This window comes from Candoia aspera, chromosome 3, assembly GCF_035149785.1.
Source record: "Candoia aspera isolate rCanAsp1 chromosome 3, rCanAsp1.hap2, whole genome shotgun sequence".
Classification (NCBI taxonomy): domain Eukaryota; kingdom Metazoa; phylum Chordata; class Lepidosauria; order Squamata; family Boidae; genus Candoia; species Candoia aspera.
The window spans coordinates 16,542,596-16,686,774 of record NC_086155.1 but is presented as its reverse complement, the minus strand read 5'-3'; the positions used below and the strand labels follow the sequence as shown (position 1 = coordinate 16,686,774).

At 40.1% G+C, this 144,179-nt stretch overlaps 1 protein-coding gene across 1 annotated transcript; it reads right to left on the bottom strand.

The window, feature by feature from the left end:
* Nucleotides 1-84,645: 84,645 nt before the first annotated feature.
* On the bottom strand, nt 84,646-133,584 carry BCAS1 (brain enriched myelin associated protein 1). The gene is made up of 12 exons (XM_063297036.1): nt 133,476-133,584; nt 129,947-130,031; nt 128,086-128,173; nt 116,440-117,002; nt 107,973-108,131; nt 105,646-105,690; nt 102,525-102,659; nt 100,093-100,128; nt 99,603-99,827; nt 94,861-95,019; nt 89,653-89,907; nt 84,646-85,395 (listed from the first exon to the last, which is right to left on the bottom strand). The coding sequence occupies exons 2-12, from the start codon at nt 130,016-130,018 to the stop codon at nt 85,321-85,323; spliced, it is 1,812 nt and encodes a 603-aa protein (XP_063153106.1). The 5' UTR covers nt 130,019-130,031; nt 133,476-133,584; the 3' UTR covers nt 84,646-85,320.
* Nucleotides 133,585-144,179: the final 10,595 nt, after the last annotated feature.

Genomic DNA, 144,179 nt, shown 5'->3' with positions numbered 1-144,179 from the left:
TAAACCAGCCCCCAAATCCCATTATACTTCATTTTGCTGGGAGAATCAAAGTGGTGCAGGATAATTCTGCACTGTAGCCAATGCTGCAACCCCATCTTCTGGTATTCTGGATTTTGTAGGAGAGAAATGAAATGGCCCCAGAGGTGGTAGTCAAGTGAATTTAGCTCTAGCACAATTTATTAAAGACAAAAGGGAAATTTTGATATAAATGTATGTGTGTGGACACCTTGGAGAGACTGAGGCTGCACATTTTCATTCTGCTTTCTTAGTCTTAAGGAGTATGCTACCCAACTCTACCAATTTTACTCTTTTCTTTTGTATTACAGTAATAAAGAACATAGTTGTGAAGATGCCTAGGTGTGTTACCTGTAAAGCACAGCCTATGAATTGCTTTTAAGAGAAATAGGTAAACTTTCCTCCCCCACGCCACTCAATAATACATACATACAGAAATAAAAGTAAACAAGGGGACAAAGCCAGACAGACTTGAAAAATATCTAGAGGCAGGGTTTATCTGCAGAAAAACACTATGTGCATGTTTTCTGGTGCCAGCTGTCCCTGTGTTTTCTTTGCTTAGTCACCACATCTTCCTGAAGGCCTTTTCTCTAATGCAATCAGGTGTTTGTTATCATATGGCAACATGGTACTGTAGTGAAAAAACAGTGGCTTGGTTTTCATCAAAGTAGGAAACACAACCTGGCCATCAGAATATCCTGAAGGTGCTCTGTTAATTCACACAGTCTAGATTTCTCCAGAATGCCAAAGTGAATTCATTCCCAGCTGGTTTTGTGATTCACAGGCTGAAAATGCCTCTTAAAGAGTTCTTCCTCTCTTGCTCCCAACCACAGCACAAACATGCCCTGGCAACTCTTTGTTCAACTGTGTCCTCAAGACGACCCATACCTGAGGCGGCTTAAGGTTGTCCTTAGCTGTTCCAGTTGGACAGTAGTGTTGTCCTCTTCTCCTGACATAGTCAAGGGTGATCTGTTTTTTTCCTTCTGTTTTAATCTGGGATGAACCCCATTCTGAAAGAGCACTATTCCTGTGCTACACAGGCCAATTTAAAATAAGGCCAGATGGGTTCGGCCAGCGATGTGTTGCTGTGTGCATTCTAGATTTTTCATTGCTTCTGCCAACAAGGAGTTTCATGTGGCTATACTTTTTACTGTTTTTGTTTCTTTTCTTTCTGAAGGGTTGTGAAAGAGCACTACAACTGTCACCCTAGAGAGGGAATGCTCCCAACCTCCAGAAGGAGTACATAAGTGTAATGGGAAGAAGGAATGACCTTGAGGAACAGAAGGATGAGCTGCTACTGAAACAATGATCAGTTAAAAGAAACCTGAGTCTCAGGAAGAGCCTGAGAAACTGTCTCAGACAAGACCCTCTCTAGTTCTCATGAAGATAAAGGGAGGGAGAGGGAAGTTCATTCAGACATGCAAGATTCTGTAACCATAACCTATAAGACAAGCCTGCATGACTTTGGCTTCCTAGTCTGGTCTACCTTGAATGGCTGACAGTAAGTAACCATGCACTTTCCATAGCAATTTATTCAAGGCTCCATGATTACTTATGTACCTCTGGGACATGGGCTGGGAGCTATTTTGCACCCTCCATTCTGGCTTTGGTAGCACTGGGTGCTATTGATTTCAGTACCATATGCTTTTGGCATGGCCATTCCTCAGTGAGTTCCAGGAACTGCTACACACAAGATCCGAAAGGGATTCCTTGGTCTTTCATAGACAGACCTTCTCTTCCTTTGAAGCACCAGTCCAAAATGGAGTTTGCTCATTATAGATTGCTCCCTCCTGTTTTACCCCATGCCTCCCTGTAGAAGAGTACGGAGATGGTCTTAAAGAAGGAATTCAACAACCATTATGTAAACATCAGCTTAGTCTGGATAGACAGGAGAGGCATGAGGGAAAAAAAAACAATCCATCTTGATTCTCTTCAGTATAAGAGGAGATAGAAATAATCTCTGTCAGGCTTTTAAGGTTCTGTTGTTATACCCTATAACAATAAAGTAGAGGCCCAATAATTCTTGTGGTATCTGTTTCCTAATCTGATTTACCTTGAAGGGTTGACACATCATCTCTGCCTTTTACCTGTCAACATAGGTTCAGCACTTTTTGAGAAGGGTGCTACATTCCGAAAGAGCCCAACTGATAGGCAACAGGTATGGAAGATGAATTGTGAGGACCTTCAGAAGAATGATACTGCTGCTACAATCCCACCTCCTTTATTGCTGGCCACCTGTTAGTCAGACAATGTGACAGGTGTCGAAATCTGGCATTCTCCATCTAAATTCACCCCACCCCACTTTAGGAAAAATGACAGATAGTTGTTTTCCTGCTGGCAGGTGACCCAGTAACCAGTCTACTGATCTTCTTCCTTAATTTAGCCTGCACTAAAAGAGAAAGGACAGCCCCATGGACATGACGAAGAGCCCTTAGCCTTTGAAGTCCATAAATCTTTTCCTCCAACCACTGTTTAGTTCTTATTCTTTGCCCTGTTTTGAATTCTAACAAGGTCATTACCAATATTAATAAATTAGATCTCTAAAAAGATAAATGTAATGAAGAGATGTTCTCCAGTAATGTGAGAATGTTCTGGTTCAAGCATATAGTTTTGTATATGTATCCTATAAATATCCTATAAATATTTCAAGTATCCTATAAAGCCAGTATTCTTTCACTGGTATCATTATAGAATTTGATCTTTCAACCTGTACTTTGTAACTTCCATTTTTCATCCATACCTCTTCTCATTTCTTTAAATTGTTAAGGTTTTATTGAATCAACTTTTATGAAAGCTAGGAAGCTTTGGGAATATGAAAGTAATCAATAGGTAAATAATTAACTGGAAATGATAAAACTGAACGGGAAGGTCAATCCTTTGAAATGAATTCTCCTAAAGAATTCTACAGAAAACATTTCTGTGACATTGTTGATACCAACTTTGTTGCTCCAGTAAAGAGCAGCTTCTGAAGACCAAGGAGAGTAATTATCTTTGGGACAATGGGCTATTGGGAATTTTAGTTGGAAAAAATTTCAAGAGCTACCACGTATGCAGCCCAGGTGTAGAGAGGATACTTCTCAGCTGAATATGTGAAATCTTTAAAGGGCAGCAGTTGAAATGCAATGCAACATTCAGGACATAGTATTTCATGTTCAATTGCTATTTACTGTGCATTTTTAGTGCTGTAACCCTAGATAGATAGATAGATAGATAGATAGATAGATAGATAGATAGATAGACAGACAGACAGACAGACAGACAGACAGACAGACAGACAGACAGACAGACAGACAGACAGACACATAGACAGACAGACACATAGGCAGACACCTAACTTTGTGAAGACAAATACAGTAAGATCTTCCCTGCTCTTTAGGCAAGCAAACTGTTGGACATGACAATATAATGTAATGCTTGGGTTGGGAGATGAAGCCATACAGATTTTTTTTTAAAAAAAACACATTAAAGGTTGAGCATATTTGATTTAAAATATGATAGTTCTTTCCTTGTGCCCATCTGGACTATTTAAAAAATGGAAGAAAAAGTGGATATGACTCCAATATAGTCAGCTATCCTGCTGTACTTATATTCCTATTTGCTGACAATGTGTTATAGTATTCCCAAATGGGAAAAGCTAACTTCTTCTGTGTGGAAGGGATTGTTGTTATGATGCGGAGTAGTATGTATTTGGGAACCTTCCTAGAGAAGAATGCTTTGGTATTTCCATCAAGACAATAAAACTGGAAAAGAAGCTGAATTTTGTAAGTACTTTGTATGAAGACGAAAACTTGGGGGGGAGAGCAGAGAATATGCTGTTATTTTATTCAGTTTTACAACTTTTTTTTGCCTACAGCATTGCTGTAATTACCTTTGAGTGAGCAAAGGAACTTCTAAAAGATATTAGAAAGTGGGTGAGGTGGGGGAGACTTTCAAATACTTGCATTGTCCTGGTGAGAGTGCCAGTTTGCTCCTATGGTTCTGGGGCTGAACTAGGGCCAGAGGGAACAGGTTCAAGTCCACCCTTAGCTATGGAAGTTTTCTGGTTGACTTTGGGCCAGACGCCTTACAGTCCTACATCACAAAGTTCTGCTGGCAAAATTGGAGAAGGGAATGCAACACATGCCCTGTAGAATTCAGGAAGGGGAGTATGAGTGTAACCAATGAAAATAAATACATAATGGAAAGTTTGGCTTTTTATTAGGTTTCTATGCAATATCACAAATGGCTTTTGAAACTGCCTGGCTAAAAGATCCACGATTGCCTGGTTTCCTGGAATCTGTAGGAAATTTGCCCGCTCTACAGTATAATATTTAGCTTCCAGTGTACCAACTGTACCTGTTATAAAACATTTCCCCTCTTTCTTCATGCTTGGGTTTTGTTTATTTGTTGGCTGTTGCTGGATAAATCCAGAATAACATTCTCTTTTAAGATCTGCATAGTCCAGGAGAACCAAACTTCCCATTTTTTGGCCAAGGGAATCAGTGTAGTGCAATTAGCAAGTAGTGTTTCTTTTATAGATTTGACAAGACAGAATCAGCAGAGGTTTTGATTCCTACAATAAACACTCACACCCACACATCTCAAACCTTTATGCAGTTTTGCACATAGAATATTCAGCAAGCCCTACCAGTTTGAGCACCCTGGCATATCAGACCAACCCTTCCTAATGCAATACCATATATACCTTGTGCACTGTTTTCCTTTAAGCTACTCACACCCAGCAATTTGCTTTGCTCAACAAAAATAAAAATCTTACTTTACCAAGGATGTGATCCTTTGCATACCATACAGAAGAATAAGCTCCATTCAACCAACCAATTCACACACACACATTCATGTGTACAAAACTGCAGAGGCTTAGAGACTAAGTTCCATTTTGCAAATAAAAACATTTCCTTCAGTGGAAGATTCAGGCAACACTGATAGCAAGCTTCCAGAGCTAGTTTTGGGGGAGGCAAGTAAATTCCCTCTTTTCCATAATAAAAGCAAGTTTCTGTTCAAGCAATGTTTTTGCCATAGGAAAGAAACCCATGATCCAAGCTTCAGATGGGATAGTATTACTACGTATATGGCAGTTTCCCATTTCAATGCCTGCAGCTGTGCTGCAGAAAATTGTTGAGAACACTTTGGACTGCAAGAAGAGCAAATCAACTGCAACTCAATGCAAATAGGAGAAAAGAAATCAAAAGAGTAACAGACATATTCTTCCAAGGCTCAAAAATTCACAGAGATAGTGACTGTAACCATGAAATAAAGTGATGTCTGCTCCTGGGGAGACAGACTGGAAGATGTAGATATAATATTAAGGTGCAGAGGCCTCCTAATAACATCAAAGGTATTTACTATCAAGGCTATGATTTCCCCAGTTCTAAGATGTGAATGAATCATTTGAAAGGCTGAATGAAAGTTAAATGATGCTTTTGAATTGGGGTGCTGAAAAAAACAAAACAAGTCATTCAGTGCTAGAGGAAGTCAAACAAGGCTGCTTGTTAAAGAAGTATTAATAAAGAAGCTAGCACTATTTTGGACACATAATGCATAGGCAAGAGTCACAAGGAAACCCTGATGCCTGGAAAAATTAAAGGCAATTAAAAAAAGAGAAGCTGAAAGAAGAGAAAGTGGCTAGATCAGTGTTTCTCCACCTAGGCAGTTTGAAGATGTGTGGACTTCAACTCCCAGAATTCCCCAGCCAGCAAGTCCACACATCTTCAAGCTGCCAAGTGGAGCTTGAAGAGGTGGAGAAACACTGAGCTAGATGCTATCACTAATGACACAAGCAGGAGCTTACAAGAAGTCAAAGCAGACACTGACAGCCCTGGTGAAATGATATCCATGGGTCATGAAGAGGTGAAAGTGACTGACTGATTGAAGAACCACCACCAAAGCTGAGCTTTGAACTTAATAATATAACATTGCATGCTAATTTTCAGAAGGGGTTTCCATAGTTTGTTCCTGTAACAGCACCAAAGAGTCTTGTTATGGATAAGCTTTTGCATTCACAATGGTAGAATAGTAAAAGCAATCCGATCGTGCAGAGCGGGTATGTTGCGGGCCCCGTCAGTAAGAGAATTCCATCTGGTGGGGTCCAGGAGGCGGGCCTTCTCTGCAGTAGCCCCCGCCCTCTGGAACTTCTTGCCCCCGAAGGTGAGGTCAGCCCCATCACTTCTGGCCTTCTGGAGGAATTTGAAGACCTGGCTCTACCACCTGGCTTGGGGCGGGGAAGGGAGTCATGTCTGGGGATGGCTAGTGCCCTAGAGTGCTTGTCGCGTACAGAGTCTGAGTTATTATCTGCCATCTGGATTCTATTTTTATCTATAATTATTGTTTATTTGTAACTGTTTTTAAATATTGTATTGTTATATATTGTAAATTTATTGCATATTTATTGTTTCATTGATTAGTGTTGTAAACTGCCCAGAGTCCCTAATTTGATAAATAAATATAAATAAATAAATAAAAGCAGAATTCAGAGGGGAATTATATATAGGAAGTTTAGAGACAATTATCTCTGAATAGTGGCCATTCACAAAAGTGGTTGGGTGCAGTGTATTATTTCATTGTTGGGCTGGTTGCACCTGTGGCCCACTGAGGACTTTTGCTTATATCACTCCAAGGTGGATATCATTGCACCTAACAAATCCTAGTTCTGCTATTTCTTCATTTCTTCATTAAATTGGTTATGTCATTTCTTGGCTTAAGAGTAGGCTGACCATACATCCCGTTTTGAATGGGACAGTCCCATTTTTTTAACATTTCCAGACCATCCTGTCGTTTTAATATAAATGTCCATTTTGTCCCATTTTCTTAAAAACCTTACTTAAAAATTTGAAAGTTCCCGCGAACCTGTCAGAATGCAGTCTGACTTTGAGTGGAAGGAGGGGGAGCTCAGCAGAAATGGCCGGAAAAAAGCCACAGAGCAAAACCCGGCAGGAAACCTAAAAAGAAAAAAAAAAACAGGATCAGCTGATAGGAGATGATCAAAGCGTGAAATAATTGGCTCCTGCCTTGAAGTGGCAGGAAGAAAAGAACGTAAACGCACAGCCAGAGGAGGAACGGCTTGTTGGGGACAACCGTTCACTAGACTCTCCAGCCCAGCCTTGCCTCTCGCAAACGAAGGAATCCAAAGATTCCCAGTCCGAGAAAACCAGAGAAGTTCCTGCCTGCCGATCCAGCCCGTCACCCAGCCCTGCCCCGTTTTGCCATCCCAATGTCCCATTTTTGTCTCAAGGAAATATGGTCAGCCTAGTTAAGAGTGACTCTCTTGAAGTCAATAGAGGAGTTCCCTCACCGATTTCTTTTTCAAATTTTGCCACCTCTAACCTCAGTTTTATTTGTTTAATTTGCAGTAGGAAGTGGCTCATTTGTCTACTATAAAAGCATGTGTGTGTGTGTGGTGGGGGAGTCATTGCTGTCACATGGCAACATAAATCACACTGGAAAATCAGATGCATGAACTGTATTATGTCCTTCAACAAGTCATCCCAGCAGATATGGAGACGGAATTGGCACTTCAGTGCCTGGATCTATGTCACTGTGATTTAGTCTGATGTTGCTGATTTGTTGCTGTTTTAGAATTGGGGGGCCTGCTGCTAAGCAGAGGTATGACTATTTTGCAAGGCCTCAGAGGAAAGGAAACCTCAGGATGTGCTAGAGATGAATAACAATATGATTACATGGCTTTGGTGAGAACCATAGTCACAGAAGATGGCAGCACCAAGCCAATTCTGGTTTATCTTGGGAAAGCTAAGAGGCTTCAATATCATATGTTTAATGCTTGTAGGGGAGACCTCCAGAGCTGTAGACTTGACGAGAAAGTTTTAAAAAAATCCCAGAGGAAGCACTTGCTTATGACAGACCAAAAACAAAACAAAACAAACCAAACAAACAAAAAAACCCCAACCCTACACAGGCATAACCATTTAACTGCCCCTGTGTTGAACCCGCCTTGAGGAATACTCAAACAGAAAAATGAAGAGGGCAACCAATGTTTCTCTTCTGGGTCTATCTTGCATTAAACTATTCTTGCACACCAATCTTCACATTTTGCTTTTTGTTTTCACTTTGTTGGGGGAAGTCACTACAATTTTTGCCCCCTTTTGTATCATGTGGCTACATCTAGGCTCGAGCTAAATGGCTTTCTGTTTTAGAGAAATTCGTTTCCTTTCACTCTCATGTCACTTTTGGATTGCGGAAGATATTGCTGTATGACCAACAGAGAAGGTGCTTCCCCAATGCGTCTGACTGGAGTTGGCTCCTTGGGGCAGCTGCTGATGCAAAAATAGACCTGCTTCAAGGTGATGCTTCTTCCTGTCCATGAATGACTGACAGCTGGGTGATTCGAAAGGGAGCCGTGTGGATGGTGCCAAGGAGCAAGTAGCTAATTTCTTAAGCGAGAGCCTCCATGGCATTTTGTATTCTGTGGAAAGAAACCATTAATGCAGGGTTTCTCAACCAGGGTTCTGTGGTCACTAGGGGTTCCCTGGGAGATCATGATTTATTTAAAAAATTATTTCAAATCCGGGCAACTTCACATTAAAGAGGCAAGTTTCATTCTTTATTTTTAATTTAAGAACACGGTTAGGGCCCATATACAGGCCCACACATGAAATGAATATAATAATTTTGTAACTTGTGGCCTATATTTGACCCTGAATATGCAGGCCTGAAAAATATTTCAAGGGTTCCTCCAGGGTCAGAATGTTGAGAAAGGCTGCATTAATGGCTTAAAAATACTGAGAGCAAAGATCTGAAAACTGAATATAGTCCATATAGGGAGAACAATAAATATGCTTAGGGAAAGCATTTTAATTAGAGTCAATAGGATTATTACGATCAAGGCTCCTGCTGTTATTCATAAAACACCCTCAAAGCAGATGGTAATTTATTAAAAAAAAAAAAAAGAGGTTCCCCAGTCTTTTGGATATCAGGGAATGGATTTGTAATTTAGAGAGCATGTTGTGGAAGCTTTTACCAAGAGGCTGCAATGGGAGGCACTGCTGGTCATGAATCCAATAGAAGGCAAACTGGTTATGTTTCTATCTGACCTTTTAGCAGCAGGAAATCCTCAGTTTGCCTTTGCTTTTTCCTGGACAGTTAAGAACACAGTTGCCTGAAGCTGCCTAGAAGATCCTCGAGGTGCCCAGAAACATATTTAGAAAGTTTGGTGGGTGTCATGAGCCCACTAGCTGGGGGAGGGGGGGAATACTTTGCAGTGGAGTTATAAAGGACTTCAGTGATAGGTAGGAGAGGCCCTAACCACAGCCAAGGATAGGGAGCATAGATGTGTAGCAGTTCGGATCTGAGGCAGAAAGAAAATGCTTCCAATGGCAGTCAGTGCCTCCTGTAGAAGATGTATCCTTTGCTGGACTCACATAGTTATCATATGACCCCAGGAAAACACATGTTTGCATTAAAGAGGTACCGATCGCCATTAGGAAATACCTTATTGCAACTGGTTGGTGCCTCCTTAACTCAAACTCCTATTTTCCTTGGATTGCAAGGCTACTGCGAAACCAGGAAGGAATGTAGCTTTAAAGAGGCAATGACAGTTGTGCTAGGACCATTTTGGCTTTCGAGTGCTGCATAACCCTAGACCAGTGTGGACGCCAGTGTGGATGCCAACTCCCAGAATTCCCCAGCCAGCCCTGCTGGCTGGGGAATTCTGGGAGTTGATGTCCATACATCTTGAAGTCACCAAGGTTGAGAAGCTCTGTCCTAGACAGAAACATTTCAAGTTGCCACCAAGTAATGGGTCCTACTGAATATCACATGGCTCTCATGGACTCACACAATGGATAAGCTGAAAGGGAAGATCGCCTTTATTCTGCTTAAGTTTTTCCCTGTCTCTTGCGGTTCCAAACTGGATCCAGTACTCCAAATCTGGTCTACTTCACTCAGGGTACAACAGCATTGTTTCCTTGCATAATCTGGACATACTGTGTCTGAAATTCCACCCCCACATTTGCATTGGTCCTTTTCGCTGCTGCACCGCACTGCTGGTTCATGTTCAGCCTGTGGTCTGCTAGTATTCCTCGAGCCTTCTCCCCAATTCTGTACCTTTGCACTTGTTTTTGCTTACTCACATGCAGGACCTTATCTTGTCACTGTTGAATACCATCCGTTGTACTTGGCCCAGTGTTAAAGCCAGTCAAGGTCATTTAGAATTGGGATGTTGTGGTTCTGAGGTATTAGCCAAGCCACCCAGCTTGGCATCATTGCAAATGTGATAAGCATCCCTTTTATTCCATCCTCCAGCTAATTTACAAACTTTTTGGATAGCACTGAGCCCATGATGGAATCCTGGGGAACCATTTGATAGTCCTTTCCAAACATTCTTTGACTATATTAAGGAAAAGGAAACATTGGGAAAGGAGAAATTGGCATGGGACATCCTGGAAGAAGTTCTAACTGGTTGGCTGGATCTCTGAACAGAAGCATTCCTCCTCGTTTCAACATTTGTGGCAGGTTACACTTGTTGACAAGAACGTAATTCCTCACTTCCGTTTGAAAACAATGCAGCAGGTCATACACAGTTTGTCCGAAAACCACAGCAGTTCAAAACCAGAATCCTGAAAGTGCAGTACAAAGCTCCTGATTCTTAATGTATTTATACTATTTCACAGTTTGCCAGTATGTGTGCCCTTGCAATAAAATCAGGCTTATTGAAAGATAAAGTTCCATTTAATTCCTTTCTAGAAGAGAGACAGCCAACTAGGGAAATCCTGGTCAGAGCAGACTAACTGTTGAGCATGATGATGGAAAGTTCAGATAAATAAATGGACCGGTGTTAGTAGCCAAAGGCAAGGAATTAAAGTAATTACCATGTTTGGCGGGTGAAGATGGATTTGTTAATGGGTGTCCAATTCAATTCTGTCCATGCCTTTAAATACAGTGAATATCCTTAGTCACCAAGTGAATCATACTTTTCAATTACAATTTAAACAATGAACAGAAAACTGGTTTGGCCACGTAGTTTGTGACCTGCCATGCAAAACACAATCCATCAATAGAGGCCTTCACATCAACCTGGAACTACCAAAACAGGGAAGTTGTCAAGTACTAATACGTTTTAAAATAGTACTGAATGATCTGCATTTTGTCCCATTTGGGTGAAAAGGATATCAGAATTGGCTACTGCAGACATCTTCCATCTGGATCCTGCAGATGTTTTGCAAAACAGTTCCAATTTTCTCCTGCTAGCATGCAGGTTGGGGATGAAGGGTGTTGTAATCCCATACATCTGGAGGCTCTCACGTTGGCTAGACTACTGTAGAGTCTTGATACTACATTTCTCAACAGCTCCCCTCCCATGGCTGCTGTTGCTACCCTAAAGAAGTGAACACTTTTGGGCTGGGGGGGAGGAGAGAGAAAAAAGGGAGAGAGAGACCAGTCAAATGAAGTCTGAAAAAGGATTAGGGTTAAATGTGAAGGTGCAGAAGCATAATTTTCAGCTCAGAGCTGAAAGAAAATAAGGTGAGTAGCACTGGGCCTGAGGGAATCTCTCTTAATTTTTTACAAAATTAAAGATTTCAAAGAATAAGAACTACCAACTGGAACCCTATGCAAAGACATGTGCTTAGAGTGAAAAGAATTCACACACCATAAATTTGTTTCAAGTTACAGAACTGAATGAAACTCATGTTGCTCCACCCCAAAATTCACTTGTAGTTACTCTAAGCTTTCTCCATTTCAGTAGTCTAATTTATGGCATTTATGTTGCTGTCACAATTGAAGAGTCAATAATCTCTGATTTCATGCAAATCAGCCAGAGATCTCCTAGCAGGTCAAATAACCCTTCTACTCATCTGTTAAGGAGCTCTTTGTTAGCTGTTGTCCAACAAAGATACCTTGGGGATAGTTGCTATAAACTTTCTAAATTCTTCAGGAAGAACAGCTAGGAAATATTAGTGGTTGGGTTTTTAAAAGTACATTACAGTATAAAGTTTTCAAAGGACTTATATGACTCACTGAGACAGAAAGTTTTTGTAGATGTGAAATAACAGGAATACAGAAATAATTACATGTGGCAAGGGAAACCTGTATTGCTTACTCTGAGTCGTTAATAGCTACAACATGGAAACTATGAATGTAAAGCAAGCTAATTACCTTCCCCAGGATTTCTACAAACCTTGCTACTGATTCTCCCCTCCCCCTTATAGTTAAATCTCTCCTGAAAGTTCAGGGAAGAGAGAGGAAGTTGACCAAATGGTTCAGCCAAGTTTTGAATTCAGTTCTTTTCAGCTACACGCTCACATTTTCCCAGTTCCTCATTATTAAACCCCTGTTGGAACTTACTAGGTAAGACCAAAGTTGTTCCCATGTTAATGTGTTTTGTGTTTGCCTCCAGCCCTTGTCACAGAAGCCCAACAGGGATTTTACACATTTTACACTCTGATCATGATGATGATCAGAGTCCCTGGTAGTGTAAATGCTTTTCCTAACCTTGCTTTTTAGCTCGACCTCTAACTGGATGTTTAATCAACAAAAACAGCGATCTCAATTTTCTGTGTGGCCAGATAAGGGGGAAGGGGCAGAAGGCGAGGGACAGGGACAGATCAACAGAGAGGATGCTTAACCTGTTGCTTCCACTCTCCAACTTGTACAAGGTTGTATGCTGAGCATCAACCTAGCTACCTAAGAGGGCCTTTTTAAAACTAAGAGTCATCTCTGAGTCCCTTCTTCACAAGAACACTCTTTACCCTGTGTATCTCCTTTTTTTCCCTATTGAAATCAATGGCCTATGCTTAGGCTCTGTATTTAAATTTTATGAGAAACTGGATTCCTTTTTATTGCTTATTCGTTCAGTCGCTTCCGACTCTTTGTGACTTCATGGACCAGCCCACGCCAGAGCTTCCTGTCGGTCGTCAACACCCCCAGCTCCCCCAGGGACGAGTCCGTCAGCTCTAGAATATCATCCATCCACCTTGCCCTTGGTCGGCCCCTCTTCCTTTTGCCCTCCACTCTCCCTAGCATCAGCATCTTCTCCAGGGTGTCCTGACTTCTCATTATGTGGCCAAAGTATTTCAGTTTTGCCTTTAATATCATTCCCTCAAGTGAGCAGTCTGGCTTGAATTCCTGGAGGATGGACTGGTTTGATCTTCTTGCAGTCCAAGGCACTCTCAGAATTTTCCTCCAACACCACAGTTCCAAAGCATCGGTCTTCCTTCGCTCAGCCTTCCTTATGGTCCAGCTCTCGCAGCCATATGTTACTACAGGGAACACCATTGCTTTAACTATGCGGACCTTTGTTGTCAGTGTGATGTCTCTGCTTCTTCTTTCACCTTCATTATAAGGCTCCTCAGTTCCTCTTCACTTTCAGCCATCAAAGTGGTATCATCTGCATATCTGAGATTGTTAATGTTTCTTCCAGCGATTTTAACTCCAGCCTTGGATTCCTCAAGCCCAGCATGTCGCATGATGTGTTCTGCGTACAAGTTGAATAGGTAGGGTGAGAGTATACAGCCCTGCCATACTCCTTTCCCAATCTTAAACCAGTCTGTTGTTCCGTGGTCTGTTCTTACCGTTGCTACTTGGTCGTTATACAGATTCCTCAAGAGGCAGACAAGATCAGTTGGTATCCCCATACCGCTAAGAACTTGCCACAATTTGTTATGGTCCACACAGTCAAAGGCTTTAGAACAGTCAATAAAACAGAAATAGATGTTTTTCTGAAACTCCCTGGCTTTTTCCATTATCCAGCAGATATTGGCAATTTGGTCCCTAGTTCCTCTGCCTTTTCTAAACCCAGCTTGTACATCTGGCAATTCTCGCTCCATGAATTGCTGAAGTCTACCTTGCAGGATCTTGAGCATTACCTTACTGGCATGTGAAATAAGTGCCACTGTTCAATAGTTTGAACATTCTTTAGTGTTTCCCTTTTTTGGTATGGAGATATAAGTTGATTTTTTCCAATCTGATGGCCATTCTTGCGTTTTCCAAATTTGCTGGCATATAGCATGTATTATCTTTATAGCATTATCTCTCAAGATTTTGAACAATTCAGCTGGGATACCATCGTCTCCTGCTGCCTTGTTAGGGTATCTCCTTTTTTTCCCTATTGAAATCAATGGCCTATGCTTAGGCTCTATATTTAAATTTTATGAGAAACTGGATTCCTAGTGCAAACCTAATTTATTATAGCCTATCATTTTAATTAGTGATTTACACTTGTGGTTCTTAACCTTTTGAATCCACGGCACAATACTGAATATAGCAGTAGTTCTGTGGCTCACCAGAAAATTATTAACCGTATATATGTATTTTTAAATGTGCAAGACATGGTTTGAGGGGAAGTTATACAATTTTTATTAAGTTATACACTTAGGATTTAGGAAATAAAACAATCTTGTGGCACACTGGAAAGAAGCCTATGGCAGACCTGTGTGCCACAGCATGCCAGTTGAGAACCACTGATTTACACTGTGTTAACCAGCTACTCTTAAAGCTTAATAGTGAATTTTAGTTTTTTCCCTTTAATTCCATACCTTTGCAGGTAACTAACATATATTGAAAAACTGTAATCTCTGTGATATTTGTGATCCTATATTTGTATCTTACTAATTGCACTTTATTCTTTCATCCTTTGCATGTGCCTTTTATCTTTCAGGGTTGATATTCTTTCTGTAAAAGGTGAGAGAGGAAGGGAGAGAAAGAAATTGATGGCCCAATCGGTCATGTGTATAGGGAAACCCCAAATGGGATTATATTTTAACTGATTAGGAAAGGTGAACACAAAGTATTGATCCTTCTGCCAGCAACCCTTGTTCCCTCGTGTTTTTTGTATTCCCATTGCAGTCAGCCTCCTTTGCCCTGTCATGTCTCTTGTCCCTTTTATTTCCTGGAGCCTTCTTCTTGCTCAATGCCCTCTAAAGAGACCACCCGCCTCCTCATAGAATCACAGGGTTGGAAGGGACCTTGGAGGTCTTCTAGTCCAACCTCCTGCCTAAATCAAGAATCCTCATACCATCTTGGACAAATGGTTGTCCAATCTTTTCTTGAAAACTTCCAGCGATGGAGCACCCACAACTCCGGGAGGCAAGCTGTTCCACTGCTTACGAGTTCTCGCTGTCAGGAAATTCCTCCTTATTTCCAGGATCTCCCTCTGACGAGTTTCCACACATGGCTTCTTGTCCTGCCCTTGGGTGTTATGGAGAATAAGTTGGCACCCTCTTCCCTGTGGCAGCCCTTCAAGTATGGGAAGTCGGCTATCATGTCTCCCCTCAGCCTTCTCTTCATTACGCTAAACAAACCTAGGTCCTTTAGCCATTCTTCATAGCATTTAGCCTCCAGACCCCTTATCATCTTTGTTGCATCTTTGTTCCTCCTTCCCTTGGAAACCCTAAAACAGTGTTTCTCAACCTTGGCACCTGTAAGATGTGTGGACTTCAACTCCCAGAATTCCCCAGCCAGCCTTGCTGGCTGAGGAATTCTGGGAGTTGAAGTCCACACATCTTACAGGTGCCAAGGTTGACAAACTCTGCCCTAAAACCTCCTGCCCTCGCAGCACAGGGTGTGTCTGTCTCCAGAAGCAGGCAATTCATCATCCCGCGGCCGTCCATCAGCTTCACCCTCTGGTCTGCCGGCTCACAGAGCCACCGGCCATAACTTCCCATTGCTTGGCAAAAGACCTCATTAGACGCCGGACAGCCGGTCGGGCCGGGGATGGCTGTTGAGTCACCGTCCCGAGAGCAGCCAACCAACGCGAAGCTTTCGCGGCAAGAGGCTGCCGGGTTGGCTCCGTTCCTAGGCTCGAAAAGGAAAGTTGCTTTTGCTAACAAAGCTCGGCTTTTTCAGGGTCGCCTTTGCTTGCACGTGCTGCTGCAGCGTCAGCCCCGGACGATAGCCGGCGCGTGGTAAATGCGAGGAAAGCAGGAAAGGGATTGCTGTGAGGAAAAATGGAGGGGGAGGAGGAGGAGGAGAAACTACAGCAGCATGGCTTGTAAAGTTAAACATGCCTTTAAGCGAACTGATCTCCTGGATGTGTTTGTGTGTGTATTTGACAACAGTACAAAACTGGTGTGCGGTGAACTGTGTGAGAGGGGGGGGGGTGAAGAGCATCCCCTGAAGGTGCCTCAAACTCATGAGAGAAGAAAAAGGGAGTTAGCTACAGGTGGGTGACCGGACCCTGAACCCGTGGGGCTGAGGATATGCGTGTTAGATAGAGCCGTTTAGGTTAGGAATTTATAGCTGATTGTGTAGAGTAGCTGGCGTCTACAAAGAGGTGTTTGAGTGGGATTAGCCTTTGAAAGGAGAAAGAGATAAGGAGGCAGAATCATCCCGGACACATAAACACATAAATTTAGTAACTAACTCAAGAATGCTTGGGAAACAAGAAGATTGTGAGCTGAGCCCTCAACAAGAGGGGGAGGACAGATTAGGGTATAAAAAGTTGGTGTTAACCTTGTTCTTGGTTCTTTCCTGCACCTGCATGGAGGGAACCCGCCTTTGCAAATGCGTTACAAATAAACTCTTTTCTCTGTATCATCGAACCTTGTGGATTGGAATTCTTTTGGGAGGTTTTCCCGCTGACAATTTGGCGAGCCAGCCAGGAGCCTGAGGTTCAGGACCGATCCAGAGGGGTTGCTATGAGAGGGTAAGTGGCCACCACTTCCCGTTGTTGAAGTGTCCCTGTTCGAGACCCCTCGGGACCGCCTGCCCAGGTTCCTATATAGAGCGACGATCCAGAGAAAAGAAGCGAAGCCTGACTGTTGGAGCAGCGGGTGGAGAGGCACCCAGCGGTTGGAGCCGGGGGTGGAGAAGTCCAGCTGATTTGGAGATCAGTTGGTGGGACCAGTCGTGGACCCTGACGAGGGTCGGAATAGGTGAGTTGTAAGGCTCGGGGAGTCGTGACTGACCGTGGGGCCCATGTGTGGGTGGTTAAACAGTCGCAGTTCCTGCAGGTAGCCGTGAGAGTCCGGTGCCTCAGGTCGGCTGTAGTGTTCCCTTGGGGACGGGTTTAGAAGAAGTCAGACTTTAAAAATAGCCAGCGTCTGCTGGGAGTCTGATAGGATCTCGCTGCGAAAGAGAGGGCTTAAAATTCGTATCCAGCGTGGGCTGGAGTCCTCCTATTTGGGGCGAGATCAGGAAGAGACCGGTCAGTCATGGGGAAGGCACAGAGCAAACTACCTAGGAGACTGGAGGCCGGGGTTGGAGCCCCGAGCAGAGGGCCAGATCCGGATGTGCCCTTAGGACTGGTTATAAACCAGTGGAGCATGCCATGGCTGAAAAGGTATACCAGAGGATTAGAGAAGGTGATGATGATTAAGCTGTGCACAAAACAGTGGCCAAAATACCCATTGGTCGATCCCGAACGTCCCTATTTTTGGGATCCCAATGGGATGTCCGATGGGTATTGGATCACTCAATTAAAGAACTATATTGTGGAACATGGTCTTATGGACCAGGTCCCTTATGTAGAAGTCTGGTAACATGTGTCTTGGGAAGGGCCAGACCCACCCACAGGCATTTTTGTAAGTAAAGAGGACAGCAGCAATGAGGAATGCCTTTTTAAACTCGTCTCGATGCCATAGGTTGAGGTCGGACTTTAAAACTAGCCAGCGCTTGCTGGGAGGCCGGCCCGGTTTTGCCCCCGACAGTCAGAGGCTTAAAATTGCTGGAAAGCAAATCCAGCGTGGGCTGGAGTACTCTACCTTGGGTGTAAAACAATCAGAAGGCCGAGAGGGGCTAGTGCTGATCAAGGATCAGGGTGAGAGAAGGCAGTAAGCAAGATGGGCTGAGGAGAGTATAGAGGATTTCTTAAAAGAAACAGAAAAATGTAAGCAGGAGGGCAGGATCAGGGTAGCAACAATAAGGGAGGTTATGGAACAAAGGGAACACAGCAGGATGCCGCCACTCAGAGATGAGGAAAGTATCGGTGTGGAAATGGCGGGGAAGAAGAGAACTGGTAGAAATCAATCCTGGGAGTCCTTCAGGACTGTCAGAATTTGTATGAGTATGTGAAAATGTTTTCCGTTTGTAGGTAGTTGCCTGTGTATTGGTATGTATATTTGTTGAGGGAAATGGTGCAGAGAGTGTGTGTGTGTGCTCATGTGTGTGTGTGTGGCATGGGCATCTGTCCTGAGCTGAGGAGAGAAAGTCTGAAGAGGGAAGGAAGGGAGAGAAAAAACTATGTGAGCTTGTCCCTTAAGGAGTTAAACGTGAGCCTGTTCCTTTAGAGGAACTGAACTCCTCCACAGTAAAGGGGGAATGCTTCAGGTTTTTGGAAATCCATAGCCCTGGCCAGGCTGCGGGTCTCCCAAATTTTTGGCTTTGCTGTGAATGGAAGGACATGGGATTTGATTGTGCCATGTGTTCAGTGCTGTGAGTAGGTGACCAATTTAATTTGTGTGGAAGGGAATTGGGTAAAAGTGAATTAAATAAAGTGAAGGAGAAATAAGAATGAACTTGTGATGTTGAGATGACTTGAGAGAAAGAATGCCTATGGGGTGGTACACAATTTTGGAAAATATGGTTAGAAGGGGACAAAAGGGAAAGAAGTTTTTCCCTGTAATAACACCACAATTAAGCACCGGAGAAAGATGGTTTGTGGATGGGTCAAGCAAAGTAGAAGAGGGAAAGAGGAAGTTGGGTTTTGCGATTGTTGAAGGGAATGGGGAAATGATAGAGAGGGAGCTTTGCCTCTGAGTTGGTCAGCGCAGCGATATACCAGCTCATCAGAGAGGCCATAGCCCAGAGGTGGTGGGAAATCGGTGGGCAGATAAATGGGCGAAGGAGGCCGCTGGCCAATTGGAATTACAAATGGTGGCGGTGCCAATTTTGGACCCTCCAGAGAGCCCGGTCTGGAAACCCACTGAGCAAGAAAGAAAAAGTTAAGAAAGGAGGGTTGCAGAGAGACGGAGAAAGGATGGCAAACGGAAGGAGGGGTAGAAGTAGTATCTCCCGAGGTTATGAGGGGAATTCTGGAAAAAGTGCATGAAGGAGGGCATTGGGGGACCGATGCTTTGGTAGATGCAGTGAAAGGAAAGTTTTGGTGCTTAACTATATGGACCATAGCCCATAGTGTGTGTTGGAAATGCTTAATTTGCTTAAAAGTCAACAAAAAGGCAGCTAGAAAGAAAGAGAGGCAGGGGGGGGGGGCGACCGTTAGCCTCCTGGCCGTTTCAAAGGGCACAGGTAGACTATACTGAGCTGCCAGAAAAAGGGGGGTGCTGGCAGAGCCCATAAATGAACAGGGTGTTTACAGGGCAACCCCAGGAAGAAAGAAAGAAAGAAAGAAAAAGAAAGATGACATGCCTTGTTTGTAGCTCAAGGTTTGCGGCCCCAAAGAGGGGGAGGCAGGGGGAGTTCTCGGAAGATTGGGTCGAGGAGGTATTCCATGGGATGGAGAGCTCGGGAAACAGACAGGCACAAAAAGGACCTGGAGAGACGCAGGCTCTCTGGGGAGGGGAGTTGAGTTGAATCACAATAGGGCAGTTGAGTGTGGATTGACTTCAATAGGCCTGGGAGCGGCTAGATTCATCTTGATGGGAGCGATCGCCCTTTTAATAAAGCATTCCTTTCTCCTGGCTGAAAGGCAGGGAGGAAGAGTTTCTGTGTTCCTGCAGGGCTGTGATGGATTGCATGTGGCAACAGCCTGTTGAGGCATTGGTGTGCGGTTTTCTTTGTGAGAGCATTTGTTTGTCTGAATGTGTGCGTACACGTAAGGTTGAGAAACTGTTTTGAGTTGTGAAAAGAGAGTTGAGAGATTGTGTGAGTCTATTCCTTAGGTTTTGTGTGTGTGTGTGTTGTGATTTATGTAATTTGAATGCATATGATGGGAAAGTTGAAAGGTTTTTGTCAATCCTTTCCCATTTGTTTTGTTTGTTTTTTAATTGTTTGAGGGGTATGTGTGTTTCATTATTTGCCCAGTCTCACCCAAACTCCCCCCTTCAGTCTGCCTCTTGCCTGCTTGTTACAGGCTTGAGGATCCAGATGAGGAGACAGAAGGGTGACAGAGGGGAGGGGCAATGCTTTTACAGAAGATCCTTTATTCCCCCATCTTTTTAGGATTCTTCCTTTTATAATACCTTTACACACATCAGGGGAAAGCATTTAAGTTTCTCTTTCTGCAGCTGCTGCTGTAGGGGGGGAATGTGGGCAGGTTCAGAGAAGCAATGACTCAGAGAAGGGGGGGGCACCCCTTTGCTCTCACAGCTCCACTCTGCTCTGCCCCTGGCATTCCAGTTTTAGAAAAGTGTGTGTGTTTATAAATTTTATATGGATTAAATTTTAATCACTCCTCAACATAGCACATGATGATAAAAACAGGAGAGAGAGAGAGGGAAAATTTTGGACAATGTATGGTTTTAAGTAGAGCTTCCATGGACTGGTATGATCTATCTGAATTTTTGTTTTTGTTTTTGTTTTGACAATTTTGGTTATGGAAACAGTCCAAACACTAGATGGGCTCTTATATCAATGCTTTCTTTTTGTTGTGATTGTTTTACAAGTTTTGATTTTAAGGAAGTTATTGGCAAGAAAGTTAGTTTTATCCAAAGTAGTGTTTAGATATATCCAAAACTACACCTACCAATCTAGTCACATGGGACAAACGCTTTGGGGGATTGTGTGTCTAGAACATGGACACAGGCCTTTGTGGTAACAATACTAAGTCTCTGGATTGCTCCTAAGAAAAGACTAGGAGTCAGTCCATTTGAGATGGGTGACTCTATCTTGGAATTCTTAGTGGAGAAGTAGGAGACATGCATGCCATGGGGAGGAAATTTGTCTGCAAGTATTTGAAACAGTTATCTGCGCAAGTCTTGTCCTTGTCTCCCTATCTACAGGAACACAGAGCCCTCCTGTTGGAATAGCAGACGCATCCTTTTAAGTCTGGAAATCGAGTTTAACCAGACAGAGGGGAGTCAGCAACTGAGTTGGGAGAAACCCTAAAGAAGACACTGGTGTTGCCAAATACTGCTGGACACTGGACTGTGCGGAAAAAGAAAATTGCGCCTGAACTTTTGTCTAATACCTTGTAGTTTTGATGACCATACGGGTCCCTGAACCTGGAAAAGAGAGTCACAGGGTTCAAGGGAAGCTTTGAAAACTCAATTTAGCACAATAGGGAATTTCTATTTCCATATGAAAAGGGATTAGGATACAGTTCTGAAATCCAGCCTACCTGTAGTATGGAACTACGGTTAATCCACTGGTATGGATTTGTTAGCCTTATGGGCTGGTGCCTATAACTCACACCATCCAAGAGATGGAAGCTTCAGTTAAACGGCATTATCAACAATGGGGAAATGAGAACCTGGGAGAAGATGATGATTGGAGCTGGCTATGGGACTGGTTACCAGGGTTTGGGTGGATAAAACAGCTTTGCTTTGTGATTATAGCTGTAGTTTGCTTATGCATATTAATATGCTGTTGTATTCAATGTGCCCCTGCATGTATTCAGATGGGGGGGATTGTGTGACAGCTTGAAGTGGAGGACGGAGCGTTAGATGTTGCTTGAGTTTGAGGCAGTAAGGAAGTAAGAGAAAAAGGGGGGAATTGTGAGAGGGGGGGGGTGAAGAGCATCCCCTGAAGGTGCCTCAAACTCATGAGAGAAGAAAAAGGGAGTTAGCTACAGGTGGGTGACCGGACCCTGAACCCGTGGGGCTGAGGATATGCGTGTTAGATAGAGCCGTTTAGGTTAGGAATTTATAGCTGATTGTGTAGAGTAGCTGGCGTCTACAAAGAGGTGTTTGAGTGGGATTAGCCTTTGAAAGGAGAAAGAGATAAGGAGGCAGAATCATCCCGGACACATAAACACATAAATTTAGTAACTAACTCAAGAATGCTTGGGAAACAAGAAGATTGTGAGCTGAGCCCTCAACAAGAGGGGGAGGACAGATTAGGGTATAAAAAGTTGGTGTTAACCTTGTTCTTGGTTCTTTCCTGCACCTGCATGGAGGGAACCCGCCTTTGCAAATGCGTTACAAATAAACTCTTTTCTCTGTATCATCGAACCTTGTGGATTGGAATTCTTTTGGGAGGTTTTCCCGCTGACAACTGTGACATTTTTTCCACTTCCTGGTGTGATCTACAGTCATGAAATTTCTTGGTGGCCTCTCATCCAAGCATTAACCGGATTCAGCCCTCTTAACCTATTTGCATATAGACACAGAATTTGGATCATGAAAGATATGTACAACAGTAGTCATTATTTTAAAACTTTGCAAAGGATAGCTTTCAGGAAGGGATGGACACACACATACACACATACACACGTTACAATTGCATTCTTTGTATTCCCTTCCATTTCTTTTTCTGAAGGTAGTTACTTTTTTTGGTTTGTATTTGTTTTGTTTTTAAAAGGAAAAAAAAGCAAATCAGACTGGTTGAAATAGCCTGGTGCAGATAGGTAACTTAAGAACCTGGACTGAATGTTTTTATGGAGAAAGTTTTAATAGCATTATTTTAGCTGTGACTGCGCAGAACAATCTACTGCCACCACCCGCCAATACTTTTTAGTTGTTGCCACATTCCTGATAGGAAAAAAAAAGCTTGCCAATCCTGATTAAAAAAACATATTCTTAAGCAAATGTAGTTTCACAATTTAAAACTCATGTAAATCATAATATGATTATGGCTAAAATAATAATTTAGACCTGGCTCTGCCACCGGGTTCTGACCTGGCTCTGCCACCGGGCTTGGGGCAGGGAGGAGAATCGACATACTTGGGGTTGGCTGGTGCCTTGAAGTGCCCCTCCTCCATGATGGTTGAAGAGATCATAGCCGGATTTTACGAGCTGGGGTAGTTAAGAAATTGTTTTGGTTTTAATGGGATTTTATTGGAATTTTATCGTGTATTTATTTGAGTTTTTATTTTATATTTATTCTGTGTTGTAAACCGCCCAGAGTCCCTCCAGTCGGAGGAGATGGGTGGTGACAAATTTGATAGATAGATAGATAGATAGATAGATAGATAGATAGATAGATAGATAGATAATAGTGGAAATGAGTGCACCGTTGGAAGACCTGAAGGACCAGGTTATGGACAGATCGTCATGGAGGAAAACTGTCTATATGATCGCTAAGAGTCAACACTGACTTGATGGCACATAATCAAAAGAATAAAGTTTGTCCTAACAGTAAACATATTTCCTTAGGAATAAATACGGTTTTGTTGAAGAAAAGAGATACTAAAAGCAACAAAAGTAGAAATAAGAACTTAAGTTTAAGGCATTCTTAAAACACACACGAGAGCCAGTTTGGTGTAGTGATTAAGGCACTGGGCTAGAAACCAGGAGACCGTGAGTTCTAGTTCCGCCTTGGGCACAAAGCCAGCTGGAGGACCTTGGGCCAGTCACTCTCTCTCAGCCCAAGAGCCAATCAGGCGTGGTATGAGAGTTCTAGTCCCGCCTTGGGCATGAAAGCTAACTGGGTGACCTTGGGCCAGTCACTCTCTCTCAGCCCTAGGAAGGCAGCAATGGCAAACCACTTCTGAAAAACCTTGCCAAGAAAACTTTATGGACTTGTCCAGGCAGTCTCCAAGAATCAGATACGATTGAATGGATTAAAAAATACATGCATATACACATATGCCATTATTAACCTCCACTCATCATATGGGTTGGAAAGAAGAGGGAGAATCTGGGATTAAATTGCACTTAGCAAGGAAGCTGTTTGGGTGACTGTGAACCAGTCCTGCTTTACAAGACCATTGTCAGGATAAAGTGGGGTGGAGACATGCATGTTGCCTTGAACACTTTAGAGCACTGTTTTTCAACCTTGGTGACTTTAAGATGTGTGGACTTCAACTCCCAGAATTCCTGGGGAATTCTGGGAGTTGAAGTCCTCACATCTTAAAGTTGCTAAGGATGAGAAATACTGCTTTAGAGAAACAATGGGCAACAGATACTTGTATTAAAACTGAGATATTATTGCTATAGATCTAAATGCATTTTACTGATCTTTCATTTAAAACATTTAGTGATACACCATCTCACCCTGGCAGAGCACTATACTGAACTGCAGTACAAAAGTACATAAAAATAAAAGGGATATAAGCCTCCAGCAGAGGTTTGTTCAATTTATAAAATTAAAATAGCTTCAATTCTAGAAGGGAAACCAGATATCTAAGTGATTTAAGATCACTTTAAGTAACATAGAGCAGATGCTGAATTACAAAAATGTTTTTCAGACCTTTGCCCTAAACTAGGGGTGGGGAATCTCTGGCCCTCCTTGAGATTGCTAAATTTAAACTATATCACCCAAGACTTCTCACTGGCTATCCATCCTAATTTGACCTATACTGTAAGTTGTAGCTCAGCATAAGAACTTAAAGAGTGCTCTGTTGGGCTGGAGCCTTGCCCATGAAGTCCAGCAGCCCACTAACCTCCCAGGAAATGGCCTTCAGAGGCTGTTACGCTGCCATCAAGGTTAATGGCCATTGATCCCTAGGACTTCATGAATTAGTCCAACTCTTTTTGAAGCCAGCCAAGCTGGTACCCAGCATAGTTCTCATGGTAGCAAATTCTAAAATTGAATTCCATGTTGTGTTAAAAAAAAAAAAAACCTTTTGTCTAGCATGGTTCTTCCAGGATTCAATTTCATTGGGTGGCCTCTGGTTCTAGTATTTTGAGAAAGGGAGAATAGCTTCCCCTTGTCCATTTTATCCACACCATCTATATTTTTGTACATCTCAATCACGTCTCTTCTCATTCACCTCCTTTCTAGACTAAAAAGCCCCAAGTGTTGCAACCTTTCTTCTGAGGGAAGTTCCTCCAGCCCCTCGATCATCTTATTCGCCCACCGCTGAATCTTCTCTAGCTCCACTATATAGTTTTGAGGTGTGACCAAAACAGCACACAATATTCCAGATGCAGCCCAGCAGCATCTGGAGAGAGACAATGGTATAATGGAGAGATCCAATTCATCAGGTTGTCATTTTGTACCAGGCTTTCTCAGGTAGTATAAACACATGTAACCCAGTGCTGTGCTTTAGTTGACAATCTGGCCCATTCTGGTGAGGATTACAGTTTGTGCACCAGTGTTAGGATAAGAGGAGTTGCAAGGTATCATTAAATACTTCTTTGTCGAGAGATTAGGTATAATGAATCAAATCTGGTTACATACAAAAGGGTTATAAGCATGGCCACATAGATATCGAAGAAGGCCATACCTTTCCCCAACAGTTTTGGGCAAGTTTAGGAATGTTGCAGGGTGAGAAAAATTAAATTGTGGCACTATGGTGTCAGGCTTCAGAGATTAGAAGTAGTATCTATTCATAGTATATCCTTTAAGTTTCTGTTCAGTAGTCATATTCTGGAATTTGACAATGTCTCATGGGCATTCAGATATACAGTTGGCACAGAGCTTGGAGAATTGGCCAAATTCCCAGCTGGTTGCTGTGGTAGGTGTGGCCAGTCCCAAAACACTCATTTATTAGATGTGGATGTTTCTCTCCAGGCTTCCTTCCCAGATGTTCCCTATTACCTGTTCCATTTTCCTTTTCCCTAAGCAGGTAGACACACTGCCAGATGAAGCACTGGGCTGCTGCCATCCAAAATGCTCATTTTCTCAGAATGCCTGTTTCGGGCCCAGAGTTCTTTTCAAAATAAAAAGTCAGTGGTGGATGCTGTCAATCTTCCTTGAGACCTGGATTCCTTTTCCTCTTCTTCTTAATGGTGAAACTTTTTAGAGAAGGAAAAGGTTAGCTAGACCAAATGAGAACTCTGCAGAAACTCTGATGTCCATAAATAGCACATCACTTACCATGACTTAGTGTACCACTATTCCACCTTAGCATGTTAGGCACTGAATGATTTTCAATAAATTTACAGCAATCATTTAACAAGGGAGGAAAAAAATATTTTTTCCACCTCAGCTTAGTTGCACAAATCAAAGCAGCTTGGGATAATCAGGGCTCTTTTCTCTAATTTATGTTGTATGCTACTTTTTGTGGTTTACCTTGGGAGCACAACACTCTGGCAACCCAATGTTCCTCTTCCTGATCTGGAAAATAACCAGTTTTTCATGCTTAATCTGATAGCAAGCCATGGTATGTGAACTTTACAGTATTGCATTCTCCTCCAGCCCATCTCTCAGGAAAGTGTTTATTTATTTATTTTATTTATCTATTTTTCAAATTTTGTCACTGCCCCCCACCCAAAGGTTTGTTCGTATGACTAGAACAATCTACATCATCATTATTACATTCCAAAGGAAGGTGTCCATATCAGCCATACAATGGCTGGATTTCCAAATATCACACTAAGCCATTATTTGTTTAACCACAATCTACTGAATGCAACATAATTGACTGGGTTCATGCATCACGCTATAAATGATAACAGACCTTTTCCCTGATACGCAGCTTGTTATTTCAACTCATTGCTTCTTGTCCTGTTTTCTGAATTAATTTCTGAACAATTCTGCCCCAAGTTCTACATGACAGCCTTTCAGGCACTCGAAGACAGCTATTGTGACTCCCCCACGGTCTTCTCTTCCCCAGGCTGAACATTTCCAGCACCTCTAAGTGTTTCTCATGTTTCATCCTTCTGGGTTCTTAGTAAAATGTGTGAACCAAGCTCACTATTGTTTTTGTATTCTAAATTGAATGTCTAATTCTACACCCAGGCACTATGAATATTAGTGATTGTTGCAACCCATGGTATAATCAACTGTGATAAGAGTTGTATCCACTTTTTGGAATAGTTATAAATCTATGTTAAGAAACAAAGAGGGCATTGATTCAGCTGCCAAGGTTACATGTGTGGAAATCCTATTAAATCCAGTGTGAGAATTCAGCATAACCTTAAGTCTTTCCCTCCCAAAATCAGGAAGAATAGGTAGAATCAGATCTCGACTGCATTCTCATCACAAAGATTTCCTATTAGGCTTGAACAGGCATGCATCCATTATTCCTCCCTCAAATACTGTCTGGTGCTGCTTTTAATTTTGTTCTAGACAGCAAAGTTAAAATCCTAGACAGAGTCCCTAATTGTTAATAAAATGATAGTGAACAGGATGCATGTTATTGTGCTGTTTCGTGCCAAAAACTGTTTTAGATTAAAAATTTGGACAACGTTCTACATTCTACTTTGTATCATTACATTTGCATGGATTTATTGAGGATGTAATCCTGCTATTAATACAGGAAGAGTAAATGGAGGTCTTCACTGAAGGCAAAACATTGTAGGGTGACACATGGGGACACAAACAGTCTCTTCCATAGTGATTCACATCTATAGTCTGTTACAAACAAACTTTGAGGGGAGAAAACTTCTAGGAGATATTTTCCTTTGTTTAGACTGGAAAAAAAGAATGTCATGCGATTCTTTTGGAGATTTTTTAAAATATGTTTTTACTTAGTAAGTTAAAGTCCTTGAGTCAAGCTTAGCTCCTGGGTGACTTCAAGGAGACATCTGTATAGTTTTCTTGCCATTGTCTTCTAGAATGTTTTTCTGCAGCTGTAGGATTTCCTAGTGGTCTCCTACCCAAATCGTAAACAGAACTGACTGTGCTTAGATTTTCAAGAGCAACCAAAGCTGGCTAGATGCTGTTACCAACCTGAATTTTGCTAGCCAGTGTCTTTTGCATCTGTGCCTCATTTGGGAAGGGGTGGAGCTGTCTCAAAGCCAATTAATGTCTTTTTAAAAAGTTACAAGATTTGTATCCTCCCTTTCCTTCAGTAGCTCAGGCTTTTCCATGTAAATGAGAATGTTTGCAGAGAGGAGGTCTGGTTCCCTGCTTGATCTGGCTTTAGCCTGTCTTAGCAGCAGGCAAGCCCCCCAGATGGATGCTGTAATGTGACTGATAAGCAGTCATCTCAGAGCCAAGACAAGAGGGCTGTGCAGGGGACCCCCTGAGTCTCTGCAACCTGGACTGAACACTAACCATTATGCCACACTGGTTCATCCTGATGGTGTGAAGCAACTTTTTCTGGGCAGCCGATGGATGTCTTTGAATGCTTTCATAAAACATCACTTTTCTGCACACAGAAATATAGCATTTGAAGCCAAGTTAGTGGCCTACTAGAAGCACTGAAATGGAGCAGAGCTTATAACACAAATGAGAAGCTGGCACAGAAAAAGAATATTATCTTAGATAGCTTCAATGAGCACATCAGAGAAACACAGTTTATTGATCTTACAAACTCAGCCCTCCAAAGCATAAAGAATCACACGCTTAGACAGAGTAGGTTAAGAAGTAAAAAGAATTTATTACTGACTTTATTGTTGCTTCTGTTACATCCATCTTGGTGGAAAAGATGAAGTTCCTCTGTTCTTCTTTTCTTTCTAAACACTTAGTTTTGCCCTAAACCCTCAGCCCTACAGCTGAGTGGAAGAAAGAGGCAGAATCCTTCATCAAGGCCCGAACACATGGCCCTGATGAATGGAGAGCAGAGCAGCATGCCTGCTTCTCCCTGGGTGGAAGGAGGAGGAAGAAGAGAGAAAGAGGAAGTGTTGAGTGGCAACAAACAGCTTCCTTAGAGTTGCATTGTGGGACAACTCAATTTACATGCCAATTCACATGCTAATGAGGCATGCTGGATTTGCCAGGACTTCCAACAGCATTAAGTCAAAAGCCAGCTTGGATTCTTTTGATGCACAAGGAGGGTATTTGTTCCCCCAAGTGACTCTCTGAGAATGACCACTGAGCAGCCCAAGAGGACACTGCTAACCCTTTCTCTTCACTCTGGGGTCTCCCTGATGCCCAACTACTGATTACAACCAGAGATGCCCAAGGAGAATCCAGCAGAATCCCACCCCCCACCCCCATTTGTCATGCAAAATAATTGAGAGATTTCCTCCTTTCCAATTATGTCCAGTAACAAGGCTCTTCTTGCTTTATCTTTAATATTAGGGCTCTGGTTTGGCATGAGGTGTGTCTTTACGGAAGATGGTCTTGAAATGAGTATGGATTTCATTCTCTTTTGAAGGAAAATTTGCTTCTGACATTCTTTGCAAAGGAGAAAAGATGTTCAGTCAAATTTTCATAGGTGACACGTTCTGCTGCTTCCAAAGCCCCGAAGCATAATCTAATGCCATTTGAAAGGAATTCTCAAATACTCTGAGATGAAAAAGAAAGTAAGAAAACAGAAGCCTCTTTCTCAGGGGCACTTTGGGAAAAGAAACATGTTGGCACTACTGAAAAGAGGGGGTCCAAAAGTGTCAATTTTGAAATATTCAGCCATAACAAAACGTTGCAGCAGAAGACTTATGCATATTGTGCTACTGAACCAGCCACATTCTTCTAGGCACTCCATTCTATTTTGCTTCTGTCCTGGATTCCCTGTTCTCCCCACCACTGTGTGGACCAGCATTTCTCCACCTTGGCAACTTTAAGAGGTCTGGACTTCAACTGTGCTAGCTGGGGAACTGTGGGAGTTGAAGTCCAGACCTCTTAAAGTTGCCAAGGTGGAGAAACACTGGGGTAGACACTCCATCTCACAGTGATTTCTCTCTTTCTCCCTCTTCCCTCTGCATAGTAGTCCTCTCCAGACCAGCTCAAAATGTGACTTCCTTTACTGGGATCTAAAGCTAATTTCTGATGTTGACAGTTAAGAACGTATGAAATTCATAAGTACATTTAACTTTTCACTGAAAAAAGACAAGTTAGCACAGAACATTCTATGTTCAGACACCAAAGCTGAGAGTTGGATGTTCTTGTAAGAGGCATTTGAGCTTCCATAGTCATCCTGGTTATGGTAAATTCCAAATCCCAAGAGGCTGTCATAGCTTTTTACCTCCTGTATCTAACAGACCAAATAATTCAGTCTGAAGTTTTCATCTAATTATTACATAATTACTAGCCATTTGCCATTTCAGACATCCCTGCCATCAGCACCTGATACAGAAATACAACATGAGTGGTGATTACCTCCTTTCATCTTAGTGGCCTGGACGGATTGACTATACTGGATGGGACCATTGGAGCTGAACTTTAACAACCCTAGGAGGCTCTCCAAAATTTTGTGGAGATAAAGCACATAAAGGGAAGGACGAAATGACAGAAGGTGATGGGAAGAATTGAAGATCATGGTGACAAAAACTTATTGGGAAGTACTAGCTGTTTATCATTACATTTATACTGTACTTCTCACTGCTGGCCTCTGACAAGCAAAGTCAGTGGGGAAGCCGGCAGGAAATTGTAAGTCACGGTCACTGAAATATCCCCCATATTTTATCCTTATATCAACCACTAACTTTTGAGAAAGGTTGGGCTAAGAAATAGTGACTGGCCCAGGTCACCCACTGAGGAGGAACCTGAAGCAGGTTCTGCTTCAGTGCTTGGCCCTGCTTCAAAACCGTGATTACTATATCACAATGGTTTTCAATTATAAATACTACTGCCACAGGCTAGTTGATTTTAGTGGGTCTACTTTCAGCATTCCTAGCATGACTCCAATCATTTCTTTCCCTCTGTAAGAGTTGGTTCCCAGACTGATAGAGATATGAGAGACACTTACCTGAGTCTCTCATATCTCTGTCTCAACCAGCCGCAAGCTTCCCTGGTATCAGTGGGAAGGACTGGTTTCCTCCTTGACAGATCACAGGGGGGCAGTTAGAGAATCAGAAAGTCTCTGTACTAATGTGCCTGGCGACATAATGGGCCTAATGCAAAAATAGTTCAGTTGCTGGAGTTCTTGTAAGCTCCTCTCCTTATCTCAATAAATCTCGCTAAAAAGAACTTGGATGTGGGAAAGACTGGCTTTTGGTTTAAGCAGCTGCCAAACAGACTGACACCATCTCTTAAAAGGACACCATCTCTTAAAAGAACATTCAGATAGGCAGAGATGCTTGTTTTTCAACTGTCTTAACAACACAATACTTACTATACTGCATAACTGCCCCATTAGATTTTAATGGATTTTATTCCTAGGTAAATGGACGTGTGTTGTGCTTACAAAGCTTGTACAGAGATGTCTGAAATAATTGAGTAGGCAGTTAAAATATGCTGTAGAAAACATGGAACTGATTACGCATACAGAAGCATTTCCAGATGGCTCAGGTGAGTGAACATGTCAGTAATTATCCAAATAAACAAATGTGCTATTGAGCAAGACATTTCCTCCAAAAGTGGGATCACCTAAAACTGTCCATCAACAGTGGTAGACTTCAACTCCCAGAATTCCTCAGCCAACATGGCTGTGGCTGGCTAGGAATTATCTTAAATTATTCTTTTTCAGCCTGATTACCTCCAGATGGGTCAGATTGCAACTCCCACTATTGATTTGGCCACAGTATGTTGACTGGGGTTGATGGGAACTATAGAACAAAACACTTCTAGAATGTACCAGGCTGCAGAACACTTTCCTTAAAATTCCTAGAATTTTTGGGAATGGCCATGCTGGCTGGGGGATTCTGGGAGTTGAAGTCCACAGAGATAGAAATTGTGAAACCCTGATATATAGCTTGTGATGAGCATATTGTTGTGAATTCACATGCTATATGAGTATATGGCATGTGAGTATATAGCTAAAAGCTGTAATTGGTGACTGTTCCCCAAGATCATACCGGTCTTTGCAGCATGGGATAAGCCATCAGCAACTTCATATTTATAGGTGATATCATCAAAGGGAGTATGCTTCTTCTTGTCAGGCAGATACGTCACTTTGTCCTATTAGTAACATTTTAAGTATGAGGCATTTGTGGAAATGATGCTGTTTCAACTAGAACAGAAGTTGAACAAAAGCCACAGTGAACACTTATTTGAGAGGCTGAGGGGGGCTGTATAGAGGTGTCCATGGGGGTGGGATGGGATTAAAAAAAACAAGATAGTGGCTGTGACTGTGAAATCCTGCCCCCTTTTAATGTGTGCCACATCTAAGAAAAGGGCAAGGTTTTAACTGAGTGAGCGCCATCTTGTCTTTTCGGACTGTCCTGCCAACACCGATATTATGGGTAGAGCCAAATCACATACTGAGCGCAGGACTTGGTTTTGTGGAGTGTTTGAAGGTTTCTTTTTTTAACTGTGGTATGCCTGTTTTCATGGGTTAAGCTACTTTTAACGTTCTCCCACATCAAAATGGCATCAGCATTTTCAGTATTCACGGTTACGGACAGCTCTGAAGGCCACTGGGAAAGGACTCATGGTGGCATGGTGCTCTGGGGCTGAAGGTTGCCCACCTTGGTACTCCCAAACCAGACACCAAGTAAAAGTAATGGTTCTATGAAAAGAAAACACTTGAGGGAGGAGGAGAGGCATAAATGAATGGTTTATTGTAGACTCTGGGCAGTTTACGATAAAATGGTTAATTTTATTGTAAACCACCCAGAGTCCCCCTATTCGGGGGAGATGGGTGGTGATAGAAATTTGAATAATAAATAAATAAACAAACAAACAAACTGGGCTGAGCTTAGCTGTGGGGGCTTTTTCCCCAAAGGTTTTCCCTTTGAAATTGCGGCAAGTTGTTTAACTTTTTTTTTAATCAATTGTGTCCAATTCTCAGAGACTGCCTGAACAAGTCCATGCAGTTGTCTTGGCAAGATTTTGTCTTTTTCCTAGAGCTGAGAGAAAGTGACAGGCCCAAGGTCACCCAGCCGTGCCTAAGGCAGGATTAGAACTCACAGTCTCCTGCTTTCTAGCCTCGAGCCTGATGCCTTAACCACTAGACCAAACTGGCTCTCTTAACAGGATTAGGATATGTGTTATATTTAAACACATGCTTCTGCCAGCAAAACTCAGTCTGTTCCCAGGTTCTGATAAAGGCCTCTAATCATGCCCAGGAAAAACATGTAATTCCCTCCCAGCCCCCGCATTAAAAAAAAAAAAGTACAGTATTTAGAAAAATACTTCAGAAGAAACTTTCCAAAAAGCCCCGGGAAGAGTAAGTATTTGTTAGGGTTAAATGGAACAGAGTACGGAGGAGGAAGGTCCAGGCATCTCATTGAAATGCTAAGCAGGAACGCTTCACCTTGCAACTTTCTGTCACCAAATGTAATTGCATACCTTATGTTTTAGCCTTAAGAAGAACCCTAAAGGATTACGCAACAGCGGAGAGCACACCCTGTTCTACAGTGTTTGCGGGTGGAGAAGTGTGTTTTTTGCTTAATAGACACATAAATGCCATTCAGACGTTTTTAATACTTGTGATTTTTACAGGGCATTATGCTGAGTTGTTTTCTTTTCCCAGAAAGGCCGCTTTTATTGATTTTCCTGCCTTCCGTCTTTGGAATTGGAGACAGCTTGTTCTGTTTGCTCCAGACAGTTTGCCCATCTCACGCTCCTGGACAGGTTAGACAGCTTTTCCAGTTGCAACCTTTGCTCTTCTTCTACGGTTTCAGTTTTTTGCAGCTGAGATTTCTCTCTCCCTCTCCCCGCTTTTAGGGCTGAGTCATTGTATTATGTGAAAAATGCTTTTCGTGCTGGGGAGGGGAGAGTTCTGTAGATGTGTGATTAACTAGAATCCAAAATTACAACGTATCTCCCACTATTTGGTAAATATGCATCGGATTTCCTCAGCTGCCCTTTGCTGAAGTGAGGACTGTACAGTACTGTATGTGCATGTTGCGGTTTGTTAAACGCCTTTGGGCCACCTTGGACTGTTTTGTGCACTTGATTTGGGGGTAGGCTTTCTAGAATTGAGATCTAATTTTTAGGGCCAAATTTGAAGTGACATGGGGCAGCCATCTTGTCATTCATCTGCCCTGTTTGGGTGTAACAGGCGTGGACCTGCTGTTAGAAAGAGAAAGGATAAAAGGGGGAAAGGGAAGGGGATCCTAGACAAAGGAAACAAGAGAGAGAAAGCATATAGCAGAGTGCGCTTTCTGGAATTCTTTCCAACCCCTTTTCCAGCAGCAGAGCTGAAAGAATCCACATTTTCTTCTGTGTAATGAAGTAATATGTTGCATCTGTGTATGCCTGTATGTTTCTGGGTTCCTGCTCCCTGTCATGATGTATCGGTATCGTTCGTGTGATTTGTCCACCACCTAAAAATTATGAACTCTGAGCAGATTAAGGAACTTAAACTATATGCATCAGAACACCCAAGGCAGACTGCCTTTGTGCTGGCCTGGGTCACATGACCAGGAGAGAGGAAGGAGGGGAGCTTAGAGCGGAGCAGCCAGCAACATTCCAAGCCGCTGCCCAGCTGCCTTTCCCACAGAGATGCATTGGGAATGTTCTCCAGATTTTTTCCCCCTACCCTCAGCATTTAGAGAATTATTGCTGATAGACAGAGTCCTGATCCCCTTTGCAAACTTGTCTTTCCAATGTTCAGTTGGGTTGGAAAAAATTAAAAAGACTATAAAGAGATACAGGTAGTCCTTGCTTAGCGACCACTCACTCAGTGACTGTTTGACGTTTTGATGGCACTGAAAAAGACTTACGACTGGTCCTCAAAGTTGTGGCCATCACAGCGTCCCTGGGGTCACATGATCGCCATTTGTGACCTTCACTGCTGGCTTCTTACAAGGAAAATCAGTGGGGAAGCCAGCAGGAAGTTGTAAGTCACGGTCACATGATATTGCACTAACAACTGTACATGATTTGCTTAATGACCACAACCAGAACTGCCGCAAGTTGGCACAGTCACATGATTTTTCTCTTTACAACCATTTCGCTTAGTGATGGAGTTGCTGGTCCCAATTACAGTCATTAACTGAGGACTACCTGTAATACAAACCCAATACTTGGCTTCAGGCCCATCCAATAGCCTGCATGGGACAAAAAAATTATCAATCTCCAAAGTAAAATTCTGTATATGTCTAATTCTTATATCAGAAAGACTGTATAGGTTAGGATGGCCCTAGCAAAATACTCCTTTTGTCTTAAGATATTCCGTATAAATCAGAATAAAAGCTTCACATATCACTGATGTAGTTAATGTAAATTTAACCTTTACCAGCATCAAGCAGTACAAATTAATCCTGCTAAATTCTAGGGAAATTCTAGACAAGTGTTAGAAAAATGCTATCATGGGAAAAAAAACATAACAAGGACAAAACTGTGTTCATGTGTGTATCACTCTCACTTTACAGCCCTGGTTATATTTTAAGTAGTATGGCTGTTTCAGCTTCATACAAAGAAAAAGATATTTATGCAAACAGCTGTTAAAAATCAAAATCCATGCATTTCAGTGGCCAGACTGCTTGTGATTTAATCTTTGCAGCACTGTTTTATGTGATTGATTATTCATTGATTATCATTATCAATACCATTAGGTATTGATTTTTCTTTTTTTTCCCCACTCTTCTGATCTTATCAGGTTCTAAAGAATAATTACTAGTGGAACTGTTAGCCAAGTTGTTATGAGGATTGTAAAGCTTTTTTAGTTAATGCATGGCATATGTTCATGGCATCCAGTTAATTCACGTATCTCTCTGCACTATTAATAGAGAAGGTTACATGCCAATTATCCCAGATTCAATCAACTCTCTTAAGATACAATAGCTGTAGTGTTCACACACTTGATGACTAGCATTCCACTCAGACATTATAAGCAGCTGGCCTACATAAGGTTGCAGCAGTATTACTACTGTGTACATTTGCCAACAATGTGTTTGTCACTAGTATCTCTTCTGTGGGACAAGATTGCTCACTAAATACTCACTAGTAGTAATTAATTACTCACTATTAGTCTCACTAAATTTTCTGGGATGTGTTCCCAGATAAACATGTTTACAGCAAGTAGCTAGGGATCACATATTTTTAGACTCAGAAGTGTGAGAATCAGTGTGATGCCTGTTCTCCCATGTAACGGGCTACATTTAAATCTATTTTAATCTCTTCCCTCCCACTCCTGCAGAAAACACATTAAAAAATGGTTGCATCCAAATTTCCAGCTTCCTGTGGCTTCAAATTTTGTTGAAAGCATAGATTATTAATGTTTGTTTTAACCCAGAAAAAGGCTGCTTATTGCAAGATGTGTTTAAAAGCCCTTGCAATGTTCCCTCATCATCTTTCATGTCTGTAAACAAATTAGAGGGACAAGTGTGGGTTCTGACACCTGAACATAAGACAATTCCATCTGTTCCCATGGAGATACTCCTTCTCCAAGTCAATCAGTCAGTCCCACAAAGGCTGTCCTTGCATTTCTCTTTGCAAACCAAACATTATTCTTATCTGTATGCTTGGGTAAAATTAAGACAGATCTAGACAAAACAAAATGTGCTGGGCTAACACAGGATTGTTTCCATCCTTAAGTTTCCAGCAGTATAAAAGTCCACCACCCTTGTTTTCAGAAAGTACAGGAATACTTTTCAGGATGTAAACAATAACTACCAACTACGCACCATAAAAGCAACACAGGAATCCATCATGTTTATCTTTTAAAAATGTATTTAATCAGGCTTTTCTCAGAGAAAAGCAGAGCAGGAGTATTTATAGATTTATTCCACTGACTACTGTAGTCTCCTTGTGATTTTGATGTCACAATAACCCTGCAAGTAAATTAAGCTTAGAGGGAGTGATTTGGCAAAGGGAGAACACAGTCAGCCATGGTTTGCTTAGTAAGTGTTTTTTGGAAGGAGACCCCTGAAGCATAAGCAAACTGTAGTCAAACAAACCACCAAATGGCATAGTGTGGAGATATGCAAGGTAAGGCCCTAAGAATTTTGGGGTGTTGCTGTAAGGACCCTAAAAATTTCTGCCAGTTCATACTTTTGAAAGGGCAGAAGGAAAAAAAAATGAATCATACAGGATTATATATATATTTTTTTCTTAATCCGTTCAATTGTGTCCAATTCTCAGAGACTGCCTGGACAAGTCCCTGCAGTTTTCTTGGCAAGGTTTTTCAGAAGTTGTTTGCCATTGCCTGCTTCTTAGGGCTGAGAGAGTGACTGGCCCAAGGTCCTCCAGCTGGCTTCTTGCCCAAGGTGGGACTAGAACTCACAGTCTCATGGTTTCTAGCCTGATGCCTTAACCACTACACCAAACTGGCTCTCATATTACACTGGTTATATTAAATTAAATGTTAATTAACTCAAAATAAGCCAAAGAGAACCTTATCTTTTTTCCCCTTAATCTTGGCTCCTCCTATCCAAGATCTATAGAGCCTCATGTGGCGCAGAGTGGTAGGCGGCAGTATTGCAACCAAAACTTTCCCCATGACCCAAGTTCAATCCCAGCAGAAGCTGGATTCTTGGGTAGCCGGCTCAGGTCGACTCAGCCTTCCATCCTTCCAAAGTCAGTAAAATGAGTACCCAGCTTGCTGGGGAAGGTGACAACTAGGGAAGGCAATGGCAAACCACCCCGCTCTATAGTCTGCCAAGAAAACGTCACAAACGCAGCGTTTTCCCCAAAGGGTCAGACATGACTCAGTGCTTGCACAGGGGACCTTTCACCTTTTCATCCAAGATCTAGACCAATTTAGGCACACCCAAAAATGCATCATTTGCTGAATAGGTTAAAAGTCTTTCTTAGGACTGTGGATCAACCTTCTTTAACCTGAAGCACTGAGTAGCGTTTGTGTGCCTTTAAAATGGCAGCCACAGCAGCCACCGTGTGCAGGAAAGGGGAATGGGGTAGAACATTAACATTTCAGATCTTTGAAATAAAGAACAGGGCAGGAAGCTCAACATGACACTGAGAGTTTGGGCACCACAATTATGTAACCATTGCTTTTCCTCTTAATGAAATTGCTCTAGCATAACTAGCGGTAGAGCAAATCAGCCAAATAAATAAAGCTTTACATTCTCTGGGCTTAGGCTAAAACCTGCCTGGCTGGTTTTACAACTTCTCACTAAATTGCATTCACATCCTTCCATGGGGGAGGTTTCACTGCTCCCAACTGTTGGGCTAGAACAAAGAAACCTGATATCTTGGAATCTTCCTGGGGCAGGAGAAAGAACAGCCTCTGCATCAAAGGACAAGGCGAGAGGGACCATGACAGAGAAAGTTGTTCGGTTCCTGGAGCCTGGCATCTGCCATACATCATGCTATTTATTCATTTCTGTGTTTGATTGATGATGGCTAAATACACTGAAGAGCACTGTAGCTCTCCCACATTATGGGGAAATACAACAGCAAAAGAGTGCCCGGTGTCTCTTTTCCTTGGCCAAAAAAAAAAAAAATCATATCCAAGGGTAGACACCTTTTGCAGTGTGGGGGCTTTGGTTACCTCTTGGGAGGAGCTGAAAGCTGGGTAGTGGTGGCAAGTGGGTGGGCCATATCAGACCAAAGGCAAGGCTGGTGTCTTCTAGTGTGTGGGCTTCCTTGGATTTGGGAAAACAGATTTGTACAAACATTTTTACACCACAGTTTTCATGGATTTCCTGCCTCAAAGTAGCCAGAAATAGCACTGCTAAGTTTTGACAATTGCAGAAGAAGTTCTGTGGGCTGAAGAAAAAGATTAGGGATCACATGCAGACCTGGGGATGAGGTTGCCCATCCTCGCAATAAACCATTTAAACAATAATACTTTAAGAAAGATTTGGGACCCTCAGAGCAGAGGAAGGACAAGATACAGTATTGCGACAAATTTTCCAATTTCCTTGAAGTTTTCTTCCTTTGAGAAAAGAGGTGTCTGTTTTCTAAACTCATTCTGTCAGATTTCTTTTGGGTTTCTATTATTGTGGAAGGAGATTGAGAGTGCCAGGTAGGGTGCTCTTTTTTTTTTTTTTTTGACTTTGTTTTTCCTCTCCATCACTCTGCACCCTCCCTGGTTGTCCACAGTTCTTGTTCTGAAGAAGGAAATCCCTCGGGAGATCTTCTTTTAGGAATGGATGGAACCAGGGAGGTGATAGATCTCTGGGCAGAATATTATACAGCAAAAGACAGAATACTCACATATACCCCTCTGCCACAGATTCCACCCTTATGTCATTGAGGAAATTATTGAAGACCTTGTTATTCTCCCAGGCTTTAGGGCAAGGTGATTGCGGAGCACCCTTTTTACCTGTTTTCTTTTGATTTCTTTTGGTCTTGTTTTGAGTACTTTGCTCTTCCATTCAGTTCTATCTTTTATATGCCTTTATATTGATATTGGTTCTTAGTTATAAGTCACTTGGAGTTGTTTGGGAATTGGATGGCCTCTAAAAGAAACAAATAAATAGCCCTATTATAAATATAGTAAGTACAAAAAAAAATAAACTTGAGAATTTTCTCCCATTTTTCCTCTCCTGGGAGGGGAGTGGGTGGGAATTGAAAGCAAATTCTTTTTCCATCAAATGGAAGAAGAATGATAAACAAGCATGCAGAAGGAAGATTCAATGTAGTCCTTAAAAGAATAGTTCAGTTTTTGCATTCTAAAATGCACGGGATAGAAGATGGAAACATTTCCATAGAGGTCTTGCCCCACTCTCAGCTTTTCTCCCAGCAATGTAAGACACACAAAGTGTTTGACAGTAACACAGCAGAGGAAGAAGGCTGGCTTCCCCAGCTCATAAACAGCCATGCCAGGTTGCCCTCTCTGTATAACATCTCCAAATGGCTTATTAAAAATGAAGCCTTCCCCAGGAATTCCTTGTCAATTAAGTCTGCTCATAACCAGATAGTGACCTTAGATGTGGCATATGGCTTCCATATGTGTTGTGCTTAAAGACAATGGTTTAAAGATAAATTGGAGGAAAGGGAAGGTTAGAATAAGAATAGGTTTTACATGCTTACATCAACCAGAGGATAGATCTATCTTATCAGCGGAAATACTGGATGTAAAAATCAAAATGGTGAATATTTATCTGCCTGTAATTTGGGGGGAAGAAGAAATAAAGTATAGTGTTTTGTAGACTTAGAGCCAGTTTTGTGTAGTGGTTAAGGTACCACGCTACAAACCAGCCTGGTTGATTGACTTGAAGGCACACAGACAAAAAAAGAACAATAGGCTTAGGGTCCAATCCACCAAGCACTGCTATTGTTCAGTTTTCATTCATCTAGGGAGAGTTCAGACTCTCTCAGACAGGCTGCTACAACAATTGATCATATAAGTGATGGTGAGTTTACATCCACCATCAGCCTTGAACCATTAGCTTCGTAGATCTTTTCTTTTCTTTTTCTCTCTCTCTCTCTGCCTCTCTTGGTTCCTCTTGCACCCATCTCTTGCACTCATCAGCTCAATGCTTCCACCTTGATAGATTTGCTTGTGTGAAAAAACGATTTCCCCCTTCACCCAGTCTCCTTAACTGTAGTGATTTCAAGACTATTTCCTATCCGCACATTAAGCAGTGTGCAGAAACAGATGGATGAAAAAAACATGGGTGAGCCAACTCTTTTTAGAGAAATCAAGTGACAGTGGTTTTTTAAATATGTTCTTAGTTACCTTGGTTTTTTAAAATTATTATTCATATTGTACTCTATTCTATTGTGAGCCAGCTAGAGTTGTTTTGGAGTTGGGTGACACCTAAATATCTATTATTTTTATTATTATTATCATTATTAATCTGTGAAGCCAACTGAAGTGTTTAATTAACACTAAGGCAATGTATCTTTGATAAAACATTCATCCCACTGTAGATTTTGATTTGTACAATAGCTTGCTAGAATCAGGTTTCTTCCAGCTTCGGGATTTGCCCAGACATTTACTCAGCTGTATGGGTGAACAAGTGCTGGATCTGTTTTCCTTCCTCATCCATGCTGATCCCTCTAGTCACTGCTACTATGTTACTGTATCTGTGCCCTACAGTACATTTATTTATTTAAATTTATTGGCTGCTCAACTCCAGTGGACTCTGGACAAGCTTCTCCACCACTTTTATCTTCAGAACAAGGCAGGCTACAGTACTGGTGCTTTTTCTTATACATACACCTTTTTAAAAAAAAAAAAAAAATGTTATTTTATCCATTTGAGTCCTGTGACTTGAGCAGCAGCCTGACATGAATGAAGCAAATGGAAGGTTTGCCACCACCATCCCTGCCTTTAAAAGTGGGTATGGTAGGTGGGGCTTTCCTAAATTTCTGTGTCCATGGGACACAGCATCCACAGAGGGATCCACAGCATCCACAGAGGGAATCGAAAAAGGCAGAAACTGTGACTACGCAGTTGAAGCCCCGCCCCTTCCTGAGTCCCGCCTCCCCAGATACTGCAAAGTATACCATTACTGAAGAGACGAGAAAGAGGAGGCCATTCGTGGCCTCTGCTGAAGCTGCTGACTAAGGCAATGGCTGACTAACTTGGGAGCAGCAACAGAGGAACTGGTGGTCAAGACGTTTAAGGCTGCAGTACCGGAAAGCCCTTAGTTGAAATGCATGACTACTTAGGCAGTCTACCTGTGACCCTTCTACAGCTTTGAGAGCTCATTCCTGGAAGCTTCTTTCTCTGCAAAATGAATTTTTTAAAGCAAAGTTTCATGGTTCTGCCTATCGAAACACAAGGCGTGAATGTGTAGAAATAGACATCAGGTCATAACTCATCCACAACAACAATTTTCCTGGTTGCTGGATTAACTACCGGGAGGGAAAGCTCATTTTTAAAAGTCTTTTTTTTAAAAAAGTATTGTTCATTTAACATTTTACAGAAGCAGTATTGTGAGATGTGTGTGTGTGTATAAAAGGCACACATTAAATATTTCAGTTCCCAAATGTGCCCAAACTACTGTAAGTAGTACTGTCCTTACCATTAACAGTATGCCTGGTAACTTAATATGCAACTTTACTGTCTTACTAAAACTATTTCTTTATTGACTGCCATATTCCCAAGAGATCCTTGGGATGATATGAATGCCTCAACTGCCCAAAGCCATAATAGGTTGCAGCGGTAATGCTGATGTACCCATCTGGTGATGACCATGGCCTATAGAAGATAGTGACTTGGAACGTATGTAAGAGCCATAAACTTTGAAGAACACAAATCAAAGAAAAGAAAAAAAATAGGGCATGTGCAGGTGAAACTAAGGGGAAGGGGCAGGATATAATAGATCTGAATGAAGATAGTCTGATCTTGTAGAGCTGAGCTGACGAATGCATGCAGATACTGTAGGTGAAGATGTAGGCTTTATTGATTGCAAGTGTATGTCATAAGTATGACTTGGTGTCATCTAGGTTGTTATGGCTGTGTATGAAAGTAGGAATCCATAGGGATAGAGTTAGCAAGTGATAATAGAAGAACCATTAATGAAGAACCATAATGGAAGAAAATTATTCCGATAGCTGACATGAGTGGATGTGAGAGAAGGAGATGAGAGAATACAGGTTGGGACGTTTGAAGATTCAGGCATGAATGAGAATGGTGAATATCTGCTTGGAAAATATCTGCTTATATTAAATACAGAGTTTAAGCATATTTCTGTTCAAATGTATGCATCACAGTAGAAGAGAATTAGTGAAGGATAAAAGGATGGTGAGAAATTCTGAAAGTGGGATAGACTAATATTGTTGTTGTTGTTTCAAGATTGTTGTTGTTGTTGTTTATTCGTTAAGTTGCTTCCGACTCTTCGTGACTTCATGGACCAGCCCATGCCAGAGCTTCCTGTCGGTCGTTAACACCCCCAGCTCCCCCAGGGACGAGGATCTTGGAAAAAAATGGGCAGGGAAGAAAAATAGTGAAAGAAACAGGAATGGCAGCAGAATTTTTAATCTTAGGGCCATTACAAAGATGTGGATGGGGAGCGAGGAGATCAAACAAATGGCCTAGACATTGTCACATTGATTTTATCAATATAAGACATAACAAGAATATGTGTGCACCTAGTCTTGTTATTTCGTAGTAGCAGCTTTTGATGTGGGATCCCTGCATCAAATTATATAGTTTAGCCACAGCATGATGGGTATCAGTTGAAAATAGAAGGGCATGTACTGCATTTCTTGACTTATTTATAACATGTTCTCTTCGAGGAGAACATTACTGGCTAGCTTGAACCCTGAAAAGAGCACTACTTCTAAGCTATCATGATACACTGCAACTTTTCGTTGCATTTCCAATGGGTGATGTAAGATTTCATTTCATTGTCGTTTACCTTCTGGTAAGCGTTGCTATGACATACTCTCCACCGTTATTTGAAGCAACTTTTAAATCAAGCCATAAGTTAGCCCTTTCTTCCATCAACTCAGCTAACACCATGTTAACGAGGCTGATGGCAGTTGTAGTCTGCAAAGGAAGTTTGTTATCAGTCAGATATTTCTCCCAAGTAACCCTGAATGATGACTGCCAAGGAACTACATTAGACTAAATCTTACAAAGAGTCACGTTGGGACTTTTTATTGTAATCTTCATCAAAAATGAGGAAACTGCAATACTGAATTCCTCATGAGTCACTTAAGAAGGCTGTGTCAGAACAGAAATGAGAGCACAGCTCTGTTTTGGGGGGGGGGGGTTAAAACAACAATAGCTATATCCATTTCTTTTTCCCAATCTGAAATTTTAATTTAGAATGGACATTTCCAGTTTTGGTGTAAACGGTGATCGCTGAAGCACATCAACTATTTTCCTTTGGACTTGCCTTAATTTCAGAATCTACCTTGTCATTAACCCCGGGCTTGTTTGCAAAGTAAAATCACTGGACTTTGACACTGGAGGCAAATTGTTCTGGTAAGACAGAACATTTCCTCTCAACTTTGCTGCTATATTTTATGAAGCCCAGAATTTCCCTCCAAGGCTGCTGCATTTCACCAACCCAGAATGGGGCTATTTAAACTGGAAGTGAAGGCATGTCCCTCAAAGGGGGAACGGCATTGGTGACATGTGCGTCCTGGATGCCCCATTTCTAAAGATCTTTTTTCTTTTGTGTCCCCTCTCTGGATCCTTCAAGGAGAGCTTTTGTCACAGTTGTTCTTGGGCATTGTTCCACAGCAGTATGCAAATGGGGTTCAAAAATAGCTCCCAGAAAGAACAGAGCTGTATGTCAAGCTCTGCCAGTTGCCAATCTGCATTAAGACTTCCCAGTTAGGTTTGCAAAGAAATATGGACCCATTACTTCTTCTGCCCATCTGAAAAAGCATCTCATTTCTTTTCTTCCTTCATAACAACCCCAGAGCAAGCTCAGTAAAAATGACACTTTCATTTTCTCTTGGTGGGTAGTCAGGCCAATATAATGGACGTACCATCTGAGAAAGAAGTGCCTCCCGCCCGCCTTACATAGCTAAAAAAATCCTTCATTGGATCATTGATCTTATTTATTTATTTATTTATCAAATTTATTCCCCGCCCATCTCACTCAGAGAGTGACTCTGGGCAGTTTAAAATAGGAATAAAACATTAATTAAAATACAATAAAACAGTACAATAAAAACAGTATTCTTATTAAATAATATGTTCCAAAAGACAGCTGGTAAAATGTTCTTAATTTAATTTCCGGGGAGTGTCTTTAGGGTGCCAACCACCCTGAAGATTGGCCACTCCTCTTCACACCCCATGAGAGATGGCAGAGCCAGGTCTTCACTCCTTTCTGGAAGGCTGGGAGAATGGGGGCTCAGCTCACCTCTGGGGGAAGAATATTCCATAGGGTGGGGGCAACGGCAGAGAAGGCCCTTTTCTTTGGACTCGCCAGATGACATCCTTTCAATGACAGGACCTGCAACATGCCCTCTCTGCCTGACGGGGTGGGACAAGTTGATGTGATGGGGCTGAGACACTCCCTCAAGTAACCTGGACCTGTGCCATGTAGGGCTTTAAAGGTGATAACCAACACCTTGAATTGGACCCTTATAAAGAAATGAGATACAAATTACTGTTTCCTTTGAGTTGGGAGGCAACCCTTTCCTCCCACGATTCATCTGCTAGGGAGCAAATGAAAATATTTTTTGTTAGATCTAAGTAACATCTTAGATGAAAGGAAATATGACAAAATAGATTGCCGGTGCAGAATCTTATATTCCAACCGCTGCAAAGTCTTAGCCACGTCCTTTTTGTAACTGCCTTTACAAATGTAGCTAAAAAAACAATTTGCCTGAAGAAAATGTTTGATAAAGGAGGAGGGAAGTGCTCTGTTTAGCTGCACGTGTTTCAACTTGCTCACAGAACTGTTTGCCCTGATTGAGCTGAATCCAGAATTGCGTGGAATGAAATGGAGGGATTTCAAGGACTGAAAGGAAAGGGGATTTTTTAGCAGTTCTCTTCTCACCATATTCTGCCTGGGTATTTGAAATTCTGAATTCTCTGCCTCCCTCCCTTCAAAAGAATCTGAAATGCACATAAAGCTTTGTTGACACAACTCTTGTGTTACTTCTTAAATCCTTATTTGCTACTGTATTCAAGTCCAGGTACCTCTAACTGCATTTGCCCATATTGATTTGTCCTTCCACATTCTTGTTTTATCTTCCTTTCTTTTTCTTTCAATAGCTTGTTTGAGAGTACAAGCTCTTTAAAGCAAAGGACTGTCTATTTTTGTCCATGTAATTAGGCATGCAGTTCTATATACACCTGGTAGTGTGCGTTCTATCACACTGGCCATGGATAAGAATGTGTCCCAATGAATTAATCATTGATACTGGAATTCTACACGCAGCTTACACTTTTAAACACTTCAATAATTAAAATGACTGCATACCAATTTATAAGAGAGCCAATATATTGACTCAATAGATTGGAATAGAATTGTATGTATGATAGCATAAAAATAAGATTATGATCATAAATCAAAAGAAAAAGAATGAATAAGACTAATGGTTCTCTTCCTCATTCTGCTGTCTATATTTTATTTTATTGCTGCATCTTAATCTCTGGTGATTGCAGCAATGCTAAGTAATCTGAATTGATCATTACAAATATTACAGCTTGCCTGAATGTATTTTCATGTGATAATATTTCATAGCTTTACTGTACTTTTTTAGGATGTTTCAGGAGTTAAGAACTGACACTGATATTAAACTACATAATTTGTATTATATGACCTTAAAAGCATATTTTAATATTAATAAAATTGTTTTATGAAAATAAGTCCTCCCAATCTTTATTTTATTTTTAGTCTATAAGTTCTTGATCATAGAAAACATTTAATTCCCTTACAGAATTTTCCCCCACCATGGGTCCTATTCTTCCCTGCAGCGAAAGATAAAATTCTACAATATACAAACTACAAGCCTGGGTCCGAAAAATCTATGAAAAAACAATATTAACATATCAATGGAACTTGCTCTCCAGGAGTTAAGAATGGAGGACAACATTTGCATCTGCTTTTTTTAACAATGGAAGAAACTGATGGATCTACAACTTCACTAAAATTTATGCAAACTCCATCAACTGCTGTTGCTGTTGTTAATAGAAGGAAAGGTTAAAACTGAGAGATGGAAAAATAGACATTTTATGGACTTAACCCTCCAGTGAAAAAAAAAGCAAGTTATCTCTCCATCCTCTATCCCACCTAGAAGAAAACAAAAAGCATCCTGAATGTGGTGGGCCACAAAATACACCCCTTCCATTTGCTGTTGTTATTCAGATAATCCTCATTGGAGAGAAACAAGGATTAATCCAACCATAGCCCTTGATGAATAGGAACTGGGTGACAGATTAATCATTACTGGATCAAGTGTTTACACTTAGGGAAATCAGCCTTCCCAATATTTTTGGATTATCTAAAGAGAGATGGCTCAGACCAGAGAACTTTCTGGCTGATCTTGCTATTATACTTTTTGATAATGTATAGTACAAATTTATATTGCCCATTTTTGAAGAACTATTTAAAATAATTTTATTGTAAACTGCCCAGAGTCCTCCTCTTGGGGGGAGATGGGCGGTAATAGAAATGTGAAAAAGAAAGAAAGAAAGAAAGAAAGAAAGAAAGAAAGAAAGAAAGAAAGAAAGAAAGAACTAAATAAGTCTTGTGAGATGTCCTTTTAATTTTAAAAGTGTTATGTATACTATAGAGCCTTGTTGCACCTTATAGACCAGCACATTTATTATTATATTAACTTCTGTGGGTAGTAGCTCACTTCATCAGATGCTAGATGTTTTCATTCCTGTTAGTTTTTCTTTCTTGCTATTATTTTAATTGTTTAGTATGGTTTTATGAATAGGGTTGTATTTAACTTCTGATGTAGCTTATATTGTCTTACAAACTGGGGAGGAGGTAATTTAATAACTCACTAGCAGACCATTATGATAGGCTACTGTTTAGGCTGAACTTCCTGACAGTCCTAGTTTTTCCAAATGGGGATTTCTCAGTTCTTCTTCCTAGGACTTCTCCTTTCATTCCAGTACTAGGAAAAACAAAAAATGTTTGCAACTTTCCTGCCCAAAGCCCCCAAACATAGAACTCAACAAACTTTATACCGGCCTTTCTCAACCTTTTGACCCCAGAGGAACCCTTGAAATATTGTTCAGGCCTCGAGGAGCCCCTGTACATTCAGGCTCAAATATAGACCAGAAGTTACAAAATTATTATATTCATTTCATGGGTAGGCCTGTATATATGCATTCACAGTGTTCTTAAACTAAAAGTAAAGAATGAAACTTACCTCTTTAATGTGAAGTTGCTTGAATTTGAAATAATTTTTTAAATAAATCGTGATCTCCCAGGAACGCTAGTGACCTCTTGCGGAACCCCAGGGTTCCACAGAACCCTGGTTGAGAAACCCTGCCTTATACCAATCCTAAAATGGATGGGGTAGTTGTTCAGCTGTGCAGTCTTGCACATGGAGGTTTTAATGAGAACTCTTATTAAACTAATGAAACTAAATTGTGGCACAACAATAGTTTACAGGGGGAAAAGGGGTATACAGGAAAAATAAAGGAAAGCAACACCTGTGTAGGGAGAATTCGAATATTCAGCTTAACTGGTTACTTCCTGACTATCTCAAGATTTGTTCAAATATCATTCTAGAGAGGACAGTTGAGAGACATCATCTGGGTTTGTTTTGGGGATGTTGTTAGGCAGGCTGCCCTTGTTTCTTCTTCCCTCCCTCCCTCCCTTTCTTCTTTCCCTACCCTTAGAGTTTTGGTTTGGTTTGGTTATTTTGGCTAACATCCTTGGAGAAACTGTTGCTTTCCCAATCCCCCCCAAACATTCTATCTCTGACTTTCTGAGTCTAGCCAGCAATTCAGAAATTATTTAGGAGCTAAATCCACCTTCCTAATGATTTCTGGTGAAACAATAAAGGCACAAACTAGTTTCTACCAGTTGTGCCATTGTATAAAAAAAGATTATACAGGAGAAGGTTTTTTGGAAAACAAAAGATGAATTCCATCTATTCAAGGTCTCTCAGCATGGGATCAATTTACAGATGCTTCAGGAAGAATGGTTGTGTCATATCAGAAACCAGGATTTGTCAACCTATTGTTATTTGTCAGTTGCCTTACATCTGATTTGGTAATATGTATTATGAATGCTGAAGTGAACCAATAAATATGTATTTTAAATGACAACAGTTGTTTGAAATCTCTTCTTCTCACCCAGCATATATTTTACATGACTAACATTCTATTTTGTTAGGAGTAAGCTGCTAACATAGCATTTTAGTTTGGATGAAATGTTTTACAGACTATGAGACATAATTATGTATGCTTACATTCTAGTATCTTCTGAAGAGTCATCAGCATAATTCCATACTTACCGACATGGCTTTTATTCAATTTGTTAACTTAGCCCACCTTTCCTCTAGGATCATCATTAGTGATATCCATTTGGTGCACTATAGGTAACATAATACTCTATAATGGCTAATGCGGTCATTGACACAACTGCCCCAAGTGGCCATAGTTTACAATAGGAGGCCTGGAGGAGGATTGGCTCTTCTTCCTCTGTCCCAAATTTGCTATTCCTCTCCAAAAGCACAGTGATGCCCAATATCTTCTGATTCACTATTTGTGCTGGCCTTCTGTGTTAAACAAAACACAGCTAGAGTGAAACAGCTTGCCTGGACACCATGATTGGAGACATGAAGGCAGAGTACCTTGTTTTCTTGGGTTGAGGTGCTCCCCCAAAGCAGATCCATATCCACTGAAGGATAGATCCCTTTAAAGAGGTGTACAGGTTGACCTTTTCTTCTCTGCAAGAGCTCCATGTAGACAATAGGCTTCTATATCTTTTATAGGTTTCTTCCATGGGGCTGGCAGAAAAAAAAAAGCTTATTGCTCCATTTGTGGGATCACAACCATGCATGCTCATAATTCTCCATTAGTCATACAGAACCAATTCCCACTTTTGAAATCTCTCCCTCTGATCCCTAGACAGCAGGAGATGACAAGATGCAATTAACATCTTGTGATGTTAACTGCATTAGGGTCAGACAGCTCTGCAACAGTTATGGAACTTCAGTTCCTACCAGGCTTTACCAGCTTGGTCAGTATGAGATGTCTTAGGAATTGCAGTCCAGCAACAACTAGAAGGCTACCTGTTGCTCATTCCTGCATTAAGGGATAACGTCTTCTCTTTAAGAAAGTTTCTCCAGAATAGAAATTCATGAGACCTGAAGCTGCTGGTGATTTGATTCTGGCACTCCCATGAAGTGTGGAAAGGAAAGGGCTTTTCTGCCAACAGCTGAGCCTCCATGGACATCTGCAGGGGAGCAAATAGGCAGGTTACATATGATATGAGAAATGACCATACTATAAAATTGGCATTATTTGTATGACGACTTGCACAATGCTATTTTAATGTCATTGTGGCTTCTACAGGATGTCTGTCTGAGTAACTTCCCTCATCTTAATTGTGTGCTATCTATGTTCTGAAACAGATCTAATATTTTGGTAGCAGGGTGGACAAAAATGCCCTATTACTTTTTAGACTGGATTTTCTGTGCACAGAATTCCATTCAGTTTCTGACTAATAGTCTACAAGGAAATTGCCACCTACTGGATCTTTTAAAAGATACAAGTATATAATTTAGAGAAGAGCAGCGAAGCTGAGACAGTAGTTCCAGTTTTCAAGCCTGGACCTGGGAAAGGGAGCAGCAGCTACCACTCAGCCCAGGGGCTACTTTGTAGAAAATGGCTTAGTAAAAACAGAAGTGACAGAGGAACTGTGGCTGTATACTTTGATAACTCTCCCTACATCTGGAGGATGAGAGGAAATATGGCAGAAAGGTCTATCAATAGATGTGAGTTTTGTTAGCTAAATGGGATGTCCATCTATAGAGACAACTCAGGACCATATAGTAGATTCTATTAATAGGTAATATTTGGTTATGCAGGAACAACTGAACAGAAGGATGTTGCATTTGGAGTCACTTGTTTTATTCTAGAAGATAATTATTTTTGGCTCCAGAGAAAGAATAAGAACAAATAGGAAACTTCGTGTGTAGACTGAGACTATTTATAACTCCCTCTTCCCCCTCCCCCTCCTCCTCCTCCTCCATCTTGACAAATGATCTTTAATGCAGCTACAAAAGAGGTAAAGACTTTGCAGAAGTGTGTTGAAATGAAAAGTTCAAAAGATTTAGAAAAATCTCAAATTCTTGTTTATATTATTTCTAAGTTGTTTTGTTGCATTAAAAAATACGAAGAATGCGTTATAGCATACAGATAATAACTGAGTGCAGTGGTATTTATACAATAGAAACTGGAAACTGTTAACACTGTAATGAGTAAGATAAATTAAAGGTGAGAAAAAATTGTATCTGGTTAAATATGATTTCTAAGGTGTTAATGAACATAAGGTTGCTTTGAGTTGTGCAGTTACTGTTAAATATGACACTGATAAAAGATTCTGGTTTATATTTGACAAATGGTAATGAAAATGTGAACTATATCATCAGCTATATTAACATTTTAATGCTACTGCTCATACTAACATTGTCAGTGGAATTTTATAATATGTGTACTAAGAAAGGGAATTAATTTCCTATTAAATTATCTGCAGAATGTAGGCTTTTATAGCGTTTTTAGTAAATTGAAATAGTTTCCACTGTTAAGCTTTATTTTTTTTATTGCTGTATCCTTTGGGGGAAGGATGTTTCTGTTTTGGCCTCCTGTCTCCCCAGAATAAAGCAATTTAAAATGTGTCTGTTGTTGTACACTTTTTTTAAAAATGGAATACTTCAAATTGTGGATATTGTTTACCACTGTGACTTCTAAAATAAGAACCCGACATTGAATGTACAAACTTAGATCTCAGACTTTATTATGCAAGGTTTATTAAGTTCAGAGAATCCTGCCATCCTGGGCAGCAGGAAGTTTTAAAATTCTTTCAACTGTACAGTCACTTGTGCGCATAGTAAACAAATCGAAGGCTGCAGCGTTTAGGCAAGACTCAGTTCCGTTGATCACATTTTGCCATTAATTCTTGGCTCTCATTCAAAAAAAAAATTAAATGCAATGCCACTCAGTCTTTACAACAGAAAACAAAACTCAACGAGTGCATTTCTATAGCATAAAACTGGAGCTTGTGTTTGTATTGGATAAGTGGCCTCCCATCCAATGCCATCTGCAAGAATTCAGGAAGCTTGGAAAGTCACAGTATTTTATTAGCTGCTTTACTCTTTCCAACTAACACATTTTATTAAAAGGGATAAGCTTTCATGAGCTGCTGCTCACAAAAGCTTGTGTCTTTTAATAAAATGTGTGAGTCAGAAAAAGTGCTATCAGATTCTGGATTCTTTTGCCACTATAGACTAAGGTGGCTTTCTTTCTTTTTGTCTTCTTGTAACTCCTGATTTTACAAGTGGGCCAGGGAAGTGAGATGCCAGTGTCTGCCTGGAAAATGCTACATTTTTCTCTGGCTGTATGTAAGATTATTAGTTCTATCTGGGTAAATGTAGAACAGTTAGTGCTAGAAAGTTTATATGGACATGGGGGAGGAAGGATTACAAACACAGTACGGTATCTTGTTCCTAGAATAGGCTTTTGGAAGCTGTCTTACAATGTCTGGGTTTTTTAAAAAAATTGTTATTAAAATCCATACCCCATCTTTCTGCTTATATAAGCACTCAGAGAGAGAGTGATATCAATTAAAGCACAATGCAATGTATAGAACACGACAACAAGATGAATACAACGAAAATCAAAACTGAAATCAGTCTTGTTAAAATGATTTCACAGTTGAAAGCTTGGTGAGAAACACGCGCTGCAGCTATTTCCTAAATACTGGGAGGCCAAATGCACCTGAACATGTAAGGATTCAGCAATTCTATCTGCCTTCTAGCCTGTTACGGAAGTGTAAATATCTTGAACATCTTATACAGAACAATGGATTTTATTGGCTTTTTTGCTAATCCTGCCTAAACAGCAAAAGACAATGTATGAAGCCAGGTATGGATATGATGAAAGCTAGGATGCCTTCCAAGGATGGGAAGTTGTGGAGAATGGTGTTGATGTAAGCTAATTTGGGCTATGTTTCTTTTTCTTTTTCTTATCTAATGGATTTATTTTCTTTGGGTTACTGTTTCTTACCTTTTCCCTATGCCTTGCAGAAGTTTGCAAACAGGATATAGTGTGATGGATAGGCATGTCTGTCTGTCTACCTGATCCTACTTGCTCTTTTAAAAGTTCTAACCTTGTTAGGCATAATGCTTATTTATTTATTTGTTTATCAGTTTTTATAGGCTGTCAACTACCCAGGTCTCTTGGTACTTTACAATATTAAAGATAAAATAGGAAAACCACCTTAAAAGCAGGAATATTAAAAAAAATCAACATTAAAAGTCTGCTCCCAAAGAAGTATTTGAAAAGCAAAAGAAGAAGGCTGGGGCTTCAACTCAGTAGGGAGTGCATTTCAAAGAACTGGGGCACCACAGTGAAAGCGGGATTTCTAGGTGCCAGAAAAGAACTCTGACAATTGTAAGCAAACCGTTTCAGTTAATCCTGGTGTGAAGGAATGGGCAGACTAGTGTCTTAGATAAGAGAAGGCTTTAAAATCATTGTGTGGGAGGGAATGTGCATGTGGGCATAAGCAGATTTCTGCATGCACATCTTTAGCAGGATGAGAAGCCATGGAGTTGTGCTGTGTGATTGCTCTCCCTAATTTGGATGCTGTGGTTACACAGGTAGTCCTCACTTACCAATGGTAATTGGAATGTGGTCATAAGGTGTGACGTCATGTGACCATGCCAACTTAAAACAGCAGTTCCAGCAGTCTCAGTTGTCGTCATTAGGAAAATCCCACGTGGTCGCAGTGTCTCACGGTCACGTGATCGCCATTTGTGACCCCCTGCTGGCTTCCCAATGACTTTGCTTGTTGGAAGCCAACAGTGAAGCTTGCAAATGGTGATCATGTGACCGTGGGATGCTGCGACATTGTAATTGAGAGCCAGTCACTGAGCACCCAAATTGTGATCACATGACTGTGAGGACGCTGTGATGGCTGCAATTATGAGGACCTGTTGTATGTACCTCTCATTCAGTGCCGTTGTAACTCAAATGGTCATTGAATGAGTGGACATTAAGCAAGGACCAGCTGTATGTATATTTGCTATATACTGAATCAGATTATTATTGGCTAGAAAGCTGTTCTACAACTGGCGGTAGTGTTAAAGAGACACAGGCAGGGTTTTTTTCTATACCAGCAAAAACACCAGGCCTATTTAATTTATGTTCAGCTAACTACTATTCTGATACTTTAAAAAATGTGGGCTTTTTCCTGCTTGCTATAAATTGGCAAAAAAAAAAATGCAGCTTCTGTGATGTAAGCATTTGTAACAGCATCATAGTATTAGTCTGCAAACGCAACACCAGGTCTACTAAATCTGGGTTACCACTAGATGGCAGCAAAGAGTCATGTTTTTCTGTATCCTTTGCTGCCATCTAGTGATCACTCAGATATTTGCAGCCTATATCTGGCAGACTTTTGACAATGGTCTTCCTTATTCTGCAGTCTGGTATTTCCCAAGTCCTTCCTTTTTTGCTTGTTTGTCTGTTTAAAGCTCTACCCTTTCTGTTTTTTAAGAAAACAGTCAGGTTATTTATATCATGCTTCCCATTTGTCTAATACAAATAGACAAATTGTCTAACACTAGCTGGCTTACAGTAAGTGTCCCATATAGATCTGACTGAATATTAAGAGTTAGCAAGGATACTCTGGTCACACTGTCAAGGACTGTCTATGCTATGGCCTCAGAAAAAGCATTCTCAGGATAAATGGTATTATTGTTGAATCTCCCCCATCTTTCAGTTAAAACTGTTGGCACATCTTTAGATGTTTGGTACCAGCTGAAGACATATCTGATCATCTAGACCTTCTGTTAAATTTGTGCTGCTGACTTTCCTGTTTCCTACTGATGCTTATTTAGTTGTTCCATTATGAGATATGAGTTTTTAAATTATGAGGATTTTTAGCTTCCTATCCTATTTCCTCCCAAATTTGCTTGCAACAGCACTCACTCTGATGGCAAAACTGTGGATTTTAAACTACTTTTCCTCCTCTAAAGAGAGATTATAAACAACTTTAAAAGGCAGGAAATGGGAAGGGGAAGGAGGATTGAAAATACAACTAACTGAGCAATACCAGATCACGTGCTCACATGAAAGCAAGTGACTGCATTGTGTGAACAGGGCCATAGTTTTCAGATGAACAGGTATGGACTTTTTAAATTTAAAAAATAGAGATTAAAAATAACAACAATATAAAATAAGCAGGCACATGTTACACAAGTATCAAGCCCATTATCATTATTTACCCAGCTCTCGAGCAAGGTGTGGCTTCAGACGAAGAGAACAACCAAGATGAATCTTGAAGGAGGAACAAGGGCATTTGAGTTTTATTCATATCATGCAGAGTATTAGTCACGTCTGTCAGCATTTCAAAATCCTGTCATTCTAATTTAAGCTATTCTCCTCTCCTAAGTTTCTCTGCCTGCTGTCAGCACTCCATAGCAGACTATACCCTTATATATGTGGAAAATAAACCAAGAAATCTAGATCAGGATTTTCAGTATTTGTGTGTTTCCTCAGAATCTACTCCTAGGTATGTGTCTTAAGACCAAAAATACAGGAAGACTCAGACTGGATCTCCTCTATGCTGTGAGTGGACAATATATTTTAAGATTGGAAAATTCATTAGCGTTTTCAATGGGTCTCTTGCTAAGTGTATCTCAGGGGTATCTTTTGCAATGTGGTCTGTCCAATCTCACTGTGGATGGCTTTCTTTAGCTCTGGCCAAACTTGCCTAATATTAATTAGAAATTGTAGGAAACAGCTAAGCACGTAGAAGTGAAATAACTGGAACAGAAACAAAGAAAGCTGATGGATAAGATGTGGGTAGAACTGGTAGTTCTGCTTTTTTTCATCTGCAGTCATTGGATGAGGCTGCAATCATAAATACACTGATGGGATTGCCAAATGACTTATGTATGTTAGAGGGAGGGAGGAAGAGAGAGAGAGAGAGAAGGAAGTAAAATGCCATGATAGGAAGTAAGGGAAGGAAGCTGTAGGATCCATTGTGTGATAGATCAGACTAGTAAATCAATTCCTTATATTTTCACTTCACCCCATTAGAATCAATTCTACTACCCTTAGGAAATGACACCATCATTCCTTCAGAACACCTTTACCTTATTCACAGAAGCCCATCAACCCAGCTATCTGAAATTTGGCATATGTATTCCTCAAAGAAGTGGATTCTCTAACTACAATTGTCATCATATTCTGGCCCAAAACAACAAAGTAGAGCCACTTAAACAAGAAAGAAAGAAAGAAAGAAAAATCAAATTGTAAAGAAGCTTAGCTTGAAAGGCCCTGCACCAATTTCAATAAAATATTAACTTCATCCTTACTTAAAACACTAACTTGCCTTCTGTTGCAAAACACTGCTACTATATCCATTTGAAATTTTCCTAAGCTAAATGGTAGGAAGGCCAAGCTTTGTTATTCTATTCCTTCCTCTATTCCAGGCAATTAGCTTGGTTAGGTGACCTTCAGAGCAGCCCATGCCTGAATATTTCCAGATCTTGGGTTGGATCCCCAACTTGGATCAGATGGTATTTGCATATATTTTAATTTTAATCTCCAGCTTGTTTTCACTGAGCTACCCACAACTCCACACTTCCTTTCCTCCTTAGTTGGCTGTGAACTAAGAACTCAGTGTATGAAACTAGGACCTTAAATATTTTCAGCAAACTACACTGTTAACCCATATATTTTATAAATCATTTAAATTTATATATTAGTGGAGGACCCTGATGTTTACATCTTTCTATTGGAAAAACTACCCATATATCCATGATTTCTTATCTTTAACTGGGTTACTCACCCAGAAGGACATCTCTTATCTCATGAGTGTTATGTTTGCTCAGAAGTCTTGGTGAGGACATTTGTCACCAGGATTTTGAAAGCCCAAGCAAACTGCATCTTCTGGATCACCCTTATCTGTATGCTTCAAACAACTCTTAATATCTGGAAGGTCTCTAGAATTTTACCACCATTTGCTTCTGTTTCTTAGGCTCCTGTCCTATTAAGATTGGCCATTGCTACTCTATATGTACTGTACAGTGAAGATATTTCTCAGCTTCTTTGAAGTCTCCTTATCTTTTAATATTCCTTTACCTCCCATGATATCTAATGGTCTAACCACTTTCCTTGCCAGCTTCCTACTTCTAATACCTTTTAAATTCATCTTAATATGATTAATGACATGCCCTTTAAATACTTTTTACAATTCTATCCTCTATTTACATTTACTTCGTGCAGCACTGTGTTCTGTTTTGGTTTTTTGTTTGGCAAGATTTCCAGTTTTGAAAGAACCCTTCTCCCCCCCCCCCCATGTCTTGTTTGAATACTGCTCATCCATGTGAGTGATCTCTTGGATTGACTCTTAATGAGCTTTTATTTTTTTGTTTTGTTTTGTTTGTTTATTTATTTATCAAATTTATACAGCTGCCCATTTTTACACAAGATGACTCTGGGCAACGTACAATAAAACCAACAGTTAAAACAGTATACAAAAACCAATTAAAACAAATATAAATAAAAAACAAAGTGATAAAAGGGAACACATCAAAATATTATACACGATTTTAGTTTTGGACAGATGCAACCTGTTTGATTTTCTCTTTCAACTTTTCTTAGACTAATGCACTCATTTTTTTAGAAGTTTTAAAGTCCAATGTGACTATATTTATGTCCTTTGTAGTTTTCAGTTACATACAAATTATAGTTGATGGCATTGAGACACTCAATCTCCAATCCATTCAACAACATCCATATCTTCCACTAGGCATCTTAGGGTAAAGTCAAGTCATAGGTTCTATGATCCATGGCTCTAGGGCATAATCATTAAGGTATCTAAAATATATATTTCTTTGTGAGTGGATAGAGTATTTATCCATTCAGTGTGACAGTAAGGTCTCATTCCAAGAAGCCTTAGACTCTTATCAAACTTTTGGAACCATGTTGCCCAAAACAGTTCTGAAAATGTCAGTAAAATTGTTCAATTTTCATCCCTAATATTTGCCATCTAAAGAGGGCAGCTAGCCCTTATACAATATTGAATCCACAGTCTAAAACTGCACCACTGTATATGTAGTTTGTACGTATGAAAGTTCTTTCCCGTGAAGGATTGGGAAAAATCCTTCATACAAACAAGGCAGAACTCCATTTGTACATACTAGAAACAGTGGGTGCCATAGTAAGTTTTGCTTAGACAGCCAAGAAGGGTAAGTAGCTGAACTCCCCTTCTTACAAATTGTTCCACGAACTTTTAGGAAGTGGGGGGAGAAAGAGGTAGACTTCCAAAACTGGAGACATGTTCTTCTCTTTAGCATTGCAAATTCTGAAATAATGTCATTGGAACCCTATAACTCACCTAGCTCAAAACAGTCCTTAATACACTTGTAACAGAGCTAATGAAAATCAATTGACAATTCTTTACACCAGCCTTTCCCAACCTGGCACACTCCACATGTGTAGAGACATGTTAGCTGAGAATTTAGGCAATTAACAGCCACAAAACATCTGGAGGATACCAGATTAGGAAAAACAGCTATAATGGAAAGGTCATTCCTTACAAACATCTAGTACTCTGAAATGTTTGAGCAAACTTGAAAAACTGGATGTCCTAAGCTAACAGCAATCAAAATTGCTCATGTGTGTTCTGCAGAAACGCCCAAGAAAGACTGATACCTTATTTCGCTCTCTTTTCTGCCAAGTATCCAAATAAGATGGTGATAAAAAAAAGCTCCAGAGGCATTTATATACACACCGTATAACCTGATATTAAAGTTAAAAGAACAAGATAAACTTTCCCCTCACCAACAGGTTAACTTTTCTTTCCCTGGCCCTCCAGAGATGGATAAAAGAAAACATTTTGTGTTTTCATGCAGTTCAAATGTCTTTATATATTGGAGAAGCTGAATAACCTATGATTTAACATCAGTATCTGCTGATCAAAGAGATAAACTGTCTCCAGTCTGTCTGGTGCATTTCTTAAGTCCTACACCTTCAATTATGCTTTTTCTCCATCTCTTCCTAATGCGTGCATATGAGTTGTTAGGGAGTTCAGCTTTTGCATTTTCAAATGTGCACTGTAACAGCCTTGTGAGTGGTTTGTTTTGCTGTTTAAGAGTAGTTGGTGAGACTGGCATAGAAGGGATAATCCAGAACAAAGCTGAATTCTTGTGACATTCCAGCATGACAATAAAAACCGCATAGCTTCTTGCTTTAATAAAAGATGGGGGAAAGTAAAAACCTCAAGAAGTCATTAAAGGAATACAGTTGAAATGTCTTCCCTCAGAGTCTGAACACTACTGCTATGCAAATCTATATTTTATTCTTAATGCTAATTTGCAGAAGAAATTTTGAGCCATTTGACTCGACTTCCTTTTTGCATCTGTATAGGTATATTTATACACACTGTTAAACTTAAAAGAACCTCTACATGGCAACCCACTTCCTGAACCAAGGAGGAGACATCCGCATTGAGGCAAAGTGAAATGGGATCACAGAGAGCTGTTAACAACCCAACTTTCATTGAAGAGTAAGTGGAATAGTTGTAGCATGGGCTGCTCCTGTTCAATCTGTCAATTATATCCTGTTTTAGAATGTCTCTTTTTATTCTTTGCCCTTTTTTCTCTTCTACCTTCAAAGACACACTTGGTAACTGTGGATTTTTTCTTTTTTTGAAGCAATGGATTCTTTTATACTTCGGCAAAATTTGGAATTCATTTTAGTGAATGCATATTACCTCCCCTCCCCCCCACAAATCCAGGCTTCTTTTGGCTCCAGCCCCCCCTCCCCCCAGTTGGGTTTGCATTGTTTTATTTAGAATTATTAGATTCCAAATAAAGCAATGTCCATTCCTTTAATGGTTCTGGATAGCTAGAAAAAGCAAGTCTCCTTCAAGATGAGCTCAACCCCTGGTGACTTCATGGACACATCTATGATATACAAGTGCTTGGTTCAGACATGGTTTCCCATTGTCTTCTGGGATGATTTTTCAACCACTTGATCTATCCTACAGCCCTGAAATTTCTGATCATCTCCCATTCAAGTGCAAACTAGATCTGGCCTTGGTATTTTGAGATCAGCCCAGGTTGGCTAGTGCTGCTGCCTAACTGGGCTCTTGGCAGCTAATAAAAATGTTATAAAATCATAAAATGATAGAAATATGGTTAGAACCAGAAGACAGAAAACTCTAAAGCTAGAAGTATACACAGCTGAATATTAAAAAGACTGAGGAAATAAATATACAGGAGTTTGAGCTCCCTCCTGAATTTTAACAAGCTTTGGTTTGCATGGCAATTTGTTCCATAACATGGGCCCTGCCATGGAGAAAACAGAATTAGTAATTCATGTCCTAAGATTGCAGGATGGACTACACAGAAATAGCCTGGGCTAAGCCATGGAGTACTTGATGCGTTGTCCTGAGCACCATGGATTCAGAAGTCAACTGGCTACCCATGAAGTTGTTTCAAAACTGGAATAATGTGGAGCTTTTAAGAGGTTTCACTCACCACATGCTGCCACATTTTAGATTAACTGCAATTTGGGGAATGTCTTTAAGGATTATAATACACCATGAAAAGCACATTGTGGTACTCCTGCCCTAAGATTACCAGTGCATAAATTACCAAACCAAAGACTTTCTCTTCCTGATAGGGACAAAACTGTTTATCAGCTGAAAACAATAGGTCCTTTTTGCTACAAATGTTATGTGTGTGCTGACAGGATCAAGTCCCCCACATTGCAAGTAACTTCTTTAAGCGAGAATACAAACCCATCTAGAACAGGATATATTTTCAAACCTTGAAACTAGACCCTAGAAGCTTAGTTTTGACTGACTTTAGCTTGAGCCTCTTTTCTCACTTCCAGTTCTCTACACCCTGGAGAATTCCAATCGCAAAAGGGTGGGGAAGGGGAAGCATAGCTAAGCATCATCAGCATATGGATGACAACAACCTCTAAACCTCCAAATGATCCTTTCCAGCAGCTTCATGTAGATGCTAAATAACATGGGAGACCAAATAGAACCAATTAGAAGAAATTAGAGAGAATGAGGATGATAAAGTGAAGCACTCAAACCTCAGTTTCTATTGGGGAAAGGGTCAGGATACTGGATGGCATTAAGTGAAAGGGCATTGGTATTTTAAGAGCTTCAATCTGTACTTTGATATCTGTACTTTATCTACATTTACATCATATTCACTGGTCTCCATCAAGAATAAGGTCTCCATCTAGAACAAAACCACACTGAGGGAGAAGGGATTTCACACATAGTATTTAGGATGTTCAACTACCTACATAAATAGAAACTTGGTTGATGGCTCCCCCAACACATGCTTATTTATATAGACAGAACATCTGTAAAAGGCTCCTAACTTAGAACTGTGAACAGTAAAAAGAGTTCTTAAAGCACTTCTTCAAATAGCTCTTACTTTGGAGATGGTTGGTCTCTTTATTCAGTAGAGGCCTTTAGCTCAAGATGCAAATGCAAAGTTCTTCATCAGGAGTGGGCACCCTCCAAGCTCGATTGCATGTGTTCCCAAAACTTATTTTTGCAATCCTCCAGTGCCTTACCTAATCATGCCACTGAATTTCAGCACGAAACCACCTAAAATTGGCTGCAGGGCATCTGACTATTTGGAGATGAGAACCACCCAGAAACTGTAACGGACTCAAAATAAAGTTGACATAATTTACCCTCTTAAAAATCCTCTCAATGAAGAGTATAAATTTCTAGATATTTGAGATGTTGTTTATTCATTTAGTCGATTCTTACTCTTTGTGACTTCATGGACCAGCCCATGCCAGAGCTTCCTGTCGGTCGTCAACACCCCCAGCTCCCCCAGGGACGAGTCCATCACCTCTAGAATATCATCCATCCACCTTGCCCTTGGTCGGCCCCTCTTCCTTTTGCCCTCCACTCTCATTCACTTGATATGACACATCAAATATTTCAGGAAGTATTTCTTCTCTGCCATTATTTGAATTAAAAGACAGAAACTTGCAGCTGATTTACATGAATTATTTGTTGATAGTGGAGAGCCAGATCTAAGTGTTATTTAAGAGTATTAAGAGATGGACTCTGTCCAGTACAGGAGGGTATATATTACCATCCTACTAATATATAGGACTATCTGTTAGTGCTGCAGAAATCCAGATAACCACTAGGCCAGATATCAAAAATGTGGTCTCTTTATTGCTGTTGAATGATTCTCCAGTTTTTTATAATCCAGATATGATAACCCTAAACATAGATACTGATAATATTTTTCTCTTTCAATAATTTATCTAATCTTCCATTCAAATATCCAAAGTGGTAGCCATCGCTATACTTGGGGCTGGGCTTTCAAAATTTGCCTGTAACTTATTGTAATGGGTTGTAAGATTTGAGGAACAAGAAGAAGAGCTGCTACAAAGGCAACTGTCAGATAAAAGAAATCAGAGTCCAAGGCAGAAATGTAATCTGAGAAAGTGTCTCAGACATGACCCTCCCTAGTTCTCATGAAGATACAGGGAGGGAGGGAAGGGGGAAGTGAATTCAGACTTGAAAGATTCTGTTACTGTAACCTTACAATAAAAGTAGTATTAGCATTCATAACCTTGGTTTCTTAGACTGGTCTACCTCGAAGGGATGACACTTGTATGAAAAAGTTCTTTATTTTAAACTGAATTGGATTTATCCTACCATTGCTTGATTTGATGTATGGATGACCCTGCCCCTTTATAAATGAGGGGCCAGTGCTTACAAGCAGTCAGAGGTGTCTGCTGCGGAGGGTCAAAAACAGACAAGATGGCATCTGCAACCGCACAGTTGAAGCCATGTCCCTTTTTACATGCATTGCACACACAACACCCATATAATAAGGATGATGAAACTGATCATGCAGTGATAGCCACCATCTTGCCTTTTCTGATCCCTCTCTCAGATGTCCTTGCAAGGCCAACATTTTGTTATTAAGGCCAACATTTTATCTTTACAAAAGCTTCTCTCCATATCTTATTGGATAGAGGAAGACACAGATCTATCTATCTATAGATAGATAGATAGCATGCATATCTGTAAATGCATGATAACCACTCTGCAAACAAAGGTATATAACTTGAGGCTTTAGGAATCATGTGCACCCCCCCCCCAAATTTTAAATGTAACCCTTACAAGCCTCCAAATTTGGCCACTGAATTGAAATGTTAAATATGACAGCAGGAAATAAGTATTAAATACATGGAGAATAATTATCTTAATTTAAAATACATTTATATTTGCATGTATGTGCCTTCGGATCAGTCTTGACTCCTGGCGACTGCCTGGAGAAGTCCCTGCAGTTTTCTTGGCAAGGTTTCAGAAGCTGCTATCCTGCAATTTAATTCTTGTCAGCCGCCCAGAGCTGCATTTGTGAGAAGGGTGGCCATAGAAATTGATTTAAATAAATAAATTTAAATAACTAATTAGCAGATTGGGAGAGACCCTGGCTGGGAGGGAATGGTTTGTTTTCTTTCCAAATAGAGACTTTTAGGTGCATCACTGTGTCTGTTTGGCTGAGTGCCACAGCAGCTGAAATAAGCATCGAGTGCTTCTCTATTGTTCATGTTACCTCTGCATTCGTTAGCCAGAATCCTGGAGGATTAATGTTTTCTTTTATATTGAGCAACTGGGTAAGAAACTGCCTTTATGGTATCCCTTGAACCTTCAGAAATAAAATGTTCAGAGATGTAAAGACTCCAAAGGCCTGAAAACCAACAACACAGGCCACAGGATCACCATAACTGGGTGTGTATGGGGGTGGGGGGGACTTGGCAAGAATTCCTTGTGTGCGGTTCAACACCTGCCTATTACAACTATATACCTCTCTGAATCAGACTCCACTTCATAGAGTGCAAAAAAAAAAAAAAAAGTATTGTCTTCAGTACTTCTGAACTGAAACTCAAACTGCCGGTATAGGTTAAGAGGTGAAGACATAATTACAAATGAAGTTAGCTGGCAATGGCAATGAAATGTCAGAAGTACAAGATAATCTGCATTTGGCAAAGTGGAATCAGATGCATAAAAACCAATGTCACAATTTACATGCCAGACTTTCAGTTCTATAAAGCTTTTGGTTGTTTTTGGTAAAACAAACTAATGGCTTCCCCTGCTGAGGTTTAGGGGTACCTTTCCCTCCCTCCGTCTTTCTTTCTTTCTTTCTTTCTTTCTTTCTTTCTTTCTTTCTTTCTTTCTTTCTTTCTTTCTTTCTTTCTTTCTCCTTTCTTCCTTTCTTTCTTTCAACAGCCTTATTACAGGAAGATCTGTACCAATTTTTGTCACCAGATAAGGTTCAATAGATCTTTTAACACATCACTGTTAATTAGCAGTTTACTAATTGTCTCTCCAATCCAAGGCCTGAAAGAATTGCCAATTACCATTATTATTGGATTTCACTCAAAGGAGAATGACTCCTTACAGGTTTATTTTTAGAGATGCCGGTACATTATTGTTAAGTATCAGTTCCAGGTTATCTTAAGGGTTAAATGCACAGGATCATCAATTTAAGCTTGAGACCTGTAAGAGTGGACTCACTCATTGAATGAAATTCAATCCAGTCCATCTCTACTCCATTCTATTCTTTGGGGCAAAGACTCATTGCAATATTTGCTGATTATCTCCAGCTTTTAATAAAGAGCTGTATGCATTCCCTGGCAATAGATATAATTCCCAAGTTCTGTAGCTCCTTTTTGATGTCACCTCACTACAGGTTATGTGAATGCTTATACTTCTGTGCTTAAGAAATCAGAAGTAATACATTTCAGGAATCACTATGTAAGTATAATCAAGTAACCTGATATTTATTCTGGCACAGATAATAGGATTGCCAGCAAAGCCTTCAATTCACACCCCACCCCCACCACTTAAGCAAGAAGGATGCATTTTAATTACTTTGTAAAAGTAATCGCAGAGTCTTGAAAGGAAAACAAGTTGGAGTTGAGTAGAACAGAAATGATTAAACACGAACATAAGAGAAACAATATGTCTCTTTCCTTCTAGCTTCTCTCATGTAGGAAAGAAAAATAAGTTTTTTTTCCAAATAATTTTATTAAAAGTTTTGAATAAAACAATAAAAGATAATACAAACTAAAAGAAAAAAGAGAAGAAAAGTAAGTTTTGAAGAAAAAAATGTTGGATTAGGTGAAGACTCCTGAGTGTGTGAGGAATTGTAACATTAAAAAAAGGGCCAAAAGATTGAAGAATGGCCAACCAGCTCCTCTGTTGTAAATGTGTCAGAATCCTCTCTAATATTAGAGGATTTAACATATTATTTACAAAATAATAAGGTAATAATACTTGTCTATAGATGGCTGCTACAATACACTAAAATAGATGTTCACGTGTGTAGCGACACATGGAATAAGGAATTACAATGTCCAATTCACAAATCTCAGCTAAAATTATGATTCATTTGACAAAAATTATTTTGTCTTTGTTGGATGCATATGCACCTTTTTAGGAAGGAATTGATGGGTTCAGGTTAATCATGAAAGATGTGATGCTGGAAGACTCACTGATATTTGTGGGTTCTTATGTTCTAAGAACGTGGTGGCGCTGCGGGTTAAACCGCTGAGCTGCCGATCGGAAGGTCGGCGGTTCGAAACCGCGCGGCGGGGTGAGCTCCCGTTGCTCGTCCCAGCTCCTGCACACCAAGCAGTTCGAAAACATGCAAATGTGAGTAGATTAATTGGTACCGCTTCGGCGGGAAGGTAACGGCGTTCCGTGAGTCATGCCGGCCACATGACCACGGACGGGTCCTTAGGGACAACGCCGGCTCCAAGGCTTAGAAACGGAGATGAGCACCGCCCCCTAGAGTCGGACACGACTGGACTTTACGTCAAGGGAAACCTTTACCTATGTTCTAAGGAGATCCAGTCTGGTGTAGTGGTTAAGTCATCAGGCTAGAAACAGGGAGACTGTGAGTCCTAGTCTCACCTCAGTTACAAAGCCAGCTGGGTGCCCTTGGGCCAGTCACTTTCTCTCAGCCCTAGGAAGCAGGCAATGGCAAATCACTTCCAAAATCTTGCCAAGAAAACTGCAGGGACTTGTCCAGGCAGTTGCCAGGAGTCAATGCTGACTCAAAGGTGTGCGCACACATATACTTGCTAGTTATAAACAGTAGCAGAAAAGCCAACATTAGAAGAAGCCTGTACCTTTCCATATTTTCTCCTTACTTCTGAAGGTGTTCCCCTACTGCCCCCCTCCCCCCAAAAAGAGACAGAGATGTAACTATCTCCATTTTTCTTTAAAGCTCTCCACAAATAACTGGTTATATACACCTCTGAGTTATACTTCATAACTCAAATTTCTCATGTTTTAACAAGCCAACTTATAATGTGTGGACTTTCTATCTAGCCACAATCTGTAATTTTACTAATAATAGAAATATTTGATCCTTGCTAAATTTGGGTATGTTAGACAACAACTAGCAAAAGTGAGGCAAGCTGTAATAAGGTTACAGCCCTCTCTCTCAGCCCTAGGAAGGAGGCAAGGGCAAACCACATCTGAAAAACCTTGCCAAGAAAACTTTAGGGATTTGTCCAGACAGTCTCCGAGAATTGGACCTCTCCATTTCCCCATTTTGAAAACCATTACTTGGTTGTATATGTGTGTGTGGAATGAGAGAGAGTGAACAGGCAGTGTGGCTGTGTTCATGCTCAGAGGATGTAGAATGTGACCCCACCCCCATTGGTTGGTGTTTTCTCCTCACCATGTAACATCTTGGCCTGGAACAGAGTTCCTCATCCTCATTGCACTAATTGGCAGTCTTTCTCAAGAAATACTTGTTTGCAAAAAGACATAACACTTTCCAGGAATCATTGATTCACTATTGCTCTTTATAAACATACATGTAGTTTTAAGAGTGGCTATTTATTTTACTTTATACATGATGCTCCTCTCTTCCAAGACTTCTTACAGGACAGCATCTCAGGCTATAGTGAGATGTATTCTATTTCTATTCTATTTATTATTTGTTTATTAATCATATTTATATAGCCACCCATCTCACTGAAAGTGACTCTGGGCGTGTACAACAATATTTCTATTCAAATTGCAGTGTTTTCTTCTGTGTATACTTTTATACATAAAATTAACATATGCAAGTGCTTGTCACTGTCGCCGTGCCTGCTCTCTTTTTTTCAGTGATATGTGGAGTCCTTGGTGCTTTCTGAGCCTGGTGGTTTTCTTGCAGATGTTTCATTGCCAGATTAGGCAACATCTTCAGTGTGAAAAGGGAGTGGGCCTTGCTCTCTGTTTATATATTGTCCAACTTGGACAGTATTAATTATGATAAGAGTTGTATTTTGTGTTCCAGCCAGGGATGTCCACAGGGTGTGGTTAAAAAAAAAAGTTGAGATGGAAATCAAAGTCTTCTGTTTTTAGATTAAAAAAATTAAACAGGAAATTGGCTTGCTGCAAAGCAAAACATGAGCATCTAGCAATCATATATATGGGAATGGCTCAGGCCCCAGTTAGATCTCATTGAGATGATGTCAGCCCCGCTAGGTAGACCACCCAGGAAATCAACTCCACAGGAAGGCTAAAACTACTTTTATTGAGATTGGCTATAAGAATAGAATCTTGCAAGTCAGATTGTGCTGTATCTCCTACTCCTTCTTATAGTTCAGTGAATGAGGGAACTGTCTGCCTAAGTCGCTTTTGAATGTTATCTCATAGTTCTGGACTTAAAAAAAAGTTTCAGCCTCATTTGCCTAGGTAACAATTCTCACATATCTCCATTAGGATCGTATTTCTTATTCTCTATGTTATAAGCCATTGGTTTGTGAATTAGATGGTTTGTGAACTAGATGATAGAGAATAGAGATAAATATTTGTTATTTTATAATAATAATCTTTCCAAGCAGTCTTCAACTGTGGGACAGCATGAACACGAGAATCTTTATTCATGCATCTATACTTTGCTGCTCATAGGATTTTCCTACATTGCTAAAGAATATATGATCTGGTCTTTTAAATGTGCTGAATATCAATTAACATTTTTAAAAGGTAGTATTTTGTACAAGTGTAACTAGTTTAGCAAGGCAGGGATGTCTATGGGGTGTACGTGTCAAAAAAGGCAAGGTGGTGGTTGCAACTGTGACTGAAGCCCCGCCTGCTTTTTGCACATGTGTTGATGTATGAGAAAAGGGGGCGGGCTTCAATCATGCAGTTGCAACCACTGTCTTCACCTCTCCTGCCCCTTCCCCAACACCCTTGATTGCATGGGTGGGGGAATAGTCCAAAAAGAATGGCCACATATTAAACCTTAATTGCTGGACTATGGCTATGGGCAAAGTGCCATTGACTGCCTTAAAACTTAAAATGCACTTTCAGCTGGCAAGACAGATAATTAATTGAAAAGACAAGACGTGAGCTGTAAGGCAGAAGAAAGAAAGATGAACTTTCCCAGTGCTGATTTCCAGAACTGTTGTTTGTGATGGATCTCTTTTTCCCCCTTTAATCTTCCAAATTATTCTCCTAATGGCAGTTCCAAGCCAAAGACAGACTTCCTGTCAGCTGACTAGATAATAGACGAACCTCCTTTGAGGCCATAGAGGCTCTTTCCACAAAGCACAACTATTTTTACTAAGCCATGAGAGAGTAAATCAGTCATTTATAAACACATACCCAGGGGAAGATCTTCAGCCTTTCTGATATTTGTGGTCGACAGCAGTGGTGAAACATTCAGAAATAGTATGCTAGTAATGTACAAATAACCATCTTTATCCAGCAAAGGTAATAATTAATTCCAGAGAATGGAAATAATCATGCAATATATCTATAGTTTGGATCTTGTATGTTCTGCAGAGGGGCACCAACACCCAGGAACCAGAAAAAAGTTCTGCATTAACTACATTTTGCTTGAGCAATCCTTTATTTTATCAGGCTGCCCCACCTCCTGGTTACAGCCAGGACTCAAGCCAATCACCGTGTGTTAGTACTGTCAGTTGATCCCAAAATGTAGCAATATGCGTTCAGCCTCCTATTTGGAAGCAAATGCAACACAATGCCATGGATCCAAGCTCCAAGGGAGGGTCATGGATGAAGAAGTATTACAGCCTTAGAGGAGGTTCTCCATCATGGTGAATGGCATGCTGAGAGACTGAGTTGCTAATTAAGGTGGCCATATATCCTATTTTACAAAGGGCTGTCCTCTTTGTAGAGCTGTTCAGTCCATCTTTGGCTTATAGCTCAAGTGTGTTATTTTGAGCAAGCACGCTGGCCTGTCCTCTTTTGTCCTCTTTTTCTACTGCTAGGTATTGATTCTGCATCAGTTAGATTTCTTTTGCAGACCTTAGTATCATAATCGATGAAGGATATCAAGGATGGCAATGCAGATATTTATTATTTCTTTATGGCTGCAATTTGTATGCCACTCAATCCCCAAAATGGCTCTGAGTGGCTTACAAATAATACCTAAAGGACAAAATAAGATCAATAACCCAGCATTCAATAATTGTAACAGAGCCTTCTTATTTGACACCACACCAAGGGAAAACAACCACAATAAGACCCATCACCACCTGCGAGTATGCTAGTAATGTACCATACTACATACAGAGAAAGGGAAAACAAGTCCTAATAGGGCAGGTTAAAAAATTGAATATATTTAGCCTGGAGAGAAGAAGAATAAATGGGGGAATCCAGAAAATGGGACACATCCAGAAGGGCTGAGGACAAGACTAGAGCAAATGTGATTAGACTACAGAGGAGTAGATTTTGGTTGAACAGCAGCAGAACTTTAGTGGTTGGGTCAGGTCAACAATGGAAGCAATTACAGGTAGTCCTTGGTTAACCACTGCTCTGTTTAGCAACTGTTTGAAGTTAAGACAGCACTGAAAAAGTAACTTTACAACCAGTCCTCGAACTTACAACTGTTGCAGCATCCCCACAGTCACATGATCACCATTCGGGTGCTTCGCAACCAGTGCATATTTACAACTGTTGCAGAATTCCATGGTCATGAGATCACCATTTGCAAGTTTCACAGCCGGCTTCCAACAAGCAAAATCAATGAAGAAGCTGGCAGTACAATCACAAGTCACGGTGACATGAGGTATCTATAATGACCATGGGTGATTTGCTTAACAATGGCAGCGGAAGTCACATGATGTTTTGCGTAATGACTGTGTTGCTTAGTGATGGAGTTGCCGGCCCCAATTGTGGCTGTTAAGTGAGGACTACCTGTAGAGGAGCTGGGGAGGAACTAGTCCCTTGCTGGACAATCATCGGTGCTCTGAATCTAGTCATCATCCAGTCATCCATTTATTTCATCTGTGTTCAGTCATTCTAGTAATGGATTTTCTGCATGAAGTTCAAAGTTGGCCTTGATGGCCTACATGTTTCTTCCCTTCCTGCTACCAGCTTTGTGATAAAAAGCACTCACTAATGATTGTGAAATAACCACAATACGCTGTCTTAATGTACTCTGACAGTTTAGTCTAGGTTACACCAAAGAAGAGACCTTCGTACTTTGCTCTAAATCAGAAGTTGATCTGGTCTGGCTTAGAGTGGCATTATTAGCTCTTGTATGAAGGTCCAGGTAACTCAAAAGAATAATACTTTGTTTTCTGTGGCTTCCTTTGCATGAAATGTTTGAGAACTAAAACCTGAGATCTCATGTGGTTCTGCTTTAGATTGTGCTTGGCAACACCAAAACCCTCATAGATTTGGGACCCTTTTTTAAAAGATTAGGTTTGGGGAGGGGGAGGTGACCTGGTTCCTATTGGGTTAGTTCCTGATCTCTGCTCTGACGCTTTCTAGCTACTCTTCAAAAATATCTTTACTTCCCCTTTCAGTCAGGAAATATGATTTCAACCCATATGCTCATTGAGTTAAAATTCTGTGAAGCAAAATAATAAATAATAAATATTGGGAACTGGGGGATAAAACAGGATTTGCCTTTGCTGGACTTGATACAGATTGCGTATGACCATTTCTAGATCGGGGTGCTTCCTGTCTCTCTTTCAGATGCATCATATTTCTCACCTTCAGCAAAATAAATGGAATAACTATGCATCTAAGTTGCCAAAGGCTGCTGAGGTACACCTACTTGAGTTATTTCAAAAGCCCCCAAAGAGTGATAGGTATGTGGCTGGAGAGATTTCATCTGAAAGCAGAGGATGAATTAGAGCTGTAAGATAAAGTAGAGACACAATAACTAAACAAGGATATGAGGACTGCCTATAAGCATTTAAGAGTGTTCGTATTCAGGAAGGGGATGAGTAATACAGACTGAGAAGAAATCAACCAAAAGATAAACTGGGTTGATGCTGTGCTGTGTTTGATAAAAAGAAGTAAAAGAACCTGAATCATGTAAGATTTGTTAGGCCATTAAACTAGTCTAATTCAATTTGATGAACAAGAAATTGCATTTTTTTTCCAAAGGAGAAGAAAAAAATCAGTGAAATTCTCACTGAATGGAGTTCTAGAACTTCCTTAGTTGCAAGTTGGCCAAGAAGTGTAGGTATAAATGTCTATCATTTATGGAAAAATCCTCTCTCAGGTAGACTACAGCTTCTTTATATTTTAGTGCTTCAGTTAAATGCCATGAGAAGACATTTGGAAGGAACTCCTCCATGGAGTACACTCTGCTGCTTCCAACCATAGTTCAAAGGCTTTACCAAAAAGAAATATGAAAGAAATTCTCAAGCACCCTGAGAATAACATAGAAAAACAGAAGCATGTTTTGCTGGACCAGAAAATATTTGGGAAATTTCAAGGCAGATTCCAATCCAGATGTTTTAGCTGGTTTGGAATCCTGTGGTGTTTTGGCTCAACCATTTGGAAAGACAATCTTGCCAATTCTAGTGACTGCAAACTGGCTTTCTCAGGTTGCTGGAGGTGGGGTGTGGGTGGGGGGAAATCATGGTGCAGTCATTATTTTTAATGCCTTAAGGGTATACTTGTATATTAAGTAGAGTCAGCTCCCCTGAATTCCACTGGGACTTACTTCTGATAGGGATAGGATGCAAATGGCCCAGTCTCTCTTCTTCCATATGTTCCTCCCTGAACTTTAGATGCATGAATGGGACTTTATTGCATACCTCATCAATTAGTGAAGCACAAGGACACACAGGTCATCCTTTGTTTCTGTTCTGTAATAGTGGTGTCATTGCTTCATTTCTCATGAAGTCTGTTCCTTACGCAGCTTCCTTTTACCCAAAAGTTAAGTCAGTTTTAAATGAATGTGGTTTTTTTAAAAAAAAATGCATATCATAATTTTCTGGAATAATTTTAATTTTAAATTACTTGCTTAAAGGCAAGCTTCAGCTCTTGCTTGTGTGTGTGTCTGTGTATGTGAAGATTGTACTGGTGCTTTTATGAAATTCTGTTATTGCTTCTGCAATGCTTTTACATATTACTGATGGCTTGAAATTGATTGATTGATTGATTGATTGATTATGTGCCATCAAGGCATTTTTGACTCCTAGCAACCACACAGATAATTTTTTTCCATGATGATCTGTCCCTATCCTGTTCCCAATGGTGCAATCATTGTCACTGTAACTGAGTCCATCCACCTTGCTGCTGGTCATCCTCTCCTTTTCTTTCCTTCCACCTTTCCCAGTATTAAAGCCTTTTCCAGAGAGCTCAGTCTTTGCATAATGTGTCTGAAGTAGAATCATTTGAGCCTGGTCATTTGTGCCTCGAGTGAGAACTCTGGGTTGATTTGTTCCATATTAGCTTGAAATTACAGTAGCGTGTCTTTTTTCCTGGACTATTGAATGCTTAGCAGAAAAGGGACCTTGGCACACATGCATAGAGATCAATAAACTAATCCAAAGCCTCAAGTTTAGCTAGAAAGGTAGAGCCCACGTTACTGGCAGCTGTTGAAAGAGATTCAGCATAGATCCAAAGTCATACGTAAAATGAAAGATGGGAAAAGATGAGAAGGAAAAGAAATGGAAATGCTGACAATAGAAATCCCAAAAGCCTGGAAATGTATGGCAGCAGAACAAACAGGGACTCCTTGTCTCAGGGGACAGGACATAGCCCTCTACTGTTAAAGTATCACCTCAAAAGGGTCCTATTACATTGTATTTGCTGTTTCTTGAATAAGTTGGCCTGTATTCATTCTTTGTGCTGCATCTCTTGTTTTATGATCTGCAAATATTAGGATTGCTTTTGACAGCAATCAGAGTTAGGGTTCAGGTTTGCCAGTCTTGGTGCAGAGAAGCAAGGGATGCAAGAGAAATGTCCCAATGTAGAAGTTATGCAACAAGGCTGGGCCTCCAGGGTAATACCCCCAAGCACCAGTACACCCTTCCAGTGCCTGCTCCTCCTTGTCCCATCTGAATGTTCATTGTTTTTTTAAAACTGAGAAATGAATTATTTCAGTAACTAGGTTAAGCACAATATGTGAACACAGCCCATGAGAAGAATATGATTGCTATCCTACTTCTAGAAATACAGGGGAATGGACATCTTAAGTCATTTCCTTCCATAGGCAGATGCGATTATTCTGTGCTGAAACAGGCCTTCCAATTTTCCCAAAGTGTTTGTCCCTGCAAGAGAGGCTTCTGTTTTTTTACCTTATTCTCAAGCTGCTTGAATATTTCTTTTAAGTTTCTCTTCATGGTCGTTTTGGCTTACTTTATGGTTTGAGGTGGCAGAAGGTGCTGGTGGTAATGTTATTTTCTATTGCATATCTTTCTATTATGATATTTATGAAGCTAATAATCCTTTAAAGGGACGCGGTGGCGCTGCGGGTTAAACCGCTGAGCTGTCGATCGGAAGGTCGGCGGTTCGAAACCGTGCGGCGGGGTGAGCTCCCGTTGTTAATCCCAGCTCCTGCTCACCTAGCAGTTCGAAAACATGCAAATGTGAGTAGATCAATAGGTACCGCTTCGGCGGGAAGGTAACGGCGTTCCGAGTCGTCATGCTGGCCACATGACCCGGAAGTGTCTATGACAACGCCGGCTCTAAGGCTTAGAAACGGAGATGAGCACCGCCCCCTAGAGTCGGATTCGACTGGACTTTACGTCAAGGGAAACCTTTACCTTTACTAATAATCCTTTATTAAAAAAAAGAAGGATAGACCTGAAACTATGTTTTCTTACACTGATGGTTTTAGATCCCCAGTGTCTGTGCATTCCTACAATCAAGTAACTCCCCGGACTGCTCTCTCTACCCATTTGGAATTCAGCCCTTCCTCTCCCACTGCCCTTACATTGTGGAACCTGGAGGACAAATGCATGTATACTGTAGACAACCAAAGTAATATACACCTTGGATTCCAGACACATAGCCAGATATGCCTTTTGCAACTAACCTACAAAACATTTGAACAGCTAGAGAAGCAACAATGGAATTAATTTGATAACTTTCACTGAAGATTTTCCTCCAATACATACCTGTGCAACTTTTACAGCTAGATACTCCTCTATCGGGGTGATGTAGTGAATTCTGCAGTGTGCAGAGGGCCTAAACTGTGATTGATTGATTATGTACTATCAAGTTGTTTTTGACTCCTAGGGACCACTAGACAGATTTTCTCCATGATGGTCTATCCTTAACCTAACTAATTTGCATTAGAACTCCAGACAAGCTTTCAAATTATAAACTCCATTCAGTTTGCTAGAGGAAGTTGGGACACCATCAAAGAAAAGGAAATAAGTTTCCACTTTCCAGCCCTGTTTCATTGTTTTCATCTTTCTCTGACTTCCTAGTTTTCTGATTTCTCGCAATCTTGAAAGCCTCATTATCACCTCGTTTATTTCCCATCAGAAAGAGATCCTTTACACTTCTACAAATGATGTTATCATTGTTCCTGCTCCCAACACAGTTCCTCAGCTGTTACTTCATAGCACGTCTTGGAGGTAACCTTACTATATTTAACTTCCAAGTAAATACTGTGCAGATATGCTCAATGTTTCAGATGCATTGAAAATGCTTCTATTTCTCATTCCTTCTCTTTGCATCCTGTTCTACATCTTATGTGATTTCCCAACCCACAGGTTTTTACTTCCTCATCAACAACAGCATTCAGTTAGAGCTATTAATTTACAGACATCTAAATGGGAATTAAATGTTTACTGCCTGTTCTTCTTTGCCTCTGAATTTAAAGAGAAAAAGAGTGGGCTAATTCTTTGCATTAAGGGAGGGTATGGAGAGAACGATGCCTTTTTAAAAGGTGAACTGGACAAACAATTGAAGAGGGCTGGGGTACGGTAGAAGCCATGATGACATCGATATGACATCATTTGTGCAATGACATCATGGTACCTCTGATGCCACTTGTCTCTTGGGCTCCCTGCAGACATTCATGCCTCCATCAAGAGAAATTGAAATGGGTCAGAACTGTAGGACTTCTAGGATGAAGATGTGCCCCCGAACTGCAGAATGAGTTGCTGTGGCTTACAGGTAATCCTCAACTTACAACCATTCATTTAGCGACTCTTCGAAGTTACAATGGTGCTGAAAAAAGTGACTTATGAGTGGTCCTCGCACTTTAAACCAGCACAGTGTCCCCCTGGTCATATGATCAAAATTCAGGCACTTGGTAACCAGCAGGTATTTACGATGGTTGCAATGTCATGGGGTCATGTGATCGCCATTTGCGACCTTCCCAGCCAGCTTCCGACAAGCAAAGTCAATGGGGGTAGCCGGATTCGCTTAATGACCACATCATTTACTTAATGACTGTGGTGATTCACTTAACAACCATGGCAAAAAGGGTCATAAAATTGGGTGTGACTCACTTAATGACCAACTTGCTTAACGATGGAAGTTCCGGTCCCAATTGCAGTTGTAAGTTGAGGACTAACTGTATTCTAATACCCAGCAAATTTAGGTGGTTAAGCCTTGAGAGGCTACTGGGGATAAGATTCTGGTTGCCAGTTAGAGATGCTATTGACAAGCCCTTGCAGTTTGCTTGGCAAGGTTTTTGGAACTATACCAGCCTTTCTCAACCTTTTGACCCTGGAGAAACCCTTGAAATATTTTTCAGGCCTTGGGGAACCCCTGCACATTCAGGGTCAAATATAGATGAGAAGTTACACAATTATTATATTTGTTTCATGTGTAGGCCTGTATCTATGCATGAACAGTGTTCTTAAACAAAAATAAAGAGTGAAACTTACCTCTTTAATGTGAAGTTGCCTGAATGTGAAATATTTTTCTAACTAAATCGTGATCTCCCAGGGAAACCCTAGTGACCTCTCGTGGAACCCCAGGGTTCCACGGAACCTGGTTGGGAAACCCTGAACTATACAGTAGTTTATTCAGCAGGCTTTGCCATATTATACATGAGTTGTTTCTCTTTGGATAAAAGACATCATATTTACCCAATTAAATCCAGGGGGATAAGGTATCTCTGCTTTACAACCCTCACTGCTCACTCTCAGGGACATAAAACAAGTCAAGATGGTAGCCACAATCATGCAATCAAAATCCTGAACCTTTTTTAGGTATGTTGCACACCCAATACATGTAAACAGGGGGTGGGTCTTCAATCACATGGCCACAGCTGCCATCCTGATGATTTTGACCCTCCCCATGAACACCCCTGCTCCCTCTGACCACACTGCAAAAAACTGGTGATACCTCCACACATACACTTCCATAAAGCTTCCCGTAATACTAGGATAAAACAGAAGATTCTGTCACCAAATAGTTTTTATTTTTTTTAATTAGACTGTTGTTCTGCACCCAAAGTTCATTAGGATTGGGAGAGGGCATAAATATTGTATAAATAAATCATAAATAAAACATCATAGTTGATTGTAAGAATGGCAGGTTTGGATGCTAATTCTAAGGAGTAAGAAGGGAATATCCATAACTGGGACTTATTAGAAATGGGCAGATTTTACTGAGCTTGGCTTTGGAAAGAAACCATCCGTGAAGCCAATCATCCTGCCCTTTCAGACCTCTTTGCTTTGTGGATCTGCTTCAAAGCTGCTCTCTGACTGATGGCCCGGTGATTCAAAGCACCCCTTCAAAGTTCTTCACACATCTACCTGTTACTTCTTGCATCTCCAGCTGATGTAGGAGGAAGCTACTCTTCTTTAATGAACGGAATGACCTCAGGAACTACATCTTGGTGCCCTCTGCTGGTTATGGGAGATGAAAACTCTCCAAGAACCTAGTGGTGGCGGGGTGGGGGTGTTTGAAGCAGAAAGCAGAGGACGGAAGTGAAGTTAAGCAAGAGTCAAGGAACTTTGTCAATAAAACTGGGCAAGGCTTGAAAATTGTAATCACATACCAGCGAGGACTATCTCATTCGTAGCAGACCTTGCATGGTTCTCAGCTGTGTACATGTAACTAGTCCAAGATGTTGAAACAGAAGCTGTTGGGAAGGAATAAAAACAGGAACTGAGATATTTTCCAAATTGTTTTATTTCCTCCCCACACGGAGAAAGAGCTTTATAGTAGTTTTGCATAGTCCTGGCATGTCAAAAAATCTTTTGAATGGAAACATGCCAAGGCTACCTAGTAATGCCCTTGTCAACTACTCTGTGTTCCATGACCGTTAAAGAGGAGAAGGGGAATTAAGGCGTGATATTTAAATGTTTCACACTGGACATTTTGCAGCTCATGAAGCAGGAAACAGGGAGGAAGAAAGAGAAGAAAATGTATTTGGGAGGGAGATAGTGTGAAATGTGCTGCCCATTTGTATTTTTTTGCTGATCACGGCTCAGCTGCTTCAAGAGCCTTGATAATGTAGGGGTGCAGAGGCATAATTGTTAGGGTGGGGCTGAGCACACTTTCAAAATGATCAGAAAGAAGGGCTTTGGATTTTGCACAACCTACTGATTAAAGCGGCCCATCTTCTTCCAAGTTTTTGTGCCAGCAATAAACTGTTGACTCATTAGAGTTAGCGCATCCACATGTTTTCTCAACTGAGGGTTGACAAAAGATGTGCCTGAACAGACTTTAATCCAGCAACTTCCAGGGTGTATGTATGTGTGTGTGTGTGTGTGTGTGTGTGTGAGGCTACCAAATTCAGTGTAGTGGTTTTAAAAAAGAGCTTTCTTTATCTTGACAAGTTTTACAGAAAGCAACAGAAAAAATACAAAATACACACAGACACACACAACAGGAAAAAATGAAAAAAAAAATACAGCCACCCAACTTAAAAAAATCCACATACAAACAACAGAAAAGGGGGAAGCTATATATGTCCCATGTTAATCAAATGTCAAATGGGTTTCTAAATCCACTTTAGGAAAAAAAAATAAAGTTAATGGTTCTCTAATGTTACAAAATATCCTAAAAACGATGCCACAAAAATTGTATTGAGTCATTCTGATTAGTGGATGGAATTACCTTTTCAAAAATGGATGTTACATATCTCCTGAATTAAATCCTTAACATCAGGAATATTACTACTTTTCCAATTCTCAGAATAATTCTCTTAGCAACTTCCCAGGCCCTAAAACCATCACTCTTCAAAAATAGCCATATTCCAAAGTTTTCGGACATAAGTTAACACAATACTAACATCTTTAACATTAAAATATTCCCCATAAATCTACTTAAGTACCTGAAAATATTATTCTAAAAAATGTCAGTAATTCACAAGAATTTGAGTTAACAACCTTGTAATTTTTTTCCCATACCAATGTTGTGATGCCAGCTCGACTATATCTGTACATGCAATGTGATGTCACACAGATATACGAAGGATGGAGCTTGTGGCACAACACCATGATGGCACTTTTGTCATTCTGACAAAAACAGGAAGATCCTGAATATACTGCACCTTTTATCAGTTCTGTCCACATAGAAAAAATGCATAAATAAATAACTGCTTAAGTTATTTTTCCTTTTAATACTACTCAAGAAAGAGTGCTCCCCATTATACACTGGGTGTTGATGGAATCATAAAAGTGATCTAGGAAATTCACATGATAATACGTGGAGTTTGTGCATTTGTTATTCTTAGTGTGAATGTTTGGTTAGCCTGGCACCAAACTGACAATATCTTCAGATTTATTTTAAGATGAAGACTTGGAGATTGGTCAAATGTGATGAAGAAAGATTGGGAGGAACAGCTGTTTTGACTAAGCTGCATGCAACTGGAACACCCACTTCCTTGTGAATCAAAATTTGGGTGAGCCAGATACAGAATTTCCAGTGATTCATTGGAAAATCAGTGTTGGGAAAATAGGTTTATCTGAAAGTTTTAGCAATTACAGAATGTTCGTTCCTCTGTTCCTAGTTCCTCAACATGGTGCCCTTCAAATATAGGGGACCATTATTCTGAATATTCTTGTAGTGGTGGATACAATATATCTGGAGCAGGGTTTCTTGACCAGGGTTTCTCAACCAAGTTTGTGTGGAACCCTAGAGTTCTGCAAGAGGTCACTAGGGGTTCCCTGGGAGATCACGGTTTATTTAAAAAAATATTTCAAATTCAGGCAACTTCACATTAAAGGGATAAGTTTCATTCTTTATTTTGATACTCATATTAGGGCCGCAAAAATCTGAACAACCACTAGATGGCAGCAATGAATTAGTTTTCTGTATTATTTTGATGACAGCTAATAGTTATCTGTTGTGAGATGGACAGCTACAGAAACCATTTAAATAAACAATTAATAATAGCATCTAATAAAAAACAAATAAATGAATAACATTGGATTTTTGCAGCCCAGGTATGGTAGTACTTCATATCTAATTTCAGGCGCTTTAATGAGCATTTGGGAATCTTTCTGCAGTTCCTTTTATCTTTAACATTGTTCTCAAATTGAGGTTTGTTCAGTTGTTTTTAGGATAGAACCTGCTGAAGAAGTGCAGAACTTCTGGTATTCCAGGGGTTGATGAACTACGACTCCCAGGATCTCTCTCAATTAACCATTTTAGGTGAGGCTGCTGGGAATAGCAGCTTAACAATATCTGGAAGGCTGCAAGTTCCCTATTTTTGTCCTGCACTTAATGCAGAAGAAAGAGGGATAAGAACAGCTGTGTCTGTAGGGGATGGGAGGGTAAAGAAAAAATCAAGATGGCAGCTGTGACTGCATGTTTGAAGTCCTGCTCTTTGTTTATGTGGGATGCTAGTAAAAAAAAGGTGGGGACACCCCTGGATAAGAACCAGCTCTCTTATTCTTTATTAAAACCTTTCTCTCAAAATATTTATTTATTTAGAAAATTTAAAAGGATTTTTAAGTTGGCAGGAATGAAAAAATAGTGTTCCTTTCTAAATAGCTTTAAGCAGTGTTTCTCAACCTTGGCAACTTTAAGCTGTGTGGACTTCAACTTCCAGAATTCCCCAGCCAGCCTTACTGGCTGGGGAATTTTGGGAGTTGGTCCATACAGCTTAAAGATGCCAAGGTTGAGAAACACTGGTTTTAAGAGATGTAGCTTACTTTATCATTCTGGCACCATTCTGAAACAATGCATCTGCATAGTACCTTGAGACCCTTTGCCAACTGAATGTTAGATGGATAGATAGACAGACTTGAGATTCTTTTCTTAGAACGAGACCCCCCATACCTGGGTTACATATGTCTGAATTATACAAGACTTTTCTGAATCTCTTTGCTGCCAATTTGTAATTGTCTGAATTTTGTCTCTTAGATCTGGTACTTGCTTAAAATGCTTATTACAGCTGCAACTTAAGGGGGAAAGCACATCTTCAAAAGAGGTGGTGCAGGATTTCCTGTTTTTGCACTTAAACTTGAGTAGTCTGTAAAGAGCTAGTAGTTACTAAAGGAGACCACATGGAGGAGGAGGAGGAGGAGTCTGTGGTTTTCCCAAGTTCTTTGTTTAAACGTTTTCTTTGCAAATGGATAGATGGGAAAATAAAATAGGTCTATATGTAATGTGTTTTCTCAAAGACGTGGGTGTGGATAGGGTGTGTGTGGGATGGCTGAGGTCATACACTTCTAAGCCATGATTTACAAACCAGAGGAGCTAGGTTCATACCATATGATAAGGTAAAACAAGCACATCTGATTTTAGTGAGATGTGTGACCCCAGAGAGAGAGAGACATATTTCTAGTTCAGTCCTTCACTTAATCTGCCTTTCTTCTTCTTCTTTCATAATTGCATATTCATGGAGTCCTTGGTGTAAAGTCAGCCATCAACAGGTACATTGAGAGGAACCACATTTATACACCCTTCAAAAGAGACAATAACAAAAGCTAAGAAGGAAACAAAAAGACCAGAACACCTCTTCGCCAGCCATCAATACCCAGATAAGCAGGGATTAATACCAGGATTAACACCAGGCAAACAGTCAAGTAGTAAACAATACCCTGCACAAGGAATTGTCAACAAACAGTCAAGAAGTAAACCTCAGCCTAATCAAGGAACTACCAAAAAGGAAACTGCACCCTCACCAACTTTGGCAAGGCAAGCTACCATATATAAACAGGGAGCAAACCCCACACTCCCTCGCACTGATGATGTTACCTAGCTGGGTAACGAAACGTCTGCAAGAAAACAACCAAGCTCAGAGAGCACCAGGGACTCCGCAGTTCAACCTTGAGCTACATCTATTCTCTTCTATTGATTACAGTATTAGTTTAAACTTAATATGTGAGATATAATACAGTATCTAATGGATTTGCAGCAATCTCCCCCAATCGAGTGGCCACCCAAGAGGGAGAGAGATGCACACACATCTGTCAGTACCTTGGTTGGAAAAGTGTAGATTACACTCTTCTGTGTCCCTGTGTGCCACTCTGTCATCAAAAATCCTGCAAACATCAAAATGTACTTGGGTGTCCAATATTAGATGTGGACTTTGATAGGTCCTAAATATATTTCTGCCAACAGCAAACAGTATTAAGACATCAACAGTTAGGTGTCCATTTTTTCAAGGTTTGCAAAATTGGGATCACAGCTCTAGGGAGTTAATAAAAACTTTCAATTAAGGGAATAAAAACATCAACAGGTTTTCTTAAATGATGTTTATTGAATCAGAAGGAAATCAAAATATACAAGTATTTAAAATTCAGGTGGTAGTTTAAATTATAACATTAGTCATACTTTCCTTACTTCTACAATAATGAATAGAATATATCTGTGTTTGTATGTGTAGCATAGATGTGCTATAAAACTTTCCTATCACAGAATGTTTGTAAATCAGATATAATTGCATTCGTCTTTTCAATCTATTTTTTTAAAAAAAATCATATAATTGCATAATCTAACAATCTGCTCTTTCCCTTTTTAATAATAAAACAAATTATATTAATAACACAGAAGTAAATCCATCCTTTGGGTTAGTGATAAAAGGGCCTCCACTCTGCCCCCTTGTGTTGGATTCTGGTTAATACTTTAATTACTTTTCAGAAGCAAACTTCTTGCATTTCATTACATTAAGACAGAAATAGATGAGAATTAGTAAGAAGTCCTGTGCAGTTCAGCTGTTTCAATAAAATTACTCACTTGAAAATCAATTTCAAGGGTCCCTTTAAATATTTATGAATATGGCCCTGGTATTCATGATCAACAGTGGGGCACACGCATATATGTTTGTGTGTTTTGAAAGTATTTCAGACTACAAGTTGCAATGGAGGCTGTTCAGGTTTATAGTTGTTCATTTCCCTGGATAATGGTGCCACTCAAAGAGAATCCCTCTGATCATATACATCCGACCCTAAGCATTTAAATCTTATCCTTTTCTTATTGTCCAGTACAATCCTAAGCAAGTCTACTCAGAAGTAAGCCCCACTGTCCACTTGGTCTTACATAATGTTATCTTTATAATTGGAGCCTTAGAAAGCTTTCATACTCTGATCAGTCATTCTCCATACTGCATTTGCAAACATCACATAATACTGAACAATGGGTCGGATTGTACACAGTTATCTGACAAAACTATAAATAAGGGTTGCCTAAAAAGAATATGTAAGTGTGGTTTGAAATATGCTTCCCAACCATCATGTGCATTAACCCTGTTGTGTGAACCATTCTACTGTCAAAACTACTGTAAACAAAACTATTTTGCCTACATTAACTCATCCATGAGAACTATTCTTAGCTTGCCCATTACCTTCTCATTGTGGAAAGATCCCTTTAAGTATCTTTGAGTTTTAATACTGGTACATGTTACTCAGTTGATTCCCTCTAATATGGTTTTTTGATGTTGGTTTATTGTCAGCTCTTTGAGAGAGGTTAGAACAGGAAACCAATTCCACAAGTTTTATTGAAACTATATTTATTGACATAGAATATAGTAACAGAATCTTGAATGCCTGATTGAGTTTTCCCCTCCCTCCCTCTTAGATTCTAGTGATTTAAGGAGAAGCCAAACCAGGCTTTTTTCTACTGTTTTCCATTTTTCTTGGGCTTAAAGCATGTGTGTTGCCATGTTGTAACCATCCCTACATAGTTTCTTCAAGCCTGCCTCTGAGCCTTTCTACACTTGGTTACATAAAGCCATCTAGGACAATATATGTATCTAGCTCATCTCTGCATAAATGCACCACTGTTTTACTATGTCCCACAATATTCCTAGCTATGGTTAAAATTAACACAAGACTACCCATGAGAAGCATGAAACATTTTCAGATGATAATAGGATATCCACACTGCTTTTAGAAGATGCCAGATTCAGCAAAAACATTTTTTTACTCTTAGATATCAGTTTGTTTGCTAGTTCCAACAGACTCAGATTCTGACAGATTATAAAGGAAACTTCCACTTGTTTTGAAGTGGGAGAGTCTGCTCTGAGCATCATCCACTGTTCCTCAACTCACCTGGTACCTATGGCCAAGAAAGCATCCAAGCCAAATGTGACACACATTAAAGGGGGTGGGGCTTCGATTTGCATGAGCATAGCTGCTATTGTGACTTTTTTAATGCCCCATAGATGCCCCTGTTTGTTATAGATCAGTTAAATAAATATGAAAGCACAATGGCAGAGTAAGAATTAATAAGGAGAATACCAGCAACCATTACCCATTAATTTGCTTCATGCTTCTGTATGCAATCAGGATCTCACGGACCAGGGAAACTGAATTTATGTTATGTAGATTACTGAAAAATAAACAAATGGCAGACATGAATGACCCAAGAGTGCTAATCTAATTTGAGCAAGAGGATGCTTTCAGAAGTTTAATCATACTCCAAACTAGTTTTGAGATGATTGGCTTAGCAGCCAAGGGTATTTGCAAATAATTTTTGCTGATCAAATATCATGACGCTACAGAAGTTTATTAATTTAATTTAATTTAATTTAATTTAATGTAATTTAATTTAATTTACTGGGGCTTACATGCTGCTCTAATTGTAGAAGAAGAGCTGTGCTAGTCAATGGTAACCAAAGATCCCGAGGAGTCTGGTAGCACCTTTTCCAATTAACCAATTTTATTAAAAGGTATAAGCTTTCACAACCTATAGCTACAGCTCATGAAAGTTTACATATTTTAACAAAATCTGTTAGTTGGAAAAAGTTCTGCCAGACTCCTTCTGCTGTTCTAACCTAGCAGGGCTCTGAAGTGCTAAATGGGACATGGTACCAGCTGTCAGAAGTCCTAAAGTGACCCTGTCTTAAAATAAGGACATTTGAAGAAACCTGGGATGGAGATTATATTTCAGGATGAAGTTTGGGTAGGCATGGAGGAGAAATACATTTTCTTCTATTTTAAAAATACAAACATATGCAGTTTACTTTTCTTGAATTTAGAGGTGAACGGAACATTCTCATGCATCAAAATCCACACTTTGCACAAGTCTGTGGCATGGTTTGCAGCTAAAAAGATGCACCCAAAATTGCATATAATGCAACAAAGTATAGGAAATATTGGTGGCTAAATGGAGCACATTATGAACTCAATATAGAAATGCAAATGTTAGAAATGCATAATGTATATGAATTTGTATGCAGGCGTTCTCCCATTTCTTTTAATTTGGTTTTATTTATTTAGATTCCTAATACAGAAAAAAGAGTGAAACAGTTAGTAAGCACATTTGATCTTAACCCATTGCCCCATACTGATACTAGTCCAGTGTTTCTCAACCGTGGCAACTTTAAAATGTGTGGACTTCAAATCCCAGAAATCCCCAGCCAGCCTGGCTGGGGATTTCTGGGAGTTGAAGTCCATACATCTTAAAGATGCCAAGGCTCAGAAACACTGGACTAGTCTATCAGCTTTTGCTTTTCAATGAACCTTTATTTATTATTCAATGAATAATAAATAAAAATAAATAAATAAACCTACCAGCTGTCCTAGTAACATATGGCTGCGAGAGCTGGACCATAAGGAAGGCTGAGAGAAGGAAGATAGATGCTTTTGAACTGTGGTGTTGGAGGAAAATTCTGAGAGTGCCTTGGACTGCAAGAAGATCAAACCAGTCCATCCTCCAGGAAATCAAGCCAGACTGCTCACTTGAGGGAATGATATTAAAGGCAAAACTGAAATACTTTGGCCACATAATGAGAAGACAGGATAGCCTGGAGAAGGTGCTAATGCTAGGAAGAGTGGAGGGCAAAAGGAAGAGGGGCCGACCAAGGGCAAGATGGATGGATGATATTCTAGAGGCGACGGACCCGTCCCTGGGGGAGCTGGGGGTGTTGACAACCGACAGGAAGTTCTGGCGTGGGCTGGTCCATGAAGTCACGAAGAGTCGGAAGCGACTAAACAAATAAACAGCAACAACCAGCTGTCCTGGATGCTGAACTCCTTTTAAATCTTACTGTCTCCCAATTGTGTCTTTCTCTGTAAGCTTTTGTTATTTGCTAGCTTTTAAGAGAACATGTTCTGTAAAAGGTAGTCTCTCAAAGCATGTATTAGCACAGCAGATGCATTCAGGGATGTGAGAGATGGTGGTGGTGTTAAATTTGGATCTCTAGCCCAGGCTGCAGCCCCACCCCTCCATGTTATTGCTATGTGTTAGAAATAGGAATGTCAGGCAACTAAACCAATTGGATGCTGCCTTTTTGGGTACATGACCAGTGAAAACACTGGAGCAGTGATAGATCTGCCTCCTGGTCATCCCTTGGGAGGTCTGGTGGTAATGAGGAGATGGACATGGTGGTTCAACAGACTGAACTGCTGTTGTTCAGGGAGGGCAGGCGAGGCAGTTCAGTGGGAGAAGCAGTGGATGGTGATAGTGGAAACAGGCACACACACACAGCCAACAACACACCTTGCTTGGGATGACCTTGGATCTATACATTAGTCCTTAGGCACAAGACTTAGTTTGCTACAGCCATGAAAGAAGGGAGGGAGAAAGGGAGGGATGAACAATACCAATCATTTCTTTTTTTCTTTTTTTGTCCTGCAAGGAGGAAAAGTAACGGTGCTCCAGTGATTCTTCAGTGACTTCAGGTTATTAATTATTTGGGTTTCACGACAGACACAATAGACACAGGATCTGTTTGTACCCCGGCATCTGACATCCGTTTGGGGCTCTGGAGAAAGGGAAGAAAAATAGAGAAAAACATATAAATATTGCTGAAGATGCTCAGGAAATTTTGTTGGAAACTTACACTGGCATGCTTTTATTTATGTCTCTCTTTAGTGGGCCGTTTTCTTTATGCAGATGATGAAAGAGTCTGCAGCCAGAATTGTGTGTGCATTTCACTGTATAAGAAAAACCAAACAAGCTTACTGCTAATATGAGGCAAATTCCATGTGAGAAAAAGCTGCAACATACAAGGTATGTATTTTGGCTTCATGACTCACACATTGGCTTGATGTTTTGCTTTAATTTACTTTGTTCTTAGTAGATACGAGAAGGGACAAAGATTCTAAAGCCTGCCACTCAGACCAGTGAGCATTTTTGGGGTGTCTGTGATGGTCAAAAGCAGTCAAGATGGCAGCCATGATGGTGCAATCAAAGCTCCATCAGTTTTTTATGTGCATCACAACATAAAAGCCCCATATTTCATTCAAAATCTTTGGCCTTAGTTTAGGATGCAAAAGGATTAGGAACCCTTTTAAATAAAGACAATATTCTGTAAATAATTACATTTCTTGCACTTTTTCTGCATTTGTGTATATAGTCCTGCCTATCATATTTAAAACACCAAGCCATAATATATTTCTTGATTGTGGAAGTACCCCAGGATGTTTGCTCAATATAAACACTTTTCTCCTGCCTTCGTTTTTTTCTCTCTTGTGTGTTACAACACTTTGGGTGTGCAGAGACAGAGGAAGAAGTTGGCTAGATGGAGCTTCTCTGGTACTTATTCGTCACTGTTTTCATCCTGCTTACAAATAATATTAACATTTCACCTCGATGATGTAAGGAAAATTGAAAGGACAGATAGATTACTAATGGCTCCCAAAGGGTTCTGGGTGTTTTGTATTTTATTTTCAGTTTCCCATGTGGCAGGACATTGGACAAGATTAACTGGGAGTGATTCTAGAGTAGTCTTCCTTTTAATGCCATCTTGTGTCTGCTATTTGAAATAAAGATATAAGTGCATAGAGCCTGGCCTGAGGACTCACAATCTGAAAGACACATGTAAGAAAAGACGAGCAGATAAAAATAGGAGGAAAGTGGTGAATGGAGTTTCCTGCAGCAGAAATTCCAGGAGTAATAAAGCATCTTTTTCTTCTGGGGATAGAGATGCGCTCAGCTGATGCATTCAACGCAACACATTTAACCTGATTACTATCAATCTGTTTTCTGGGGTTACATAATATGTATTGAAATCTAAACAATTCAGACAGGTTGGCTTCACAAGCAAAGCCACAAAAAGACTGAATACAGTAAGGTTAATATGAACTGAGAGCCAGTTTGGTGTAGTAGTTAAGGCATTGGGCTAGAAACTGGGAGACTGGGAGTTCTAGTCCCGCCTTGGGCATGAAGCCACCTAGATGACTTTGGGCCAGTCACACCCTCTCAGTCCTAGGAAGGAGGCAAGGGCAAAACACGTCTGAAAAACCTTGCTAAGGAAACTGCAGGGACTCGTCCAGGCAGTCTCTGAGAACCAGACACAAATGAATGGATTAAATAAAAAATATATAAACTACAGTTAGCATACTGTGGGAATCATTCACTAGGTCTTTATCAGTATCCTCTGTGATAAAAAGAACATCTCCTTCTAGCCAAGCTCAATTTGGCAATAGTGTAAAAGTGGACCATCATCATCATCTTCCAGCATGTTTTTTTTTTCCTCCCCCTCTTCCCAGTCTACCCATGGCCTAGGGATTTCCCACCCAAGTATAACCAGATCCAACACTGCTTAGTTTTTCAGGATAACCCTGATTGGCTAGTGCTGCTGTCTAACTAGCAAACTTATATTATATTGGAGTAAAGACAATAATCACATTTTATTGCTATAATTGCTGGTAGCAAAGTATCAGCATATATACAGGTCTTGAACAAGCCCCCATTTCCTCCTTCCAGCTGGAATAGGACTGGATTATTTTTGTGGCAAATAATAACAACAATAAATCTGGACTTGACACCACTGATTTGGGGGGGGAAAAAAAACCTTGCTTGGAACTTCCTACATATTACAATGATAGCCCCATAAATCCTAGGCATTGATTAGAACCCAAATCATTGGAAAATACCTAGTATAAAGACTGTGAGATTTGCTGGATGAATAGCCAACAATAACTACAACAATAATTTTATAGTAATCTTATTTTCTATTCTGTATACTGTATTAAGTTTTTACAGTTCCAGTACTTATTTCCTAAGAAATTCTAGAATGCTAATATACTTAAGGTATGAACGTTTTAATTTTTTTTCTGTGTGATGCTACAGTACTACTACTACTACTAACAAATATACTACTGATAGAATAGAGTTTTTAAGCAACCAGATTGCAATTATTTTTACAATACTACTACTACTACCACCACCACCAATAATAATAAATATACTACTGATGGAATAAAGGATTTTAAAGGAAACAGACTAATTACTTTTACTGTACTAGTGGCACTGAAGATGAAAATGATGAGGCAGAGCTTGGGGAAAATTGGAGACAGTTTTTAGGAAATCAATTATTAAATGCAAAGATTTTAAGTGTGGCCAGTGAGAGAGAAATCAAAGCGCATTGTTTTATGGTATGTTTCCCAACCCGTTCCTTCCCAACGGGTTGAGATAACAGTTGCCAGGATTGCCAGTCAGCACAGCCTAAGGAAACGAAGCAAGTTCTTTCTGGGAGAGCTACGACATCCCTTCATCCTCACCCTTTGTAATACAGAGTTGCAGCCACTGAGAGTCTCTGGATTGCAGCAGGCAGAAATGTGAAAAATAAATAAAATAAAGTTCTAATATCTGGGGAAAGAAAACCCACCTCTAGGAGAACTTGGCTTTACAAATTTTGTTCTTTTTCTTTCAAAGACTATTCCTTTGTTTATTTAATATTCGGCAGAGGGGAAATCATTTCAGAGCTCTCAAGACTCAGATGCCATTTAGAGTGGATCAGGACAAACTCCTATTTACATTCTGGACACTGATTTCTAGCCAGTCTCTACCCCAAGCTAACCAAGTTCAGTACTTGGATGGGAGACCACTAGGAAATCTCTGGGCTGTTGAGTACACTGGGAGAGAAACAAAGTGAACAGCAAACAAACCAAAATGCAGAATAGAGTAGTTGCAAATCTATCCATATGGTTGCCAGGAAAAGTACACAGATGTATCCAGGGACCCACTGAGAGTTGAGCTTAAATCAAATGAGTATTTTAAAGGAAAACTGTGTCTTTTCTTCAGCAGGCAAAAAGTAACTTGGGAGGATTATTTTGAACAGGCAAACAAGAAGAGGAGAAGGATTAAAGACCCCACCCTTCCCTGTCCTCTTCCTACTCTGAGGCTGTTTAGTTATAAGAGGCAAGGATTACATAAGTTTCATATCCAGCTTGAGGCTTGAATAATAAACCTTTAGTCAAACTGATAGGAAAAGGCATCCGTACAAACTGGTATCCATTTAAGAGCCTGATGGGCAGCTTCTGTATTTTGTAACCGACCATGAGAATCCTGCAAAAGTGAAAGTTAGAAAACATTTTCCCCATATTCAGATCCAGATGCGCCTTCAGTTCCCACTGAAGAGAGAAACAATAATGACTAATACCCTAAGCTGACATGACACACTAAACTATTTAAACTCCTTTAATTTAAACTCCAGTGTGATATCTGAACGCAACTCTATAGTTCTTTAGATTCAGGGCAAGACTTTGGAAAGAGATCCCTGGGCCTAAAGGCAATTAGGCAATTAAGCTGATTTCTCTGATACCCTAGCTGTATCCCAGATGGAAAACCACTTATTGAATAGAGAGTCATAATAATCCATTATTAAATTGCAGAATAACTGTTCTGCACTATAGCACTCTCTTAGACTGCAGCTCCCAGAATCCCTGTCAATTTTCAGAGGTGCTGGTAGGGAATTCTGGGAGCTGGTCCCAATAGAATTAGAGGGCACCAGGCTGGGTAAGGACTCCACTTCAGACTCCACTTCATCCGAGTCCTGAAGCAATCCAGGGGAATGAATTTGGTAGTCAATTGCTTTTACAACTCCCCTTTTGGTAACTTTGGTAGGGCAGGTCTCCCTCCAGCTTGGTGCCCCTTCCCTTCAAATCATTAGACTCCCAGTTCATCCTTGGGAAAAGAATGAAGGTGTAGGAGCCATTCTCATCTTGCAAAGAAAGCTTTCTTCTGGAAGTGCTGGCTAGGCAGGGATTGCAAAGGGAAGATGAAGGTAACATACAAGGCCCTTGAGAAACCCTCCAAAGGGCTGTCGCTTCTCCATACGCTTGAGGGGGCTTTGTTGTGCTGCCTCCCCTCCATTCTGGAGGGAGTCTATCTCGGCTGCGTCTTGTGATCTGGACTCCAGCAGATCCTTGGTTTCCTGGGGGATCTCTTGCTGCTTGTTCAGGTTCTCTGTTGAATTCTTGCGGCTCCCTTTGCCTGCAGGGTCTCGGTTCTCAGCCTGGGTCAAAGGTCTGTCTGTGAAGTCCAGTGTCTAGAGCAGTTTCAAACAGGGGTTACTCGGTTGGTGGAGTTAAAATAAGAAATGCTTTATATCGGGCAGCTTGCTTTGCAGACTGGCAACATGAAAGCCCACCTGGGGAGCCATTTGTTTGCCCAGAGACTGTGTGCTGCAATCTTATGCCCCAATATGCAGGGCTCAGTGCCAGGAGTGGGCTTGGTTCAGGGGTGTCCACACAGTATGTTCAAAAAAGTTGTTGGCCATGACAGAAGTTTAACTAAATGTAAGCAAGAATGGCTTCCATATATACAATGCATCATGCAGCAAGGCTAATACAAAAACTTAGAATATTGTTTCTAAAGTCTATGTTAATAAATACTGTAAATCAGTTGGAACACAAAGAAGGCGGAAGTCAGAAATCAAATACCCCTCCCTCCCTCCCTCTGGGACTAAGCTGAAAGATTTATACTTTTTTTCATATCATAAAAACAACTCAATGTACTTTGTCTAGTATGGTCTATCTTTTGTTAATGTTCTATTGAGCATTAACTGTATAACCAGTAATTTCCTTTGTCCACTTACTGATATTATCTCTTCTGCAACTGTATCTTTGTTTAAAATAAATAAATAAGAAGTTGGCTATGATGATGTAAACGAAGCTCCACCTGTTTTTTTATGTGTCACAGCTAAAAGACAGGTGGAGATTTGATTACATCATTGTGGTCACTTTCTTGACTTTTTTGACCATGCCCTGATGACACCCCTGGCACAGGGCAAGAACTGTAGAGCAAGCATAATCTGCCACATGAGTAATCTGCTGCAATCCTGTGTTTATGTGAATAAAAACAGCATCACTGGTTTTCTACCAAATCTCTCCCTCCCCCATTTCTAGATTTTTATGTTTATTTTCTTGAATGATGAAAAAGATGAAAGATGTTTGGCACAGAGCTATGAGCATATAACTCTTTTGGCACTGGCATATACCATGTCAGCATTCCTTCCTGCCAGTTTCTATCAGCTTTTAGAGCAAGGGTAGACTGGCAACCTAGTGCCCTCCAGATGCTGGGATTTCAACATACACCAGCTCCAACCAATAAGGCCAATGACTAGGAAGTTGTGTCCAGAGTGTCCCAAGCATATTATCTCTAATATGATGGGGTTTAAATCTGTCTCTGTGGTTTCTAAGAGTCAGCACAAGATCTGATTTCACATAATCCATCAAAATCGTAGGGTATAAAGGAATTCATAGCTGATCTTTGGGAGGATATGAAAGAGACACAGAAGAGAGAAGGAAGGAGTCAGCCATTTAGGAGGGATCTGGAAAAGTGACCACAATCCAAAGAGAGAAAGAAAAGTGAGGGGAAAAAATCAAAATAACCCTGCCTTGATTTTTTAATTACTATTGTTATGTAACAAGAAAAAAATCTTCCTGTATTTTCCCACCACAGGATTTATTATTTTCTTTGTTGGGAGAAGGAATCTATTCAGGCAGGAAAAAATTAACAGCTGCACGTTGCATTTTGACTGGAAGAGCTCTGAACTGGCCATCTGGGAACACCCCAGAGCTAGAAACGATGTCTGCCTATGTTGTCCAGAGACTTTTGGACAGACTTTCTTAATTCTGGTCAAAAGGCACCGTGAAATTCTGCATGGAACCACAAATGGAGAAAATATGACTTTGTTTCATTTATGACTTTATTTTTTTTTATTCTGCAAAGGAATGACAATTACAAGAGAGTGTGTTTCAGTCGAAGGAGGGGAAAAAAGGAACAGGATACAGACAAAGAACAAGAAACAAAATGGCACTGTTGGTATGGTTTTAGGTTACAGAGTACAAAGGATTTAATATTCCTCCATCGCCTTCTGTAGTTGGAAGTCTGGAATAATGATCTAACTAAGCATCTGAAAAAACATTCTTTTAAACTGGCTCATACATTGTGGAGCTTTCAGCTCCTAGAGGAAAAGTAGGATAATAACCAGGCATGTGCTAAGCACTGCAAATTCAAAACGAAAATGATACAAGGGCATCAAATGACAAGTTTGTTTTTAAAGATTCTACGTTCTGTTAACTTAGGCTCGATGCTCTGATGTACAGTCTCTGCTTTCAGAACCACTGCAGTTACAGAGCCAGTTTCTGACGCTAAGAGAAGTATTAAATCTGGCTGAAATAAATCGGCCTAAAATTGTCATATTGTATATTTAGGGTGGGTATATTCTCCTAAAGTGACACCAATTTGTCAAATCTCAGAGGATTTGGTCAATCTCTCTATAAAATCTTGTACAAGAACACTGACATCTCTAAAATTTGGTGAATGTACTGGTCATTTTTACATTTTTCAAATCTTATGTAAATTGGGTTGGGGGGTTGGTTTCCATGCCATCTCTGTGCATATTATAGATATTCTGGAACCAACCAATAGTATGCTGCTTATCAGTTTTTCACTGACCTGAGAGCTGACTGACTCAGAATCCTGAATATTTGGTTTACTGACTTCCAATAAAGGTAGGGAATTGAGATCAAAGCATTCCTTAAGCCTTTCCATGGTCAGTTCTTGAGAAGAATAAACAGAACAACTTCTGAGTGCTATTCCTGTGATTTGGTGATTGCTGACTCCTTTTTCAGAGCTTTGAACTACAACAACCAGCAGCCCCAAGAAGCATGGCCCATGATGAAGGATGCTGAGAGTTGTTGGCCATAATAGGCAGTCTAGAGTTGTAGATGACTGGTTGGCTGGACTGGTTTATTATTAAACAAATTTAATAATAATAATAATAATAATAATAATAATAATAATAATAATAAATCTGAAAAGCCACAGTTTTCCCATCTCTGTGACTATAAATATTGTGGCTGCTTTATATTCTACTTCCAGTCAGCTGTTTCTCCAAACAGCTCACTGGGGCTTATATATAGTTCATAGGTATGCCATTGAACAGATCATAAATTTCATAAGACTGAAACATGTGCCCTACTCTGAAAAATCAGGCTTAATTTAGCCTTCCTTAACCAGTCTGAGAACAATAGGAGTCACACTCCAACACTTCTGAAGAATATGAGGTAGAGACGGAGGGGAGTGGTTAATTTTCTCAGTAATGATGAACAGGCTGTTGCCTGAACCAGTGTTTCTCAACCCTGGCAACTTTAAGATGTGTGGACTTCCACACCCAGAATTCCCCAGCCAGCACACTGGCCAGATAGAAATGTTCTAACCAATTGGTCCAGCATTTGAGAACTGTATTACAACAATGCCAACTTTCTACATTTTAGCTCCAGTTTTGAATTGAGTTGTTTTTAAAGAAGATAATGATTTTTAACCCAACAGTGCCACTTTCAGTGAAAATGTTATTAGGAAACAAAGGCAGGATGAAATACATAAAGTTGTATATCAAATGGAATACAAAAGGGTCATGAACTTTCTCATTAAAGTAAAAAAGCCCAGAAGTAGAGTTCACTTGAGCCATCACCAAAGGAAGACTGAACAGTCCATTCACTTACTTGGTGATCAGGTGCTGGCCCATTTATTTCAGAAGGAGTTACCCCTGTGTCACTCCTGACTGACTAAAATAACAAAGGATTATATGAATTTCTTCCATGCTCCTACAATGATTACAAATGATTGTACATAGGAGTCTCTCTGAGCCTTTTGCCCGTATTCTTCTTTTTGGACTTAAGAACACAATGACAAAAAAGCACGTGATTTCTTTTCTCACTGGAAACCTTTGGCCAAGCAAGGGAGTATCCTGTGAATGTCTACTGAGAATAAATATGTGGTCTCACCCATCATTTATCATACCTTTTCAAGCCAACCTTCCTTAATATAGTCTATCAATTGCTACCTCAGAAATGATTTATTTCAGTTCATCAGGCTTCATACTTGGACTTGTCAGTAGATCCCAGAACTCCTGACACTTCAGTTGACTTCTCAACTTGAGTTGGCAGGAGAGTCCCCAACACGACTTGGCTAGATTAGAATCTTTATTGTAGACAAATATGAAACAATTCACATGGTAAATGATTGTCCACAGCAGTACAAAGATGCCAGGGACTTTTATATATTTTTAAAGGTTTACATTTGAGGTTTTTTTTTCCTTCTGCCCTTTTGAATTAATGGATGCCTGGTGTGGTGCTTAGTGGACTTCAGATCAGGTAGTTGTGATATGTTTAGATAATGGCCATCCCTAGCCTGGGAACTGGTGGTTCCCACTTTGCCAGCCTGAACCCTTACACAGTGTGAAGGTGGAACTCAACAGAAGGTGGAATTATTTATTATTTATTTTTTTACTCTTATTTATACTATTTATTACTGTAATTTTATATTGTGGATTTTACGATTGCTACTTTAATTGCTTACTGTAAACCGCCTAGAGTCCCCTGATGGAAGGAGATGGGCGGGGACAAATTAGATAAATAAATAAATAAATAAATTCAATAGGAAAAAAACCATTACTCAGGAGCCTATCTCCAGCTACTGGAGAGTCATTAAAATCCTACCTCAAGCCTACCATCAAATAGATAAATGAACTATATAGATGTAATGTGATGTAGGCTTATAGGCAACTTTTGATATTCCTGTTTCATGAATTAATGTTGCACTACATTCACTTATATTTCTTATTAGCCACATATTCTGTGGAATGGAAGGCCCAAAGTTGGTTTCACTGTTGGTCTGGAAAAAACGGTAATGATTATTCACTTATTCATGTACGTATGTATGCATGTATGTATATACTCATATAATGATGCAAGCTTTAAGCCAATGACTTGATCTCATATGAAGTATCTCATAGATTCTGCCTGGTGAACCCAGCCAAAAATATGGTTATTTTGAAAGCTTTTTAATTAGCTGCCACTGGCTTGTTCCATTATATTTATAATTAATTAATTAAACTTTGAAGCTGTCCAACTTCTCAATGACTGTAGGGTGGCTTACAATGATATCAAAAAATAATACAGCTGACATACAAATTCAGGAATATCCATCTTACCAGTTTAAAGAATTTTCTCAGATTTGTTCTGGTAGGTTTCTCTTCTCCTTTAGACTTGGTTTCTGCAACTTCCTGGCTCCTACTTTCATCTTTTGCTGGGACCTCTGGAGATGCTTCAATTCTTTCAGTGTTTATCACCTCTATGTCATCTGTAGGAGTCTGCAATGGTTCAAAAGAAGTGTTACCAAGTCATTTAGATCAGGCAAGGTGAGATTCAGAAGACCTTCTCTCAGTGAGGCTGAAGAGTGGCATACTAGGTGTTTTGGTTCAAAAGGAAGCAATTTCATATGAGGAGGCTGCAAGGCTCACACCTCTCAAAAATCAAAGCTACTGATTTCTGAGTCCGTTCCAATCAGACACTGTTCAGACTTAATGAAGAAAGAGAAACATCCTGGATAATTTCCATCTATACTAATTGACAGTGGGCAGACGCACTTCTCAGGCACTAAGGGCTGTATAGCATCAGGCTGTCATGTTCACTGTTTCAATGTAGTTCATACATCGTAACATTTCACATGCCATGGCGCTGACGCACGTTTCTGTTTGGGAGGGAGCTGCTGTGAGACCTTGTACCAAGCTCTGTATGTGAAATCAGGACAATGGAATGTGTTTGGGTTATTTTCTCTGTTCAAGGACTTTTCCTGAAGACCATCAGGAACCATTAGGAGCACCTGGGATTGTGGACTTGAGAAGATCCTAAGGGGGGAGGAATTTTGTTTGCACCAAGGGTTTTTAGTCTGAATTTGCCACACTTTCATCATTCTCAGCTTTCTCTCTGATCCTGCATACTATTCTTCAATAAATCAGATATCTTTGAAACCTTGCTTATGAGTCTGATGTACAATAGAATAGGCAATCATTACACAGGCATTATGCACCTCTTCTGTACATTCTTTTGTCTGCAATCCAGAAGTAATATTTTAAATATGCTGAGGAGAAAATTCTTAGAATTGAATCAGAGGACTCTGCGTGCAGCAACTTGTCCTTACTCTCTGTTTGGAGGAAAGAGGCCATCATAATCTCTCTCCACTTCAGAAGGATTATATCAGAAGATTCAGCAAGATCTTTCCTCTGGGTATTTCTATATTCAAAGAGTTACTTGGTTTTTCCCCATTAGGGAAAATCTAAACAGGCCCCCACCCCTGACATACATCACCTTTCAGACTGAATTTTAATTTCATATGACTATACAACCTTATTGGAAGTAAAACTCACATCCAGATGGACACCGGGGGCTATTCTACAGTGGAGTTATGCTTTATTTTATTTTATTTACATTTTATTTGAGTTTGAAGGTTTTAAGCCACCCAAAGAGATACAAATGCATTTGAAGAGCAAGGTAGAATGTTTAATATGAATAAAACAGATTAAATAGCATAGAAGTAGACTAAGGCAATGATCCTTAACTAAACCATAGGGGAAGGAGAAGGAGAAGGAGGAGGAGGAGAAGGAGACATTGTGAAAAATACTGGCTGATGCCAAAAATAGTGCTCTGATATCAGATTTCTCTTTTCTCTTTCATTAGTATAATAAACTTTACCATGAATCTGACATAATGTTATGCCTTTCCATGCTTCCGGTAAGAAACCTTCAGAGATGGGATGGAGATAGGGAAACCTATGATCTTCTTCTGTGAAGTTGCAGATAAGGATTTGCAAGGAGGAGGGAGATAAGTCGATATGTGAGTGCCATTTTTAACAGCTGCCCTATGTATACGCCCTGGAGGCTACGCTGTATTGTGCAACCCAGAATAGGGATTAATTTAAGGACCTGTCAGTTGTGTTGTATGAAACAATGGTGTTCTTCCACCTTTTCATTTAAGTGTAATCATCAGAAATTTCGCCTGTGATTTTGTTAAACCTGGTTGAGAAAAGTGGTAGTTAGAAGAAGCAGATTTAATTTAATTAAAATCATATTTTAGTAAACTAACAACTTTAAAGAGAACACTTAGTACTCATTATAACAATCGATTATGTTAGCACGGTGTCTGTCGCTAAAGTCTATTGTTATTCTTTTATATGCAGTGCAGCGTAATTATCCTGTAATACCATCTGATGAGAGAAGAAACCACAATGTCAAATATAATCCAAGATTATATCCAGTGCTTATATGCAGCTAATAAATGAAGCATATTATAAGATTAAAGTATGATAGCACTCTGGACCATAAGGAAGGCTGAGCGAAGGAAGATCGATGCTTTTGAACTGTGGTGTTGGAGGAAAATTCTGAGAGTGCCTTGGACTGCAAGAAGATCCAACCAGTCCATCCTCCAGGAAATAAAGCCAGACTGCTCACTTGAGGGAACGATATTAAAGGCAAAACTGAAATACTTTGGCCACATAATGAGAAGACAGGACACCCTGGAGAAGATGCTGATGCTAGGGAGAGTGGAGGGCAAAAGGAAGAGGGGCCGACCAAGGGCAAGATGGATGGATGATATTCTAGAGCTGACGGACTCGTCCCTGGGGGAGCTGGGGGTGTTGACGACCGACAGGAAGCTCTGGCGTGGGTTGGTCCATGAAGTCACAAAGAGTCGGAAGCGACTAAACGAATAAACAACAACAAATGATAGCACTGGAAGCAAACCTTTAAATCATTTTAAAATTGCCAGCATTGGTGTAGTGTTTCTCTCTTATTCTCTCTCTCTCTCTATATATATATATATGAGGATTTTATCCATATATACATGTATGTGTGTGTGTCTGTGTGTGTGTCTGTGTATGTATATATATATATATATATATATATATATGGATAAAATCCTCCTCCTCCTCCTCCTCCTCGATAGAATTTTGCAGCTACTTGAGCAGCTATATTTCTGTTATTGTTCCTCACAATAATAGCATTAAGCCCTCCACCCAGTCACCATTTAGATTTTCTTTTTCTCCCAAAGCTGAACACATCCTCAGTAAAGCAGAAGCATGTCAGGATTTACTTTTAAAAATAAAACAGTATATGGGATTTTATGAGAATACTGTATATCATTTTGTTTCTCACATGATGTTCATGCAGTGGGTTTAATTTCACTAGTGATAAAGCTGTATCCCGGGATTTGTGATCAAAGAAAATGAGATATTGAGTCACTCAGGAAATCATTTGCTTTGAGTACATGCTTGACTGAACATTCATTCATTCATGAATTCTAGCACTGGCAGGATGGGCATCCAAATGGTTTCACCATTGGGGTTGTGGTGGCCATGGCTTAGAAGTCGCTGCAGATTCCCTTGAGGAGATACTGCAAATTTTGTGACATTAGAGTGCCACTGCTGGGCTTCATCCTCAATCAAGCTGATCCAGATTTTTTTTGCCCCATTTTTTATGCACATTCCAGCCAGTAGCCATCACGTTTCCAGGAGTCATCTAGGCAGGCATGCTATATCCATTCTGCAGACATGCCCAGACCAACAAAAGCATGACTGCTGGACTTTATTCTCAGATGTGGGCTGTTGACTGCATTTTTGGCAGATGTTCTCATTTTGCCATCAATCATGCAAGGAGATGACCAGGACCGTTCTTAAATGTCTCTTCTGAAACACCTCCCACTTCCATGGGTTGTGAGCTTGTTTCCCTTGCATAGAATAAGTCTGGCATGATGGCTGCATTGAATATCTGAACCTTCATTTTCAGGCTGATATTTTTCTTCTTCCAGAGGCCCAACTTGAGCTCTGCTAATTCATACAACAACAACAGTGGATGTGGCAAACACTGATGCAAAGATCAAAGAGTCTAGGTGTTTGAAGTTATCAACCTGCACAGTTGGCTCATCTTTAGGGCAAAGTTAATGCATGTGTCATCAGTTGACATGCTTTTGGTCCTTTTTGCATTTGTCCCTAGACTGAGCTTTTCTGCTCTTTGCTTATGACATCTAATAGCTCCTGTGCCTTCATTTCTGATTCCTGTATTAAAAAAATAGCATTGGTATATGTTGCATCTGTGAAGTCCAGCTCATCTGCGCCATGTTGAACTTCTGTATGCCCAACCCAGCTTTTCCTCATTATCCAGCCTGCCATCGCACTGAACCACAGTGGGGATAGTATGTGAGCTGCCTGCCTAGGTGACTCCTGGAAACATTATGGCTACCTGGCTGGAATGTGCATAAAAAGCATTAATTATCTTTCTTGAAAATGCACCGTTGTTCTAAATAAAAATGTAAAAGGAAAAAATATATTTCCAGCAAATCATGGCAACTAACCAAACATCAACTGAGAAGTTAAATATGAAAAAAGAAAACATACTACTAATCAATCTAATTGTTATTATATTATCTTATTTACATTCTCTTTCACAGAACTTTGTTTTCAGACAATGCCAACAACCTATTTGGGTGAAAGATATAAGGGATCACCAATTACACACCATTTATGCACATGTGAAAATTCACAGGTGGAAGATCTGATCCATTACTTATTACACTGCAGATTATATCAGGAACCCAGAGCTGGATTTATTATGCCTTTGTTAACCCAACTGAATCAGTTCAGCATAGAAGAAAAAAATCTATTTCTTGCTGACAGATGTAGATGAACATGTAACAAAACAAGCTGCATTGTTTGCAATGGCTGCGAGGAAGATACGAACGTAGATGTTGACAGATAGTGCTGTTAATTTTAAGGGGATTGAACTGAATTGATATGGATTGTTGTAATTTTATATGAATTTTGCTAAAACCTATGGTTGCAAATAAATGTCCTGCTAATAATAATTGCAACTTCCAAGTGAGTGTCTCTAGAATCCAAACATACCTTTTTCCAAAAGAATTTACTTAGGGGTGTGGGAGTAGAAGAAGATCTCTCCTTTGTCATCTCCTTAGGAGCTTCATTGGTGACAACCACAGCTGCTGGTGCTGGTTGTTGTACTGGAGCTTCTGGGGCTTTCACACTTTGCTTCACTGCTGGACTCTCCTGAGGTGGAGGTACATTTGTTTCTGGTTTTGTAACCGGGACAATAGTGACAGGCAGCTCAGTATTCTAGAAACACAAAGGAACCAAAAATTGTGTGGGAGAAGATAAACTTCAAAGACCATCAATGGAAAAACATGTTTGGCTACATTAGAAGACAAAAGAAGCTCATGGAAACATGGCATACTGGCATCTTTCATTCCAGCACCATCATACATTCATCTTTGAGACAGGCTATGGCAAAGATGTAAAGAACAGTATGGACGATCAAAGTCAAAGTATAGAAATAATGTCTGCAAATGGAAAACTCATAGTCTTCAGTAATGTTACTCACCTTGGCATTTGCTGTCTGTTGAGCATCTTTTTTTGCCTAAAAAAAATATAAAACACATAAATACAGAAATGATGTGGGGCATCTTCATTCTGTAGGAACAGAAGTGCCTGTAATGATATTTAAGGATGGAGGCATACAGTCACTGCACAGTGCTTGACATGGTGAAGCCAGCATAAGGAGGAGGTTGCGGGGTAAATTTTTCGGCATTTCTCTGGCATTTTGAAATTTTGAGCCACGTATTCTGAAATATCACAGGTGGTGAACTGAAGTATAAAACTGAAAACATGATGCCGATGAACTAAAACCAGCTCAGGATGATGTGTGGAGAGAGTTCTTAGGGAGTTTTTCTTTTATAATATTATGAGAGTGTGATGCTGAATGATTGGAAATACAAGACAGAAAAATGGAAGGACTTTATATAGTGCATCCTTTCCCAATCTGGGTGGTCCGCAGATATGTGGCCTTGGTCTCCAGAATTCCCACTAAGGCTATTGCTGGTAGCTGAGACATTCAGCACATGTCTAATTGGGGCAAGGCAATTTGGTATCACAAGAGGGATGATAAATGTCAAAGGGGAAAGCTTCAAAGGGGAACCAGACTAATTCATGAACAATAAAGCTATCAATGTCTTGTAATCCTGATGATTAAATATCTCCAATTGCAGAGACAGTATGCCTCTCATTACCAACTGCTGGAGAAGTTGAGTGGGATGTTATCCTGGACCAGTTAAGCCTTTGTTCTGATTTTCTTCTTAATCTGCATGATCTGAACTTACAATGATTTCACCATATCAGCAGTCAAAAGGAAATGCTTATATCAATATTAGTATTTCGGTGATTAGCATCTGTAGAAATGCCACTGCTTTGGGATTCAAATTAGTATTTATGATGTAATCCTGAAAAACATCTTGTGGGGAGGGAAGAGCATCTGAAGCAAATCTGTATGCATCATTTGGGGGTCGTGCTGTCTCTTTGATGAAGACAATGAATCAATTCAGATACTTCATAAAGGTAAGGTGAGGGCACCATTGAGTAGAGTTGGCCTCATGGAAACTATATGGACCCAAACTTTCTTGGCAACCATACAGAACTGGTGCCGCTCCTTTTTTCCAACAGCATGTTCTAGATTTGCAACCTAGCCTATTGCCCTGCGTTTCATGATGGTCTCCCATCCAAGGACTAACAAGTCCCAACTGTGCTTACTTCTGAGTCCAGACAAACTCAGCAGTACTGCTACCCAATGAAGCACGGAAAACTTATTTCTCAGGAAATAAGAGTCTATTCCAAAGCAATCCTTCATGCTTTTAACTTATAAAGCAACCTTCCTAGTATTGGTGCCATGAAGATGCCGGAATTCAAGGAGTTATGGTTCCAACACATTAAATGTTGCCAAACTGGGGCAAGTTGTGCTAAACTTTGCTAAAATCAACTATTGGTCTATAATCAGTCTGCATTCTTTTATATGGAGCTTGAAGTAACCAGGGGCTAAAAAAAAAATCATATTAAAGGAATCTTCCCTTCATGTTTTTCTAGCATGCTAGGCTAGATGCTGCATGTTGATGAAGGGAGACATATAGGCAGAAAGGTGGGATATAAATGGAAAGCAATAATCATAAGAATAAATATATAAAGGAAAGACTTTGTTTTATTTTGATGGACTATAGCTCCTTTGTTGCTGCATCTTCACTTTGTGCCTGAAGGTCAGGTCCTGTGAGGGTAATAGGAGTTTGTTGGCTTTGCAGCTCCCCTTCAGTAGCCAGAGGAAAGAAGCAGAAATGAAATTGACAACAGTTTAGTCAGTTTCCTTCTCTTCAACCCAGGACTAACAGGATTGAAAAGCTCCAAGCTACTTGAGTTTTCCTTCCTTCCTCCCTCCCTCCCTCTGTCTCTCCCTTCCTTCCTTCCCTTTTTGTGATGATAGGGACTGAGATGGGGGGCTGTTATTATACAATTGGCAGTGGGTTGGGGGCAAGGCATTGAATTTCATGCCTTGTTTTCAGCATTTCAAAGAGAAGGAAAGACATTCACAGGTCAGCTTCAGACTGCTTTGGGGAGTGAAACTGATGGCGGTATGAAATTGCTCTAAGTTCTGGTTCAGGCTGACACAGGTTTTGTTAGTGGGAAAGACTTAATAACATAGCACAGAATATGGCAATGAATATGTGGTGAATGGGAACTTCCTTCCATTGAACCCTGAATTCGCAGATATTAATGGAGAAGTAAATATTCAGACTCCGGAATTCTCATGATATTTCCCTGCTGCCGAATTGTATCCCTGTTTGTCAAAACCAACAATTAAAACAAAATGTCCAGCTGAAGGTTTGCTTTTCAGTAAGTCCAGCAACTACATGTTTGCATTCTGGACAAGCAGATTTAAAAGTTATCTGTTGTCATTCAGAGTTCTAGGTTTTTGTTTTACTCTCCCATACCAACCTTATGTCTAAACAGTTTGCTAAATGTACTATGTCTTAATCGGGGGCTGTCTGGCTTCTTTTTCTTGGTGCTTTTGACAAGGGAATCAATCGCCGTCTTCTCAGCAAGCTGCCCACCATGGCCTGTTTGAGATCCCTTTGTGTGACATCAATCAAAGTTGAATTTTCATTGCATGCTCTATTTTCCTTTTGCCCATAATAAGCATCAGCAATAGTTTATACACAATGTTGTCATAAGAGAATTCTATATTCTGTTATGTACACCATCACATTTTTGCTCAATTATTTGCAGCACTATATTAATCATTTCAGCATGCATTTATCTAGCAAGGAATCCACACATATGTTCCACTGAACTCCAGTGCACACCGCAGAACATTTGTGGGTATTTTTTGAGGCTACATAATAAACTAATGGGATACCATGCTCTCACTACAACCTTTTATGGGCACCCAGAACTCTCTGATGGCTCCATATTGCAACAAAAATCAATAATAGGCAAGATGTCCTCCAAGAAAGGACAATTCCATTTAACTGTGGAGGTCTTGCAAAGCATTCATGGTGTTGGTCTTAACAGTGAAATAGCTAGAGAGTAGGTTATTTAAACAATTGCCTCAATGCATACAATCCTGCTTATACTTTAAGATCATCTTGGAAATTTCTTAGTAAAAAGACAGAGCAGTTTTGATCATGTCTTCAAGAATTTGACTTGAGGCTGGCCTATTATATATCTTAAAGTAAGGCTTGAAGATTTTATTCATCTGTGCTTTTAACTGAGACTGTATTTATCAAAACCTTACAACGGTGCTGAATGTATTTTGCCTTTGCTCTTGTAAGTACATAGCTTTGTCAGAAAATATGCCAAAAACATGATGAAAAAAAATACTAAAATGAATAGACCAGCTCTGAATTTCAAACAGAACAGAAGCCAAGAGGTTCCTAGAGTATATATTAGATTGAACCTGTTAAATCAATTGGCTCCTGTTCCATTTCTTATATTGGCAAACTGGTACTAAGGTACTATATATCAAATTAATGGGATCTGGAGTTTAACAGGATTATGACTGTTAAATGACCATGCTGAGAAGCTTAGGCACTGAAGACCAGCACCTATGGAACATGCCTAGTTGGGGAAGCAGTGGGACCAATATTCTCCTTTTCCCATCCTTTAACCTTGTATGTTTGTCACACCACAAAAAAAATGGAGTCTGTAAGACATAACTAATGCTGAAACAGAGAAGGGGATAATAACTTTTTTCATACATTACACAGAAAAACCAACATTTATCTGATTTGCCAACAAAATTCATTCAACAGGACACCATATTTCACCCTGATTTTCTCATGTGTGCAGAACATGCAGTTTATATTTGGATGTTACACTTATGATGTCTGCCTAAAAATGTAGTGTCAAGAACCCTAACGTATTGCGTGAATAGAGTTCATAATAAAACTATGCAAAACCAAGATAAGGAGGTATTATTGGCCTATCATCAACTCTCTGGAATGAGGTTTCCTCCGAGATCCAGATGGCCCCACTCAGTTGTTGTCAAGAAGAGCCATGAAGATCTGGTTCTTCACCCAGGCCTTTGGCAAGAGAGAGTGAGATCCCTCACTTCATTGCACTTGCCATCTTTTATTTTTATTTTTTTTATATTTTATTGATTTGATTGCAATTTCTTTGTTTGATTGTTGTGAGCTGCCCAGAGTTGTTGAGAGTTGGGTGGCATACAAGTTTAATAAATTATTAAATTAAATTATCTTTGTTCCAGAAGTTCTCAGCCTACACACTGTCCTCCTCTTTCATTTTATTTTTACTACAACCTTGAGATACAGGAAAGACTGAGATACTGGCTGGGGAATTTAGTGGCAAACATGACTTCCAAACTGATTACCCCATCCTGGGTACCAGGTGGCCAGATTGCTGGTGCCCTTAGCCTCAAGATGCTGATGGCCAATGCCAGATCTATTTGTAGCAACACCATCTTCATGCACAATTTGGTGCTGAATGAGACAGCAGATCTGAAGTGACTTATCAAAACCTGGCTGGGTGGAGGCAACAATGTTGCCTTGACAGAAATAAACTACAACAGGCTGAGTTCTTCCAACATCCTAAAGCAAAATGAAACAGTTGAGTGAACCTAGTCACCATGAGCATCATGCTTAATGAGAACTGAACTCCACTCTTTATCTGACATAATTTACCATAGCATCCTCCAGATGTGCAGTGTGGCCTCTTAGAATCCTGGTGTTGCAGTCCAATATACTGTATATTGGGGTTGCTAGACTGAGGAAGACTGATTTATTGCAATGGTTTTTTGATTGATAGCCAAATGTCTCTGGATAACAACAGTTGCAATCATTAAACTCAGTGGGACAGATTCAGTCTTCTGAGTCAACATCTTGGTTGTCTTTGCGTGACATTGAACCACTGATTAGCTAAACACATTTTAGCCTAGTGTATTGTGCAAATGCAGTTGCATGGTTAATGAGCAGTTCCCTTGTCTTGCAAATTTAGAGCTATGCCCATGCAGCTACTAACCATGGGTATTGAACAGACCACACTATCAAGTAGCGACTGGATCAGCACCTTATACTAAGCTATGGTCTCCTTAATTATGGTTTGTTGTAAGCCATAATTAACTCATTTACTACATTATGCCAGGCTAGAATCTATAGTTTAAAATCCACAATAGCTCGATTCACGCATCATGCTAACTCAGAAATAAGCAAACTCCATTATGGTTTGGTTTGATGGGTGAACCGAACTGATGTATGAAAGAGCCAATCAGTAGACTTAGATTTAGATTGACTTGTGAATCACACTGACTTTAATCCAGTGATGGTCTCTCAAGCAAGCCTATATAATAAGGCAGTTGTGAAGGTAAAATGGGTGAGGACCATGCAGTTCTGAACGTCATAACAGTAGGTGAGATAAAAATGAAATAAGTAAAATAATGCATATTATATCACACATCAACCTTAAAATCACCCAACTTCATATCAGATGTAATGCTTTTCCATGTAGGTTGAGATGTGTGTGTGAAGCAATCTTGAGATGCACAGGTAGGGATCCCAAAAAAGAACATCTAATGTTGAACTTGCAAGGCAAAGACACTCACCTTGTCCTCAGTATCACATTTGGAATCTGCTTTGCTTGGTGAAACCTTTCAAGACAAAAATAATCCTTGAAAAGTGCAGTTTATAAAACCATTCCAAATCTTGACAGCATCTTTGAGAGGCAATGGGAAGTAGGAGGACATAGTTTTAAAACACAGAGATATAGACTGAAATGAAGCATTAGAAGAGGTTTCCGAGTACGTATATGTGAATCAAAATGATGGTCTAGGGAAGTTACATCTATCCCCAAATAAACAAATTGGACAGGCATCGATCAGAAAAGAAGTGGGAAGTTTTACAAAAAATCATCGAGACTAGATGGTAGAACAACTGCTGCTCGTGAAGCATATATTCATTTGTTGTTCTGTTTCACAAGTCGCTCCAGTTTTACAGATTTTGTTAACAGTTGTCCTGCTTTCAGTCCCCTTCCCCCAAAGAAAAAGTTGCTCTTTTAGGAATTACTATTAATTCATCAAGGACACCAATAATTTATAACATTATCAGCAAAAAATGCCTGTTAATTAACTCCCTAGATTCAGAGTATTTTAGATTTAAATTAAAAAAAAAAGCTCCTTCAGGAAGTTGGAGCAGATAATCCACTAGAACTTTTTCATTCCCTGATTCCATGAAGGATAAAAAAAAAGCATCTTTTCCAAATGTTGGAAAAGCATACATGTTTTTTTTGGAAATTGATGACGATCTCTTACATAACAAAGCAATAAGTCCAGTTATTTAAATGGGACACGTTCCCAGATGTGTATGGAGTGCCCTTCCTTGATTTGGTGCCTTCTAGATGTGTTGGACTACAACTTCCATAATTGCTCACCATATAGGGCTTATAGATTCAATGTCTGTAGAGCAGGGTTTCTCAACCAGGGTTCCATGGAACCCTGGGGTTCTGCGAGAGTCACTAGGGGTTCCCTGGGAGATCACAATTTATTAAAAAAATTATTTCAAATTCAGGCAACTTCACATTAAAGAGGTAAGTTTCATTCTTGATTTTTAGTTTAAGAACACTGTTAATGCCTATATACAGGCCTACACATGACACAAATATAATAATTTTGTAACTTCCGGCCTATATTTGAGCCTGAATGTGCAGGGGTTCCCCGAGGCCTGAAAAATATTTCAAGGGCTCCTCCAGGGTCAGAAAGTTGAAAAAGGCTGCTCTAGAGGATGTGGGCCATGATAGGCTGGTACAGTTGATGGAGGCTTTAACTATGACTATGAATTGAAAGTATAGCTAAAAGGGAGGTTGGAGGTAGGAACTGGGAAGGGCCTTTGACAATATTCATACATAATGCTAATATTTAAAACTGGCTTGCTGAATTAACCATAATCAGTTGGCTCAAATGTAATAGTGATAGGAACCACAGATTATATAAAGTCCGAAAACAAAGAACCCACATTAAAGCTTAGCAGGAAATGTGATTCCTAGCAATTGTCTTCTAGCTATCCACTATTGGAAAAATGTAACTGGTCCTGATAAAGTTTTGATTTATCCCAGCAGTTATTTTATTTTCTTATATTCTGTCCTTAAACTAACTTAATGCATATGCAAACATGGAAAAAGTAGTGAAGAGGCAAAAAGAGACAAAGAAACTTGTTTGAATTCATGCCATTTTTAAAATTAACCTTAGGTATCAGTCTTATGCTGTTTAGAAGTTCTATGCAGATTGAGCTTAACAATCATTATTATTTTTGAATAAAATTTTAGTGCAGGTTTTCTACTCCTTCAACAATACTGGCACATCTTTTTTTCATTGTGCTTAACTAAAAACCCTGCTGTCGAGAAAATGAATATATCTGATTATTTTGCCTCAATGTTCCCAGTTAATGAATAAAAATGCAACCTTTTCACACACAGTTAAGTTACCTTCTTCTACAGTAGACTTCTTTAATTTTGCACCCTCAAAAGACTTGGGGCTCCAACTCCAAACACTGCTGGCTAAGATGACCCTTCCTGAAATTTTGGGAATCCCAGTCCCATATATCTGATGGGTGTCAGTGTAGGGAAAACTGTTCTACAATTTCATTACTTCTTCTAAAACAGAAGTCTTGCTTTCTACATTTTCTAGCAAGTATAGGTGGCCACACTGTCTTCTTATATGCATTCAGCCTGTGATAGTCCCTTTCCTGCTGCTGACATATTTTAAAGAATCACCCTTTTAAATTTCCTTCCTAGTGCCAAGGAAGGAAGGAAGGAAGGAAGGAAGGAAGGAAGGAAGGAAGGAAGGAAGGAAGGAAGGAAGGAAGGAAGGAATCAACAGCAAATTTGAATAGCAATTCACTCCAGTTATATAGGGAAAAAACAATGATAACACCTTACCAGTGTTTTGAAGAAGCTCATGATGTTATTGTCTGTCCTGGTTGTTGTGTTAATGTTCTCTTTTTTTATCTCTTCTTGGGCAAGATCCTCAGAGGCCAAACAATTGGCAGCTGCTGTATCCTGCTGCAGAGCGGTTTGGTCGCACTCATCTATTAAATCCTGCATCAAACGAAAGCATGTTTCTTTCAGATACTCACTTGTTGAATGCCTAACGGATTTGTAAAAGTAATCTGTTTGCCACTTGCATCATGTCGCTCTACAAGACAGAGTCATAATTCCATCCATATTTCTTCAGCCTACATATACAGAACAATTGGTCCTTTATGTAGTCAGTGTCTAAAATATGCACATTTGCAGTTGGTTGGGGGAACATTGTTCTGAATCACAGAGAGCAACAAATGCAAGAAGCAAGGTTGCATATGGCCAAACACACATCCCCTTTCCAAGCAGCTGAATACTAAATATTAAGTTCCAAGTGATTGTGGTTTTGAACTCTGAATACTGAGGATCATATAGTACCACACATGGGGCATCTCGATTTTTCTATTTACAGTGCTTTTCTAAAGGTTTCTCAGAAAGACTTGTGCAAGTTGATTTGCTTAGCATTTGCTTAAATCTAGCTAAAACATTAGTACTGACGCAGCATGGAAGTGCTCTGTTGGTGATAGTTTACATTAAAAAATAATAATAATTTCTGCAATTGTAGTGGGTTTTGGAAAAAAAAAGATATCATTCAAACCTTGGGAGGAAATGGAGGTTGAATTAAATAGTAAGAATCACAAAAGTTGCCTTACGCAATGAAGACCAATAATACTCTGTGGGATAAATAATAGCCTAGAGAGCAGAAACACATTCAAAACAATCTTGATGGGTTAAAAAATGGGCTGAAAAAATAACAGAATAGAGAAAATGAAATGAAATGAAATATACATATAGAAGAGATGGTTTGTTTGTTTGTTTGTTTGTTTATTTAGTGCCTTCAAGTCAGTGTTGACTCCTGACGACTGCCTGGACTAGTCCCTGCAGTTTTCTTGGCAAGATTTCCAAAGTGGTTTGCCATTGCTTCCTTCCTAGGGCTGAGAGAGAAGGCTGGCCGAAAGTCACCCAGCTGGCTTTGTTCCTAAAGCAGGACTAGAACTCACATTCCCCTGGTTTCTAGCCTGGTGCTTATACCAAACTGGCTCAGCAGAGAGGATACCAGGCTTGAAATAGGACATGTGAGAAAGATCTTGGAACTGCAATTATTCCCAAGCTGCATATGAGTCAGTTATATGACATGGCTGAAAACAAGGCAAATGCCATGTCAGTCAATAATGAAAGCATAGCTTCATTATTCACATAAGAGAATTGTCTAACTCTATTCCAGACCTGTCAAGACCCCAACTGGAGAATTGTGCTGAGTTTTGGGCATTACATTTTAAGACAAACTGGAACAGGTTTACAGAAGGGCAGTTAGAGTGACTGGAAACTCAGCCAGTGGAAGCTTTAATTTGTATCCCAGCACTGAGCAGATGAATTGGACCAAATGGCTTAAATGTTTCTTCCAGCTCAAGGAATCTAATATGTATGTATGTGCATGGAAATGTTCATGAAGTATGATATATATGAATGAGTGTTGGGGTTAGGTGGAATATATTCAAGGTCTGCATCTGCTTCTACAGCTGGAGAGGTGTCTGGCCTGATTTAGCAACTTTCAGGTTCAGCCAAAGTCATTAGGTATTGTCACTTGCTGTCGCCTTGCAGAGCACAGTTTCTGCTTAGTACTAATATAATTGGTATGAGGTGATCTAATCTCATTAGTATTAAGTAGGAAAAAGCAACTTAGGGACAGGAGGTTGAATGTAAGTCAGTTAAGACACAGAATGGGTTTAAGAGCTTTAGAGTAAGTATATTTGGACGACAGGTTGACACAATAGGGAACCAACTTATCTTCTGAACTTAGAGAGGTAGGATTATTTTTTTCTTTCTGCTGTAGATAGCATCATGGCCAGGTCACATGGAACAGTCAGTTCCACTTCCTAAATAATTCCCTTTTTCATGTGCCAAGGTGTAACTTCAATGTACTTTTCTCAGTATCACTGCTAGATATGGAAAGAGGAATGACTGATGCTATTTATCCATCTCATCAAAATCTGGAGAAAGCTCCTAATGAGCATATTAAAGGAGGTATAGTATTTGAGGAATAGGAATAACTGCTTTCAGGCTTGGTGAAGTCCAGCATCAATGACTGATCTTCATTACTGGCCAGTCCTGGTCAGGGGTATCCACAGGGTATAATGAAAAAAGGTCAAGATAGCAGCCGTGGTGATGCGCTCAAAGCTGTGAGTGGTTTTACGTACGTTGCAGCACATAAAAACTAGAAAGTGCTTCAATCACACTGCCATGGCCCCATCTTGACTTTTTTGACCACGCCCTGGGAGCCCTGTACACCCTTGGTCCTGGCTGAATTCTATGCCCACAGAAATAATCAGCAATATCGTTTATAAGGTATGCAGTATTTGGCTGAAAAATGGGAAAAGTGTTTCAGATACAATGTGAGCACAGCCATTTCCCACTTTGGATTTGAATATACTAGTGCACACCTGGGCTTTTTGTATAAATAGATCCTTAAAATACAATGTTGACATTGCCTTGCAATCACAATATTAGAAATCTATTTTTAAAGTAACGGAATCTGTCCAGTTGGATGTGTAAAGTTTCTAGTTTGTCAGTGTCTTTTTCTGTATAGAACCCTTCCTCTGTCAGTAAACTGTATGTAGCTCTGTGTATGTTTACCCACGTATGAGTGTACTGTATATGTGTGTTTGCATATTTTTGTGTGCTTGCCTGCCTCGAATTTCTCTGTTTATTCCACCTTGCTTTTGAACAGTGCCAAAGATACTGATGTTTGAAGCAAATAAACATGTTTTCTTCCATTTTGTACAGCTGAACAGAATTAAATGCGGGACCTAGGACATTCACACAAGATCAGTTTTGACAGCTGCTCTCTGCCCACCTACTTTCTTCTCTTACATTGCATGCAAGCCCAAAAATTCCTAATTAATTTCATACTTTCCAACACTGCACCAATGATGAAAGCAGCATCATTGTCTAGTTACAACACTCTCTGTCATACACACAGACAGACAGACAGAGAGAGGAACATGGGATTGCACACATTGTTTTTCTGCTGTGCTAATTTACTGTAGATAAGTTTCTAAAGGTTTTAAAAACTGGGCAGATTCAGAACACATTCTTTAGATAGACAGGCCCTAGGCTGCTTAGGTTTTTAACAAATATGTACCCTACCTTTTCCTCTTCGGTTAAACATAATCAAGAAAACTAGTAAAGGAGAAGAATTACAATATGCAGAGATAACAAGATATTAAAAATACAATGAGAGTATAGCAAATTGCTAAGATGTTGTTCCTTAAGAGAAGAGATAAAAGAAGGTAAAAGAAAAGATGCAACCAGGAGAACAGAAAAATAAACAAAAACGCGATCACTCAGTCCAAGTTCACATCCCTAACTATCAAAAGTTTTTCTAAAAAAAGCTACAGTACTGCAAATGAGCCAACACGTTCCCCTTGTGAACTTCCAACCTAACTGCACGGGAAGGTACAGTGTTGCAAAACCCTTACTTGTGATTGATTGATTGATTGATTTTATTTATTTATCAAATTTTGTCACGGCCCATCTCCCTCCAAAGAGGGACTCTTTTGATGCCTAAGGTGGACAGATCGTGAAAGGAATACATTGAAACGTCCTCAGGTTGGAGAGGGGACAGGGTGGCCTAGGGTTCAAAAAACATTTTATTTATTTATTTTTAAATCAGAAAGGATAAAAACAAAGACAATTTCTTTTCAGGCCTTTTAAGAAATGTTTGTTTAAGAAATGTTTGTTTTCATGACTTTTAATTAAAAAAAAGAGGCAAGAAACACAACATGTGAACATCAACTGATGATCTTATTTATAATCTATGGGCATAGGGCAAATACCAACATTTAGTAACTTTGATGATATGTGACAGATGTCATAATTAATTGTCAACAACTCATTATTATTACAAAATAATACATGAATTATTTACTATTTCCATATCTCTGTAAAAAAAAAGGCTAAATCATTGAACGTCATATGGCATATAATTTTTAATTCTATTATGTTTGTAGAGGGAGGGGCCCACAACAGCAAAAGTGGCCCTAGGCAGGAGTGTCCACAGCAAGGCTTGACAAGCCCCAACCCCTTTTACATGCCTGCATCATGACATCACTGCAGAGTGATCCTTGCATAGTGACATCGCTGTGCATGCTGAGATGTCACTGAAAGCACATCTTGCTTGCTGTCAAAAAACAGGCCTGTCAATCCAGCTGGTTTTATTACTGCCAGTAATTTTCAGTTACCGACTGTGAACAGACTAGCTGCTGCTGGCCTGTTTTGACAGCAACGAATAATAAAAAATAATTTAAAAAAATCTGGGAATCAAGTAATGTCAAACAACTTCACTGGTTATAGTTCAGATGCCTATGTTATCTGGTTATATTATGATCAATTGGGCAAATATTACTTAGAATTCCTGGATGATACTTTGGAAACTTGGAAGCAGTTAGGAAGCAACTTCCCTAAACTAGGAAAAAATATAACTGATTTCCTCAGTTTAAACTGTGAGCCCAGGGCTGCTCTTAAAAATATGGATGTTATCCTTCAGTCTTCTCTATCCAGCTTTTAGCTTTTAACCCCGCCCCCCAATTCCTTTTAATGCTTGTTTGAAGTATGCAAAGTATGGGGGATTATTATCTATGGATTATTGAAAGTTTGTGCTTTTTGCTCATAAAATTATTTATGCAGTGCTTGGCTGGGTGGGAGATACATCATAAAATCAAATAAATCTATTTAGAAAGATATTCAGAAATACATTGTGGAGCTTATTCCACCCCATGGGCGTCCTTTTTTCCATTTCTTCCCTTTCACATAAAGAATGGGTCACTTACTCTTACGAAGGGAACATACAGCTGAGTGGGATGGCAGTGGGATGTGGACAGAGATTCTTATTATATGTGAAATGTTGCATGCATGGGATTATGGTGTAACAAAAGTCCTTTAATATCATGAAAAGCTAATGGAAATAGGGTTTCTTTTTAGGTTAGCATGAAAGGAGTTAAATGCTTCCATAAGTGAGTGAGTGAGTCTATAATCTGTCTAGTATATCGATCTATCTTTCTGTCACTCTATCATCTCTCTATCATCTCTCTATCTCTATCTCTATCATCTAATCACATTTCTATCTTGCCACAATCAAAAAGAATCTTGGTAGCTTACATAGGATATAAAAAACCAATTAAAACACCCACTGTACAAACATTATACATCTGTACTGACAAAAAAGAGCTTGACATACTGAATTTCCTGTGCATTCTGAATGCACTGAATGCACTAATTATAAAATCATGAAGGTTAGTACAAATCAAGCTTAGTACAAATCAAGGTTTAATTTGGTTTATGGATTCTTATTTCTTATTTTCTTTCGCCCCAATCCACGGGTGGTCTGAGGTGTGGCCTAAAACTGGGCCGAGGTTGTTCTGGGAGCCTCCGGGCTGGCCCTGGCCCTGGCCCCAGCCCCACCCTAGGGGGGAATAGTTATGGGGCATCAAGAAATCAAGAAAGAAATCAAGAAATCAGAAAAGTCAAGATGGTGGCCACAACTTTGCAATTTAAGCCTGGCCCTTTTTTGATGAACATTGACACATGCAATAAAGGGCGAGATTTTGATTGTGCACTCGTGGCTGCCATTTTGATTTTTTTATCCTCTCCTACCCCCTGCATGCACCCTAGTACAAATCCTACTATTTGGAGATGTAGACAAGGCAATTTATGAAAAGAATGCCTTCTGCCAAGACCACATTCACATTCACATGGCTCAGCCAGTGAAATATTTCAAGCAAATCATTTACCTTGGCCTGAATAGTAAATGCTCTATCCGTGCAGTGAATCCTGCCCTTGTTTTAATTGTGCAGCCTCCTGAATGTAGTTTTGTGATGCTTGAAAAGAAAGCCATGGTTCAGCCAAACACAGAATGCCTGTGTAGCTCCTGGACTCTGCCCTGAAAAGGGAGGGTCTTCTCCTTTCCTCTTTCCAATGATGCTGCTTGTTTGTTGGCATCATGACATGTGGAAAAAAGTCTTTGATGTGATTAATTTTCCGCTCAGAAGCTTACTTAAAGAGTGATGTGTGCCCAGAGCAAAATCCAGACAATTACAGTTTTATCAAATATTTTGACTTTGAGTACAAATATACGGTCTATATAATTGGAAACTGGGTTTCCTGCCATTAGCCCAGCCCAAGGAACCCATTTTATAACATGTGTTGTTTTTCTCATCAGGCTCCTTCATCTGAATGCAAAGCCCAACAGAACAGCCAGGAAAATTATTAAGAGTTTTTATTTTTATTTTTATTTTTATTTTCATTTTCATTTTTTTCTTTTTTTCTTTTATGTGGAAGGCCAGCTTCAGGCTATCTGAACATGTGTAGGTTACAACCTGCTGCTTTGAAATAGGAGGAGTGGCACAGAAGCCCGAGATCCCATTCATCTTACCATGGCTTGTGCAGCAAATCTTCCCAGAAACATGAAGGTCTGTAACATTTTCCAGGCTTTGCATGAACAAGGATTCTCAGTGCTTCAGAATGTTTAGCATCTTAAGATGCAATCCTCTCCTAGTGAAGACTTAACCATTCTTTAGATTGCAAGGAAGGTTTTTTTTTGTCCTCTGTGAAGGTTCCCTTGGAATGCAAATTTCTGCCTTTTTGCACAGGTGATCTCAGCCAGATTGAGAGAAAAAGGATGAAGTTGTAAGAGGCAGAAGAACTAGTTATGAGAAAAGAAGAGGCAAGGAGTATGAAGCTGATGATATTGCTAGGATTTTGCTAGGATATTTTGGAGACAACTCAGTGAGGTAGAAGCTATAATTAAAGAGTGGGTATGACAGCGTGGTTTGACAAAGGACAGGGGACTGAATCTCTTGCAGTGTCTGGGATCAGCACAGGATCTTCACCTCATCATGTCAGGAACATAGCACTGAAGAGGACATAATCAACTAAATGGACTAAACTAGTAATCAATAGACAGGGTTCATACGTTGTACCAAACATTGGTTGCTGAGGAAGCCACAATTGGCTGGGTCCACAATTTGTCTAAGCTATGACCTAAAGTTTATAAACCATTAGCTTAAACTTGAACATATTTTCTTACTATGATGTACGAATGCACTCATGTAAGACTAGGAATATGGTATTATGAATATTTAAATTACAAAAGATCATTTGTTATATAGCATTGATTTACACTGCATTGATAGTTCACACTGCATTGCTTTAAAATTCCCATTCAACCTAACATAGTAAAGTATGTTGGAGATCTGAAATTCTACTGCAGAAAAACTCACAGCCTAGCATATACAAAAAAGGTTGGGGTGTAATTAGGTTATTGCTCCCCACCCAAAAAACCCACCATTTTGTAACCCACTAGATCTTATTGAAGCAGCTAGGATTCCATAATTTATTTTTTAAAAAAATGACTGAACCAATCACTCTGCCTAATGCCTGGACTGGCTTTATTTATTTCTCTTCCTCAAGGACTGTTCCACCTCACTAATTTGAAACGATCTTGTTTTCCTTAAGAACTCTTCACAAATGTAGTCAGGAACAAAACAGACATTCAGCGTGTGCCTGAATGACTCTAGGGAAGAGGATCCTATTACCATCTTTGTGAATAATTTGTTCCACTGTTGCATTGCTCTTACTGTCAGGAAGATTTAAAAAATATAATAATAATTGAGATCTATCTTGCTATAACAGAAATCCATTATTTGATAATGGAAAACAGATTTTGACTTTCGGTAGGACATCCTTTCAGGTATTTGAAGGATGCAATCATAACCCCCTTGGCCTTCTCTTCTCAAGGCTAAATAATCCCAATTCCTTCAATCTCTCTTCATGAGGCTTAATTACTAGTCTTTTGATCATCCTTGTTGCTCTTCTTTGAATCTGTTTTTCAATTGCCCTGAATCCTTAAACTGCAGTGCACAGAACTAGGTGCAGTACTCAAGATGGGGTTTGACTGACAGAAAAGAACATGGAACTATTACTTTCTGTGATTTGGAAATTACCCTTCAGCTGATGCAGCCTAAAACTGTGCTTGATTTTATTGCACCTATATTACACAAACAACCCATATTCAGTTTGTAATCAACTACAATCCCAAGATCTTTTTCACAAGTTCTTTTCACAAGCCAGAAACCCTCCCACCCCCAACCTTACACTTGGGCATATGTTTCCTGTTTCCTAAATTAAGAACTTTGCACTGGTCTCTAATATTGTTTTGTTGTTGTTGTCATTTTCAGCCCAATTCTCTAATCCATCAGGATTGCTCTGAATTTTATTTCTGACTTGCAAGGTATTAGCTACCCCACCCAAATCCTATTTCTATACTTGCCTTTCCTTGTGGTTCATGATCTGACGTGCTTTGTAATCCTGCAGTTTCTTCTGAGGAGATGCCTACACCTGGCTTGTTTTCAGTCACCTCCTCTTGACTTTGTTCCTGTACTTTGCTCTTGTCTCTTCCTTTTTCCACTTTAAAGAGTCTGTCCAAAAAGGTTACCTGTTTGGGCTTGGGTAAAGGGGCATCCTCCTCTTTAGCTGGTGCCGAGAGTTCAATTTCACTGAGAGATGCTTCGCTTAGGTTTTTATCAGAAGCTTTCTCTGCTGCAGCTGCAACCGAAAGCCCCCCGTTTTCACTCGATGCTTTGTTTGTTTGAGCTGCCTCTGAGCTGACATCAAGTTGAGCTGATCCAACGGGTGAATTTGTTGCCTGCGCTTCAGTACGTCCTGGTACAGGCCGTGAAAATGCAAAGGAAAAACGAGATTTGGCAGCTGGTGGAATAGGTTTGGCTTCTTTCCCGAGATTATTTCCACTGGCCTCAGAGATGGAGCTTATCTCCATTGTCTTCTGGGAAGAAACAGCTGCATTATCCAGGCCAACACTCACTCTTGCATCCACTACAAGTACAAACAAGAAAACAGCAATTCTCCATCACAACAGGAAAGATGCACTATTAATCATAGCTGCCTGCATCTTTAATGGACTGATTGTAAACTGCAAGGTCTAAACAAACACAGTGTACATGTTTCATTCTCTGATCAAGTATGATATTTGGCCTAGCAAAGAATTTGCATTACCCAGATATACCATATGGCCATTGGTCCATTTATATGTCCTGCTTTTTTTTAATGACATAGGGTATAGGCATAAAATGAAGATTAAATTAGTAAATGAATATTAATCATTGACAGCCTTTTCTATTTCAGGACTGTCTGGACCCTGTGAGAATAAGGATGCTGTTACAATTTCTTTAGGATGATTTTTTCAAAAGGGTAAATGAGTGATTATAGCCCTTTGTTGAATCATTAGAAGTTGTCATTATATGAGAAATAAGAAGTCAACAAAAAGGCAGAACTTGCTTTGAATTCCAGGTACTAGTTACTTAACATTTGAGAACATAGGCTGTTTGAGAACTGGCAGGGATTCTTGTAGTATTTGGGAAAAGATACCATTTCTGGGAGGAAGGGAGGGAGTTTATTTCTAAAGCTGGATAAATTTGATACACCCCTACTTCTGGGTAGAATATGGACACAACTATGCAGTTTTATTAGCAACAATGCAAAAGTAGTTCGCAGTTGCATTGTGCCATGGTGTTTTTTGACTTCCCAGTTTAGTACAGTTGTGGAACTTTCTGGTGTTCTCCCATTCAAGAACTAACCACATCTGGTCATGCTTAATCTCCAGACTAAAGCAAAGAAAAGGCCAACCACTTGCTAAGATGCTGAAGACTCTAGAAATGAAAACAAACAACCGAACAACCTTCTTTCACAGTAAATAATCTATTTAACTCACTTTGAAGAACTGTCTTTTATCTTTCCTGCCCATTCTAATGTAAAGCCATCTTTAACCACCTCTTCTTTCTCTTCTACTGACTCTTTTAAAAATGTCTGAGACGCAAGAAAGTTTTGCATTCTTAGATTTCACAATTGCCTAACTAGTTCCACATTGCACTAAATGGAGTGAGTGTTCATGTGAGAAAAAAGGAATATGCCTTTGTGCTTTACTCTGAAAAAATAGTATTGATAGCTATTGAATGTATGTGTTTTTTTCATTCCAGTTGTCCAGTAACTCAGTTTCAAAAATTAAGAATGTATAGATTAATAGTCATGTTTAATTCCTTATATTTATATTTAGCTTCTTTCATCTGACAATCTCTGGGCTTTGGCCCTTCTCTCAGATGCTATAAACCAACATTCTGCAACCTGATACCCGCATTATACCATACTGGAAATAATGGGTGTTGTAACCCTACACATCTCAAGGACCTGGATTGGAGAAGGTTGCTCTATTGGGAGTTGGAAGGAGGCCCTTAAAGGAAGACAGTGTCCACCTTGGCCCTCTGGATTTAAGGATGATTGTGGAGTCCTTGGTGCTTTCTGAGACTTGTTGTTTTCTTGCAGACATTTCATTGCCAGACTAGGCAACATCTTCAGTGCAAAGAGGGAGTTGGCGTCCTTATTTAGGATGCTCACAGTTTCCCAGTTGAAACTATGGTTGAGTCTGTCCATGTGTTGTGAGATTAAGGAGTTCTCATCGTGTCTCCTTAATCACTCCTTAATCTCAACCATAGTTTCAACTGGGAAACTGTGAGCATCCTAAACCTAGCCAAATCCAAAAATGCCAGAGAATTCCTGGAAGCCTGGCACTCAGACAAAGCAGCCATCAACAGACACATAGAGGTAAACAACACTTACACACCATTCAAAAGAGACAATAGAAAAGCCAAAAGACCAGGACACTCCCTTGCCAGCAATCAACACCCAGATATGCAAATATCAACACTAGGATTAACACCAGATGAACCATCAAACAGCACAATACACCCTAATCAAGGAACGATTAACTCAGGCAATCAACCAAGCAGCAAACAACAGCCCAGTCAAAGAACTCCCAAGGAGAGAACAACACCCGCACCAACACAAGCAGGGCAAGCCACAGTATATAAACTGAGAGCAAGGCCCACTCCCACTTCACACTGAAGATGTTGCCTAGTCTGGCAATGAAACGTCTGCAAGAAAACAACAAGGCTCAGAGAGCACCAAGGACTCCGCAGTTCAACCCTGAGCTACAAATATTCGCTTCGATTAAGGAAGATTCTTGGTACCAGGAGGTAAGATTACAGCAGGAGTTCTGATCTTATTTGAAGTATTGTTGTGGGGGGGAAAAGTGAAATGGGGAATTCCATTTTGGAATTTTACAACTGCCAGGATCTAGATTGTTGATATGTTGGAATTCATATATTCAAGGTAGGGATAGATTTGGAGGAGACTGAGGCTCAAGTAAGAATATCTAGATGGCACCAATTATAAGGAAGCACACTCCATCAGGAAGTTGTGTGTGCAAGAAAAATAAAAAGGAATCGTTCCAGAGAACAGTCAACTAATTTGTTTGCCACTGTTGCCTTGAATATCCATTTGTTGGCCTTAGTGGCATCCAAAGTCTTACCACTGTTTTGTAGGAAAACTACCTCATCCTAGAGCAATGATTCAGAAGATTTATCATGATAACTCATTAATCAGTACAATATAGCAAAGCAGATTCTGGCTTGAAAATGATACCTGTTCACTCAGTTAAGTGAAGCAAAAACAAAGATAAATGTGTGTTGTAGTGGAAGCAAGATACCTTTGATTTCAGAACCTGCACAACTTGCAGGAAGAATTTAAAAAATGCTTTTAGGTGTGTTCCTTAAATACTGTACAAAAACATTAGCCGAGCGTACATGATGAAACAGGGGAATGAAAAGATCCAAGTGTGGTAAAAGTACAGTAATAAATGGAAACCCGGAAAAGGCAAAATGATTTATGTTTATCTGTGACCATTCAAAATTTTCAGCAGAAAAGAAAGGGCAGGAGAAAAATGAAAATGAGTGTCATGAACATATTACTTTGTATTAGATTGTCCATTTCAACTCCTGTTTCTGGAGCAAATCTACAAAACTGCCATAATTCACTGATCTTGTCTATCCATTAGAATGTAAATATGTATTCTCCAACTGGCTCAAATAATGGAAAATTACTATTTATTTATTAATTATTCAAATTTAATTACCGCCCATCTCCCCCAAAAGGGGGACTCTACTATTACTATTACTCTTTTCTTTTCGGTGCCTTCAAGTCAGTGTTGACTTCTAGCAACTGCCTGGATTAGTCCCCATAGTTTTCTTGGCAAGATGTGGTTTGCCATGGCCTTCTTCTTCCTAGGGCTGAGAGGGAGTGAATGGCCCAAGGTCACCCAGCTGGCTTTGTCCCTAAGGTGGAACTAGAATTCATGGTCTCCTGGTTTCTAGTCTGGTGCCCTAAACCACAACACCAAACTGGCTCTCTCGTACTATTGCTAATTACTATCTCAAGGCAGCTTACATTTTGCAGCTGCTTTTATTGCAACAAAATGATCCTTAACAAAGGTTTTCACCCATCCTCAACTGGATTCACTGTTTGTCATCTTCCAATGATGCTCTAGGAGCCTCTTTTTGCCATTGCATCTCCTCGAGTTCCCCAGAAAACCAGGGAGCTATCTGGGATCAATAGACAGGGAGAGTCTGCACAGTTCCCTCTGAAACCAAACAGGTCCATCAGGTGCCTGAAATTTACCTGAAAGGAAGACTAAATTCTTCCACAAAGAAATCAGTTTTATAATGGGTTGGATATCTTAGATTAGATAAGGATACCATAAAAGAGATAGATGAACTTATTTTTCCATCTAGTATTTACTTTGGTAAATACGGTGACGGCCTCCAAGGGATGACAGGTACTAACTCTTCCTCTTGTGCAAACATGTACAGTGCCATTAGGGCTAACTCACTGGGTGATGTTCGAGAACCTCTCCTCCTCCATATGGCAGCGCCACCAATTGCTTCAGTGGCGCTTTCAGTGTCTTCAAACAAAAGCCACATAAATAAAGTTCTACTTGTGCCCATTATATTCATTCCCCAGAAGCTGTTTGGGCTCTTGTGACTCCATAGAACCTACCAGAGATGAAGATTAAAAGTCCAAATGTGCATGACATCTTCTTAAAGGCTTTTTAAATGACCCTCAATGAGTTCTTTGGTGAAGAGTCACTTTGAGCTCCATCAGAAGTTGAAACTACAGTGGTGAGTGTTGCAAAATACACATGCACGCCCCAAAGACTTGGAAGAATCAAGGAAGATTTTAACCCAGCATTGATCTGCAATTAACCCAGCCTTTTGGCTACAAAATCAGGACATGCAATAGTGCATATTGCAGTACCGTCAGTGTAGCCCCAATAATAAAAAGCAAATGAAGACTGTAATTCTGTAAAGACTGCAGGTTGAAACTTTGCTGGGTCTCACAAATGAGTTTGACAGGATTGACTATTCGGATTAACCTCTGTTATCTTAAACAGATTGTCAATCTCACTACACCCTTTGACTAAATATGCTTCTGCTGAATACACAACATCAGCTAGGGTGCTGGGGAGTATATTGATTAACACTGCCCTCTTGCACATCCTCCATTGTGTTGCAGCCTTCTGGTCTGGCCACCCCTCATCCCAATCAGAGAAAAGTAATCTTCTGATGCTGAGCTGAAACAGAAGAAAGCCAAGAAGGCAACTCTGGGGGTTGAGAGACACAGTTGGAATGCTGAGAGCATATTGCGGGTGCTGACACAAAATGGATGGGGATGAGGAGCAACTTACCTGGCCTTTTACAAAATATGTATTTACCAGAAGGTAAACATGCTTCCTCTAAGGTCCCAGGGCACCCTCTGACCTTCTGGACTACCTTTGCCTTTTTTTCTGGGGAAGGGGTCACATTTCCAAATACAGCTTAAAACTACAACAGTCACCCCCCATATTTGTTTTCTAATTCTGGTAACAAGGGGCTCACAGACAGTTCTGAAATTGATTCCACAGACTGATGCTTTGCAGCATTTTGACTTTTTCAAAAAATTGAAATAATCTTTGAAATATTAAATTTCAGGTAGGGTGGGAAGCCTGGACGATGCCAAGGTTGATGTCCACAGGTTTAGTTATATGCACACACACACATGCGTGCACATACCTTAGTTATCTCACCTGCATTCTCACTGCACAGTTTTGAACAGATTTCCCTTGTAACTATGCAGTTAACCTCATAGCACAATGTGGAGTTTCTTGAAATTCAAGATGCAGCGCATTTTAGTCGAGGTTGCGGTGATGTGAGCTGTCCTACAGTTATTATGAATGCCAGTGTAGAACATACCACTCAGTCTCTCACTGGCAGAGTTTTGGAAAGTGTCTGAAAGTGTTGCTCATCTGTGACTTTTAGAGTCATGTCTCAGATTAGGCCTCAAACACACCTGTGCATTCAGCCACGACTGCATCTTAAGATGCATCAAAAGAAAATGTAGGGTTGGTTCATAATTTAGTCACACTCAGTTGCAGTGGCAACGAATGCACCATTGGAAGAGCTGTAGGACCAGGTTAGGGACAGATCATCATGGAGAAAATCTATCTATGTGGTCGCTAAGAGCTGACAACAACTTGATGGCACATAATCAATCAATCAATCAATCAATCAATCAATCAATCAATCAATCAACTCCCTTTCCAAAGCTATAGCCACCCAAAGCAAAACCAATGCCACATGTTGCACAAAAATGAAAGCCAAACCAAAATGTGATTGTGACCAAGCTAAACGTACTGAAAATCTAGATCTGGTTCCTCCTATAGAAAACAAGACGGGGTAGGAAGGTCAGTCTGATTTAAAGATCAAAAGGATTTGTGGGTTATACTAAATTCCACAATCCCTTTTATTTTCCCAGTTAGACTGCTGTCTGATATTGGGACACAATGCAAGATAAAGAAAAAAACAGATAACAGAAGTAATTATGGAGTGAAATGTACCCATACATAGACACACCACCTGTATGTTCCTTTCTCTTAAAATTTGCAGGATTGATACAAAGCAGGACTAAGATACACACATCTGTTGCCATCTCTTTTAATTCAGCCCTTGTCTTGCAAACCATTTCCCACTTTATAATTCAAACAGATATTTCTGCAAGCCTTTTCCACAACAGAAAATATTTTGTGAAGTACCGAGAGTGCCTCTCCTGATAACAACCAGGTTTCTCTTCCTTGGCAGCTTTTACGAACATGAAATTATTTGAAGTGCCAAGTTGCTATAAAAACTCACTCCTATGAAAGTCATTAGCAGAAATGTTCAGGAGAAGGCTCATGGACTCAAACACGGTTGGGTGTGCATGTGCAATGTGTTATATTGTAGAGCAAAGACAAAAGTGACCAAAGGTGTCCACTGATTTCACAGATGAATAAAAATGTCTCTAGTTTCTGAGCAAATTAACAGGAGAGCAAAACAAGGGATGATTGTGTAGGAGTTTGGCAGGCGAGATTGTAATTGACTCCAAGTAGCATAACAAGTAAAGGAAGCTTCATGATAATCTGCAAGGTATGCACAGTGCTTGTCCTCCTGCTTGAAGTGGTTCCAAACAACAACTGTTGGAGGTGCAAACATGTGTCCTTATTAGAAGAAAAAGGATTGAGGAGAAAGTGACTAACTTGAACACACCAGGGAAGGTGAGAAGTCCCTATCCAGGGCAAGTGAGACTCTTCAAACCAAACTTTCCCTTTCTGGTGATTCATGTGGGAATCAATGACACTGTCATAAGAGACCTTGTTGGCTAAAATTGCCTTGCTGTTGAAGAAGCAGTTGAGGAGATGGGACACTAATTCATATCGTTTGAACTTCTCATATTGCTCTATTTTGGTCTGAAATTCATAGGATTGCCAACATGACTTTGGAATGTTTTCTACTTGTCAAACACAGACCAGTTTCTGTGGCTGAAGGCCAGTTTTAGCAATTTATTAAGGCATCAAGAGCTGTGGACACTTCATAAAAGGAAGGTAGACAAATTAATTGCTAATTGTGGCAGATTGTTTATATGTTGCTGTTTGTCAACATTTGAATTAGTTCAATTTTCAGAAAAGGACACAAAGGAAAACTTTCAAACACTTTGGCCCCTAAATTCTAATTCCTTTATCTATAAATTTCTAGACATTTATTTTCCTTTTTTTAAAAAATGTTAGGTATGGCAATTACTGTAAAGTGAAGTCTAATGAAATCTGAAAAAATGCTTAAGATTTAATATGCACTTGGGACAGAAAAGAATTTCTGCTTATCTTTCTGATTAGGAGCCAGTTCAGTAAACATGCTAACATTTTTTGGAGAAGCTGTTTGCAAACTGTTGGACATGTGACGGTGTGTTCAGCTGCACACAGGTTAAGCAACCTTGGGCTGTGACACCTCTCAGAATCTGTCAATTACTTGACAAGCTTTCCCATTTTCTTGCAGCCCCAAAAGATAAGGAAGATCCAGCAAGGTATTGATCTCCTAGATGTGATAGGGCTGGCTCAGCTTGATGTATTCAAAGTTGAGCAGACCAGGATAAAGCTCTTTATGCATCAAGACAGGATTCAACATGCAAGAGAAGCAGGGAAGCTCAAGGTCTTTTACCACCTGAGTTGTATTAGCAGCAAATGAGACCTCTAGCCAAGTCAAGGACCATTGTCACCAACGACAATCAACTTAGTTCTGGCACATGTTGTAGGACATCCAACAAGCCTTTCTTTTCATCTCCAGCAGTTGAAATAATGTCATAAACTCTATTTTGAGATTCTTTTAAAATTCATGGCATAAAGTGGCCATGTTTCTTTGTACATTAGTAGGATCAACCCTGGCTGGGGGTTGGGATCGGAGCCTGTTTTTGCACAGGTGTGTGTATTTCCACTTTTGCAAAGAATGTCATGTGGAAAAGAGGAGTGCAAACTCTAAATGAGTCAGAATCAAGTCAAACACTATGAATCAATCCAAGCTAACACCCACAATGTATACATGCTATTGACTGATCAGCCTTTTGTACTCAAAACTGCACCTTCACTGTACACAGAAAATAGACAAGTGATAATTCAGGCCACAAAACATGAGCAAGAATTAATAAGACTACAGGGGCACTCCCAATACGATGGTGGCAGGCTTTGTAAAACAATCCCAGGAAAACCTGTTTGCAGCAATAACTTTGGCTATATGGGCGAGTGGAATCTTTTCACTGAGACTTCTAGCGAAGATGGCCATAACCATTCTACTTGCAACCTCGAAAAGTTTCCCTGGGCTTCCATTCTTCAGTACATCAGTGAATGCCAAGGGAGTTTGGATCTGCTTTTTAAACAATTTGCAATGCTTAGGGCCTTGGAGCAATATTAGATAGTGGGCACTCTGGGAAATTTCACAGCAGCTCCATATCATCCTTGAGATCATTGGAAGTACATAACTTGGGAACACAGAGCAGAATGCTGCTTGCTGAGGTACCAAAGATCTGGCAGTTGCCCAAGGTCATCTCCCCTACATCTTAGCCAGATGTGAGGCATTGCTCAGAATTTACAAGGGTGAAACTCATTCATCTGGAATGCACTCAAGTCCCCTTAGAACAGGCTATTACTCTAAGGCAGCCTTCCTTAATATCCAGATGCTACAGGATACCAACCAACACATGACTGGGAATAATGATAATTGTAGTCCAGGACACTATCAGGTTGAAGGAAACTCTGGATTTTTTTTTAAAAAGACCCCAAATAAAGTAAGAATGATGATGATGAAGATGATGATGATGAAGATGATGACAACAATGACTATTACTTGTTTGGGGCTTGTTTAAAAAAAAACAGGGCAGGGCATGACCGTTATATTTTGGGGGGATGCATTCAGGTTGCCTGTTGGAAATCTTGATCAGGCCGGCTTGATGTTTTGGTTTCTCACTGCAGCTATCAAGCTTAGACATCCTTCCTTACCATATTATTTTCATCATACTTTGCTGCTTCGGTAGAGATCAGTTTCGTGGAAGACATTAAGACTGCATCCATTTTAGAAAACCCAAATAAAATCCTTTGGATCCAATTCAGGGCCAGCTGCTAGTTAATTCAAGGCCAGCTACAGTAATAGATACTTTGTTTTCCAAACAAAAGTCCATATCCTAATCTTAAACACACACCTTAATGAACTCAACTCACAGAGACATAAAGAAGCAGCACATGCTGGTGGTGTTTCTTTAGATGTGCAATAATCTATGGCAGTTTGTCAGACACCATTTTATCTTCTGAGTATTCTTTCTTCCAACTCCTTGGAAAATTCCTAATTACCCATGTATATTCATATTAATATGATTAAGAACTCTTTAATGGATATGATTTGAACATATCTACTGTGGATAGAAATGATGAATAGAAATAGAAATGACAAAGAGCTGGTATCTTCTATCAGACTGCTTTGCATCAATGGGGGACAAACCTCCCCAACCTGCCATCTCAGATATGTCCAGTTAGCAACCCAAGCCACCTGGGAATACTGGGGCTATAGTCTCAATACATTTAAATATTTCTTTAGGTTAGTGAAAGTTTGGACATATCCCAGAATGGGAAAAAAAAATTGATTATGTTGTGTCTAGACCATGAGCAAAGAAGCACAGTAAGATTAATAATTCATGTGGTAACCAGACAGAATTTCCCTAATAAGCTCCCCATTCTGTGAAAAGTTCAATACATCTGCATTAACAGAGGTCAGCTACAAAAATATATATTATTTGTCTATTCTACATCTCATCCCTATCATCTTCATAGTTATGCATTTTTGCATTCTGCCCAAAGAACTACCACCTATAATATTGCATGGTTCAAGCTTGCATGCTTCCTATACTTCAGAAATAAAAACTGACCTAGACTTCCATGTGTCCATAGGTAGCCCCCCATCTGGTGCCTTCCAGAGGTGTTGGCAATGTTGGTAGGGAAAGAGAGGAGCTGTAATCCCACCTAGAAGGTACCAAACTGATGAATCTATTTTTTATTTTAGGAGGGCAAGCTTCTTCTGGCCTATAGGGCTGAACCTGTAGTACTGTCCTGGAGATTGCAGAGGTTATGGTTTGTGATATCAGGACATCACCAGGAAGAGGGGGTTAATAATTCTGCCCTAGAATTTTTTTAGGTTTTGAGGTCCTTGGGAGTTTTCCGTTTTGTGGCATAATGGATACTTTAAACTTTGACAAGAGCTATATTACCCATTTTACTTCTGAAGAGCTCCTCTCAAAATAGGGGGGGGGGGATGCAGTTGTGGGAGGGGTGGTAGTTTTTAAGTGGCACAGTCACTTCAAGACTTAAGGCATCCATATTGCTGCTTAGAACACCCCAACTTGCAAAAGAAAGGTCTGAAAATTCATCCCTGCCTGATGTGATGGAAAGTGTCCCTGAAGAGTGGGGTGATGTGATGGAGTTTGGCGCTGAGGGAGAAGAGAGCGTATTCCAGGCAGATAGACATTCTCACAGCTTGCACAGCTTGCAGAATGTGGGGGGCTGAGGAAGAAAATTAGATTGGCATCGCCCTAGATTCCCAGGGGTATTTTTCCCTTTAGCTCAGTTAAGGAACTTTTAGTCTGGCAAGATTCTGTATGTGGCATGACCAACAAAGTAACTAGAGTTGCAGCTGTGTCTCAGCATGATTTCTTCACCTATTCCCTTGACACCATTCTGAGAAACTCTGTGGGTTACTCTGTGGATGCTGGGGAGTTATGTGGTTTGTTGGGTCATGGATCACTTATCCTTGCATTTTATGATGCACTCTCTCTTTTTCTTTATCTCCTACACACACAATGAAGTGATGTCTCTTGACTGTTTGTCTTTTCAGTTCCAACAGAGTCTGGTCCCAATTATTTATTTATTTATCATATTTCTTCCCCACCCATCTCGTATTACAACGACCCTGGGCAGTTTACAAACAGTTAAAAATCAAAGCTTAAAATATCATTAAAATAAATACAATATAAATATAAATATAAATACATAAATATAAAAATGCAAGATATAAAATATACAGTCCAAGATGGTGAATAACAGTGTCATCACTGGCCCCGTCAAGGTGCCAACCACCCCCAATTATATAGGACATGGATATGCTAAGCTTTCCTGCCCAGAACATACCTGTGTTATTATTTGCAGAAAACTCTGTCTGTACCGGTTGGATGGTGACAGGTCCATTTTTAAGGCTTTCAGGAGGTTCAGAGGAAATCTGAAGCATCAGACTAAAGTTTAGTAATCAGAACTATTAATTTGTCCTGAACTTTTGTCTTGTTTTATTTATTTTATTATTTATTTATTAAACAGATAAGGCTGCCCAACTCATTCTGACGATAGACACTCCCCCATGGTGGCAGCAAACACATTCATATCAGCCACTTGATTGGCTTGGAAGCAGCCTGGGGTCCCCAGGCCCATTGACAGAACCAAGTCTTGAGGGCTTTCTGGAAAAGGAGCAAGGAGGGGGCCAATCTTATATGCACTGTTATGCACTTTATGCACTATAGCAATAAATAGTTCAGAAAAAACTGTGACCTGATAATAAATGAGTGAAATGGATTCAGTTAATTGGAGGCAAAATAGATTTGTGAAATGGTCCTCTCTCCAGATTCATTTCTCCAAAAGAATCAGCGTTTAGCATACTTGCTTGGGAGTTAATCCAGCCAAATTCTGCTTGATTGACTTCTGATCAGATTTGTGTAGGAATGCACTGTTAATCTCTCATTCCTATTCTCCTACATAAGGTTCTAAATGTCTGCTTTTGCAAAATATCTCCATTTTGAATCAGAAATATCAAAATGTGTGTGTTAAAATAGGGCTGCATGGAATGATAGATGATAGATGGATAGATGGATAGATAGATAGATTGATAGCTTGATAGCTTGATAGCTTGATAGCTTGATAGCTTGATAGCTTGATGATAGATAGATACAGTAGATAGATGATAGATAGATAGATAGATAGATAGATAGATAGATAGATAGATAGATAGATGGATGGATGGATGGATAGATAGATAGATAGATAGATGATAGGTAGATGATAGATAGATAGATAGATACAGTAGATAGATGATAGCTAGCTAGATGATGGATGGATGGATGGATGGATGATAGGTAGATAGATAGAGATAGATGATGGAGTGTTTGAAGCTTTGAAGCAGCCCTTCAAAATGTTTTGATGAAGCAAAATTGGCCCATGTTTACATACATTGGAGCAGCTGTGGGACTTTCTTGAGTTCAAATTAGCCAATCAGGATAGATCAGCTCTAACCTAGATGCTCCCCTTCTTTGAATATTGTCCCTCTCAAGTAAAATGAACTCTAGAGAAGCAGTCCACTATCAGTCTGAAGCGTTTTCTTCAGTAGATATTACACTGCAGTTTGCTATGATAGCCTGAAAAGAATGGCAATGAAGGTCACCATTTTGAATTTTTCAAAAAAAAAATTAAAAAAAGGATTTGGGTGAACCTCTAAGTTTCATAATATATACTTGCTTTGAAAGTTGAAAACAAAATTTTGCGCTAGGAAGCAATTATAGCCTTCAGTTCTCCCCCAAACGAAGTCTTATCAGATACAGGGAAATATGTGAAAGAGTGAAAGATAGCAATGCGTTGGACAAATCTCTGGCTAATCTCTCTTTTGGGGGAGATGGGTGGTAATTAAATTTAATTGATAAATAAATAAATAAACAAATAAATGAAGGCCAAATAACCGCTAAAAAAAGCACAGAAGACACAAGCTATGGTGCAGAAGGGCTAGATCCATGTTATTTGTACATCATAACATATACTGTAAATACAGCACTGTGCACATTTAAATACAATTTGAATTCTGTATAAGCCAAACTTATCCAAGTGGTTTTGAAAAGTATTGGAAATCAAAGACTATGTTGTCTGGGAATCCTGGGAACTGAGGTCCAACACATCTAGAGAACAGCACACTGGGTAAGGCTAATACAGAACAAAAGTTTACTCTAAAATTTACCTGTGAATATGTTATTCCACTAACAGGATCTTGCTCCTCAGATTCTTTTTGAACAGACTGTGTATTTCCCATAATAGTGGCTGTACTGGGAGAGAAATGAAATAATTAAATACAAATGAATGAATATCTTTCAGCCAAAAAATCAGGGATGGGCGATAAGGTTGCTAGATGTTGTTAAACTTCAACTTCTAGGAGCACCAGTCAGCATGGCCAGTAGCAAAGAATGCTGTCAGGTGTAGTTCAGGAACATCTGGAAAGCAACAGATTCCCCATTCTAAGCCTTATTTTGTCGTCATAAACATTATTTAACTACAAAACATCAAGAAGGACAAGAACTAAGTGTCAGCTGTGCTTCCTTGCTCTCCACAGTGGACTGTGAACTTCTGAGGTGGGGGGATTCCTCTATCTATGAAGATGCTCAACATAAAGCCCAAGAAAATCATCAGTCTCACCCACTCAAGACACAGATGATGAGGCTCAGATGATTGTTTGGATACATTCTACGAAGACCTAGCCTCCTTGAGAAGTCCATGATGCTAGGATAGGTGGCATGAAAGAGAAGAAAAGGAGGACCAGAAGAAAGTCGATGGACTCAATGGATGCACCACTAGGAGATCTGAGGGGCCAAGCTGAAGACAGATCATCCTGGAGAAGGTCAATCTATGTGGTCACAGAATTGATCCTGACTTGATGGCACATTCATCAATCACTCAGTAAAAAGAAAAAAAATAACTTTGTGTGAATTTAAGAGGGACCTAAGGTAGCCCTCCCCAGTTTCACAGCGTCACTAGAAGGCAATTACCATGATGCATTGCTTACCAGCTGCTATTCCCCAGAACCCATCCTTCATTTACTGGACAATAAAAAAAATAGTCTCATGAACACAACCCCGGGTGACTCCATAGACCTGACCTTGCAGTTTTCTTGGCAACTGTTGAAAACGGCTTATGAGATGGTTTTCAACCTCTCAGTCTACCATACTGCCCAGGTATTCCCTGGCAGTCCCCCATGCAAGTACTACCCCAGGCCCAACCCTGTTTAGCTTCTGGATCTAGACAAGGCCACGGGGGAAGTGCTTAAAAAGTCAAGGCAGCAGTTTCAACTGTGCAATCACAGTCATCATCTTGACTTTTGTGACAATTCTCTGTGGATGCCCCTGTTTCTTTGTGCTCTCCTGCAGCATGTCAAGGTCAGGAGAAGTGAGGAGGACTGCAAGATGGCTTCAAGACACTTTTGAGCAGTTGGATTGTAGAAATGTGCCATGAGGCAGTGCGGAGATGTCTTTATCTAGTAAATTTATTATGGCCACCCATTCCAAAAGACTCTGGGTGGCTTGCAATTTCCAGATATACAATTAAAACAGTTAAAAATATGGAACAAAATGTAGTGACCTAGAGTAAAAACAACCCTAACAATTAAAAAAAAACATGACAGGGACTCCATAGACACATTAACCTCAGACCTGGGAACAGTTGCAGCAGAAATCTCAAAGGATCTTTTGGCACTATGAAGACTAACAAATATATGATGGCTTTGGTTTCTGCAGCTCCATTGATTTATGCCATAATAAATCTGTCAGTCCTTATGGTATACCTTTATTGTTTGTATTTTAAGGAGCACAATGTCACTAAATTCAGGCCATAAGGGCTGGAACATAAGTCTGGAACCTAGAAATCACGGATGCCTGCCCATGTTTAGCTATGACAAAAAGCAAGAGGGAAAAATATGTTGGGTGTGTGATTGCCTGCTAAGTAAATATGCGGTTATGCAGCCAGCTACAGCACTTTGTAGCGGGTGCCATTAGCATACATACTTAAAGAACAACCAAGAAGATTGGCAACAGCTTTCAGTAATGTCATATGCTGTTATCTTAGTGATCTAAGGAAAAGCATGACAGTGACAGTGGAGAGCAGCTATTGGGAAGGTATGTTCTTTGGATCTGTCTACATCCAGCTGAAGCCATTAGTCTGCTTCGTCAAAGTAGGCAGCAAAGGGAAGGGCTTGGCATTAGTCACTTGAGAGTAAACAAGAATCACCCAAGAACAATTCAAACAAATGTACAGCTCAGCTCATTCTGGATTTCAAGACCTTATGACTTCTCTCATAGTCTCAAAGACAAGCCTCCAACTTTCTCATGCACCCCATAAGGCTAATTCATATACGACAGCCATACAGACATCTGAGACCTCAGGAAGAGAAATGTGGTTTGGAGAGACTGATTTGCAAATAGCTGGCAGAGCAGACGGTTGAAATAAAACACTCCTTCTCCATCAGTCACTCCTCCAATCAAAATTGATCCTTCCACAGCTTCTTCTTTGAGAAAAAAAGGGGAGAATATGAAAGGAGCCACCAGAAGACATTGCCCCAGAGCATAGTGGGAAATTAAAGCCACAGCTTGCTGGTTGGCATACATCACCAGACCTTGCAGACATTAGCAGTGGACTTTTACGAAGTTCTGGGACCCGGAAACCTGCAAAAACTAAACAAGCAAACAAACAAAAATTCCCACTTTCTGAAATTATTTCTGGCTTGTACTTCTGAGCATTAAATTCCTCCATAACCATTTTTCCCTTTATGTTTTCTATAAAAGAGGTGGGTTTCTGTCATGTTGAGGTCAGCTTCTGATGACTGAATGGACATGTTAATGCAGTTTTCTTGGCAGCAGGATAGAACAGATTTGTCATTGGTTCTTCCAGGATGTTTTTTTGACTTCCCTGTTTAGAGTCAGAAGCTGTTAGTGTAGAAAATCCCCAAGTTGTAGGCTGGACTGGGAAATCAATAAAACTAAAAATCTTAAGGGGGGAGGGAGAACCAATAGCAACCCCCTTCTGTACTGCTGCCCCCCAAAACAGCATTGACATGTCCAGGAGCAAAACTCTACAAAGCACCACAACAAATTACTTCCAAACATTACCCCATCCTCCTCCCAAGGGCTCCAGAGCATAATAGCCTGCCAGTTCATTTTGTTCTCACAACAGCCCTATAACTTTGGTTGAACTTGACCGAAAGGGCTTCTTGTGAAGCAGAGATATGAACTGGGTTGTCCCCAGTCCTGAATTTCATCCACTGCTTCCCGGAGAGGCAGTGAAGTGTGAGGGCTGCAAACAGGAAGCTGGCCAGAGGACCCCTGATTTTTCAAGCTCAGTCCACTGCAAAGTCTGATTTCTCCAGCCATTGCAAATGCATTGGCTCCAGATTGTAGGCGTTTGGTGAGAAGAAATTGCAGATATGCTAGCCATACTGGCAAGCAATGAAAACCATGGTCTGTTCTGCAACTTGAGAAGCTGGTGAAATCTCTGAGAAACGATTCCTGTACTGCTCAAGGCATGAAAAAAGGAAGGGAGAAGAAAGGAGGAAAACAAACAAACCGACTTGCAGTATGTAGTTTTTATGCTTCGGTTGTGAGGTTCAGAAATAAGACTAAAATATACATATCTGATGAACTGACTGGGATGCTAATAAATGCTATTTAAACATTGATGAATATGTAATATTAACAAATGTATATACATATACCAAAAATATGTACCTTGTGTATGCTTGCAGAACGGAGCCTGGCTCTGGGGCGCTGCTGATCTCTCCTGGAGCTGTTCAGGTACAGGTCCTGCACTGTGCAAAAGTTTCTTCCAACAGGTGCCTTGCTTTGCCTTGAGCAATATTCAGAATGCGTAAACATTACATGCAGCCACAAGGATAGGGTGGAGTTTTGGACACTCAACAGCTCTACTCAGCTTTTTTTTTTTTTTCTCCTTCCTGGCCTCCAGGGCAACTCAAGTCCACTCAGTTACCAGTACGCTTTCCACCACTGCAGGATCTGTAGGACCTTATTTAAAAACAAAAAAAACAATGAACCTTGCAGCCAGTTATGTACTTCTTGTACCTGGACAAAAAGTAACAGTGTAATCCTAAGTGTGTTTGTGCAGAAAGGAGTCTCATTACCTTTAATGGGAGATACTGAGGGAAAATAGGATTGCAAGAATGTGGCATATCCACATGAACAGGAACTGGAGCAGTTGATGGATTGCTGGGAGCGACCTGCATATCTTTTTGAGGAAAAAGGTTGCTTTGATTTGGTTTCTATAATCTCAGCAAGTGCTCGTCCTGTTGTTTTGAATTCTTTTCACTTTGTAGATCTGGTAGGTATGGGGAGATAGTATGGAGACGTGAACACTACTACTGCCTGCTTACTGGACCCTCACCCTTCACAGATGACTGGATCAGCCAGGAAGGTGCTTAAGGGAAGTGATGAATGTGTCTTTGTAGGTAAGATGTTCCACCCTATCTAAAGGAGGCAGTTATAGGCCCTCCCTTGATCTGGGAAATCTGTCTTATTATAGGCAGATTACATTTTGTTTCTGGAAAAAGTGACCTTGGAGCTTCAGAGGTATCTGGGTGATATTGAATATCTGAACCCATTTCAATTGGGGTTTCAGCTAAGATATAGTACTGAAACTAATTTAGTTACACATTGATCTATATCCAGTGTTAGAGACTGATTAGGAAACAGTAAAACCCAGCTAGACCTCTTTCATTGACCATGCTATTGGGTGCTGAAGACACCATTTAGCAGTAGTTCAGGCCCTTCCTTTAAGGCCATGTCCAGTTAGCATGAGAAGACTATACTTCAACATCTAGAAATGGAGCTCTCATGTCTGACAGGGTGCTAAATTATCTTGCATGAGTCATGATCTATATGAAACTACAAGAAGAAATAATCTGAATTTTGAAGCGGAGTGATTACATCATCTCTACTGCTCCTTCCCATCTAACTCAAGGAACGACTGAGATCCTTGTACATTGAAGTTTGATAGCAGCATCAAGGAAATGATTAGAGATCATTTCATCAGGGATCAGTGCATCAGGGAAAACAAGACAAAAGAGAATTCAGATGGGATGGAGATGCTGTTTAAAGTACTTACACCAAACAGGCTATGGAAAATGCCTTAGTCCCTAGCAGACCAAGTTTGGTCTAGTGGTTAAGGTGCTGGACTAGAAACCAAGAGGCTGTGAGTTCTTGTCCCGCCTTGGGCATGAATGCTGGCTGGGTGACCTTGGGCCAGCTACTGTCTCTCAGCCCAGCTCACCTCACAGGGTGGTTGTTGTGGGGAAAATAGGAGGAGGAAGGAGTGTTAGGTATGTTAGCTGCCTTGAGGTATTTATAAAAATAATAAAGGTGGGATAAAAATAAAAAAAAATTAAAAATGTACATGTTCCTTGGAGCCATCAGCCCCTGTCCTACTCTTTTAAAACATTAATCTTTAAAAAACAATCATTACAATCTTTAAACAATTTAAAAGGGACCTGGCATAATGCAAGGCAAAATACTATCTCCAGAATCATCTTGGATTCTAGAAACACTGGTAAATTCCAAACATCCCCATAGTTACTTCTTATAGATCGTGTTTCCAGTGTAGTTACTGGTCCCCAAAGGTTGGGAACTACTGCCTAAGAGAGCTCTTCAATCTTAAGATTGGCTTGTCCCACTTCCAAATTTGTTTGAGATTTTTTTAAAGTTCTCGCCAAATAATTGTATATAATTTTATGCCTATTTCTCTTAACATGCATTTTGTTCACCCTACTGCCTCATAGAAATATGCTTTGCAAGCAATGTCCTCCAATGTGAAACATTCTTTTACCTAAGGCATGTGTTTCTGCGCAGACCAGTTCACTGTATTCTTTCAAAAATATTGTCAGCCGTGTTACAAAATTCCAAGAAGTGCATAGTCTGATGGACAACTGAGTTTCACTTCCAATGCAGGTTTGAAAGGCAAAAATTGATTTTGCATTAATATACACAAAATAAATATTTTTTTTCCTCCTGTCTAGCCAATAGTTGGCTGAATGACAAATTCTTAATTGTTGGCTATGCTAGAAATATCTGAAGGGCCACTGACTCCCATCCCTGGTGCATATAGCAATGGAAGGAAGAAAATGGAGATGGGGGAGGGATGACTCCAGCACGTAACCACCTTTAAAGCAAGATGTTTGGTAGTGGCCAGTTCTCACCATAAGAACTACAACTCTTTCATACAACTCTTTACCCTGGGACAATAAATCAACTATCTCCAGCTAAATCAATTTACTTGTCCCAGATTGGCCTCTTTCTTTGATCTATTTGTCACTAAGTTTACTTATTTCAAGAATTTACACTTGCCTTCAAATTTTCATTTACAATATTATAAACAGTTAATGAAAGACATAAATCACAGTAAAAAACAGTTCAGCTTCAATGCCATCAGATACAAATCAATGTAATGCAGTGAAGGCAATAGAAACAGGAGAGACAAAACTTTTACCCACACTAAAATGTCTTATCAGCTTGCCTGAAGTTTAAGCAAAAATGGTTGTCCTTCTTTTTCCACAGGAGGCTGAGGTGGTGCTTGGCATTTAGCCAGCTTGTAGTTCCTACTGAGCAGAAGATTGGTCTAAGTGACCTTCAAAATCCGTTCCAACCCTATGACTGGATTACACAATGCGTTCGTTAGGATAAAGTAGGATTGCATGCTTTGTGGTTCATAACCTGCAGAAACCCCATCAGTATGTGAACCAAGCCTCAGTAGGCCATAATAGTGTTTGAGTTTAGGATGTTCTATGAACAAGCCAGTTCCATTTGGTTAATCAAGCTTAGCAAGTTTTATGAATTCAACCAATAAGTCTATGATTCTCTCCTCATCAGCCTCCTTCTCCTGCTAGAAACAGCTGCACAACATTTTGAAGACATGTAGGTAATTTGAAAACCCCAATCTAGAGGAATCTGTCCAGAGACTGAATTTTCCAAAATCTGATACCTTTAACACAATTCACAGATTTGCTTTTTGAGTCAATACCATCCATTCAATTTATCACAGGCCAGCTTAAAGGATGATATGTTCATATATATTCAAGGGATAAATCAGGTTTGAAATGGCTAAAAGAATACATGATGCTCACAGCATATTTACAAAAAAAGTTGCTTGAAGAATCCATGATAAATAAATGAAAGGGAGATAAGCTTTTGTGTACAGTTCTTTTATTTGTTTATCAGAGAATCCATCACATGAAATTCTTGTTTTTGTTTTTATTATGACAATCTATGACTTGAAAGTGAGTCAGAAGTACCAGGCAACATCATGGATTCTTGACTCAGTTTTCACAAATGACAGTGTAAACAAGATTGCTCCATTCCCATATCTTAAAATATATTTTACTCCTTCTCTCATAATACAGAGCTAGCATGGCAACAAAGAATTTTGTTCTCTCCACTGGATGGAAATTACAATTCCAGATAAGATCGGATAACCTGTGTCTCCTAGAATATACGGAATCCAACCCTTTTTACTGTCCCTGATTGCTGAAAACTGCAGAGTTTCCTGCTTCTTTTAGGTGGGAACAGATGAGATTTGAGTTCTACAATAGGCATATCACAGTTAAAAACAAAGAAATCTCCCAAATATCTCCTTACATTAGCTCTACACACATGTGAGATATAGCACCATCCATATTGGCCTCCCACAAATGGTGAGTGCTGTCCTTGATCATTAAAGATTGCCCTTTCCTGCCACAGAGGAATCATTGAATGACCTCCATGACTGCAGAAGACATGGAGTGGAAATATCCTGGAATGATTTGACTGTGCTTTCACAAGCTCTTTCTACAATAGTAATTTATAGTGCTCGATGGTATTTTCTCCCAATGCTGTGGTGATACACCAGTAATGAAGACAAGCTAGATGACATTATAAGATGCTATAAATCACTAGCATGGAAATGACCACCATGATAATTATAAATAGATTCTCACAAGCATCAGATGCTAGATGAGGTGAAGTATATTAGCATTCTATTATCACTGGAATGATCACTGACACTTTGTTGTTCAAAGTTTTTTCCAGGGCTAATTCAATATTAATCCAGTTTAATTACTGTAACAGAACCATGCAGTATTTTTCATCTGAAGGATTCTGTCAGTCTAAATCTTCTGGATTCCACCCCACCTCCCGCCACTTTTGCTTTTTCCATTGTACTGTCTATTTAATATTTTGACATGTGTATGATGTATCCATTTCCTCCATAGTTACCTGTTCTCTACACGTTTAACCTGGTTAAGATATAGAACAGGAAAAAAAAATCATGATCTGCAGCACATAAATTGTACACTCTGCACTCTATGGTATTTCATTGTTCATGCATGCGAAGTGATAGTAGCTTTAATTCATCTAATCAGTGAGTTATTAATGTGTTCTTATATTTCCTCTGTAAATGTTGGAATATGTCTTCTTTGGACTGTAAAAAGTAGTCTTGAGTTTGACTTCTGCTAATTTCATGGTCCTATCCACGTAGTTTTCTTGACAACAACATTGAAATGGTTTCCCATTGCCTTCTTCCAGGAAACCTTTTGATTTCCCAACTTGGCCTCCACCCCTGGCATCTCCTGGTAGTTTCCACCCATGCACTAACCATGTCTGATCCTCAGCTACATACTGCAACCTAGCAAGAACATGTGAGTAATCAAAATGAGGAGGAGGGAGTAGCAAGAATGCAAGCGCCATCCCCTTCATCTATCCTCTCCCACCCCATCCCCTCAGGTTCCAACAACAGGTTGTTTCTATAACACTGACATTAGCACAGTTAGAAATCTCCTTGTGACCTCAAACTACTTTTCTTGGCATCTGCAATCAGCATCAGAGATGCTCTGGCAGGACTTCCTTTCAGATTTTGCCATTCACCGAAACAAAGGCTTGAAAATGACAGGGTAGGCAGGCATAAATAGAGGATATTGGGGAGGTGGGTGGCATATGCCACCAATTTCTCCCTCTACCCTAAGCCCTTTGAGGAAGACAGGAAGAGTGTTTGTCTTCAAAGCTCCCTTTATGTAGCATGCCCTGGGTGAAGGGCAGAGAAAGAGCTGGTCCACTGTTGCCACCAAGCTGTTGCAAGAGATCACAGTGTTGCTGCAGAGATCTATCATGTGCCATGATCCTGGTTCTGTCTAGCAAGTTCTGGGCTCTAATGCTAACTAAACTGGATATTTGGAGAGACAAATCCTTGATTTACCATCAAACAATTATCAGGATGTTTTCATTCAGGCTCTGCCCTGTGGTGTTGGTTCTAGACAATGCTCACTTTATTTGCTTTGCAGAGAGGACTGTTGTCCCATACTGCCTCTACAGTTTGGTGCTACACAAGCTTCATCATGTCACCTGATGTGCCTTGATCTTGGCCTCTGTCCCACATTTTAGTTATAACTTCCTTAATTTCTGCCTCCTTGCAGATGACATCAGCATGCAAAAGAGAAAGCTCATTTAATACTGAGAGATGAAGGGGAAAAAAGCCCATTACAGAAGGGAGCCAATGCTGCTTTCTAGGCATTCAGGAAGTAGAGGGATGTGTGTGTTCGGTATACTCCTTGGTGTGTGTCTGTCCTCTTTCTCACCCTTTCTCTCTCTCTCAATCTGATTTGCTATAGGGTTATCACTTCTGGGCTGCAAAACCCCCAACAATCACAACATGGGAGTAGAGATACTGAAAATACTAACGATTTTCTGCCATCTTGTGGTCATCTGGACTATCGCAGCCCCGGCCTGATAGCCCTAGATCTGCAGAAACGCATCCATTTCCTTTCCTACTTAAACTGCTTTTTATAAGCACGATCAAGTTTAGAAATTAAGCTGTGATGTTATTTAGGGAAGATTAAAGGACAAAATCCTCAGTTTGTATATCTCTAGGAACAAAGGGAGTTGCCTCATATTGAATTGTGACATTTAATTTTTACTTGTTGGCAATGCCTGTAAGCAGTTTTGGCCCTGCTGCCTTTGACAGATGATGATTTGCCTTCCTGGATAGAGGAAGTGAGGGAAAATTGCTACAGTGCAGATCATTGCTGAATCATTGTTGGTTGCAAACTATGAACAATTAAGGCAGAGGTCAAGCAAAAGATTCTAGATATGAAAACATAAATTATGGATAGACAAATTCATATTAGAATTGAGTGAAGGAACCAATAGTCTTAAAGTTGGATTCTTTGTTCAGTTTTCTACACAGTACTGAAACACTGTATAGCATTCAGTGGGTATGTGTGTGGGAGGGGGATGTCCAAAAAGCCAAGATGGTGGTCATGATCACACAATTAAAGGCCTGCCCCTTTTTATATATACATGTAACAAAGTGATGGAGAAGTCATACCTCCTGGATCCCATGAGATGACGTTGTTTCATTGATGGAACCCAGTGAATGCCAAGATCCTGCAAACATCCAGGCCCTGGTTATTTGAGTTGCCTTATAGCCAGTAACAATCAATGCTGTGTTTATTGTTCTTATAATTGTGAGATTAATTCTATTGATCCTTTCTTTCTCTCTCAGTCATTATCCAGATGACCACCAGATGACAGCATAGCAGCAAAAACTGTAACCCTCTGCTGCCATCTGGTGGCCATCTAGATTTTGCAGTCTATATCTGATAGCCCTCATCTAAGTGATTCTGCTAAATTGGCCAAGCTAGGTGACAGTATCTAGCCAACTCTGGTTAATCTTGAAAAGCTAAACAGACCTTGGTGAGTACTTTGATGGGAGACTTTGGGAATACCAATCCCATAGGTAAAAACGTCAGTTTAGTAAATCCCAAAGGAAGGCAGTGGCAAACCATTTCTCTATATAGTAGTTGCTAAGAACAGTGTACTGTATGATGTGTGTGAAGCTCAACTTAAATAGAATTTAAACCAGAATGAGGAAGGAAATATTTTATAAAATCTAAAAATTACAGAAGAAACCAAAAACACAGCTTTGGAATATTAAACATATTTGGGCAATAAAGATATATAGTGGGTTAAGATGACAGTGAGAATAAGAAGGATTTCTCTTAGATGAAAGATAAATGAGGAAGCTACCAGGTAGCTACCCCTGAGAAGGCCACAAGTAAGTGTTTGCTGGACTTTGGCAATCAGAGGCACTGATAATGATCTCAAAAAACCAGTTGAGACCTATGGCTCAGGCTGAGGTTATGGCCAAACACTGATTAATCCATTAATCCATTGATTGATCACAGCATCCATATGTCATCAAGGTAATGGAACAAAAAGGAAACAGCTTTATGTTAGAAGGAGTACAACATATGAATTTGGTATAATGTCAGGTTTGTGTTGTGCAGTAAAGAGCTTGATAGATCGTTAAAAATGTTTGTAAATTGCTCTGAGAAGAACTTGTTTTGAAGAGATGTATATCCATTAAAAAAACAAAACAATCATCCCTTTCTATGAAGATGTTCAGTTTTATTCATTTATTCCCATCATATCCCACAATGTCCCACAATCCTACAATGAGAGCCAGCTTGGTGTAGTTGTTAAGGCACCAGGCTGGAAAGTGGGAGACTGTGAGTTCTAGTCCCATCTTAGGCACAAAGCCAGCTGGGTGACCTTTGGCCAGTCACTTTTTCTCAGCCCTAGGAAGCAGGCAATGGCAAACCATGTCACATCCGTGAGATGGACGACTATATAAATATAATAAACAAACAAATAAACAAATAAACCACTTCTGAAAAATGTTGCCAAGAAAACTGCAGGGACTTTGTCCAGGTAGTTACCAGGAGTCATCAATGACTTGAAGGCACAAAAACCATAAATAAATAAAAATTCTACCATGTAAATGGAGTCTATTTTACCTTTTCAACAACTCAGTGATATAAGGTAGGCTGAGGGTTGTATAGCTGGCATAACTCTATCCATTGAGCTTGATGGTGGAATGAGAACTTAAACTGGGTTTCCTCAAGCCTGGGTTTCCTCAGACTTGGTCTGCCATGCTAATCACTGTTCTGTATGAATATATCACTTAAGTTAGAAAGGAAGGAACTACCAACTATATGACTTGGGAAAGCCACATTTTTTCTGGGGTCAGTCTAGGGCATTGTGGGTAATTAAAAGGGCAGTTTCCAGGAACCAAGTGCTTGTTTTCCCATAAACATCTAGCAAGCCAATTTTCTAATCTTTTTTTAGTTAGGCATAGGAAGGCAATTCAGAGGAAGGATGGGAAATTAGGAATTACACAGCGTATGGTCAGGAACACTCACAATGTGGCTTTCCTGGGAGACTTGCCTTTACATGATGCCTGCCAGGAAGGTGGACATGACAAGTTACAAAATGCCTGTTTATTAAAAACTCAGGGAGAGAGGAGGAGGAGGAGGAGGAGGAGGAGGAGGATGATTTTTAAAATTATTATTAATTTTTTAAAATAAAAGTCAGATGGCCCAGGAAAGCTTCTGGGCCCCAGGATCGTTGACCAGATCATTTTGGTGTTTGTGGGTACCACATTCCTTACCCTTGAATTACACTCATTCCCAGGCCAAAGAGCACCAGATAAAACCTTATCCCCTTTAGCGGCACCTCCAGTTTGCATGTCAGAAGGCCACCTCTCTCAGGATCATGATAAGGCCAACCTTACAATAAAATGCTTGCCTGAAGTGATAAGAATGAAATAAACCCCTCAAGTATTTGTGATGGGGGCTAGGTTTGACAGAATGTTCAAACTGAGAACAGTTATTTCTTCATGTGGGAGCTCCACGAAGAGTCGAGGATACTGTGTCACCAACCAGAAGCGAAACAGGGACGCATTGTGAGAATGCTGGAGTGGTGGGCAGGGCAGGCATTCAGGGAGCACAATTGTTCTACTGTCTGAGCTGTTTTGCTATCCCACTAAATAGGCCCCACTGATTGCAATACTATGCTAAATATTTCACTCGATGAGTCCGAGTTGCTACACAGGGTCAGTGGTGATTCCCCCCCGCGCATCAAAGCAGTTGTGGTTTCCAATGACATTTCCTTTGATACACACACACACACACACACACACACACAGACGTACCCTGCCATCTTTTTCTGTCTTGCATTGAGTCAGCTGAGCTCTTCACACCCCTGTAATATGCATCAAACCAGAGGGTTTCTGCTAAGTTCAACCTTGGCTAGTCAATAGACAGAACACATTTTTTAAACCAGCTGTAATGGTGAGATGGTTTCTTTTTGTTTTTCTACAAACCTTTATTTAGATTTATATCATGCTTTTACTTCAGCAGTGCCTTCTGTCCTCCCTCAAAACAGCAACACTGTATTGCTGTGTCATTAGGTGGGCCGAGAAAGAGTGAATAGCCCAAAGTTGCCCCAGAGGTTCCCATCAGAGATGAATTTGAATCTCAGTTTCCCCAGTCCTGATCCAGCACCTTAACCCCTAAATTGTACTGGCTTTCTAATTGAAAATAAATGGGATCACTCTAGTTTAATAAGTAGTGTGACCCGTTGGCCCATTTAAACTCCTTTGGAGCTCTGTTGCACAGAGACATAATTGCTACCACTGTCTTCCTCCCCTTCCTTCCAGTGGCCAAATGAGGAAGAAAACAAAATGTTTTCCTCTGCTCTTCTGCTTTTTAATATGCAGGCCTTAGGCAGTGTCAGTGTTTACCACATAGGATCAATATGATGATCAGACCCCAGCCTTTCCCCACATGCACCTCAGCATGGTACAAACATTCCTCAATAGCATCTTTTCCTACCCTGTCCCCATGTTGTTGGGTTCATCTTCTGCACAGTTCCTGAGTCAGACAGGATTAAGTTGTCCTTAACTGGACTGATGTTAATTGTTCTCCCTTCTGCCAATACCATCCAAGAGCAGCCTCAGGGTGTGTAAAATGTGTTAGGCTTTGCTACCCATGACCCTGAAGGAAAGTCAGGTGAAGGCAGTGGTCGGGAACAGAGGCAGTACAGGTAGAATAGAGATCAGCAAAAGGAAAAGCAAATCCCAAGCTGATAATAGTTTTCTGCCAACTCAAGGATGAGTGGATGTAGTGGTAACTGGGGACCGGTGCAGGGGAGGTGTTGGTCAGACTGATGAAAGCAATGATGTGACATTGTGAGACAAGCCCTACCCAACTTTTAAATAACTTGTGATGTTGTATGCATGCCCAAAGAGGCAGGGCTTATGCCCCACTGCAAACACTATTGGGAGGAGAGCATTTTAAATCAGCATCAGAGAAAGGCCTCCAGTATCAATATTTTATATGACCAGGCCAGCAACACTGGGGATGGCAGCAGTGGTGGTGTTGGTGATAGTCAAAATTGGCAAGGTGGTTGGAAGGTCTTGATGCAAGTCCCCACCCCTTTTGAACATGCATGTGATGCAAAAGTGTCAAGACTTGCATGAAGACTCTCCATCCACCATCTTGCCAATTATGACCCACCCCCCAACAGATGTTGTTGGACAAGGCAGATGGAAGGCCT

What these genes read in the sequence shown, in the direction of transcription:
- BCAS1 (XM_063297036.1), bottom strand. Translation starts at nt 130,018, where the DNA reads ATGGGAAATACACAGTCTGTTCAAAAAGAATCTGAGGAGCAAGATCCT. An exon ending in ATCATGAACCACAAGGAAAG is followed by an intron (nt 108,132 to 116,439) that starts GCAAGTATAGAA and finishes CGTTTGATGCAG; the next exon opens with GATTTAATAGATGAGTGCGA. An exon ending in TGAGAAAATTCTTTAAACTG is followed by an intron (nt 89,908 to 94,860) that starts GTAAGATGGATA and finishes AAACTGCTCTAG; the next exon opens with ACACTGGACTTCACAGACAG.